The sequence below is a fragment of the Sylvia atricapilla genome, chromosome 16 (genome assembly GCF_009819655.1).
Source record: "Sylvia atricapilla isolate bSylAtr1 chromosome 16, bSylAtr1.pri, whole genome shotgun sequence".
NCBI lineage: Eukaryota > Metazoa > Chordata > Aves > Passeriformes > Sylviidae > Sylvia > Sylvia atricapilla.
The window spans coordinates 2969431-3110192 of NC_089155.1; the positions used below are offsets into that span (position 1 = coordinate 2969431).

The following is a 140762-nucleotide window of genomic DNA, read 5'->3' on the forward strand; positions in this document are numbered from 1 at the left end:
AATGTTTGCCTTGTGATGGCAACAGATCTTGTTTCTTTTTAGACTGTTCTGTTGGAGGTACCAACACAGGGTTGTTCCATTTCATTGCACTTAGTCAGAGGGCAGACAAAGTTAGGACTGACAGCTCCTTTGTACATTGAAATAAGAAAGTAGAAAGGACCTGCTTGGTTTTGATTTATTTATATCTAAATTTTGGTTGTTTCTGATAGAAAATTAACCCACCTCGATTTCCTACAGTGTCATTTCAAGCCCTGTTGCTGGGAAATTAATGTCCTATAATTACATAAAGGGGTTCTGAGATCTGCTCTTTCCCAGGCGTCCCCAGGTGAGGTGGCCCACAAGAGCCCCAGCCTTGGCTCTGTGTGACACGAGGGCCGAGAGCAACCCTGTCCCCTGAGGAACAGCAGCACGGGGAGCACAAATCCACAGTCACAGGACAGAAAAACCTCAGCTTGTGCTGTGCCCCAGGGCACCCCATACACTGCCGAGAACCTGGGAGCACCTCCCCGGCCGGGGACACCCTGGGGACACCCTGGAGCACTGAGCAGCTCCACGGGCACTGCAGGGGACAGCAGGGACGGGTCAGGCCCTCCCCAGGCCTGCCTGCAGCGCGGCAAAGGCGCGGGTGAGGAAGAGGGTAAGAAACGGGAAAATATATATTTCAAATTCCTTTCATTTCCTGAGGCAGGTCTGCATTTCCCCTCTCCTCCCCTGCCTGCCAGGGGTGGATTTCAGCTGGCGGGAGGGCGGCAGGTAAGGGTGAAGGTGTTCCCATGGAATGACAGGATCGCTGAGGTTGGAAAGGGCCTCTACGAGCCCTGCGCCCGCCACTTCCATCGCTCCGGGCTCCCGGCAGCCCCGGCCCGAGCGGCCCCTGCATGCACGGCTCAGTTTCATCAGCTGCAGCCCCACATGCGGGCGAGCACCCCAAGGCCCCTCGTCACCCTCTTGATGTCGCGACATGACGTCACACACCCGCGACACGGAACGGCGCGTGCGCGCTGCGCGCTCCTGACGCGACTCCTCCCCCTCCGGCCCCCTGTGCTCAGCATCGCGCACGAGAGGCTCTTTCCCGGCGTTGATTGGTTCATTGAACTGCCAATCTGCTTGATGGGCGGGGCGAGGGGCGCGGCTCGTCCAATCACGGGGCGGTCCGCAGGGCCCGCAGCGAGCGGCCGGAGCGGGTCCGGGCGGCGGAACCGGGGGCGCCGGGACGGAGCGGGGGTCAGTAAGGGGCCGGGGGTCAGTAAGGGACCGGGGGTCAGTAAGGGGTCGAGGGCCGGGAGGGAACGGGGCCGCCTGGAGGGAACGAGGCCAGTGGCGGTCTGGTGACCGCAAAGGGACAGGTAGCGTCGGAGCGGGCGAGGGATCGAGGACCGGGAATCAGTCAGGGCCGGGGGATCGCGGGTTAGTGAGGGCCAGGGGGCCGGAGAAGGGCAGAGGGCTCGGGGCTCTGGGGACAGCGATGTGCCGAGGGCGGGGGCTCAGGAAGCGGGGAGCGGGAACCGGGAAGGGGCCGGGGGTCGCGGAGCAGGGTCGGGGGTCAGGGCGCACTGGCAGTCTGGGGACCGGGGCCGGTGAGGGGACAGGGAGCGGGGATCGGGGCACGGGGTCTGGGGACAGCCGGGGCTCGGGGTGTGGGCCGGGCGGTGACCCGCGCTGTGCCGTGCCCGCAGCGCTGTGCCGTGCCCGCAGCGCTGTGCCGTGCCCGCAGCGCTGTGCCGTGCCCGCAGCGCTGTGCCATGGCCGCGGCCTGGCAGGACGTGGTGCGGGACGCGGCGGCCGTGCGGGAGGCGGCGGCGGTGGCGGTGGACGCGGCGCTGCTGGCGGGGGTGCTGATGCGGACCGGGGAGCAGCCGCACGCCTCGGATGTGAGTTCGCAGCGCGGGGAGGAGCCGCTGCCGTGCCGGGGGTCCCTGAGCCCTCCGCTAGGAGCGGCTCCCCAAGGGGCAGCCTTCGCTGTCCCTTCGCTGGGGGGCAGCTCACAGCCCATCCTCGTGATGAGCACGGCTCCCCAGGGGACAGCTCCGCCATACAGATTCCCTTTTCCTAGGAGAGGGATCTGGGAAGGCTTAGGAAGTTGTGGTGCTGGGAGTTAATCCCTTTCTCAGCCTCTCACCGCCCATATGAACCTTTGGACCAGAGGAGAGTCTCACGAGGGGCCTCTGCTTTTGGCATGTCCCCAACTCAGTCAGCCTTTGTCCCATACCTGGAGTGAGGTGACGGGTGGAGGTGGCTCATGTGTGGTATTTGCCTTTGGGCAGTCCCTGGTGGGTGGCTGGGGTGGGAGGCTCAGCCTGTTGGAGCAGAATGCCGTGAAGGGTCTCAGATGAAGTGTCCCTGTGCAGGAGGGCTGGGGCACCATTGGGGAAGGGTGTCTGAGGAGCCTGGGGGCGAGCAGGCAGCTGGCAGTGGAACAGGGGGACAGGTCTTCACCACAGCACTGCTCCTTGATGTCAGGTCAGGGCTCTGGGGGATCTCAAAGGGTGAGAGGAAGAGGGAGCCTGGGAGGAGAGGCCAAACGCACTGGCAGTGTCCCTTGTTTCATGTAAAAATCCAGGTGAATTGGTGACTTCTCTGTAGTGTAATACATGGACTTTGAGTAATATATGGACCCCATATCTGAGATGTGGGATGAGCCAGCATTCCGGAGTCACTGAGCAGGGATCAAAGGAAGTAACTGACAGCCAGAACCCAGGACTGGCAAATTAACCTTTTCTCTGCCCCTGAGAAGCTCTGGAGACAGTGCTGTCCAGTTCAGGGGGAGACAAGGGGAGGCAGTCAGCCCAGCCAGTGGAGCAGCAGTGCCCTGTGGGTGCTTCATAAAGCAGAACCCTCAAAAGTTAGGAATCAGCAGGGTCAAGGCCATGTGTCTGCCTAGCAGGGCTGGGGATGGCTTCAGCCTTCAGACAAGCAGAGGAAGCACCTCCTGGGCCCCTCCTCAGCTGCCCAGAGCTGACTGCTGTGCTGCATCCCTGCTTGCAGGTGGTGAATTATGCTCCCTTCACGCTGCTCCCCTCCGCAGTGCCACGGGCCTTGTTTGAACAGGCCTACAGTGTGCAGCAGGATTTCAACCTGCTGGTGGATACCATCAGTCAAAACAAAGAATTCCTGGAGAAAACTCTGGCCAGGTAACGTTTTTGCCTGTTGCATTTTAATGAAATGTTTTAAATATAAAGCCTTTATCACCCTTCTGGCATCTCTACCTTTCTGAGGCCTTCTTGGGCCCCAGAAAATGGGACATCTGGCCAAGTCCTGCTTCACTGCTATGATCTTCAACTTTGCCACTTTTTCCAGCTTCTGAGTTTGTATTTGTGAGCTTTTTGATCCCTAGGCCTTAAATGCAAATCACTGGAGTCTTTGAGTCCTGGATTTAGCATCTCTTTTAGTCTTATTCTGCATCTGCCTGTGTCTGTCCAGTAACCACCAGCAGTGATGGAAAGGAGGTGTCTGTTCTGTTTCCACGCCCTCCATCAGTGACCCCATCCCCTCTTTCCCAGCCACAAGCTCTGGGTGCAGGAGGACTGTCCAGCTTTGCCTCCTGGGTCCTGCTGAGTTTATCTTTGGCTGTTGTCCTGGGCTGGAGTGACCATCCCTGACTTTGTCACTCGTAATTGTGAGGCTGATGCTTCCACAAATCCCTCTTCCCACTGCCTGTGCACGTGTTGCTGCCTCTGGCACTGGAACAGAGCAGAGGAAGCTGTTTTCCAGCATCCTTTTGTTTTGTTAAAGCCTGACCCCTTGGAGCTGTTCCAATGCCTGTGCCTGTTCCAGAGCTGGCTGCAGCCAGAGCTTGTGGGGACATGCTTGTACCTGTGCTTCAAGAATGCAGCACCTGGGGCTTGTGTGTGCTCAGGTGCCTGCCCTGTGCCAGGGCAGCTCCCTGGAGGTGCTGCTCAGGGATTTGGAGCCTTGAGGAAGAGCCAGATCTACTCTAGCAGGGCCCCAGTGTGTGGGGTTTGGAGCCTGACAGGACAGGGGGATTGGATGAAGCTTGTGAAGCTTCTCTGAACTGTGTGTGCAGGCACAGAGAGACCTGTGGTTTCTTCCCTGAACCTGCAGAATTCTGCTGCATTTCTTTGCCTTTACTTGTCCCATCTCTACCCTGCCAGTGAGTCACTTCTGCACAGGAGGGCCTTTTGTGGAGTGGCTGTGCTTGGCAAACTGGGTTTGTGTTGTGGTTTTGCACTGAGCATTCATGGAGAGGTGTTTCACAGTGCTACAGCACCTGGTTGAGCCCCCGCCCTGCTCTTTGTGCTGGAGAATGCCCCTGCTAAGGGCTTTTTCTGCAGGAGAGATAATTTTCTTGTTCCTCTGTGACACTGCAGGGGGCTGACGTGGTCTGTGTTTCTCTCTAGCACCATCAAGGTAGACGACTTCACAGCTCGACTCTTCAGAATCTACATGCAGGTTTTGGAGGAAGGCTTGGCTCAGGTACCTTGGCAGGGGGTCTCACAACTCTTGGATTGTGGTGGGGGTGCCTGGGCTCTGGCAGCAAGCTTTGGCACTGTGGACTCTGAGCTGTCCCAGGCTGGTCCCTCCCTGCTCTGCATTGTCTTGTCACAGCTGGTGAGCTCAGGACCTTGCCCTGCTGAACAGCTGAGCTCTTTGGGTGGTGCTGCTGGAAACAGCCTGGCCTGGAGAGGGAGGAGGATTGCATGTGGTTTGTCTTCTGGGAGCCTCAGAGTGTCCAGGACATGTGTTCTGTTGGGACCTGCAGCAGCCAGGCCATCCCTGCAGAAGCTCCTTTACTCTCAGGAGTGTTGGGAACTCCTCTGGAGCTCTGAGAGGGCTGTGGGCTTTGGGCAGGGGGCAGAGCAGCCAGGTGTGACCTGCAGTGGTTGGTACCAAACTGAGGGTGACAAGACAAGAGGGAATGGCTTCAAACTGACACCGAATAGGTTTAGATGAGATATTAGGAAATTTACCATGCGGGTGGTGAGCTGGTGGCGTTAGGTTGCCCAGAGAAGCTGTGGCTGTCTCATCCCTGAAAATATTCAAGGCCAGGTTGGACAGGGCTTGGAGCAGCTTGGTCTAGTGGCAGGTGTCCCTGTCCATTGCAGGGGCTGGGATGAGGTGATCTTTAAGGTCCCTTCCAACCCAAACCATTCTGGGATGCTCTGACTGGATCTGCCCCGGGAGGATTTGAAAGCAAGCTCATCAGAGGATTTGCAGTTAGAGGCTACAGGAGACCCCAGCTCCCCTCCCTGTGTTGCAGACTGTGTTTTTGGGCATCAACCGCTCGGATTACATGTTTGACTGTGGGCTGGGTGGCCCAGCAGCTCTGAGGCAGATAGAAATAAACACCATTGCTGCCAGCTTCGGGGGGCTCACCTCCCGCACCGCCGACGTCCACAGGTAAGGAGCACCCCAGGCACTGCAGCAGCTGCACTGCATGGCCCCTGTGCTCTCCAGGCTGCTCCCTTGGTCCAGCTGGGCATGGACATGGCATTTACAGCATTTGTCTTCCACAGGTTGGTGTTGAAAGTGCTGGGAAAGACTGAGGAGGCGTCACACCTGCTCCCCAACAACCCAGCAAAGGGGCTGGCCTTGGGAATTGCCAAAGCCTGGGAGCTCTATGGGTCCCAGAGGTAAGGACAGAGGAGGAGAACATGAACAGGAGCAGTGCATGGAGCCTGAATCACAGAGATGGTGATCCAGCTAGGAGCGTGTGGAGTGTTGATTTGTTTAATGATGTCCTTGGTATCTCTTCCAGGGCTGTGGTGATGTTTCTGGTGGAGGATGTCCAGAGGAACATTTTTGATCAGCGTTGTGTAGAAAATGAGCTTTGGAACAGGTAAAGTTTGAATTTTCCTGGGATGGGAAAGGAAGAAGATAATTTAGATTTTTGGTATGGAAAGCTGAGCAAACTGCTGGCAGATCATAGGAAACATAGGATGGGCTCCTAAACAGGGAGTTTTTTGGGCTGTAGGGTTTCTCTTGCTCCATAGCACAAAGCCTGAGGCTATTTGTGAAGGAACCTACAGATCCTCCTTGCTGCAGCCACCGCTTCCACCCATGATTCGGAGTTCAGGTAGCTGTGGGCAGCCTGGTGACTCTTGCTGTGCTCTTGGCAGGAATATCCGTGTGGTGAGGAAGCGGTTCCGGGATGTGTTTGAGCAGGGCTCCCTGGATGCCAGCAGGAGGCTGTATATGTGAGTATGGGCCAAGGTGCGCATCCCTGCCGCCTCTCGGGCACACGGGGCACACTGGGAGCTTGCAGCCAAAGCTCAGTGTAAGTAGTGACTGTCTGAGAAAACAGTTCTCTTCCATGCTCCAGGCTGCTGCTTCCTCTTGGAGCTGAGATGGTTTTGTGTTCACAGCGGTGAGGTTTTGCAGACACACATCAGTCCCTTACAGCTGCAGTCATAATCTCCCTCCTTCAGCCTTCATTGCTCTGTGGGATCTTTAGCTCTTCCACAAAGGTCTGCTCTGAACAGCCCTGGCTGTTTGAGAGGCTTCCACAGAGCCATTTCCTGTTTACTGTTCACGTGATGCTCTTCCAGTGGGAACTGGGCTGGGTTGTTAGTGCTGGAGGAGGAAGCATTCCATGTCCTTTGGGAATCTCTTGGGTTTGAACTCACTCAGTGTCTTGCCTGCTCCCTGTGGAGACCAGGACGGGAGGATCACAGCCTCCTAGTTGGTCCCAAGTATGACGTTTGCCCTATTTCCAGGTAATTGTGCTGGGAGCTGTATGAACCTAAGGGAAGACGTGGTTTCAGGACAGTGATTTTTCTGTAGCGACACTGATTTTTTCCGTAGTTTGACCTTCGGGGTCAGAGCTGTGCTTAATTAATGAATGTATTTGTCATGGTTGGCTAGCTGAGGGGAAAGTGTATTCCTTGTGCTTCCTCCTGAGCATCCTCCCCTGTCACTGCTGGATGCCTCCTGGCTGCCTGCCAGCACTCCCAGACCAAGTGCACAGTTTTGAGGCCAAAGCTTGGGCATGTGGTGCTTGCTGCAGCTGTGCTGCCAACCCAGCCCTGGCAGAGAGGTTTGGTGCCTGTCAGGTTGTTGAGTTGATGTTCTACCTTAAATTGCCATAGGAGAAGAACCCTGTTCCCTCCAGCTTCAAGAATCACAGAGTTGTTAGGGTTGGAAAAGGCCTCTGAGATCAAGTCCAGCCTGTAACCCAGCAACACTGAACATGTCCTCAAGTGCCACAGCCTCACATCTTCAAGTCCCTCCAATGCCCTCTGCCACCTGTCCTAGTGCCTGACCACCATTTCAGTGAAGATATTTTCCCTAATCTCGAATCTAAACCTCCTCTGGTGCAGTTTGTGGCTGTTCCCTCTCCTCCTGTCCCTGTTCCCTGGGAGCAGAGCCCGACTCCCCTGGCTGTCCCCTCCTGTCAGGGACTTGTGCAGAGCCACAAGGGCCCCCCTGAGCTCCTTTTCTCCAGGCTGAGTCCCCCAGGCCAGCGTGGGGTGAAAGCTGTTAAAAATGAGGTGCTTACCTCTCTGCTGAGCTGGGTGTCAGAATTATTGAGCCTTTGGTTAGAGCAGAGGCTGGGTGTCAGCTCCCAGAGTCTTGGACGGGCCAAGCTGTGGTTCAGTGGAGAGGAGCCAGGGCTTGCAGTGTTCAGCTTGCTCTGGCAGTGCCAGGCAGGAAGAGAAAGGCCAAGGGGAAGGGGCAGGGGGCTGTGATCCCCTTGGTGCTGGGATGGGCCTGGCCTGGCTCTGTGAGCACTTCTGCTTTCCATTCCAGGGACGGCCAGGAGGTCGCAGTGGTGTATTACAGAGAGGGCTACGTGCCCCAGGTCTACGACGAGCAGGTCAGTACCCACCTCCCTGCCCCAGAAACCACCAGCTGGGCACTGCCCAGGGAGCTCGAAATAATCCCAGGGGCAGCTGCCCTGGCTGGGGTGGGGTCAGTCCTGCCTGGTGTGGCTGAGAGCATTGGGAAGCTGTGACTCCAGAGAGCAGGTGGGTGGCCCTGCAGTAAGGAAAATGGGTGGCTTTCTTCTCCGGGGGTGATCCCCTAGTGCAGCGCTGAATTGCTTCTGGGAAATAGGGATTAACAGATGTAAGCACCTGCTAAAAGTTTTCAGACTTGGTCTACAAATCGCTCAGTGCTCTCTTAGCACGATCAGGCTGCAGGTAATAATAGCACAGAGCAGATCTTGCTGGTGTCTCCAGGTGGCAGCACTGGACAGGCTGGGGAAGGAGCACACAGTGGATTAATTTGACTGTGCTGCTCCCAGAGGTGGCAGGAAATTCATGCCTGCTTTTCTCTGGAGTGCTACTCCCACCCCCTGTCCCCGCCAGCAGGCAGGGAGGAGACAAACCATATGTCGATAACCGCTCAGAAAAGAGCAGAGCAAACCTTTTGTGTGTTTCTTTTCCCTCCCGGGGTGGTTGCTCCTTCGCTGCCTCAGAACTGGGAGGCGCGGCTGCTGCTGGAGAGGTCCCGGGCAGTGAAGTGCCCCGACATTGCCACGCAGCTGGCGGGCACCAAGAAGGTGCAGCAGGAGCTCAGCAGGCCGGGGACACTGGAGAAGCTGCTGCCCGGCCACCCCGAGGCCGTCGCTCGGATCAGAGCCACCTTTGCAGGACTCTACTCCCTGGATGAGGTGAGTGGGAGCGGGGCTGCAGCAGGGATGGACATGGACACCTGCGCTCTCTGGTGGAGAAGGAGAGGGCTTTGTTGTGGTCCTTGGGGGAATTTGTTGATGCCTCTGCTCAGAGGGATCTGCTGAGGAGGCCCTGCTGCTCCCTGGTGCTTTGCTGTTGGCAGAATCATTTTGGTTGGAAAAGCCCTCCGAGATCATGGAGTCCAACCTTTGCCTAAACACTGCATTATCAATTAGACCGTGGCATGTCCCATCATTCCTTGAACAGCTCCAGGGATGGTGACTCCATCCAGCTTATTCCAGTGTGAAACCACCCTGTCTGTGAAGACGTTATTCCTGATGTCCACCTGTTTCCATCCTTTCCTGCCAGGGTGAAGAGGGTGACAGAATAGCTGCCACAGCCATTGCTGACCCCGACCGCTTTGTGCTGAAGCCTCAGCGTGAGGGTGGAGGTATGAGCTGGGCTGTGGAGGTGTGAGCTGGGCTGGGCCCCTGGGGGTTCCCATGGTAGTTTGTGCTGTGTTTGGGGCAGGCAGTAGCTCTGTGCCACCTCCTGGTCCTGTGCTGAGGGATAAAGGGTGGCTTGTGGCTACTCACAGCCATGGGGACTAGTCCTGGCACTGAGGCAGTGCTGCTCCTGGAGAAGCTCCCAAGGGCCTGGTGTTGGGTTTGGAGAGCCCAGGCAGCACTTGAGGAGACAAAGGCTGGGTTATTTTATCTCTCAGAGCCACATAGCTGGGGCCAGGGACTTCTGCTGTCCTGGGAGTGCTTGATGTACTGGTTTTGTTTGCCAGGGAACAATCTCTATGGTGAGGAGCTCAGGGAGGTTCTGGAGAAGATCAAAGACAGCCCTGAGAGAACCTCTTACATCTTGATGGATAAGATCAAGCCCCAGCCAGCACTGAATTACTTGCTGAGGGCTCACAGTCCCCTCCAAGTGTCTGAGTGCATCTCCGAGCTCGGGATCTTTGGTGTCTATGTCAGGTGAGGAACATGCTTTTGTTCCAGGGCAGTTCCCTGCTCCTGACACGGAGCGAGAGCATTTTGTCCTCTGTGCTGCCCAAGCACAGCCACAGGACAGATGTCTGGGGACGTGCAGGTGCAGGGGACAGATGTGACCATTCAGTCTGTGCCCCTGGCAGCAGTTCTGAGCACGTGTGCCCACGCTGAGCTGCTGCTCTGAACCTGCTGCCAAACGAGCTGTTGGAAAACCACAGGGCTCGTGCTGGCAGTTACTGGTGTAATGGGATCTTGGGATTGATGTGTCTCATCCCCGGGATTTCTGGGAGCACTTCCTGGGTGCTGGATGCAGCCACATGTGTGGCTTTTCTGAAGCCCTGGTGATCTCTGAAATACCCGAAGGCCTAATGCCTGTTCAGCCCTCATAGGAGCTGCTTTTGTTTAAAACCCTCACAGGCCACATTTCCACAGGGTATAAATGACAGTCCTTTTCACAGAGTTTTGGGAACAAAGGTGCTCTGGCAGCATTCAGTCTCTGGCACTGCCCATTTGCAGAATGGCCAGTGCAGCCACCAGCGTTAGCCCTGGGGCTCTGCCCTGCCCTGGGTGCTGACAGGGAAGGTGCATCCTGCTGCCGCAGAGAAATGCCAGGGGCTGTGTGCTGTGCAGGGCTCAGTTTCCCTCTCCTCTGCAGGCAGGGCCAGGAGCTGGTGCTGAACCAGGCCGCCGGTCACCTCCTGCGCACCAAGGCCATCGAGCACGCGGACGGCGGCGTGGCCGCCGGGGTGGCCGTGCTGGACACGCCCTACCTGGTGTGAGGAGACAGCCCCACCCTCCTCCTCTGCTGCCTCAAGAGCTGATCTGCCCCAGGGATTTCTCCTCCGGGTGCACGTGCCAAGGTCTGACGTGCTGGAGGCTGTGAGGGGGGACTGTGTGATGCAACTGGCCAAAGGGTCCTGGGTGCCAGCCCCAGCTTCTTCTGATGATTCCCCCTCCAGGAAGGAGGATTCCCTTGCTCTGCCTGCTCCGGGGGCCCTGGCCTGGGGGAAGGGGAATGTAGAGCAAAGGGTCAATGTGCCACAACAGGCCTTTGTGCTGCTCCCACTTCTGAGCTCCTTGATGCTGCGTGATTTCTGGAGACATACACAGCCTAAGGAATGAGAGCAGAAAGGTGGATGGGCAAGTATCAGCCTTTATCTTCATCCAGTGCCTCAGTGCTCTCCGGCTTATGAGGAGCGCCCAGCTCCACTCACCGTGGCCCCTCCAGCCCTCCTTCCCCTGCTGCTGCTGTTGCAGATTTCTATTTTCCCCTCTGCCTGAGGATCCTCAGGGTTCCTGCACCAGGCACAGCTGTCCTGAGTAATTTGCCCAAGGGTCTCTTGCTTGCTTTTGCTTTGCCCAATTCCTGTTTTATAGGACTGGGTGCTGATCCCAGTGTCTCTGTGCTACACAGGGCAGAGAGCAGTGCAGGGTGCAGGGCAGGCTCCTGCTGCAGCCCAGTCCAAGAGATCTCCACAGGCTGGTCTAAGAGTCCCTCAGAGATGGAGGCAGCTCCCCAGGCAGCAGTGAATTGGAGCCTTGTGCGTGTTGATGAATCCCAAATCACCCTGGGTTTGTGCCAGTGCATCCCACTGCAAATCAAACACTGAGCATCTTCCTGTCAGGGAGCCCCAGCCTTGGGAATGGTCCTGCTGAGGCTGGGAGCTCTGTGGTGAGGAAGCAGAGGAATTGCAGGGGAGGCTGGGCAGCACAGCCCCAGCTCCAAGCACCTTACTCTGGGACCAGCACCAGTGGCTGGGGAGATGTGGCTCTCTCCAGGTTTTATGGATCAGTGGGAACAGCACAGCAGTGGAGGAGTGTGGGCTCTCCTGCTCAAGGTCTTCTGCCTCTTCCTCCAGCCCCCTTTCCTCCTCAGCCCTAAAAGCTGCACCTTTCTGGCAGTGAAGAGCCCAGGCAGCCTCAGCCCAGCCCTGATAGTTACACAGAACCAGCACAGAGGCAGAATTCCTGCAGAATGGATGTGCTGAGTGGCAGAAGCAGCACAAAGGCAGAATTCCTGCAGAGTGGATGTGCTGAGTGACAGCCCTGCTGGCTCTGCTGCTGCAGCATCAATCACCAATCAGTCACTTGGGAAACTGCTCCATCCTTCAAGTGTGACTGAAACTGGGATTCCTGGGTGTTTTGTTGGGGGATTGATTACCCCAAGCCAGAGATTAAAAGGAATGTGCAATCTGATTGGTGTTTATGGCAATTTTGTCTGAGAGATCCATGGCAGGCCTGGGGTGGAGGTGAGGGAGCCCTGAGCTGTGCTGACAGCCCTGAGCCTCCTCACCCAGCTCCCTGGCACTGGGGCTGCATGAGGGCATGGGTGACATGTGGGTGTCACACCGTCCTGTGCTTTCCACGAGCCTTGGAGCAGCACTGGCTGGAGACCAGGGAGAGTCTGAGGCACAGGCTGAAGCCCTGGAGCCAGCATAGCCAGCCACAGACAATCTCAGTCCATGGAAAAAACATCATACTGGCAGGAACCTGCCCCACCCCAAAAGCCAGTCCTGGTTTCTGGCACAGTCACTCCAACTGCACTGAGCACCCTGGACTCAACAGCACACAAGCACCTACCACCCACACACACTCCAAGCCTGTTTCCATTTTGTTTTCTTGAATTTTATTCCATTTTGCATTAAATTCTCACTGTTTTCCAGCCAAAATTACATAGCTGACAAAGAGTAACAGGAGGAACGATGATGCAGGAATCCTTGTCACCAAGGTGGCACAATCCAGTGGTACAGAGCTGTGGGGGCACATGGGACACAGGCAGGCACCGAGGTTATAGGTGACACAGGTGCTGTGCCAGTGAGAGCAGCAGGTAACAAGTGAGATTTGGGACTTGGCCAACAGCCTGGCAGAGCACCCCAACACCTGCCCTGAGCACCCCTACCCAGAGGCAGCTGCTCTTCCTTTTCAGCCCCAGCTCAGGTGCAGGTAATCCTGTCCACTGGCACTCCCCAAAACAGCTGTTGCAGCAAGATTTAAAGCCCATTTCTCCTTTGGTTTAAGTGCAAAATCAAACAGTTCACATGCAGGTTTCACAGAGACATTGCAAAGGAGGTATCAGCCCCAGCTCAGCCCTGGCTGGAGGTATATGTCCTTCACTGGAGGAAGGATGGCTTTGGCAGGACCCTGGTGGTGGTCAGGCTCTTGGGGAAGAAGTTCGGGGACCTTTAGCTCTCATCATCCTTAAGCCATGTCAGATTTAAGCAAACACTGACTTTAAACATCTCCCACCTTATTTTCCTGATGAAGAAATGTGTAGGACTCCCACAGCCCTGCCTGCCTTGCTTTCTCTGCTGTAGCAGTGGTCGTGGTGCCTTGGGAGAGGTGCCTCTGCCTGGCTCCATTTCCCCTCCATCCTTTGGTGTAACAGCTCCCAGTCCTCCCCCAGGACACAAAAGGAGCATCCAGCTGCTCCAGCTCTGCTTCAGCTGGGAGCTGGTGGCAGCAGGGCTGGAGGAACTGGGGCTCCATGGAACATGTCACACCAAGGCTTTTCCCTTCCTGGCTCCCTGTAGTGTCCATGGCTAGTGAAGGACCCTGGACTGAGGACAACACAGCAGCTGGCACAATACAGGTGAGGAAGCAGCAGATCTTGGTATCAAATTGCCCCAAAAAACCTGTTTAAAGCCCAGAGCTCCCTGGAGCCTTGCTCCACTCCCCTGGAGGCTCCAGGAAGCTGTGCTAGCAGCAGGACAGTGGATGTGCAGTGATGATGTGGCTGCTGCAGTGCTCCTGCAGTTTGCAGCACTCGAGGAACAAAAGGAAGCTCAGCTGCTCTGTGGGCAGTGGCAGATGCACCTCCCAGGCCTGCCTGCATTGAGTAACTCCAGCATCACTTCCCCCCAACCCCCAAAGCCCCTTCCCACTGTGCACAAGGTGCCAGGGCCCCTCCAGGACAAAGTAAATTAACACTGTCTCCCCCACCCCCCCAATTAAATTAAAATCAAGAACGAGGTGCTGAAAAGGGAGGAGGATGAGTCCCTCTGTGCACCAGGCTGACCCTCAGATGTGTGATATCCATCTGGAACACGACAGACACCTCATCCAGGGCATGGACACGGCCTCTCCAGAGCCAGACTCTCCTCATTCCTACGATTGGTACATTCAATTCAACAGGTGAAGGTTTCCTTCCCGGGCAGGCAGCGGCTGTTGGAGGGACCTGCTCATCAGGTGCCATGGCCACTGTTCTGCTCAGCAGGCACAGCTCCTGCTGCTACTGCTTAGTTTCACATCTGCTGTTGAAAAGGTGTTGGATGATGCCCGGGTCTGCCAAGGTGGAGATGTCCCCCAGATCTTGGTCATTTTTGGCAATTTTCCTTAATATCCGTCTGGTGATCTTTCCTGTAATAACAGCCGAGAAAGGGAAGTAGGAGTCAGAATTCCAGAATGGTCTGGGTTGGAAGGGACCTTACAGATCATCTTTTTCCACCCCTCTGCCATGGGCAGGGGCACCTTCCACTGTCCCAGGTTGCTCCAAGCCCTGTCCAGCCTGGCCTTGGACACTGCCAGGGATCCAGGGGCAGCCACAGCTTCTCTGGGCACCCTGTGCCAGGGCCTCCCCACCCTCACAGGGAACAATTCCTTCCTTATGTCTATTTAATCTACACCTGCCCTCCACCAGTTTAAAACCATCACCCCCTGGCCTTCGTTATCTGTCCATATAAAGGAGTCAGGATCTCTTCAGCATCCTTAGCAGAAGTGGGAAGTACCAGACCTGCACATCCTGCCCACCCTGAGCTTGCACCTCCCCTGATCTGAGCAGCCCTGGACAAGCAGTGCAGGGCTGATCAACTTCCACTGGCAGGAAGTGTCGAGTCCTCCCCAGCACCATCCCTGGAGCTCACCTGAGCGGGTTTTGGGCAGGCTGGGGGCGTACTGGATGTAATCAGGTGTTGCTATGGGCCCGATTTTTTCTCGGACTGCAAAAAAAGAGAGATTTTCATTGTAGAGATGAGGAGAAGCCTCACATCCTTTCCAGTCAGGACAGAAAGTTAAGACCCAGAGCCCAGCTCCTGGGACACCTGGCACGGCAGTGTCTGGGGCTGCTGCACCTGAGGCTCCACATGGTGGGAGGGGACAGCGAGACCTGCAATGCCAACAGGGCCATAAGCACATCTCCCCAACAGTGAGAGCACTCAGTTTTTCATTCCCTCCATCTTCCAGAGACTTCCCTAACGGCTACAACCAACACTGTGACCATTTTGATAGAGCAAGGATTGATTCACTCTTTAGTTCCTCCAGAGAAGGGAGGAAACAGCCATGGGACTGTTTCATGTATTCAATGCTGTAGTTTGCAATGAAACAGGTCCTTGGCAGTGGAGCACCAGAGCACCACCCTAAAGAAACCCCGTGATCTCCCAGGATGTCCCAGTCTGTCAGGGAGAGCCCTGCTGCAAACAAAACCCCAGTCCCCTCAGGGCTGTCAGCTCCCACGGGGCAGACGTGGCATCACATGAGCAGCCAAAGGCCAGGAGAACTAATTTTAGTCTTTGTCAGCCGTGCTCTGTAATCAAGAGGCACCTTGTGGCAGTTGTCCACACTGCATTCCCCGGACTACAGGCAAGCACTCAAGCCCTTAACCCCTCCATCACCTCTCCTCCCCTGCCTGCTCCCCAGTATTTGGCTGTTGCTACCTTGTTTTTTGAGCTCATCTGTGAGGTTCTTGGTGAACTCGTGGCCCTCTCTCAGGGTCACAAAGCAATAGAGGCACTCGCCCTTCAGGGGGTGGGGGTGGCTGACCACGGCAGCCTCGGCCACCGCCGCGTGCTCCACCAGGGCCGACTCCACCTCCGCCGTGCTCAGCAAGTGGCCTGGAAACAAGGGGGAGGCAAAGCTTTACAGACGGGCAGGAAGAGACCTGAGGCTGTAAAAGGCCCTAAACTACAGATTTGGGAGCATAATTTTGATGTGCTTGGGAAGTGACAACAGCTGGAGAGTGAAACTCATTTCCGCAGTGCTCCGGAAGCTGCCAGGTGTCACCCACCTGCAGCAGCCACCTCCCCCGGCTGTTCCCCCTTCCCCTTTAGGCTTCTTTCTGGAACAGATCATGAGCAGGTCACAGTGATGCCCTTCCAAAGCACAGGCTGAGGAGGAGCTGGATTTGGCAAGAGGAGAGCTGCCCACATGGTCAGCTGGAAGGTGCAGAGGAAGAGGTTGGATCTGCAGAGTCCAGGCTCCAGCCCAGTGCTGTGGGGAGGGGCAGGGACACTCCACCTCATGGGGCAGGGGCACAACTCAGTCCTGCTCCTCTACCTGTGCTCTGACATTCCACCCTGGCACTGCTGTCACAGAAAGCCACAGGAAGGTGGTCATCTCCCAGAATGATCAGCTGGTGGAGGATCAGGTGCTGCTGGTCAGGCAAAAGGATCTAGTTTGATTCAGGGACAAGTAAAGCAGCACCTTAGAGCCAGCAGGACATACCTGGAGGATACAGGCTCCAGGAAGAGAGGGAGGGAACTATTAAATAGAGTATATGGAGAATGATAGGCTGAGAAGCAGTTGAATCTCAAAGATTCAGTCAAGAGAGGTGGGAGAACCTTCAGAGCTCTGAGCAGCCTGATCCAGCTTTGAGGTGAGGCCCCCATGGAGCAGCAGGTTGGATTACCAACCTCATGGTCCTGCCTGAACTCTGTGATTCTCTGTGGCCCTAAATCCTTCAGCAGAGGTGCCCTGGCTGGTTACAGAAGGTTCCTTCCCTCCAAGGCTTTGTCTCCAGGGAAAATGGTGCAGGAAGTCACCAAGTCACAGGCTTGTGTGTCCCTGAAATAACCCTGACCCAGCAACTGGATCCAGTTTGAGGACAGGTTTCTGGGCAGAATCAGAGATGTAGAACCATCCCCATAAAACAGGTGGCTTTTGAAACGGATGCTGAAGTCACAAAGCAAGGTGTCAGCACATTGGTCCCCACTGAAGACAAAACTCCTTCTTACCAGAAACATTCAACATGTCATCAATTCGCCCTGTGATCCAGTAATAACCATCTTTATCTCTTCTGCAACCTAAAATAGCCAGAAATTAGTGTGAGGCAGCAGTGCCAGCCTTTACAGCAACCGATAAGGGATTCTGAGGGCAGGACAGGGCAAGATTCCCACTGCTGTCCCCAGCCCCTGTGACCACAGCAGCCTGGACCCCCCCTTACCATCGCCGGTCACATAGTACCCAGGGAACTTCTTGAAGTAAATGGTTTCAAACTGCTGGTGCTTTCCGTAGAGCGTGCGCATGATCCCTGGCCAGGGCTGCTTAAACACCTGGGGGTGACAAACACACAGCTGGGGCACTGCCAGCCAAACCCATAACCAAGGTTTGCACCACGGTGAGAGAGATGTCAGAGACAGGAGTAGCACTCAGACACTTGCTGCTAGCACTGATCCAGTGGGAAAGTCTCACCAGCTCTGGCCAGGGGGAAGGAGCTTGGCTGAGCAGTTGTTCCCGTCCTCCTGCCTTGTCCACATGTGCAAGTGCATTTAGTGATCAGCTGTAAAAGCTCCCACAAAGTTATGGCTTTGGAGGGAGTTCCCACCACCCAAGGGGGTTCCTCGTGTGGACCAAAGATAGTGGAGGTAGAATCACAAATTTTTTTTAAGGTTGGAAAAGACCTTTAAGATCATCTAGTCCAACAGTTAACCACTAAGCCATGTCCTCAAGTGCCACCTCCACACATTTTTTGAATACTTCCAGGGATGGTGACTCTACCCTTTTCCCTGGGCCAAAAGATATGAGTATTCTACCAGGGATGTCCCAGAGCTCACAGGGAATGGACAAAGGGAGGATGGGGAAGATCAGCCCCTCCTTACCAGGTAACCTTCTGCTTCTCCTTCCAGCTCTTCTCCCGACTCGCTCAGGATGGCAGGGACCACACCAAAAAAGGGGAATGTCTGCCATGAGGACCAGGGAGAAAGGAGAGATGGAGGTGAATCCCTGCATGAGACCCCCATTAATGAGAGGGAGTGGGAGGCAGGGCAAGGGCAGCTTTGGAGAGCTGTGGTACACGGTGCCCATCAGAGTGGCTGCACAGGGATTTTGGGTGGTTGTCACCTCCCCATGTGCACCACTGTCCCCCCACCCTCTGGCAGGCTGCAAACACCCAGCCATGGCACAGGCAGGGCCCTGCTGAGGCTCCTGGGGAGGAGAACACAATACTCACGGCAGAGCCTGGCTTCATGGGAGTGGCAGCAGGAAGGGGTGTCAGCATGTGGCCTCCCTGCAAAGAGAGGCAAAACCCAGTGAATTTGGGCCATGCCAGCCCATGCCACAGCTGTGCCATCAGCTCTGGGAACAGCACATCCCAGTCAGCGCTGCCCAGGGCAGGTGTGGAGATGGGCCCTGGGAAGGATATGGCAGTGGATGGGGAATCTGGGCACAAAGCTTTGGAGCTGCTGGGGATGATGAAGAGGGGCATGAGAGCATCGTCCAGAGCAGAGTTTGGGAGAGACCCTTTGGAGAGGAAGGTTTCCCCTTGAAGCCTGCTTTGAGTTCCAGGATAGGAAGAGAAGGGGCTCATCAGAGTTTCCTGGGCAGGCCAAACAAGCAGCCCCCACAGACCCCAAACACAGAGGCCCTGCAGGGAGCACAAGGGACAGAGAGGTGCCAGGGCCACCCAGCAAGGACTCACCGTCTCAGTCTGCCAGAAAGTGTCCACAATGGGACACCTCTCCTCTCCCACCACACGGTAGAACCACAGCCAGGCCTCGGGGTTGATGGGCTCACCCACAGTCCCCAGCACCTTCAGGGTCTTCCTGCTGTGCCTGCAAAGAGGAGGGGGCTGACAGGGGCTCAGCAGGCTATGGAGCTGTGAGCCTGCTGCACAGCAGAGCCTGCAGGAACCCCTGGGCTACCCAGAATGGGCTTTCCCGATACAGATCACAGCTTTCTCAACACTCTTCCACTCCAGGAAGAGAGGAGTCCTGGGTCATTTTGGCACTCAACCCTGATATGCAAAACCAACGTCCTTAAGGTACTGGCACTCACTTTTTGACAGGCTCCTCGCCGTACTTCATCAGCAGCCGGATGGCCGTGGGTGCTGTGTAGAACTTGGTCACCTTGTACTTGTCAATGATGCTCCACATTCTGCCAACATCTGGGTAGGTGGGGACACCTTCAAACTGAGCAGGAGACAGAGCAGTGACACAGCTGTTCCTCACTGCTCCCCACCTGCAGCACCTGCCCAAGCAGGAGGAGCCAAACAGCAGCTAGACCCCAGCATGTCCTTAGAGGGGTACCACACAGTGACCAGCCCAGGTCAAGGACCCTCTCACTCACTGGGCAGATGTCATACCCCCTCATCCCAGCAGATGTCCCCTGACACCCCCTGGCAGCACAAGCACTTGGGGGGTCACCACAGTGATACAGTCCCACCAGCTCAAATGACCCTGCCCACGTGGCAAAGGGCAAGAGATCCAAACACTGTGCAGAATCACAACCCAAAGTACCAAGAGCTCCCTACAGGCCTCCCCCAACATAACAGTGATTTCCCTGGGGATTCCTGGGCACAGGTCTCTGGCTCCCTCATCTGTTACACTGCCAAGAGAGATACAGGCACAGGAGTTAAACAAGAACGTGTCAAATCAGCATCAGCAGGGAAAACATCACTCCCTGATTGAGTTTTTCCATTAAGTCAGAGCAGCCCTGGCTCCACTGGTACATAAAGCTTGTACTTTTATGGGAAAGAAAGAGGGGAGCATTTTAAAAAATTAACCAGCCAAAAGCCACACATAAACTTCTCCCTTGGGCTGTCACCATGCCCTCCCTGGAGAGCACCACCCTTCCTCACAGAGCCCTGCACATCATCACAGAGCAATGCAGGGATGCAGCTCAGCACCACCACCTCCCTTTTCGTGGAGTGAAAGGGCCCAGAGGCACACAGCACTCACCAGCACACTGGTGGCCCCGTTTGCCAGGGGGCCGTAGGTGAGGTAGGAATGGCCCGTTATCCATCCGATGTCGGCCGTGCACCAGTACACATCCTCAGGTTGGTAATCAAACACGTATTTAAAGGAGGTGGCAGCAAAAATCATGTACCCACCCACAGTGTGCAGCACACCCTGCAAGGAGAAGGCACAGGAATGTCAGGATGAGCTCCCACCATCATACTCACTCTGCCAGACCCAGCTGAGCATCACTGAGCTCCACCAGCAGCTGAGCAGGAACAACCAGCACAGCCCCTTTCTAAGAGCTCTGGGGCTCCCCCTCCTTCTGGGGCCTCCCAACTCCCCCCCCACCAGTTCCCCCAGCTGAGGGGTTCCTGTGGCTCAGTCTGTCCTGTGCAGGCAGCTGGGAGCACACCTTGGGTTTTCCAGTGGAGCCGCTGGTGTAGAGGATGAAGAGCTCGTCCTCAGCGTCGCACCACTCGGGCTCGCACTCTGTGCTGGCACCATGCACCAGCTCATGCCACCACACGTCCATGGCTGGGTCCCAGGGGGTCTGAGGAAAGCACAAGTTTTGAAACAGGCTTGTCCAAAAACAAGAGAGGGACGATGAGGAGCACAGCCCAAACCTTGCCCCCATCACGGGCCATCAAGGGGGATGTTCACAGCACAGCCTGCTGCAAACCATGCACCAGAGCTGCAGCTCCCACTCCCAAAGCTCCTTTTCACAGCCCACAGCCACCAGGAAAACCTTTAAACACGGTCTGGCTGCAAGACCTGAAGCAGAGTGTCCAGACCACAGGTAAAGGCGATGAATACCCACCATCAGGCTGGCAGCAGCTGCTCTGGGCTGTTCCCACAGTCAGGCTCCTCCTGCCCTGTGGGGCTGCCCTGAGCTGCAGTCCCACAGCAAAGCAGCAAGCACAGCCACACGTCCCACAGCCACCTTGTGGGGACCCTGATGGCAGCAGGGCCTGAGACAAACAGCAGTATTGTGGGCTCACACTGCTTGGCCCCACAGGCCCCCCAAAAAATCTGTTCTCTGGGTTTTTAGGTAGTAACTACCCTGGTAGGAAGTGACTGCATCAATGCAGAGCTGTCCAGCACTGGCTGACTGAAGATGCCAGAGCTATGACAGAGCCACCAAGCCTGTGGCTGATGGGCAGAGGTCACCCTGAGGGTTGTTCTGGCTGCCCACCTCTCCAGGGAGGTGGCACAGTGCAGAAAAAGACTTAACTTCCCCTGACCTTCTCACCTTTCCTCAGAGAAGCTTGGGGGAAGCTGTGCAGGGAACAGGCCCCAGCCTCAGCTCAGACCTCCACTTCCCACATCTCTGTGAGGGCAGGCATCTGACCCAGAGCCCTGCACATTTCCTCCTCACAAACGCACAGAGTCACAAACCCTCAGAGCTGCCACAGCTCCCTCAGCTGGGGTGCACAGAGAGTATCCACATGGTGACTCTCTGCTGCCCTAAAGATGTTCATGAGACATCTGGAGGCATCAGGATCCCACAGCCCAGCACACAGCTCCCTCACGTATGGTGCAGGGGACAGCAACTGCTTGACAGTTTGGCACAACTGAGCCCACCTGGAAAGCTTTCATGGACCTCCAGGGCTCCTGGTTTTACCTGGCAAAGCAATTTCCACAATTCTGTCCCACCAGCAAGCTCCCAGCAAGGCACCATGTAAACAAGTCCAAAGCTATCCAGCTGTTTTCTCTTACATCCCTCTTTGAAGGATCCCTGATTTAGCACCCAGCCTCCAGTGCCCCAGGGAGGAGGTCACACCCATGGCACTGTGTGTCTCTGGGGGTCCAGAGGACACAGCTCCTGGGATGGGGCAGGCCGAGTCCACACTCTGGGTCTGGAGATGCAGGATTGCTGCAGGTGACCCCTGCCAGCCTCCCCACAAAGGGAGGTGTGTTGTGAGAGCTGCTTTTGAAAGGCACAGAGCCAAAGGCTGACCTGGATGCTGACACTGCATGCCAGTGGCTCTGCAGTGCCCCACAGCACGCTGGCCTGTGCCAGGGCTCACGGGTGTGGGTCTGTTTCTGGAAGCACTGGTGGCACTGCATTCTCCCCACGCCGTGGGCAGCTCTGCCAAGCTGGGTGGGGTCTGTCACCGACATGCAGCTGCTGGCACCACGGTTAGGAGGGCACGTGTGGCTGGGCAGCCAGAGCAGTTAAGGGAGGTGGAGAGCTGCATGGGAAGCAGAGGGGAGGTGCCAAAAAGAGGAAGGCATTGCTGTGTGTAAATACCTTGGGATGGAGTCTCTGTGAGCTTTCAGTCTTTTTTTCCTGTTAAAAATCCACAAAGAGGGTGTGAAATCTGGGAAGCAGAGGATGCACACCAGGCTTTGCAGGCAGGGAGCTGGAAGCCCACATGTCCTGATGTTGGGAAATCACCCTGGCAGGCTGGAAAATGCTCAGATCCAGGGCCAGGCCAGGAGATGCCCTCGGAGCAGAAGCCTGCTCATGTCCATCACCTTCCCTGGGTACCAGCTGCCTCCAGGGCAGGTCCCCAAGCCCTGTGCACACAACTGTCTGGGAACAGAGGCAAGGAGCCAGCCCACAGACCATCCAACAGCTTCACACAAACCAATGGGACAGTAAAAACGCATCCATGAGGGAAAGAATCCTCAATGCAGTGTCCAAACAAGTAGAGCAGAGAGAACCAAAGGGTAAGAGATACCCTCCAGCCTCCCCCCAGGACATTCTGCACAAAAACCTCACCTCATCTACAGGAACCAGCACAGGGAAAGGCTGCCCTGCAATCACCCTGCCAGGGAAACCTCACACAGGAAGGCTGGTCTGCTCCAGTTTTCCCAATCCTTTGCATCTACCTTGCCCTCACAAGAGGAGGGGCAGAGCAGGCTGAGGAACATGGCCAGGCTGTCAAACAAAGAGCAACACCCCAATAAAATTAACACAGCTGAGCAAGGGAAAATATCTCAAAGGTATGCTGGACTTCTTGTTCCAAGGATGGGCACAGACCATTCCTCCTGAAAGCAGAGCCTAAAGCTCAAATACTGCCCAAACACAACCCATTCCTGAGCCAGCAGCAGCCTAGGGATAGCTCAGAGCAAATAATCACCCAGCACAGAGGGACGGAAGACAACGTGGCAAGATTTAGAGCTGTGGGGCAGCTGACAGTGGAGCAGGCAAGGGTTGGGCACAGCAAGGCTGCTCAGCAGCCTGAGGAGCTCAGCAGGCAGCCACAGCCCCACGGTACTTTCTCCTCCTTCCACCCCCATCTCACCACATGCCTCTGGCCCACACCATTTCATCTGCTTTCAGTTGCAAAGGAAAGCCCCAGCCTGAGAGCTGAGAGTCCCTGTGCCAGCTGCACAGACCCTGCACTGCTCTCAGCAGAGGATTGCTGCCCTGTCATGGGGCTGCACTGAGCTCATGCCATGAGTGCAAATCTCCTGGGTTTCCTCTCCTGCTGCCACTCTCACAGCTACAGAGCAGTTCAGCATTGGTCTTTGCACAAAACGGGAGAGAGACAAAGGTTTAGGAAGGAAAAGCCTTGTACTGGGTAGAGGAAAATGGGCATCTTGTCTCTAGTGGCTTTGGAAGATGTACCCAGGGGTCCTGTGGGCTGGAAAGAAGCAGCAGGGCAAGGATCTTTAGGGAAAAGGAACCATTTTTCAGACCACTCACATGGCAACGTCAGGAAGGAGGGGTGAAAAAAGGAACAGGAGTCAGAACAGGAGCATTCAGGGAATCACTGAACAGGGTTTTGCACTGACCAATTTGCTGGTCTCAGGCCCATGGTAATAAAACCCCCTCCCCCTCAACGCAAGAGGAACAGACCTGCACTTCCTGGCACAGCCTTTTCAGAGGAGGAGACTTGCTGCAGGTCCCGTCCACTGCTATCTCTTCCCTGCCCAGGTGCTTCACCACGATGCACTTGTTCAAAGAGGATCCCCTGTAAAAGGCAGGAGCTGTCACACTGGACTGTTCAGGGGCTAAACCAGCCCTTCCTGGGATTCACAGGCAGCACTGGAGGCAGGGCAGGGGCCTGGAGCTCCTTTTGTTGAGCTGGAGCATTTGCTGCCATGCAAACTGCAGGTGCACCATGACCTTCCAAAGACACCAGCCACAGGAACAGCTCAGAGAGCAACAGTCTGTGCACAGCTTACTGGGCATTTATCAGGTGTGATTCCTGGGGAGAAAGTGGGGGTCCCACAAGTCTTTCTCCCAGGATACTGCTATGGAGATTCCTTACAAATCCCAAATTTGCCTACCTGTGACCCGGAAGAAGCCCTCCTACCAAGAGATGTTAGTGGCTGCTCCTACCCCTAGGCATGTCTGACTGTCTCAGAGAGAGGAAAGGCTTCCAAAGGCTGATTATACATCAAGGAAAGGTGTAGGTGTTTGCCCCCTCATGAGGGCAAAGACAGCCTACAAAACACTGACAGAATGATCTTATTTCCATTCAACATTGTTCAGGGTATCAACACAGCCTCCACCAGTTAATTCCCAGCTTCAGGATCACTTCTGTCCTCCCAGGTGCCTATTTTTACAGACATAAAGACTTAGGCTTACTAAAAGGGTATGAATTTCTAATGTGCAGACTATCTGCCCTGAATTTCCATGTTTGATCTAACAGACAAACCCACACTCAGTCTCTCACAAGCTACACAGATGCTGTGTCTGTAAGCTTGGCAAAGCTGTTTCACCAGGATTATTTCCCCTTCCGTAACATCTGATGACAGTTTGTGTCAGATCTGCTGCAGAGTCTGCCCACCTATGACAACTCCCATTTGTGCAGGAGCAGATTCTGGCAGCGATGCCCTTTTCTACACGGGAATCCAAACTTACTTGTCTTTACATTTCCGGACGGCTTCGTCTGCAATCTGCTTCAAGTTGACCAGTTTGTCCCCTCGATAAAAGGCATCTGCAGAACAGTGAGGGAAACATCAGAGGGGCTTCCCAGCCAAGGCAACCTGGGACAGCTGGAGCAGCAAGCAGTTTCAGGAGGGCAGAGCAGAGCTCATGCACTGGAACGAGGGGAAGCAGACAAGTAGCTGATGGGAAAGCTTTCCTAATGTACCCTTTTACCCTAGAGAAACAGATGCCAAAAGACACGGTAGACTTCCTTCTCTGGGAGAGGTCCCAGTTTGACCTGACAAATCTCTTGGGAATACTCTGTGGGAAATAATCCAATGCATTCAGGACACAGATTGCAGTTAAATCAGTCCTTTTCATGCTATGGGAATTAATAAAAACCCTATTTCCTGCACTTTTGGAAAAAACAGCTGGGGAAATGCAACTAAGTTGCATGTAAGTGGGCTTTCATGCAACTACTGCCACATTCCTGATCTTTTGCTTTACAAGGCTGGGAGCTGCAGCAGAAATGTCCTTAAAACTGGGAAGGGTGGGAATTCTGACATTAGGCCTGCCTCATGATACATCTTGCAAACATCTGGCTGATTTTGAGGAGGAACATGGATAAGAAGTGTTTGGAAACATGCTATTACCAGCTGGTGACATCAAGCTTTACAGGACAAACTGGAGGGCTGCACGGAGGTTTCACCACGTTTGGAGTGGGAAGAACATTTGGGCACAGCTACAGCACTGTACCCACTCTGGGAGGCTCAGCTGAGGCACTGCCCCTCCCAGTGCCCCTTCCAGGCTTTTAAAATAAAGCCCTCTCAGGCAGGCAGCAGGAAGAGAGCTGCTCAGACGTGTGTTTTACCTGCCGTGATGAGGAGAGAGCAACCACAGTCCAGGATCCGGTCGCAAAGGGAGTCTGCAGAGAAACCGGCAAACTGCCAGAGAGCACACAGCACAGTCAGCAAGGACACAGAGAAACCCAGCCCCAAACCCCCACAGCTGCTGTGCTGTTCCCCCAAGGCAAAGGATTCACCACCAGGTACAGATGGAGAGAGCTAAAGGAGCTCACTGCACAGTTAATGCAAGGAAACAGCAGCATCTTAATTGAGCTTCCATCCCGCTCATGGTTCAGCACTCATCTTTCCAGCTCCTCTCCCAAACCCAAGAGCTGCTCCCCTCAGAGCTCAGCACCAAGAGCAGCACAAAGAGCTTTTCCCTACCACAACAGAGTGCAGAGCTCCAATCCTGGCACAGGCCAGCATGGCTACAACCAGCTCCAGGATCATGGGCAAGTAGATGGAAACCCGGTCTCCTTTTTTCACCCCTGTGGAGGGAAAGTGAACATGGCATTTGTCAGAATTAACACATTACATGGCAAAAGAACAAGATCGAGACATAAATAAATAATATAAAGAGATATAGAAATAAATAAATTATTTTGATTCCACATTTATATGCACACAATAATGCCTCAGCTGGAGTTAGAGCTGAAGCAGCCTTGGGTTTTTTCTTTCAAGCACTGTGGTTCTTAAGAGATGATGACAATGAACAATTCATGTTCTCATCTGCTTCCCTGAATGAAGCAGGAAAGTAACCAGAGCCCACTGCTTGCTGGAAAACCCCAGAGCATGAAGTTTTGAGCACTGATTTCCTCCTTGTACAGCTGATATGACCAGCACTGATCAGTTTTCACAGACAGAGCCAGGAATGAATCTGTACATTGCAGAGCAAATTGATGAGGATTACTCAACAGACTGGCAGCCACACAGTGACCCCAATCTCCAAACCCTTGGCCAAATGCCTCCCAGTATCCAGTGGCCCTGTTGCCCCAGCTGTGTACCTTGGCTGCGGAGGACATTGGCAAACTGGCAGACTTTATGCAGCAGCTCACGGTAGGTGATTTTCATGGAATCCCCAGGTTCATTCCCTTCCCTGGAAAAGCAAGATAATCTTTGTTACTGTGCATCAGTTCAAGGTAAGAGTGACACTGAAAACTGCTCTGACCAACAAATATGTCCTCACGTGCCCTTCTGAGCACAGAGTAACCAAACTCTAAAAATCCAATTCTGGACTAAAGCTCTCCAATAGTAGGAAAATTTAGTCCAAAGTGCCCACCCCTTGTGTAGATCACTACTGAAATCAACTGAATGTGTGAAATGGAAATACTGGCACTTTCAGAGAGGCAAGAAGAGTCCACCAGAACCAAAGCTAAGAGTGCAGAGGCTCAGGAGCACTCTGGGATTTATGGCATGGCTCCCTCACTCTTGGGAGGTATCTCCACATGAAACATGGGCCAACGTGCAGCAACACCCAGTCCCCAAATACCTGACATCTGATGGGCTGCAATGGGATGCCAAGGCCTGTCTTGTTTTTCAAGGTCATATATAAATATAACCATGTATGTTTGTTCAGTGTCATGCCTGCTCTGCCTTATTTTCCCTGTGCTCCTCTGAACCGACTCCAGGCTCCTGCAGCCCAGGCTCTGATGGGAAGAAGAGCCAAGGGCTGCACCCAGAGAACGGACAGGAATGCCATGTCCCCAGGGAAATGGCTTGCTACTGAAGTAATAAACAGCTAATTTTAATGAGGTGGCACTCCCAAAGTATTAGGAGACATGACTTCACAGCAGAGAAACAGCAGCCTCCTACACTCCGGAAGGACAGAGACACTTTTCCAGGTCTCTCCAAGGCAGTCAGCTCAGAAACTCCAGTGATCCATAGATGAATAGGGGCATCACATCACTGTCAGTTGGGAAAAGTGACCCCTTGGTACGTGCAGTCAAATGAAAAGCACCACTGGTGCTGGGGAGCGGCCAGGAAGCACCTCCATGCCATGTGCTCCCTCAGGATTGCAGCCAGGCTCTGCCTAGCTCTGAAACAGAAACTTCATCTCTTCAACATGTCAAACAGAGCACTCCAAAACTAAGTACAGAATTCTAGCAAAAATCAACCACTTCTCCCAGCAACCCAAAGAGGAGGAAGGCTTCTGGGATGCAGAAATTCATAAAGCAACACCCTAATTTCCCAAGTAATTCTGTAAATCATGCCATTCTGTGCCAGCACAACAGTGACCACATGCTCCAATGGCAGATATGGTCCTGGTGGAGAAACCACAAAGCTGGGAGAGCCCCACTGATACAAGCTCTGCTCCTGCCCCATGTAGAACCAGGGTTCCAGAACCGGTGGATACACCTAGATCATCATTCATGGACCTGCTGCTTCCACACTTGCCTTATCCCTCTTATAACCTGCTACACTCCTGGCTTCCACAGTGCTCTGCAGCAATTGGGACCATGGATACCTGCACTGACACAGGACAGGGAATCTTCCCACCTTGCTGCTGGAAGGATGATTCCCTGCCTGATGTTTTATGCAAGTCTGACCCCTTCTAAGTGCAAAGGGGAGAGACACAAGAATACAAAGCCAAAGCAAAGCATAGGAACATGAGCCAGTGCCCAAGGCAGGCGGCTCAGCCTTGACATCCCAGCATTTTCCTCTCATTTTCCCATCACAGCCAGAAGCATCACTTTGAGCTAAATGACATGTGAAACTATTAGTCAAGGTCCCTTACAGCAGAACTCTCAGCTAGGAAAGGGAAATCAGGAAATCAGTTTGCTTTTTCATTCTGTTACTTGAGGTCAAAGATGCAAGAGCTGATTCCAGTGCTGGACTGAGCAGCTGTAACTGATGTGGCTCACAGGAACAGCATCTGCTTCTGCTGTGTCTGGCTGCACACTGAGTGCCTTCCCTCACCATCCACGTTTTCCTTTGTGCATCTACATCAAGGCTGGTGCTGTGCAAACCTGCTTGTGTCCTGAACATGCAGGAACACTGTGTGTGCAGCTCTCTCCTTGGCCACAAGCCTTGCTATGGAATAGCTCTTAAAAGACAATTACAATGCTTCCAAATGCAACTGGAAGTATCCCAGCCCACTAATCCCTCACCTGAAGGTCACTGGGGTCTGCTGGGCACCACAAGCAGGCCCCAGCTCAACACATAGGGCAGGGAGGAAGGATGTCCCTTTGTCCATGCTCTGGCCCAGCAAAGGATCTAATTACAGCCTTTACTAAGAGAGGAACACATTAGGACTAAAGACTAGCACGGGCTGCCCAGGGCCCTGTGTGCTATCTGGGGGCTGAGCAGCCAAGGGGAGAGGCAGCCAGGTCACCCAGCTGTGGGCTCTCAGGGGAGCAGCCATGCACACAGTGCCCATGAGGGACACAGAGCTGCCCTGAGCCACCCGGCACGAGGCACTGCTTGGACATTCCTGCTCTCCCTGCACGACAGGCACATCTCAAATACGCCAGGTCCTCCTCCTTGGCAGGGTTTTGGAAGGACATTCAGGTTAAGGAATGTACCCTGGCTCGTCCTGAAGGCCAGAACTAAGGCATCTTGCATAAGGCACTGCAGGAAAAGCACAGAACAGAGTCAAAGAGAAGTTAAAAGTTTTGAGAGGATTTTCAGGAGGCTTTCAAAGTCCTTTCCATCCATTTGCGTGACTGCAGAACAGCTCCTCTACCACCAGCAGGGCAAACCTCAGGCTTCAGATTTTAAAATGATCTTTTGTTCAATAGGAAGCAAATCAGGTCCTTGTTTCTACAGGACAAGATGCCTCCTTTCAATGCATCTCCAGCCAAGGCCTCGAGCAGTCACCCATGAGCAGGCAATTGCTTTATGTCTCCCTGCCTCTGAAAATAGTCTGGAGTGCCCACAGCTGTACTCAGTGGGCTACAGCAGCACTCAGACTGTTCAGGCCCTTGCTCTGGCACAAAAGCCCAATTAATGATGGATTTTTAGACAGGGCACTTAAAGGAATGCCCACTTGCATGCTATTGAGTACTCCCTGCATCAAAATCGAGCCTGAAAACTCTTGGCATCCAAGTTCTGCCAGCAGCATCCTCCCAATGGTGCCCATCTGACATAAGCAAGAGTCGTCAGCCCTGAGCACCTCACATGGGCTCCCTTGTCCAGATTCAACTGAAAAAAAATAAAACTGCAAAAATAAACCTCACTCTTCTGAAAACAGCACCACAGAATTCACCTCCACAGTTCTAACCCCACCAAATCTAACATTCCCCAAATACCTATTTTTTTAAGATCTACTGGTGAAAATAGTCGGCAGCAGCGCTGCTGCAATTGTTCATGTGCAATCTGTGCTCTAACAGCAAGGCTTCTTCTGAAAAGAAAATCCAATTCTCAGCTCCCCAAACATCTCAGATACATCATTAGATGAAATACATGGTGAAGCATAGCGAGTCTGACTTTTTTTTCATCTTCAAACCAAGTCTTACATTTAGCAACTGTAATCCAAAATTTTACAGTATCATCTGGCTCATGGTAGGAATGCATTTGAGATTTTTAACGCTTGAGAAGCCCGTGTTTTACATGTTGCATGTTGTGTGAATCCTCAGCTGGAGTAAGGCAAGTCTGGCCATATGGAATATATACAGAAGAAATTGTTCCCAGTGAGGTTGGGGAGGCCCTGGCACAGGGTGCCCAGAGAAGCTCTGGCTGCCCCATCCCTGGAAATGTCCAAGGCCAGGCTGGACAGGGCTTGGAGCAAGCTGGGACAGTGGAAGGTGTCCCTGCCCATGGTAGGGAGTAGAATTAGATGACCTCTAAGGTCCCTTCCAACCCAAGCAATTCTGATTCTAAGATCTCCACTCCACAGTGAACCATCCACTGTCTCAGTAAATGCAAGTTCTTCAACTAAACACACAGATGCCCAACTGGAAGCCCTCTGAGTCAGGTCTTCTCCTAGAAATCGTGATATGTTGAAGAAGTCAGGTTTCCTGCAAAGAGGAGAGTTTTGAATTTGCCTACAGTCGATCATTGCCAGGGCCAGACACCCCGAGGGCATGGAGAACCATCACCACTGCAGCATGGCAGTGCCCAGCCCGGCTCAAAACAGATCCCTGTCAACATATGAAAGGCAGCCCAGGCTCTGCAGAGCTCTTACCCTCCTGCTCCCTTCTTCCAGCAGTTAAAATAAGGGGCTCCCCACTCAGAGCAGATGCTGTGACACACACAAAGCCCCGTGGCACAGACCCTGCCGGCGTCCGAGCAAGGAACAACTGCATGGAGAAGTCACACAGGCAGGAGAGGAAGAAAACATCAGGTGAGAAAGCCAACCACTTGTCACCTCTGTGGCACTATCACACTTACAGGGGGCTCACAGACTGCCTGCTCAGCTGGGAGTTTGACCTTGGAGGTGCAGAGGCACAGAGCTGTTTCACCTGATGCCCACATAGTAAATCAAGGTTAAGCTTCCCTGTTAGAGCCACCACGCAGGTAAGCAAGTGATTTAGTGCTGTCCACACACAGTGTAGTGGGGAAGGTGGTTTGTAGGAGCAGGCAAGCATTTCTGCAGAGCCCCATTAGCTCAAGCACTGACCCTGTGCAGCAGTCAGGGATGAGGAGCAGCAGGGTGGGAGAGGGATGCTGTGCCCAGATGCTCTCCCGGATATTTGCACCAAAGCAGATGAAGTTACTGTGCTCTACCAAGCATCAGGGCTGACTACAGGACTTTCCAAAGCATGGTCTGCTTCACCTAACCAAGTGAGCTGAGCCCATCTCAGCTGTAGGGTGACAAAAAAAGGAGGGACAGGAAACCAACAGCCACGGCTACACATTCTTCCCAGAGCACCCAGACCAATCAAAGCTGACCTGAAAACGAATCACCAACACCGTGATTCTTATCTTTCTTGTCTTTCTTCTTATCTTTCTTGTCTTTCACATTTCTGAAGAAAAGTTATTTGCATCACTTGTTTGAGTAACAGATGAGTATGACTTCCTAGACAAAGCTGCCCCGGCATTGGCCAAGAGCAGCAGCAAGTGCAGGTTGCATCAGTGGCAATTACAGTTTTCAAAGGAAATGAGGATGATAATTGTGGTTTACAAGGGCTACAATGCCACTGAGAAGGTGATGTACAGGAGGAGGAAATGAAGCCAAGCAAGTGAAGTGTTAGAAGTCTTCAAGATCTGCCAGACCATCTGCAGATCCATAGTCAGAAACAGAAAATCACAGACCAAACCAAGTTAGGGACAAAGCCAAAGTCTTTCTGATCCCTGGAAATGCTCCCACTGAGGACCAAAGGGGCTGCAGATCATTTAAGTTTCTCCTCTAAGCTTCTGCAAACACATCACTCACTCCCTTTTTGCAAACAACAATGGCCTTAAACTGAAAGAGAGTAGGTTTAGATTGGCTATTAGGAAGAAATTCTTCCCTGTAGGTGCTGAGGCCTTGGCACAGGGTGCCCAGAGCAGCTGTGACTGCCTTATCCCTGGGAATGTCCAAAGCCAGGCTGGACAGGGCTTGGAGCAACCTGGGACAGTGGAAGGTGTCCCTGCCTGTGGCAGGGGGTGGAATGAGATGAGCTTTAATGCCCCTTCCAACCCAGACCATTCTGTGACTGAGTAAAAGTAGTAACCCAAAGTTACCAAGCACAGGTGGGGGGCACTTGAAAGGTAAATTTTCAGAGCACAGCAAATCATCTCAAAGCTACCAGGTCTCATTTTCTGACTGGCAGAGATGTGATGGCAGCCCACAGAGCAATTTTTCTTAATGCAGCACAAAAGGCTCTGCATTTTACCTACTGGAACGCACCCTTAGGAAAACATGGATTCCCAGTTTGGAAAAGGTGTTGTAAAAGAGAAAGAGGCTTTTACCAGATGAAGCCATGTCACAGGAACATTTTGTACAGTGGAGAACTACAGAGACACTCAATGATTTCCAAGATCTTTTCCAACCTAGTTGATTCTGTGATTCTGTGACTCCAGTAGATCAGAGATGAGGACTGTGGGAATGTCCACCTTAGAACATCTCTGTTGCTATCTAAACTAAAACATGCTCAGAGCCCAAAATCCCTCCTAAACATGGAACCAAATGCAGCATGAGAGCTGTCGAGCTCCTGCTTCACCAGGAGCCTGTCCCCAGAGAAGGGTAGAAGGTAAAAGAAGGAATTTGCCTGCTGTGGTGACAGCTCTTCACGTGCAAGGTCACAGGGGGCAGCCAGGAGGGCTCCTGGCGTCCTGATCCGTTCCACATCCAGAATTAGAGCAGCCAAAATGCCAGGCAGAGCTGGGCCAGGCAGGCTCCTGCCATGTGGGGAATGTGCTCACGTGTGAGCCGCATGGGCAGCGACAGCCCTGGGCGTGCTTGGGCACAGTGGTGTCAGCTGCTCACACACCTCCTGCCACAACCCAGCCTCGGCTGTTCTTAGGGCAGCCCCAAAAACTGCTGCCTCAAAAGGGTCTGCCTGCACATACCTTGGTTTCTCAGGAACAACAGCAGACAAAACTGAAAAAAAAATAGGATTTTTCCCCTATGTCACAGCCTTGCTTTTGCCATTTGAGAGAGGAATGGCACTCGAGTAAAGATAGCCTTTTAAAACTATTTTTGAGAAAATAGATTACACTGAAACATGAAGTTTGGAGAGAGCAGCTGTGCAAGATAATCAGAAAAATACACTGTTTCATCAGAAAAAAATTCTAGTATTTGCATGGATTGTTCAATATGAAAATGCTCTTAAATGTGTAAACAGATGGGTCTGCAGCAAGTCTGCAAAAAACTCCATGAGAACATTTCATAATAATGGGGCAGACTGCCCAGCCCTGCCCATGCTTAATGTCATCACCTCCCACCACAGTAATGCAAAATTCCCAAAGGAGTTCTGGGAAGGCTGAGGTTTCCTGAGCAGCAAGTTTACCAGAAAGCTCAGCCCCACCATCACCACGCTTACATCCCCTTGCATCACAACATGGATCAAGAAAGAAGTTGTGTAATGACAGAGCTAAGCCTGGGAGGGGCTGGTGAAAAGGTTTTCCCAGTGTGTTCAGAAGTATTTGGCAGCACTGAGAGAACATCACTGAGAAAACCCAGGAACAGAACGCCCAGGGAAAAGAAGAATCTTATCAGTTTAATACCATCACTTCCTAAATCCACACAGCTGACTCTGACAACTGCATTAAAACCATCCATCAGTTTTCCCCTCAGGTGTCCTCCATACACTTAGGTAGGGCCTAACAAAGCTCTGCTCTCAAATCCATCTCTGAGCCAAACCATCCCAACCTAAAGTTGATCATGTATCTAGCATGAACGGGCTCCTGTTGGTGTTGAGAAACCCAAAGCAGCTGTGTCAAAGCAGGAGCCTGTGCTCTGCAGGGCACAATGTTCTGTGTTCAGGCCATCCCCTCCAGCCCAACTGACTCCAACACAGGCACCGTGTGTTTTACAGGACAGTCAAAATGGAGCTTATTTTTACAGGGACACTAGGTCATCATTTGCTCTTTGATCAAGGAATCAATCCTCTACTCACCTTTAAAAACAGCTATATGGACACACAGCCTACAGAGCAAACACCCAACACCCTGCATGGTTGTTACTGTCCCATAGGAAAACCACATCCATCTTTCTGTCCTTCCTTCTCATTAAATACATTCCCAGCTACTCTTTGTATCTGCAGCCTTTCAGAAGCTGAACAAATACCAGAGGCATATAAAGAAATAATATTTATCTTATGCAGCCCAAAAACTCTGCCATACCCTGAGCGATCTTACACCACAGAGCCCAGCTAGAGGTGGACACTGATCCAAAACCACTCTGTATTTATCAACCTGCTGAAATTCCCTCCAGTTACTCCACTCAGGCCAGGCTATGCCCTAAAATCTACTTCAAGCCCCTTCCTTTAGGCAGTGGGACGCTCAGACATCTCTAAAGGAATCAACACCTCCCATTGCAGCTGCTTCAAAGGCCAACACGGGCAAGTGAACTCAGTGCCATGGGATTTGCACACCCTGTGCTCACACCTGAGAGCCAGAATACTCCAGGGGAACAGTTTTAGGGAATATAGGATTGACAGCAGCCAGCAAACCCCTCTTCAAGGGAAATGTACTCTCACCCTGGCACATTTGACAAGATAAGTAATTTTACGAGTCACACAGACCACATGTAAATACCCTGGTGATGGTGTCAGCAGCCACTCTGTGCTGACGGGCTCAGCAAGGAGAATTTGCTCTCTGTGGCTTCAAGATTTTCCTACTTGCTTGATATTGAGTAACCAAGAAGTCAAGAGGAAAAGCATCAACTTTAACTCTTACTTCCTGAAGTACTTTAAAATCTGAGAGAACAACCAGTGTAGAAAAACACCAGCTTTTTGCATATTTTATTTAGGGGAGAGGTTTTTTAAAGCAAATTTCAATTACTTTTCTAAAAACAAAATAATCATACACTGTTGCAACAGAGGTCATGTGCAAGACTCACCCAGCACGTCAAGGAGTTTGGCTGCCCTCAGCCAGCACTTGTAACCCCATCAGCCAAACCCACTGAATGCTGCAGAAGAATGTGCCAGCTTGACATGAGAGGAAACATTTTAGATGTTTACCATCAGTGAGGTTTTCAAAGGAGCATGGACTATTTTTACCAGTCCAGTGGGAGTAAGGGCTTATATTCAGTACAAAACAGCTGATTGTTTGTTTAAACAATTTACAGTTGGGCTGTTGAACAGACCCTGGATGAAACTTCTGTAAGTAAAATAATCGACGAGCTGCCTGCAGCTGGGAAATGCCCCATTTTGGGAAATAGCTGCGTCTCTGGCGGCAACGTTCTGCCAAATTTTGAAGAGCTTCTAGAAACACAGAAAGCCAGGCAAGGCAATTTCAGTGGAGGTTCAAACAATGTCCATAAAGGGCATGGTAGGAAATCAGGCTTTTAATCAGATTTTCGATGAACATTTCAATTTCATGCATCACAAATCTCCAGAAGTGAAGGCCAGGTGACACCTGCTGGAATGTCATTTAGGGAACAACTCTTAGAAGATGGTCAGTGGCAACAGGAATGGAAAACCTGCTCCACTATCACTGAATGAATCATAAAACAAATGGTGTGGGTTGGAAGAGACCTTACAACAATCTGGTTCCATAGGCTGGGACAGTTTCCACTAGACCAGGTTGCTACAAGCTCCATCCAACCTCGCCTTGACCACTCCCAGGGATGGGACAGCCACAACTTCTCTGGGCACTATCAGGTAGCCAGGTGTGACAAAGCAACCAGGAAGGCCTCCAACTCCCTTGAGGAATTCCCCTGAAGACGGGAGGTGACATCTATGAAAATGAATTAATGGCAAACTGCCAGGGCTCACCATTTCCTACCGCACCTCATTTCGACATTTCCAAGTGATGTGCAGAAAAGCAAACGAGAACTGAAACCCTGCTCCAAAATGGGGGAGGTGAGAGCTCTTGTGAAACCACTGGCCATTGACACTTCAGCCCAGGAGCTCTGGGCACTGAGAGGCCACCAGGCACTGCAAGTGCACCAACCCACCAGAAAAATGCCACGCTTCCAACAAGAACCCACTCACACCTCTTTGGGCAAAGCCTGAGCACTTTGTCCCCTACTCACAGCAAGTCTCACCCACGTGTAGTTGGAGTCCTTGTCCACTGCTCCTCCATTCACACCAGGGTGCCAAGGGAGAACACACAAGCCATTCACACAGCTAAAATAATCAGGTTTTCTAGTCCAATGAGCAAACTGAAGGCTCTGATCTTCCGTGTCCTGAATCCATACAGAAGTTCACCATCCTCTCTGTCCACGAATTCCATTTATCCACCGCAAGTCTCAAATCTCCAGCCAATATTTGCAATATGCCATCACTGCACAACCACTGTGCCCCTCCCTAAAGCAATCAAGTATTCTTCAAGCATATCCAGGTGCCTGTAATAGCTGCCAGCAGAACAAGACAAAAGTTTCACACACATGAGAAAATCCAGGTGCCACTGTCTGTGCACACCCACCCCCCATACTGCCACAGGTAGTTATTGTAACAACCACATCCCCAGAACCATGCAGAAAGGCAGCATTGCACAGGGTATAGACCAACATTTTCAGGTAAGGGTGTAAGCAGAAATTCATAAAAAGTTGTTAAATCCCTCATGCTGAACCTAGAGAGCTGTCAGAGCAATGAGGAGGATGAGGAAAAAGTACAAAATAAGAACATAAAAGCTGTCACTGGTGTCATTCACACAGCAGCATTGCACTTGTGCTCACAGCAGCTCAGCCAAGGGCCTCTTAGACTAAACCAAAGTACCATGTTGGGTCAGAACCAGCTGATGTTTGGCCTCCAGGGGCAACAGCAGCAGGAGATGCTGTTTCTGGAGCAGGTGAGCCTGGTCACCATCAGCAATTCTGTTTCAACACTGCCCTTGGCAGTCCTGCTGTTGACCCTGAAAAGTGCCCACTGAAAGTGAGGAAGCAAAGGGCAAGGCTAAAGCAGCCCCATAAAAACACTGTTCTTCCAGGCACACTTGAATTACTTCCTTGAGCAACGTTTTGTGGGAAACTCCTGAAGGTGGTCTGAAAAGAGCCATCTCTGCAGGCTCAGTGCCACCGGCCTCGTGCTCCAGCAGCTCTGCCAGCAGCTCCACCACCCCTCCCAGTTCCACTGCAGCCCTAGGGATACAAATCAAGATTTACTGGTTCCCAGGACCCTCTCCATTGCCCTCTCTGGGCAAAGGGGGACTGGCAACTTCCCAGCCCTTGGCACTGCAGCCTTCTGCAAATGCTACCAGTGTACCCTGGCTAGAAGCTCTGCAATTCCACATTCAATTTCCTGCCCCTATCTGGGGCACATGCCATCTAATCCTGGGCACTTACAGACATCCCCCTTGTTTATCTGGTCCAATACTTCCTGGACATTCCCTTGTATTTATATGGATGGATGCTGTATCCCTGCCAGTGGCAGCTACCAAAGGTTTCTGAGCAAAAGACTAGAAACAAACAGTTCCAACAAAACTCAAATGAAAGCTCTCCCCTGATTCAAGGCAGCTGAGCTGCTCTCCCAGGCAGGAGAGGTTAAACAACCCCCGTCCTCACTGCTCTACCACAGAGCAACAACCCAAGTGCTACCAGAGTGCCTTACCTCTTAACAGATTTGACTTAACAGAGAAGAAAAATCCCACTCCGTCTCCAGGAGCAGGATTATGTGTTATTTGAACTCAGTAAATACTACTTCCAGAGAAAACCTTCAATAATGTGGAGGCACAAGTCCAGGGGTGCCTCTGAACGGGCAAAACCACAGGAGAGCACAGGCACCAGGTAACCAAGTGGTCGCCAACCTTCAATACCTGTCCCTTTCCTTCCTCACACTGCAGAGCAGAACACACGAGGCTGAGAGCACTTGCCAGCTCCCTGCTCCTGCCCTGCCTGGCATCCTGGGATGAAAGAGGCTCTGCAGAGCAGGAATGGGGCTTGAAATCTCCAAAACATCAAACTAATCACCCTTCCCAGCAAACCAGCAAGTGTACCTGACAGGGATGAGTCAAGTTCTGCTTTCATGTCAGTCCTTGGAATGGAATAACAACTTCCAGTGACTCTGAGCACACCAAGTGCGTGAGTACCACCGTGCTCAATCTGCTGACTCACAGCATGCAGGAAAGCACACCCTACACATGCCTGAGAGAGCTGGTTTGCTGTTCTCAGACATTTATTTAATCCCTTTGGCACAACCGCTCACCTGGGAACTACCTTGGAGATTTCACTAGTAAGGAACAGGATGGAGGATACAGCACAGGGGTACAACAGAAACACTTGGGACAGAAGAACCTCAAGATATGACAGGAGAAAATTTGTCTCAGCACACACACATAGAGCCCTTGGTAACAAGTTTTAGACCATGTTTTTCTGTGTTTTCCAGCCCCTCAGGCCAAACTGACAACCTCAAACCCTTAAGCAGGCATCACCACGCTCCCCTGGAGCAGCAGCATCTTTGTATCTCATCTGCAATCTACAGCAGGGAATTCAGAGCAGTTACATGAAATCAGTTAATTTTAAACCCACCAGGACCTTGCTCCAAACAGCCCACAGCCAAAGTTAGAGACTCCATCCATCTATGGAGAAAAGTCAGGGAGGACTCAGCTACACCTGAGGAGAAGCTGTGAGTCCCTCCTGTCCCAGCTTATACTTAATATATGAGTGCCCAAAGAGAGTGGCTGCTTGCACTACCACACAGCACAAACCACATGGCTTGGTGATTGCCCAGAACTGGGAGAGGAAAAATTTCAAAGAAGCCAGGAAAGCACATGACTTGGACATGCCTGAGCTACTACACTACTCCCTGCAGTCCCTGTTTTAATACCATGTTTCTGTTGATGCTCCCCCCACTCCTGCACTACCCACTCAGTCATCCCCACGACGCAGGGATATTCCTCTTTGGAGGAATGAGAAATGCTGTCTGAAGCTTCCAGTTTTGTCACCTTCTCCCACACTGGCAGATTTCACAAAGCCCGTCAGAAAAGAGCTACACTTTCTATGATGGAATCTACAACTATCATTGCCCTTGAAGAAGGTACAAGATTTACAGCTTCATAAACCACTAATACATTCAATGTAATTTATTACCAATTTTAGGTGCACATAATGAGCCTGATTTCCAGAAGCGGAGCCCTGTACTGTTCAGCAGTGCTTCCAAAATAATCAGTATCTGCCAAAATCAGCAATCTGCACATACAACAGGGAGATGACATGGCTTGCTGGAGAGGCAGCTCAGAAAGGACTGAGGGGGACCACCCCTTTTTCCCATGGAGAATCCCCATCAGGAAAGGAGCTGTGCTGAGCCTGGGTAGTGCTGTGGGCATGAACCAAACCATGCACACACCTATAAATGCGGATCAGTAAAAGGAACCTTCCCAGCAGTGAATTTTGTTCTTCAAACAAACTGTGATTAAGGGATGTCCTCTCATCACCAGAGAAGCATTGAAAGAGGCTGCATCACTGAAAGGATAAAGTCATCCAGGAAGTTACCAAAGAATTGAATGGTCAGTTTGACACAGGATGCTCCAAAATCCTGAAGTCAGTGGGAGCAGCAGAGCCAACTGCATCATGTAGAAGCTGGTTCCAATTAAGCACTTGGAAAGGCTGGATGTTAACAGCATCCTCTGCCACAGCATCTGTGCATATGACAGATAAGTGAGGCTGGTTTGTACTTCTTATTTTTTTAAACATGGTCTTATAGCTGTTCAGTTTTTCTTATATAAAGTTTTATTGGAAGAAACTTCAAGGCTACAAGGTCCTAAATCCATGATTACATTCTAAAGTCAAATCATATTAAGAAACCCAAACCAAACAAACCATACCTTCTAATTTTATATTTGCATGTCTCGTTTGTTCTAGGGCTGGAAGAGGAACCATAGACCCTCATTATTTTGTTAAACAAAGTCTCAGTAAGCTCTGGCAGCCTTCGCTATCTTTATTGCTCCTATGTGTAATATCATATGCCCATACAAAAAAGCAGAAAATTAATACACTCTCCCAGAGATAGCAAAAGCCAGGAGCACCTGGCCAGAGGGACTGTAAAAACAAAGCTCTACCTCCTGACCCAGGTCTCACCAGGCAGCATCAGCACTGCAGCTGGGGTAACTGGTTTGAGAAAGAGGCACAGCTTACACAAAGAACTGGCCTCATCCAAATACTTTCATACCCCAGAGTCTAATTAGAGAGTTTTGCAATAGGTGGTGGCTTTTTTTAATTCCCACATGGTTATATTTTTACCTCCACAGCCTGCCTAAGCTGAAGTTTATATGAGATTATTAGCAAACACTTCAGCACAGAACTAAGGGCTGTCCAAGTGACTTAGGCATGTCTACAGAAGGGTGAAGGAATACTGTGCTCCTGCCCTAATTAACCACCCCTCACAAAGTCCTCAGGACTGCTGCAAGGCCTCTTAATGTCCCAGTAGCTGGTCCAGTCCATTTCCCCTTCAAGGCGCACAAGAGTCACCACAGGTACCCACCTGCACAGCAACCACTGTTACTGAGCTCAGCCTTTGCACATCATTATGAAAGAGATTCAACTGTTGAGAGTAACACTTTATCAGAAGCATTTCCTGGAGCTTCTGTTCCTTTTTTTAGGCCACATCAGCAATACCAAGCAGAGAAAGAGGAATCAGAAGCAGTGAAACCAGAAATATTTGTAACGGTCACAAGCAGCCCGAGCTATCCTAGTGAAGCAGGCAACAGGGACAAAGTCATGTTTCCTACACACTCAGGATGGTCATTTTGAACAACACAGCCCTAACAGTGCCATGAGGATGACAACACAACAGCAAACGTCACCTATGTACAAGTTCTGCAGCATTAGGCAACCCCATGTACTGCCCTTTGTGCTGAAAACACAATTCCATGTGGCTTGCGATTAGACCCTCTGAGTGGAGCCAATCTGGGCAGTCCTGGACTGCTGGTGGTGCAGGAACCTTTAGTGCAGCTTGGCCCTAACAAACCCAGATGAGCTGCTCGCTCCTTCCCTCTGTGCAAGACTGGAGACAGCAGCAGCCAGCAGTCCTGAGTTTTGTAAGGACATGTCGCTTCTCAGAGACACTCAGCAACGCCTCCAAACAATATTCAACTTTTCTCTAATTTCCTCCTCTCTGAAAGCAAAGACCATGCTCCTGTATCTTTTCAGAGCTCCCAAAGCAGGGCAGACAACCAATCTTGGTGTGAGTTCAGCACCTTTCCCATTCAGCAGGCTACGGACTTTCTTGGATGCAATCTAGTGGCTCAGGTATTTAAAAATAAAACACCTTTCAGAGGCTTTAATTTCTTTTTTGACCTTTCATATGGTGTGACAAGTCTCAAGTGTTTTAGGAAGCCAGGCTCATTCCAGAGTGTTAAACACAAGATGTGCAAGGACAAGATGAGAGCAATTAATTATTGGTTTGTTTTCACTCCTCTGGTGCCCAGAGAGGAGTAATTTTATGAGTTGCAACCCTCAGCCCCACTTTCCCAAGTCCTCAGTGCCACAGGTTTGTCACAGTGTGCCTCTTCCATTGCACACACTGGCATTCCTAGCTGACAGCTGCACACCACAGTGCCTGGTCGCCTGTGACAGAGCCACACTAGGAGAGTTTGTCCCAAAACAGTCAGGGGAAACTCTCTGCTAAGGAGGAAGAGAGACTTTATTTTTTAGCATTGTGAACACCACAACTGACAGCCACCCACCATTTTCATATCCACCCCAAGCTTTTCTCAGCATCACAAATACCCCCACAACGGCTGCCAGAATAACCAACAAGAAAAGCGTTCACCGAGCCCAAACTGAAACTGTGGGTGGCTGCCTCACTGTCACACAAAGATTTTCATGCAGGAAGAACCCAGCCCCTCAACAAACCCCAGCACTGGCTGCCAAATGGCTCTGACTGCTGGCACACCTTCACCTGCAGGAGTTTACAAAGGGTATTTTCATCCAGAAGCTGCAGTCATTTTACATCAGAATGAGATAGAGAACCTATTTAACTAGCAGGGAAGTAAACACTTTCCAGTATTTCACCTGTGCCTTATCAATACGATTATCTACAAGGGAGTGTGTGTAATTCTTTCACTGAAGCAGAAGGGCTACGGATAGAAACTCTAGAAACTCTGTGAAGCCAATTTACAGGCACAGCCAGAGCCACACTGGTATAACCATGTTCCTTTCAGCAGCAGGGTGGCTCCCCAGTCACCTTTACACCAGGTGACTCAGGGGGACCTTCAGCTGCACAGTAAATCACTTGGAGCATCGGATATTTTTATTGCAATGACAGTAAGATTTCTCCATCTGCTCTGCTCAAGGGACTCACCATATCCCAATGAGTTACTGCATGCCTACCATGGGGTACATTTAATTGTGCTTCTGCCCTGCCACACACAGTCACAGCCAGCTTACATGAATACAAGCTCAAGGGAAACAGCAAAATGCACAGGAAAGGCAGGCTGAGCTCTGTCTGAGGACACAGCTGTGCTGCCAGCTGAGCTAGTTCAGCAGGAGCACATTACTTCTGGAGCTTGGACACGATGAATGAAACCTTCTTTGCATCAACATGAAAATTAAGTTTTACATGGATTTTAACACTAGTAACTACTCTGCTAATAAAACAGAAACATACTTCAGATAGAGTTGGAAGTAACTTTTCTTCCCAAAGGTAGAGAAGCCAGTCTTTCTGAAAGCATCTCACTCTCAAGTGCAAGGAATCCACATATAAACTCAGGTATTAAGAGAACCTTCCTACCACAGGAGTGGAAACTTGCCAGACCCACAAAACATAAACAGGAGATAATGGGGTTTATTAGCTTTTAGCTGTGGGATGTTGGCTGCTCCTCATCCCGTGCCTCTGTCCACATCCACCTCCTTCAGCAGAGTTGTGGCACCTGCCTGAGCGCTCGGAGCTCCCAGCAGGTACAACTGCAGGGGCAGAGCTGAAGTCAGGTGCTCCCCACTGCTATGCTGGGCACTTCAGGGCATCCCAGGAAGGGCAGGGAAGCTTCCCGGTACAGCTCATCCCAAGGACACCGCAAGCAAACACACGCTGAACCCATCTAAGGATTAGCCCCCTCTCAGGTTTTATGTTTTCATTCTCCTCAGAAGAAACTAACACTGTTTGTACACTTTAGGGTGCTATTTACACAGCCTCTCCACCACAATAAAAACAGAAACTTACCAGTAAAAAGCAACTTTGTCCCCAAGCTTCTTCTCATTGACATTTCTGTCCAGGAGGTTGTAGCAGATGTTGGTGGTCGCTCCTTTCATCCACTCGATGAAGATCTTCCCCTTGGTCACATCGAAGTTGTACTTCAGGAAGGGTCCCGTGTGCTGACGCTTCCAGTAGAACTCTTTAGCGACGTCGCCCCAAAATTCTGCAAAGGCAACGGGCGCCGTGAGCGGGAAACAGGGATGACGGTAACGGGGATGAGGGCAAGGGGGACGAGGCAGGCGACATTCGCGGGGACACGAGGGGCACTCCCCGAGCCCCCCACAGGCGGGGCTTGGCCGAGGGCTCCCCACAGCTCCGCGGGCAGCCCCCGGAGGGCCCGCCGCGCCCCGCTCACCGTGCGGCTCCTCCACGGAGCGCTGGTACAGGCGCTGGTAGTGGGGCAGCGAAGGGACGTGGGCCGCGGGCAGCAGCTCGGGCCGCGGCCGGTAGAGCCGGGCCTGCTCCCCCGGCAGCACCATGGCGAGGCGCCGGCACTGTGCGCGGGCGGGGGCCGCCCAGCCCCGCTCCGCTCCGCCGCGCCGAGCCGGGGGCGGGCACGGCGGCCACGGCCCGCCCTCACGGCGGAGAGAGCGGCCGCCATCTTCCGGGGCGCCCCGCGGCCGGGCGGCCTGCTGCCGGCGGCACTGCGGCTCTGTGTCCCCGTGTGGGTGCTGTCCCGCTCCTAGCAGTGTGACTGTGTCAGCGGTGTCCCCTTGTTTGCCTTGTCCTTTCTGTCAGCCGTGTTCCCCTGTCAGTGGGGACAGTGCTGTCCCGTGTCAGCGGTGACGCCCTGTCAGCCGTGTCCCCTGTGTTAGTGGTGTCCCCCGTGTCAGTGGGGACCCGCTCCCAGCCAAGTCACCCTGCAGCCGTGTACCCTTCCCGCCATGTCCCCCCTGTCAGCAGTGTGTCCCTCACCAGTGGTGTTACATTGTCAACAGGCATGGCCCTTCTGTCGGTGGTGTGCCCCTGACAGCCATGTCCCCTGTCCGTGGTGTCCCCCGTCAGCAGTGTCCCCCATCAGTGGTGTCCCCTGACAGCCGTGTCCGCTGTCAGCCCATGGCCCCCTGTCCCCTGCCATCAGCCCTGTCCCCCCATGCCAGCAGTGTCCCCATTGAACAGTGCTGCCCTGTCCGCCACCTCTCCCCTCCAGCTGTGTCCGCTCCGTGCCGGTCCCTGTCACTTTGCCGGGCAGAGGGAGCAGCATTATCAGGGCATTATCCGTGAGATGGTCCTTCACCAGCCCCAGCACACGCCAGCCACACCCTGTGCCTTGTCCCCCTGCGGAAAACAACTTTCATTTGAAACCTTCATGACCCTCCACTTCCCCTCCACTGAGCTGTGCGTGCACAGCGAGCTGTGGCAGTTCACTGTGCACCTTCCTCCTGCAAAAAATTTTGTACACATCTTTCGAGGTAGTGAGAAATTAAGCTCATTCTTCTTCTTCTTTTTTTTTTTTTTTTTTCCCACTTTTATTCTCCAAGAAGGCAGTCAAATGAGCAGGGTCACAGTCCTTAGACACGGAATTCAACAAGATAAGCCCTGATATTATCAACAAGCTATGCCCATTGGAGCAGGAGGCTGGAGCTGGGGTCTCCCCAGGACCAGGATGATTCCAAGAGTCTGGTCTCAGAGTAGGAGCTCCCTGTGGCTGTACCTCCTGCAGCAGGCCCCTTGTCATCCCAATTCTTAACGTTCCCTGCATTGAGCCCAACTGCCCCACAGCATTGCCTGCCCCTATGATGTTGCCTGCCAAGGAGATATTTCTTAGACAGGCTGCCAAGACCTTAAATTCCTTTTCTCCATTGGGCAATAGCACCCCTTGGAGCGAAGCACTGCTGTGCCCAGGAAGCCACCTGCCCTGGGAATTTTGTGCTGGTTTGGGCCAGGGCCAAGGAGCACTCAAAAGGTTAAAGTCCATAAACTTGAAGTTGGCACAGTGTCAGCAAGCAGGTACAGCCTACTCTGGTATCCTTGGGTTTTCTGTGCTTTTGTGCACTCCCTGGGCATGTTGCCCTGCTGTAGACTGGAGGAGACACAAACCTGTGGACTGGTGAGCATTGTCTGCCACTCCAAGCAATGCTCTCATCAGCAAAGAGGCCAGAAACAGTTCTACAGACAAAAGCAGCAGCGCTGGTGTGCATTTTTCATTAAGGATGTTCCCTAGTTTAGAAGCGCACGGCTGTGCTGCAGCTCCCTGCCCTGGTGTCAGTTTGCTGCCTGCCCACACTGCCTCAGGGCAAAATTTAGGAGGACACAGCTGGTTTACTCCGAGGTGAAACCCGGGAGTAGTTCAGGTGATACCTCCCTCCATGGGCTATGTCCTATAGACAGTATCACTCCAGTGATACTCTCTACACATCTCCAACATGAGCTCAGCAGGATTTACATCCCAAATCTGTCAGCCACCCTCACACCATGCTGTAGCCTGTGTAATGAAGCTTCCTCAGCCATGTGCTATAAAATCCCTGTCCTGAAAAGCTAGTCTGTGGCCTCATATTATTTATTTCATTGTTTTAAAAAAGTCACAGAAAAATAGATCAGTGTGCAGGGTCTCAATCTCTCACATGGATGAAGGTGAAGTCTCCAGCACAAATCCAATCCATCCAGATTCCCAGTTTCAGCGCATTCCTTTTTGGACTTTGAACTGGGATCATCAGTTTCTGAGCCCAGGCTTTTTCTGTGGGTAGACCAGCACAGCCAAATCCTGCAAGAAATTTCCCTTGACCAGGCAGCAGTGTAGTTACATCCAAGTTCCTACTACAATAGGTGGGAGGTTTTTGTAAGAAAAAGTCCATTTGGCTCTGCAGCCTAGGCTCTCAGTATTCTGAAGCTCCTCAGGAGCTATGGGAATTGCACTCCAGCACTCCCCTTGGATCGATTGTCTGGGAACAGCTCCACGAGTTTCTGGGTACACTTGGCACATCATTTAACCCCAGCTGGAAACCTCCTAACCCACACAGATTCTCTGCTGAGAAGTGGGACAAACCTAGCACTTCCAATGTCCTTCACGAACCACTTCAAGCTGTTCATTTTCTATTACAAGTCGCCAACCTTCAGTTCCAGCAGCCCCTGTCCCAGGGATTTTGCGTTGTTGACCAGCAACTCTCTAACAAACCCTCTGTCCCCCTAAGTATCAGGAAGAGGGCTGTCATTCACCCCACTGCTGGGAAAGGGCTTTGTCACTCTCCTTGTCACAGGACAGTGTCCCAGAGCCCGTGAAGAGGTGGTTTGCAGATCTGGGAGGCACCCTTTGCTTCCGTTCTCATTGGCTTTTTGCTTTCAGTGATATGGCCAGCTGAAATTCCCCACCAGCCTCAGTGACAGCATGATTTCTGTCCAGCAACTGTTGCCTCTGTGTGTAGGACATTCCGAGCCACGAGGCTGGGGCAGCACCATGTCTCACGAGCCCCACAGCTGTCCTTCATCCAGCATTGTCCAGCTTGGGCTGCTGCAGCCAGGGAATTTTGTTCTTGTGCTGCAGCTGTCCACAGCTGTGGCCCAGGAAGCTGCCTGAAGAGGAGAGGGTGCATCTCCTCTCAGAAAGCACCTGCAAAGCAGAAATAGCCTCCTACTGTTTTCTCCTACTCTTTCCTCTTCCAGTTACTCTCAAGCTGTTGCATACAGGGTTGTGGACCACAGAGGTGGTACCATCAGTCAGACCCCCAGGGCACAAACACAGCCCTCCTCACATTTTCATTTCAGGGTCTCTCAGCTGAAAAACTACAGATTCATGGAGTGTTTTGGGTTGGAAGAGAACGTAAAGCTCGTCTCATTCCAACCCCCTGTCATGTGCAGAGAGACACTTTCCACAAGACCAGGTTGTTCCAAGCCTTGTCCAACCTGGCCTTGAACACTTGGTTGATATGTCCAGCCTTCTCTTGGTGATTTTACAGGATCTAGGAAAGGGGCTCCTGCTGTGTGACCGTGCTTTGCTGCTCCAGCTCCTCCACTCCAGGGCAGTTTGCATCCAGCTGAGCTCCTGCCCTGGGGAGCTGGTGGGGCTGGATGCTGCAGGGCTTGCTCCAAGCTTGGCTCCCAGCTCTCCTAACTCACCAGGCAGTCCTGAAAAATCAGCTCATTATAAGGCCCTTTATTTCCCTCTTCCTGTAAAGGAATAAAAGTACTTGAAGTGGATACATTAGTGTATATTAAGGTCTCTTGAAGTGACTCAGAGGGTTAAAAAAAAGATACTGGCCAGGATATGTGGTGTCTTGCTCACATTCTGCTTGGGACATGCTGGAAACTCGGGATACTCAGGAAACAGCCTCTTAGTGCAACACTCACAGCAGCTCAGCAGCTGTGGTGGGACCCTTCCCTGCATCTTCCCTGACATGAAAGATCTCAGTCCTGGAGGTGCTGGGGGTGGGGGAAAGAAACTGGAAAGTGCAAACTGGTTTGTACACCTCAGACCTTCTGATCGTGGTGGGGCGAGCAGGAGGCAGCCTCACACGGGAAACTTGTGCTAATTTGGGCAAAGCACTGCTCCAGGTGAGCAGGTGACTTACCTGGGTCCAAATGGGGTCACGAGGCATTGCCTTCTGACTGGTCTTATTGCCAGTAAATGCGGGGGAATCACATCCCCCTTCATGCGAATCACTGAGAGTATCAGGCAGGAAGGATGCAACCCACAGCAGTGGAGGAAGGAACCCAGGAAGGCACAGAGGTGTCTGAGCTACTCCAAGGCACCAGTGTGATGGCTGAGGCTCATGGGCTTGTCTGGAGGAGGACAGCAAGCCACCTCCTCTCCCACTGCCTGTCTACTCCTCCCAGAGCATCTCCTGGGCAGGGCAGCCTGGATCAGGCCCTGGTGAGGCAGATTCAGCAGCTTGGTGATGCAGCTGTCGGTGATACTAATCAGAGAAGGTATCTTTTTATCATGGACCTTACTCTTGGTGAACTTATCACAGCACAAATAAGTTTGTGCCTTGCCTGGCTGTGCCAGAGGCAGCGGGAGCCTTTATCAGAATATCCCAAAGTGCAGAGGGAAAGATTTCTTTAACCACGGGCAAGGGCACAGAATTGAGGGGCAGAACAAAAGAGCAAAGGATCTGGAATGAATCACAAGTGACACCAGCAAAAACTCCTGAGACCCCTGCAGAGCAGGGGTGAGATGGAGTGGGAGGCACAGGAGATGGAGTGAGAGGATGTGACCAGGCTGTGGATCTTCCTGCTGGGTCTTTCTGAGCTAATTTTCAGCACATGGCCAGACTGGACAGCCCTTCACTTGTGCTGAATGAATCAGCACTCAGCAGCAACAGGGTTAAACACTGGGTTGTACTGTCTCCCCACTGAGGACACTCCCCCTCGCCGCGGGCTGCAAAGGAAATTTTAATCAGCACCGTGATAAGAGTCCTTCAGTCTTGCTGGGAGTTATCAGCTCCTTTGTTTGTAAATGTAACTGCTCAATACCAATACACTTGGCTCTGGGCTCTGGCACTTCCCTGCACCACAGCCCTTTGGCTCAGGCTGCTCCCTCCCTCCAGCCGCCTGCTTAGTCAGAGTGTTAAAACAGGCCAGGTTGTGCTGAAAACAAGGATCAACCCTGAGCTGTTTCCTTTCTACCCCTGCTGTCACTGGGAGAGAGAGCTCTGAATTTGAGGGGGTTTAAAGCTTCAAGGGGTAGCTGATGAATATCAGAGCCTGGTAATTTAGCCCTCTGCAGAGTACAGACAATATATTCATAATCATTCTATATGGAGATGAGCTAGTAATGCAATCAGCCTTATAAATCAAACCCAGGAGACGTGTTAGTGCTGTTTGCCTGAGCTTCCTGAGCGATCTATCCACAGGAAAATGTCTGTCTGACTCTTAGATGGGGCCAATTAACTTACAAAGATGCTCTCTCCTCTCACAGCGGCGCATTTGTTTACTTGGGCTCTGCCAGCTGGTGCTATTTCCATTCTGGAAGAGGGGGCCAGGTCGGTAAGAGATTTGTTGGAAGCCTGGGCTGCAGAGGAAAGGAAACTGAGCTCAGGAGAGGCAGCGCCTTCATCAGCAGCACAGCAAGGAGATTGGGTTTTAATAAACATCTTCCCTGTGTGAACTGTCCCCAGGCTCCAGAGCGTGTCCTTTCACACCATAAACGTGGCTGCCTTCTTTTGTCCCTGTTTTATTGAGCAGGGAGGGATAGCTGGAGCTCTGGGTCAGGCTCGGTCACGCCCAGGGTGAAGCCGTGTGAACGCAGCACATCCCACACTCCGGCAGCTTGGGAAGCAGCACCAGTGCCTGGTGGGGCCCTGAGGGTGATGCCAGCACCCAACAAAGCACCTCTGCTCTTGCTTTACTTCCTTCTGGCGTGGCCACATCCTGCCCCACGCCATGCGGGGATGTCCATGTGCTGGGTGCAGGATGGGATCCGCTTTGACTAAGCAGGACTTAAGGAGATGAAGGATGCACTGGCAGCCAGGCAGAGCTGGGGACAAAGGGACACGGCTGGAGCAGGGCCAGCGCCGAGCTGAGGTCGGTACTGACACCAGAGGGTGGTGTGGTCTCACGCTGGAAAGTCACCGCTGGAGACACATCCCTGCTCTGGCACGTTTGTAAGGAGAGGACTTGGAGACAAGCTCACATTTTTTCATAGAGATTTTTATTTTTTTTTAACAGACTTGGTTTAAATTTTTGTTTTCTACAATAATTCAATGTAAAAATCCCAGTACAATGTACAACAGTTTGAACATTTGGAATAAGAAATCCAGCTTGGGGAGACACGTAAGTTCAGCTAGTTCCTAACACAGGTAGCAAATTCCCTCCACCCTCCCCCAGATTTACCAGCCAGGAAGGCATATGGGCAGGAATGCTTTACAAATGTCACCCTCACCCTATAGACACTGTCCCTGTCCCTGCAGTGGCACAGCCCCTCAGGCACAGCCCTATCCCCTCCTTGGGATGGCTGGAGCCTCCAACATGGCACGGCAGAGTTGTCAGTGAAGCAAGGCTGGCTGGCCCTTGTGCGTGAGTGATGGGGGATGCTCTGCAAGACCCTGCATGCAGGTCCTGCAGGGTTTGGAGCCCCTCGGGATGGAGAGGAGACCTGGCCTCCCCTTGGCAGCAGTGCCAGCAGCCTTGAGCCCTACTGCAGCCATAAGGCTGTTGGAAGGAGATGGCTGTGGTCCTGCAGGGCCCAGCCTAAGGTGAGGAAAACAGGGATGATGAAAGATCCTGGCTCTTGGGTCTGAGAGGACATCTCAGGGATCACTTACTGGCCTGGAAGCTCTTTGGGATGGCCCATGGTACTCAAGCAGCCTGGGAATAGTTCTGCTGGAACAACCTGGAGTGGTCCTGCTCAAGCGACATGGGGTGGTCCTCCTTGGGCAACATAGGAAGGTTCTGCTCCAGCTACATTGGATGATCCTGCCCAAGCAGCCTGGAGAGGTCCTGCTTGAGCAGTTTGGAGTCCTGCTGATCAAGCAGAGTGGGATGGTCCTGCTCAATCAGTATGGAATGGTCCTGCTGGTGTGGTCCTGCTCAGGCAACATGGGATGGCCCTGCTTGAGCACAGTGGGATGGTCCTTGTGGAGCATGGGATGGTCCTGCTGGAGCAGTGTGTGGTGGGTCTGCTTGAGCACCATGGAGCAGCTGCAAGTGGCAGGGATAGTTCTTCCTGTCCTGCAGCATCCCAAGCAATGCATTTAAAGCCATTCCTGGCCTTTCCCTCTCCTCTTGGAAATCCTTCACTGCTTGAAGTGATCCAGGGGAATGTAGTCAAGCTCCATGTTCCACATTAGTTATTGCTAATGTTAGATCAGGACACTGGTGACTTTATCTGGCTGAATTACTGAAACCTTTCAAGGGCAGAGGTCACTCCCTTCCCCCCCATAACCAGTTCCAGCTGCATTAGCCCTAGGGAGAAGTGTTTTCTGATGTCAGAAGGTCCCTTCCTGTGTGCATCAGGGTGGCTGAGCTAAAGTGGCTTTCCTGGGTCGGTAAGGGAAGGGATATAAGGCAGGAGAAGCAGGAAGAGAAGCAGAAAATTGCAGCTGGAGTCAGATGTGCTGGGAGTAAAAGAGTGCAGGGAGGAATGGGAGAGGTCAGGCTGGGAGAAGACAGGATGTCAGGACAGAGGTAGGAGATGAAGGAGAATGTAAGGACAGTTAGAGAGGGAGCTGTGAGGTAAGAAAGGATGGCTGGAGGTTAGGGAGGAGTGGAGAGAGAAATCTGTGAGGTTGGTGGGACACTTAGAGGAGGGAAAATAAGGTGGGGAGAAGTGGAGGAGCATCAAGAGAAACAGGGAAACTGTGGGAGGCAAATGGCAGGATGGTGAGATAGCCAGAGGTCAAGTGTGACAGGGACGTGCAAGAAGTGAAACTGCAGGAAAAAGCATGGAGAACAAGGGGAAGTGAAGGGTCACAGGAAGGATTGAGGTGAAGGAAGAAGTATGAGACGGAGTGTGAAGGAGATAGAAGATGGTGGAAAGGACAATGAAGATGACTGGGCAGATGGTAGGAAGTGGAGGGTGGGGAAGAACAGGCAAATAATGGGTGGTGTGGGGCATGGGGAAGGATGGAGGACAGTGGGAAATGGAGGATGCAGAAGGTGTATAAAATGGAAGAGGAAAACAAGGAGAAGTTAGATGGCAGGTGGAGATGGATGACAGGAGGAACAGAGACACTAAGGGGACAGAAGGAAACAGACTGGAAGGCAGTGGAGGAGGATGAATGAGGAGTTGGGAAATGGATAAGCACAAAGAGGGGATTGGAAATGTGGAGGCGGAGAAGGTAAATTTGGGTGACAACAGCAGTTGAAAGGATGGTGAAATGGTGGGAAGTGAGGGTGGATTTTGGGATGGGGAAGTGAAGGGGGTTGAGAGAGGAGATAGGAAGAGAGAAGAGGATGAAGAAAGATGTGGAGAAGATGAGGAATGGAGGCGGTTGGGATGAAATTGGGAGCTAATGGAGGAAAAGCAGGGATAAACTGACGGTAAGATGTAGAGGACAGTGGTGGCGGGAGCTGAAGACAGTGAGACGTTGACATGAATATGAAGGGAAAAGCTGCAGGCAAAGCAAGGCAAGGATTGGGGGCACAGTGAGGATGAAGAAGGAAAAAATGAGAAGAAGGTGGTGAATGAAGATAAGGAACGGGATGTGGTAAATGAAGGAGCAGGTTAGAGGGATGGGATAAAAGTGGCTGGAAGACTGGAGAGTGGGAAGTGGAGGGCAGTGGAGGGCAGCGGAGGAGCACAGGAAGCAGGGATGGGAGGCGGTGGGTGACGGAGGAGAACAAGGAGGGATAGGATGCAGCGTAGGTGGGAGCAGACACGGTGGGTAATGCAGGAGCACAGCATGGCAGGGAGGGAGGGGACACAGCTGGTGACAGCACACTGGAAGGAGTGTGGAAGGAGGGATGGGATGTGAAGGGAGTGGATTGGAGGTGGTGAGTGACAATGGAGCACAAGAAAGGATAGGACATGATGGAGGATTCAGGAGGACAGGAAGGAGGGACAGGACATGGTGGCTGATGGAGGAGCACGGAAAGAAGGATGGGACCTGGTGGGTGTTGGAGGAGGGTAGCAGGGAAGAATGGGACACAGCAGACAACTGCAAGGGATGGATCAACAACAGAGGAGCAGTGGAAGAAGGGTTGGGACATAAAAGAAAATACAATGGGGTATGGTGGGTGATGGAACATGGGAAGGAGGAATGAGATGGAGCAGCACAGGAAAGAGGAAAAAGGGCTACTAGGTTGGGTTAGGGTTGATGGAAGAGCACAGTTAAGAGGGATGGAACAAAGAGCAGGGATGAGAGGGATGGGACATGAAGGATGAAGGAAGAGCAAAAGAAGGAAGGTGGGTTTTGGTGGGTGATGAAGGACCTCAGAGTGGGAGAGTTTACTGGAGTGAACCTTAGGGGAGGCTGGGACCAGCAGGTGATCAGGGAATTACAGAATCATTTAAAATTGGAAATGATCTCTCAGATCATCAAGTCCACCCCAGGGCAGGAAGCCATGGACAGTGGAGGAATGGGGATGTGGGTGCGTGTGCAGGCTGGGATGGGACAGGGCAGCCGTGAGAAACACCAGCATCACAAGGACAATGCAGAGCTGAGGGAGCCTGGTGTGGGTGACAGTGATGGCAGTGAGGACCCGTGGGAGTTGACAAGGAGCCCTGGTGGTGTGGCACACTTGGGGTGAGCACATGGGGACGGTGTCAGGGACAGACAGGTGGGTGAGGAGAGGATGGGACACCATGTGTGGGCTGGGCAGCAGACAGGACTCAGGAACAGAGGGACAGGACTGTGTCACCCCACATCTCCCTCTGCAGCAGCACTGCCCCAGACAGGACAGGCAGCACAGACCCCCCCACCACAGCATGGGAAGGCAGCACCAAGGGTGGGGGTGAGGGGTTGCAGGGCCTTTATTCATCACACAACAAGCAGGCATGACACAGGGGTGCAGGATGGGGCGGGCAGAGAGCCTGTCATCAGGGCAGGAGGTGCCCTTCATGCGACCTTGGCATGGGCTGGTGAGAGGAAGCAGGAGGACAGGGCAGGGGCAAATGTGGCTTTGCCCAGAACACCTCGGGTTTCACCCCAGGCTGGGCACTGGCATGTGGACAGGGGCAGAATCCATGGAGGGGCTGGAGTAGAATCAGCCACCTCCACCTCTCAAGCAAATTTTCCCCACAGATTTCTTGCCAGCCTCATCTCAGCCCCCCTGGGAAATGCCCAGCACCGTTATTTACAGAGTAAGACAGAACTGACCAGTATTACAAATAATTAAAAGGCAGTTGTAAAAATGAGAAACCACATTCCAAAAGGTAGAGAGTCTTTTAAAAAAACACAAACCAAACCAAAACCCCGATTATCCACGAAAATGCTAAAAACCACCCCGAAAGGATCTATGTACAGCAGGAGATTGCCCGTGGCAGTGCTGGACCCGACTCCTCCGTGGCGGGCAGGGACACAGCCCGGCCCCAGCTGCTGGTGAGGGTGGGCAGCACCTGCCCTGAGTGTCCCCCACCCAAGGGTGACAAGGGTCCCCCAGGGGCCGGCCAGGCGCCGCAGGAGCAAAAGGCCATCGGTGCTGGGCCTGCTGGGCCCTGGCTGATGCTAGTGTGTCCGGGGACACAGGCAGTGAGTGGCTGTCGTGGAGATGCTGACAGAGGCTGCGACGTGGCAGTGATGCTGTGGGCAGCGAGCTGGACAGGAGAGGGCAGCAGCCTCAGCAGCACCAGCAGCTCTTAAGAGAAACTGCGAGATGACAATGTGCAGAGGCCCTGGAAGCGGTGTACAGAGCTCCAGAGCAATGCAGAGAGCCCTTAGAGTGTTGTACAGAGCTCCAGAGCAGTGCACAGAGCCCTTGGACACAGTGTACGGAGCCCCTGGTGCACTGTACAGAGCCTCAGAGCAATGCAGAGCGCTTGGAGCAGTGTACAGAGCTCCCAGGACAGGGCACACAGCCCCAGAGCAACGTGTTGAGCCCAAGGCACCTGCAGGCAGCTCCATCTGGGTGAATCCCTGCCTGGCCCCTGGCAGGCAGCTCGAAAATAGGTCAGGCAGCTGCCTCAGAAATCTCTGTTCTCTCCTGGAGCTGCACAGAGGCACCAAGGCTGCTCTGTGTGGGGCTGGGTCACAGTCCCCCAGCCCCAGGAGCTCTGCAGTGCCCTGGGGGCTGTGGCTCCCTCCCTGGGTAAGGCTTTTCCTGGTGGTGAAGGAGGGACGGGCGGCGCAGACCACGGGCCACGCTGCAGCCTCCCAACCCACAATCTCTTAATCCAATTGATGCCTGTCCAGTGTAGCTCATTTCAGTTTTTTTAAAATGCACTTGGTTTTACATTGCAGGCTGTCCGGAGTTGGGCAGAGCCAGAAGAGGAGGAGAAAATAAAAAAAAAAAAAAAAAAAAAAAAAAGAGAAAAAAGAAAAAAAAAAAAAAGAGAGAGAAATATGTATATTCAGCACTTGGAGAAGAAATAACTACAAGTGACCCCAAGCAGGGAGGTGGGTGCGAGGCAGGGGCATCACGGCCCCTTGGGAGCAGGCGATGTGCACACACACGGAGGCACAGGCCACCTCTCCCCACGCTGTGCCCCCAGCGATCCCAGCTGTGCAGCTGGAGGAGTCCGGTGACCACCCGGCCCCTGCCCAGCAGCGAAGGGCCTCAGCAGCAGCCCCAGAGCCGCAGGGTGGCCGGGGAGCGCCCCGCAGGCAGCCCAGCCTGGGTGACCACGGGGATCCTCCGCCTCCTTCCTGCCGGGGGAAGCACAGGCGGCCCGCGGCTGATGCAACCGCGCCGCAATCGGCCGCGGGATGATGCTGGCAGCAGCGGCCGGAGCCAGCGCCCTCCATCCGCGGGGCCGGCGGCATCAGCCCACGGCCAGCGCTCCCCTACAGCCGCCCTGCTGCGCCTCAGCCCAGCCCTCCCTGTCACACCAGCAGCCTCCCCTGGCTGCTCTCCCCTTCCCAGCGCCCGGGAGCCCTCGGCACAGCAGGGGCTCCGCTGACATTCCCGGCGCCGTGCCACCGGCCACCACCCCCCGGTGCCGGCGGCGCGGCTCTGCGCGGGCACGAGGTGATGCAGCCACCGTGGCGGGGGGTTCCCAATATCCCGGGGCTACCGGCAGCCTCCGGCTCCACATCTGCTTCGTAAGCGTCCCCGGGGCCGAGGGGACGTTTAGGAGACAGATGAGCCCGCGGCACGTCCGAGAGCGGTCCCCGCGGGCTCAGCGCGGGCGCTCTTCCGGCAGGACAGTGGATGGCAGGCACGCTGCGTCCCCCGGGCCCCCGTCCTCACTCACTCGAGGCCCCCGGCTTCTCCTCCGCCCTGGGGGTGTCCGCGGGGTGCAGTTTGCACTTGGAGGGGGAGTGGCGGACCGCGGAGCGGGAAGGCCGGGCAAAGCACGAGGTGAGGGACTGGGAGCTGCAGTCACACGCCGTGTCCTGCAAAGATAGACAGGGCACAGCGGGGTTAGAGGGCTCAGGCACCGTGTCCGCCGCCACGGCGGGACACCCCGGGGGGCTCCGTGCCTCGTTACCTCGCTGGCTATGGCCGAGATGAGGTCGGGGTCCCGCAGGGCTGCGTCCTTACTGCCCTGGCCAGGGGACGAGGGCTTGGGGTCCTCGCAGCTGCCCTGCTTGAGGACCTTCTTGTTCAAGACGCGGGAGATGTTTTCGGCTGGGTGGTGGGTGGCGGGGCTGGGGTGCTCAGCTCTCTTGTTCTCCTCCCCAGCGGCCTCCTTCTTCTCCTGGGGGGCAGTGGGGCTCTGCGCCCGCCCGCAGACGTTCCTGAAGAACTCCTGCACGAGGCCATACTTGGGTGCTTCGGGCTTGGCCCGGCTGCTCTCAGGGCAGCCCGGCTTCCAGATGGACTCGGTGCTGCCCGCGTGCTCCACCACGCTGAACAGGCTGGACAGCCCATCGTTGATGTTGCTGAGGACGGGGCTGTCGCGGGTGGTGGTGGAGCGGGCCCAGGCAGAGCCGTTCTGCTTGCTCTGGTGCAAGTTCCACAGGCTCCTGTCCTTGGAGGCGTCCAGCTTGGAGGAAGACCTCCTCTGGAGCTTTGGAGAGCCGTATTTCGGGGAGCAGCAGGGCCGCTCGATCCTGGAGTGGACCTTATCCAGGGAGGAGGAGATCTGCTTGCTGCGCACGGACACGAGGGAGGAGCTGCGCGGGGACCAGCTCTTGCCGTGCACGCTGGCACTGCGGGGCAGGTCGGTCTGGAGGCCCACGCTCACCGTCTGGATGGTCTGTGTGCCCACATGGGCCAGCCCCACCGTCTGGCTGGAGGTGCTTTTCACCTTCCTCTCGAGCGAGCTGGAGCGGATGGCCTGGCGCACGCAGTTGGTGATCTCCTTCATGTCGTCGCTCATGTTGCCGGAGATCTCCAGGTCGTGCAGCGAGGGGGGGAAGCGCGGCACCGCTGGCACCGTGCTCTCCCCGGCCCCGCCGTCCAGCAGCTCCTGCTGCTGCTTGGAGAAGTTGCACAGCCACTGGCTGTAGGTGCCCTCGGCGCTGGCCGACTCCTCCGGCTCCTTCGGCTTGGCCATGGTGAACAAGAATCCGGGCTCGATCATGATCTTGCCCTCCTTGTTGTGCACCAGAGGCGCCTCCAGCCGCCGCACCACGGGCGGGCTGTAGTAGATGCGGATCCCTGTCTTGTCGGGCGCCGTGTAGCTCCTCTGGATTTGTTTCTGAGCTGGGTCGTGCCCGGAGAGGCTGCTTGCCCGTGAGTAGTCCCAGGAAGAGATGCCCAGCTTCTCCTTGGCCAGGCTGTCAGGGGCGGGTTGTTCAATATTCACATATGTACAGTTAGAGGGAGGAAGGCTGGCGCTGTCCCGGATCCCATTGGGCAACATCTGGGTGGTTGAGGATGCCTTTTTGCCCCGGGCATGGTCACCCAGCCCTGGCACGGTCTTTCCAGGGAGGTAGGGAGAACAGTCGAGCAAGCTTTCAAACTCTGACATGGAGGAAACAGACTTGGTCCTGCAGCAGGAAAGAGGATGAGGATCAAAATGGGGCAGGGGGTTGGGGGGCAGTTGAGGCACTCTGCTCCCATCCCAGTGGGACCTTCCTGGGCACCCAGTCCTGCTTCTTGCAGGGAACTCTTTGCTTCCAGGACTACCCTGGAACATGGTTGCATCTCCCCATGACTCTCAGGAGTGTCAAGCCCAGGGGCCCCCTCTGTGTTCCAGGGACTACGGAGGCACCAGCACACTCACCTTTTGAGGTTGGTTCCCTTGGCTTCTGCTTCAGAGATTGTCTCCTTGTCTGTGATTTTCTCATTGAGAGCCTAGGAGGCACAGGAGAAAGCTCCGGGGTCAGCAAGCACAGGACCAGAGCACAGAGATGGGCTGGAGCTCAGGGGCTACATCCTGCTCCCCTCTGGCACCACCACCTTCCCCACACACTGAGGCACAGCAGTCCCAGGACAGGGCTGGCTGCAGCCACATCTATTTTAAATCAGCTTTTTATAACCCCACAGAAGCTCTTGGGGTTCAGCCATGCCCTTCACACACTCATTCTCCTGGTGCTCTCCCTTGCAGCCTCATTTGCTGTAAGGGGGTGTTAATTTGGGTTCACATATCCTCTCATCTAACCCTTAACACAGACCTGAGCCCTAAGAGCATCCTGAGAGCGCTCCACCCTCTCTTACCCACCTCCTTCCAGTTGCTGCCGTGCTTCTCCATTTCAGAGTGCTTCAATGCCCATGGATTGGATCCTTTCTGCAACTGGAGAATGTACTGGTCACTCAACAGGTGCAACATGAGCCTCTCTGGGCAAGCAAAAGCATGAAACATTCTCGGGGCAAGCAGCAGAGGCTGGAGGACATGTGCAGGATGGGGGACACCATACCTGGTTAAGTTTGTTCTGCAGGTCCTTCGCTTGCTGCTCTGCCTGCTGCTGCTCCTCCTTGAAGCGAGCCAGCAGCTCCACCTTCTCCTGGTTCCAGTTCTTCTCGCTGATCTGCAGCTGCTTGGTGAGGTCCATGACAGCGCTGTAGGACTCGGCCAGGAGGTGCTGGTGCTCCTCACGCTCCCTCTTCAGTGCCACCTTCCAGTCTGGCAGCGCACGCTCCGCGATCCCTTTGCCTGCCTTTGACTCCAGCTGTGGGGACACGGTGGTGGCTGTGAGGGACCCACAGCTCCAGCATGGTGCTGGACACCTCCAGCAAATGGGCAAGGCTGTGGACATCCCGCTGACCAGTGCAGTCCCATGCTGCCAGGCTGGGGAATAAACATGTCCCCAAGGATGTGACACACACAGCATGGCTTGCCCATGGCACAGCCAAGCTACGGGTAGCCCTGGCTTGCAGCCACTTCATACCAGCCGGCCCAGCAGATGGTCACCCCGCAGGACACCCTGCCTGCCTGCCTGTGCTCCTTGTTCTCCATGTCTCCTTGCAGGACATGGCTCCTGGAGAGGGGCAGCATCACCTGCAGTGCTGCCAGAGCGGCCCCCAAGGATGCAGCACCACTGGGGTGCTGCCCCACGGCTGCTCTGCTCACTTCTGAGGAGGTGATATGGGAACTGGGGACTCATGCTGTGCCAGGAGAAATCCTGCCTGGAAAGTGCTGGAGAGCAGAGCTGATGTACAGCCATGGGCTGCTGCCAACACAGCATGAATGGAAACCTCTCAGCACTGGGAGGGCAGGGCTGAGGGACTGATGGGACTCATCTTACAGGCAGGAGCTTCCCCGACTGCCCGGGCTGCTCTCCTTCTACCTCCTGCCTTCCCTGCAGCCCTGCATCCCTTCTGCAGCATCCACAGGGATCCTGTGCTGTGACCTGAGGTGGGGGAGAGGTGGGCTCTGATGCTGCTCTCAGCTGCCTGGCCTCAGGAGGGATGCTGAGCCCCTGTCCCATCTCACCCTCCCCACAGAGGAATAAAGAGCATCCTCTGCTGCTCCACAGTCAGCTTTCCGTGCCAGCCCCGTTGCCATGGAAACTCTCCTGCCTGAGTGGCTGCTAATTAAGATTCCCACAGTGCCACCCTGCTCCCAGCCCAGCGCTTGGCACAGGGCACAGGCAGGCCCCCAGCCCCCCAGCAGGCATGGGGAAGCTCTGCCAGCCCACGGGGTGCCCGGGGCTCCCACCTGGGCGATGTGGCACTTGAGCTCAGCACGCTCCATCTCCCAGGCAGCCTTGGCCTTGGTGAACTGCTGCTGCAGCTCGCTGGCACCGCGCCGCTCCTCCCGCAGCTCTGTGCACAGCTCCTTCAGGGTCACCTTCATGTCTGCCAGAGTCTTGATGCACTCGTTGGGCTGCAGGAGAACAGGGGTGAGCACAGGCAGCAGGAGGGGACCCAGCAGGGTGGGACTCGGTGGGAACTGCCCTCTCTGCATCCCAGCCCTGCAGGCTGCTGCCAAGGTGAGGGATAGGGGAAGCCACCGGGGCAGGGGATCATTCTTAGGGATTGGGGTGGAGCATCCCCACCAGCCATGCACCCTGAGCGGAGCCACCACCCTGTGCCACACAGCTGCAGCAGGGGCTGATCCTACCCTGATCCCCCCCCGGGCTGGTGGGGATGCTGCTCACCGTGTTGGGGGTCCAGGTGTCTCCAGCACACATCTTGTTGTCTGCCTGTTGCTGTGGGGCTAGCTCCTCCTCTTCCAGCAGCAGGTACAGCTCCTTCATGCTGTTCACCTGTGGGTGACACCATGGCTGGGGTGATACGGGGACCCACAGCCCCTGGCCAGGGATGGGGGACACCCAAACAGCCCTGGGCAGGGCAAACAGGCATGAGGGACACACCCAACAGTGTGGTCTCCCCTCCATGGCAGCCCACTGTACCTCCAAAAAGTCCTCGCCCTCACTGTGCACCACCTTGCCCTGGCGCCAGCGCTTGAGGAACCACTTGAGCTTCATGAAGAGCAGGAGGAAGCTCTGCCTGAACTGCTGTGACTCCTGCACCAGCAGGTTCTTTTCCTGGCTCCAGAACTTCTGCTCCAGCCGCCTCTGTAGGTTCAGGCTCTGCAGCTCAAACTCCCGTCGCAGCAGAGCTTTCTGGTGGTCCTCCTTCAGCTGTGGAGAGATGAGTGGCTCCAGGACAGGCACTGGTGGCAGCCTGTCATGCCTCCCCACCAGGGTCTGGGCTGAGCCTGGTGCCAACCCCACATCCTCCTCTGGGGGACCTGCACCACCCTGGGAGCATGCTGGGGACAGCAGGGCCATTGAGGCAGTCCCGTGGGGGAAGCCCTGCATGGCTCTATGCCCATGAGCAAGGAGGAGTGTGCTCAGCTCCTGAAAATGGGACATGCTGTGTGTGCTCCCAGGTGACACCCAGGTCCCCACGTGGGTCACAGGGCTGGGGCTGGAGGTGGCACCGCCATGGGCTGAGGACAGCTGTCTCCCAGGGGCACAGGCTGTTACTTACTCACCTGGCAGATCTTCTGTGAGAAGTTGTCCACCTCGTCCTTCCTCAGCTGCCTCTCCTGTGAGAGCTGCTCCTGCAGTCCCCGCAGGCTCTCGTTGGCCTCTGACAGCACCAGCTGCAGCTCCTTCATCTGTAACAGCCCGGGGAGGGGATGAAGGTGGGCTGCACTTCCCTGTGTCCCTCCCTGACCAGGCTCTGCTGCTTCCCTTGTCCCCCCAGCTCTGGAAAGAGTCAACCCCATCCCACAGCCCTGTCCCCAAGCCCGCTGGCCAAGCGGACGTGGCTCCCAGCCTGTGTCATACCTCGGTGGCGTAGGAGTCGTTCTCCTCAGCCCGGCAGGTTTTGTAGCTCCGGGGGTGGGCGGGGTCCGTGTCCTTGGTGTGGGGGATGCGGAAAGGGTCGGCGTCCCTAAAATCAGGCTGCTGCATGCGTGGGCAAGTTAATGAGAACAAACCAAAAGAGCGGGAAGAAAAAAAAAAAACAGAAAACAAAACAATGGGTCTCCGAAACAGTAAAGGACTACAAGACAACAAAAAAGATGAGGAGGAGAAGGAGCTTCATCACCATGGCGGGAGACAATGCGGAAACCAAAAGGAAACACAGGATGAGGAGACACGTGGCCTGGATTGTTTGGGGAAAGGGGAAAAAAGAGAGAAAGAGGGAAAAAATGTGCAAACACCAGTTACGGTGCCATGCAGTGACTGGGGGAGATTGGGACCTTGGGCTGGGGGGACCACATGCAGAACAATAGGACTCTGAACAAGGGAGTGTGCTCCAGAAAGGGGCTTGTGCCTGCAGCTCCAACCACCACTGACATCCCTGGACCTGGGCATGAGCTGGGACCCCTGAAAACAGTGGGACAACAGGGCATGAGCTGCCCTGCAGTGCTCCAAAGGATTCTCCCTTGGATGCTGATTTGCCCTGAAGCCTTTGCTCTCCAAATTACCCAGCCTGGGTACCTCTGGAGATGGACGATTCCTGCAAGTGGGGTCCATGCAATTTGGGCTGCTTTCGGGGGCTGCAGGCTGCTCTCCTCCCACCCAGCTCATCCCCAACAAGCAGAGAGCTTCTGAAACACAATGCTGGGCTGAGCCAGGGAGAGTAGCCAAAATATCAGCCCCTGCTAAGGTGGGATTGCACCTGAGAGCCTCTGGCCATGGGCAGGGCAGCCTGTGCCAGGATGCCCACTGCCTCCTGCCCTGGGCACACTCTGTTGGAGCAGAGTCCTACCTTGTCCCCGGTGTCACTGGCATGCAGTGAGGTGTTAGTTTGGATTTTGCTCTGGAGAGGCAGGAGGGAGGTTACATAGGGGATCAGGGTTTGCTCCATTAAAGCAGGAGGAAACGTGGTGGCAAATAAAGCGGCAGCTGCTGAGAGGGATGTGGGAAGAAGGCGTACCTGGAAATCGGAGGCATGCTCCTTCTGCAGCCCCTCTTTGGTGACATCGTGGCTGCTGGGGCTGGAGAAGGGGAACGAGTCCATGTGCTCCTTGAAGCTGCTGGTGAGGTGGTCCACCTTCCTCACGAAGCAGCCCAGGTCCTGCTGGAGCACGCCCAGCCGCATCAGCAGCACGTTCATCAGCTTGGCATCACTGGGGCCGTCACCACCGCTGCCCACCGCCTCGCCCAGCAGCACCCCCGCACACTCGTTGTCCAAGCAGGCCTTCAGCCCCGAGGTGAATCCATTGGCGTCCGAAATCAAGACATCGATCGCTTTACTGACCAGCGTTGCCTGGTCCCGGATGCCCAGCAAGGTCTCCAGGTCCTTGGGCTTGAGCAGTTTGGCGGGGCCATCGGGCACCTTCCCGCTGCCCAGGCCCCTGTCCTGCCCGTCGGCCTCGCTGCCGCCCACGCCGTCCCTCCAGCCGGCGGTGGGGACGCACTGTGCCGAGTCGCCGGCCTCGGCGTCGGTCTCCAGCATGGGCCGGGTGGTCTGGCAGGAGGCCAGGTCGCAGCGCTGGAGGTTGGAGAGCAGCACCCTGTTCTCGTACTGCAGCTTCTTCACCTTGCCGCTGAGCTCGCTGATCTGCACCTTGGCCGTGGCCAGCTCCTCCTGCGAGGGCTCGCTGACCACCGAGCAGCTGTCCTCCGACAGCGTCACGTCCAGCTCGTGGTCCGACTTGTACTTGGTCAGCTCGTTGAGGAGCAGCTTGTTCTGGTCCTCCAGCTCCAGCAGCGAGCGCCTCAGCAGCTCGGCCTCCTCCTCCACGAACTGCAGGTGCCGGCGCAGCTCGGCCACCGTGTCCCCCGCGTCCCCGCAGCTCGAGACGCCCGCCAGGAACCGCGTGTCCTGCCCCGGCAGCTCCCTGTCCCCCTGGCCCTTCATGTCGTCCATCTCCGCCCGCAGCCCGCGGTTCTCCACCTCCAGCTCCACTATCCTCCGGCTGAGGATGTTGGCTTCCTCCTCCACCAGCTTGAGGTGGACCTTCAGCTCGGCCTCCCGGGAATGGGGAGAGTCAGCCAGCTCCTCCACGGAGAGGGAGCTGTCGAGGTCCCCGTACAGGGACCTGTACTTCAGCAGCTCCTCCTTCATGCCGTCGTTCTCCTTGGCCAGCTTGGTCAGCTTCTTGCACATCAGGGCTGACTCCTCCTTGGCAAAATGCAGCTGGCACTTTAGGTCTGCGCTGTCCTCCTGGGGACCAAGAGGGGATGGGTATCAGAAGGATGCTCCCAGGGGCCATGGTGATTCCCAGAGAGCCCTGGGGACATGCCACCCTGCCACCCCAGTCATCCCAGGGAAGCTGCTGGCTCTGCTCCTGGAGGGGGAAGGGCTTTGAGATCCATCCTGGAGGCTTTCAGGGTGAGCCTGGAGACAGGCCAGGATGCCCTGGATGAGGAGACCTGTGAGTCCTGCCCAAGGACACTGAACCACCACCGGGGATGTGTGGACCAAGTCCAACCTGATCCACAACAGGGCGGAGGAGAAGGGAAAGCTCTCAAGACTCCACAGGGTTACTAAGGTTTCCTCCCCAGAACTGGCACTGCTGCCACTGCAATGCCCTCGTCAGGGCTCTGCTCCCCTCGCTCTCATCACAGAGCAGAGAAGAAGCTGAAAGCCTCTCGAACTCCCAACCCCCAGTTGGCTGCCACCATCATGCCAGGACACTGAAAACCCAGGCAAAGCCTCAGCATCAGCTCTGTAGTCCCTTCCCAAGCTCCTCTGCTTCTCAGGACCGTTTCTCCATGTGTTCCTTTTTTATTTAGCAGTTAGGATCTTGGCTGTTTGCCCAGACAGACCGTTTCTCTGCTCTGGGAGCTTTTTGGATGGAGGACCAGGATTTCCTGACGTCCAGCTCGCAGCTTCCCGTGCCCTGGGGTCACTCGAGTGCTCCAAGCTCCAGCGTGGTCAGCGCCAGGAAGGGACCTGCTGGGCTGTGACCCTCACCTCACTGCACCCACTGGGGCTGGGCACTGCTGGAGGTGGCCAAGCCCTTTGGCTGGGTGGCTGCTGGCCCTGGCAGCCTCTGCCTGGCTGAACTCACTCCCTTTCCCCTTTCCTTGGCTGGAAAAAACAAACTGTTCCCTTGTCTGGGTCCTCTGGATCCCCAGACCCCCCAGCCATGCCCATGCTCACCCCAAACCCTGCAGCAGTATTTACCCTGCAGATTTCCTGGACTGCTCATAGCAAGGCCAGGGGTGATGGAAAGGGGGTTCCCATGAATTTGGGGTGCCATTTTACTCCCTAAATGTCCTGCCATGACCACAGGAACCACCCTGCTGCACTTCCATGCTTGTGCACTGGGACACGACCTCACTAAGGCGCATTAAAGCTGTGCCCCCTAATTAGGTGAGGAGATTAGGGGAGGGCCAGTGCTGGCAGGGTAGACATGACCTCAGTTCCTGTTTCTCCAGGGGAGAGAAAAAAAAAAGTAGTAGCAACCCAATGTGTCCCTCTAGGCTTTGCCATCAGCTGAGAGACACTCACACGATCCCCAAGCCCAGTGCTCCTGGGGCCCGGGCAGACCTCAAGTGTTGAGTCTGTCCCCCCTAGCTCCATTTTTGGGGAGTGCTGATGCTCACCCAGTACAACCAGGCAGGAAAGGGGCCCAGGAAGCCAATGATGAGTCACAGCATCTGTGCCTGCAGGGCCACCAGCCACGGCTGCGTGGGGACAGGGAGCCGGGGGGGGGGGGGGCACACCCAGGGGCATCTGCACCCGGGGAACACCAGAGTTCCTGCAGCATTGCTCCCACCATACAACTGGGGCCACCCTGCAAGCCCAACCTGAAGGGTGTTGGCTCCATGGGGGTGTGGGAAGCAGAGGGGGTTTGGGTTGTTTCCTGCTATAGGAGGAGGCAGATGAGGAGCTTCAGCCTCAGGAAGGGGGTGATGGAGGAGCCCCCTCAACTCAGGGCAGAGCTGGCTGTATGTGCTCTCTGGGGAAATGAGGGGAAGGATGCTGGAACCATCAGCTGGCCAGAAAGAGCTCTCAAGAATGGAGTTAAAGGGAGGTGATAAATAAACACTGAAGGGGAAAGTTTGAGGGCCTGGGAGGGTCTCTATCCTGTATCTGCACAGAAGGGTCTGTGCCAGGAAGGACACAGGTCACCCAAACCCCTTGGGCTGCTCAGGGCTCCTGCCATGAGACACTCAGCAGCGTGTCAGGAGTGTCTTTACATGGTCTGCCTCCGTGTCCCAGCTTTAGGGGAGCAGATCCATTCCCAAAAATAAACCCTTCGGGTCTTTTGCCTTTGAAAGAGGATTTTTCCTCTTGCTTTTCTATCCCTGCAACAGCAGCTCTGCCTCTCCGAGCCCTGGTAACAGCATTAGCGAGTCACAGCAGCTCAGCTCAACAGCAAGTGACAGCTGAAATCCTGCTGCCACCGGCAAATCCCCCGTCCCTGTGCTGCCCCAGCAGCCTGGGAGGGGCAGGAGTGGTGTGGCCTCCAGCCACCCCCACAGGGACCCTCTGCTCCCCCAGACCCCGTGAAGCTCCCACACCACCCTGAAGCACAGCTGCAGGACGGGCACGGGCTGTAAGAGCCACAAGAGCAGAAGCAGCTTTGCAGTTTAAAAGCCAAACTCCTTCAGCTCCTTACACAGGGAAAGGGTTAAAGCCACTGCGGGCCACTGCTGCTCCATTGATAAATGAGACAAGGGAGCGGCTGAGGACAAAGAGGATGGCCCAGCACATCAATCCCTCCCTTATGCAGGGGCTCTGAGAGGCAGGAAAGCTCTGCAAAGCCCCGCAAGGAGGGGATGGCGCTGCCATGCCCGGATTTACTGCTGGCCTGGGCTCAGTCTCCAGCTGGCACCATGACCCGGGGTGTTGGTGGGTCACTGTGCCGTGCCCTCAGGTGCTGATACCTGCACTGACGGCTTCTTCTCAGTCTTGCCCAGGGAGCGAGACCCCCGCTTCTTCAGGGAGTTCTGCAGGAGGAAGAGAGAGTTAGGACCCACAGCGATGCCCTGCACCCCAGCAGTGACACACAGACAGATTATTCAGTGTGGATGGACATCAGTGCTGACATTCACAGATGCTCATGGACTCCAGGAAAACACAGGAACCCCGAGCCCCTGTGGGCTGGAGGAGGCTCTTTGCTCTGAGGGAGCTGGAATGGCAAGTATCACATCATGAGGTTTGGCCAGAAATTCCCCCTGCAGGCAAACGAGCAGTGAAAAAGCAGGAGTGAGCAGGAAATGAGCCATGGAGAGTGGAGAGGCTGAGTCACTGTCCCTGTCAGGGCTGGATGGAGCAGGGAATCCAACCCCCAGGCCAAGGGACAGCTCTCAGGACATTCCAGTGTGGGAGCAGCAGATGATGACATTCCCCATTGCCTTTTCCCCAAGCATGGGACATGTCCTGGTCCCTCAGCAGCACAGTGCTGACTCTGCTGTCAAGGTCACAAGGGGACACAAGGGACAATGTCCAGGCTAGTGAGGACAGCTGGGAGGTGGGGAAGGCAGGCAGAGCAATAAGGCAGACCAAAAGCACAGTAAAAATGCAGGTGCCAGAGCAGAGCCAGTTATCTGGGGAACTGGGGCAAGACCCTCAAGAACATCCACACAGCCTCCCATGAGCACTGGCTGATCCATGCAGCTGCCCTGGACCTATTTCCAAGCTGGTGCTGAGGCCCAGCAGCCAAAGAAAGCAGCTGTGAAATGTAAGCTGCTGCCTGTGCCAAGGTGTCAGGCTCCAGGCTTTCCTATTAAGGCCACGACCATCCCTGGAGCTGCTGGAGCTGCTGAGCCTCTCCCAAGGGCTGGTTGTGCCACATCACATCCCTCACCCCCACCGTGCTGGGGATTGAGGCTGGCAAAGGGCAGCCCCAGCCCCAAAGAGCCCCAGGCACAGCACCTGGGGCACGTGTGGCTGTCACTGCCCCACCCTGGGAGCAGCCTTGGGGTGGTGGGTGCCTGAGGGTCCCATCACAGCCAAGCTTGGTGTGGCGGGCTTGGAATGGAGTACCCAGGCTGATCCCACTTTTTCCTACCCCTTTAGGAGACAGAAGAGGGGAAAATGCCTGTGCCTTCGGGAATGATCCCCAGACAATTATCCAATTATGGGAGAAACCTCTTGGAAGGGAGGAATAATCAGCCCCGAGGGGTGAGTGCAGCCCTGCACAGTCACTGGCTCTGGCTGCTAACAAGCTCTGCCAGGCTCTGTGCCCTGCAGCAGCAGGGAGGGAGGAGGGCTTTTAGCTCACTTTGTCTAATGTTTGCCTAATTAGCACTCTGCAATCAGTGAGTAACCCCAACGCCCTTGCTAGCCTGGGGATGTGCCATCCTGCGCCAGGGGACCATCTCTGAGGCTGTGCAGGCAGCAGTGTCCCCAGGGGCTGTAACCCACCCCACGCTCCTCAGCCGGGCCAAGGCAGCTCTGAGCTCCCCACGCTGACCACACAACCATTTTCCCTGCCTGTTTTCCCAGCTCCTGCTGCAGGAATTGTTATTCAGCCCGCGCTGCCGGCTGCAGGGAAACCCATTTCACGGCTGTTAGCGGGGGCTACGCTGCCCAGCCCGGGGACAGGACACCCGTGTGGGGGACACTGCTCCCTGTCACCTGAGAGGGGCTGGGAACAGCTGGATCCTGCAGCTTCCCGGCAGCTGGGCTCAGCTTTAAGCAGGGATAGCCGCAGAGACCCCAAGCCTGTGCAGGAAGCAGGGTGGGGGAAGTGAGAGCCTTCTCCTGGTCCTGTCTCCTCCCCCACACTGCCCTGATGGCTCAGCCAGAGGCATCCCCGGGCTCCCCCGGGACCAAAGGCATCCCGGGCAGTAGGGAAGTGGGTTACAAGGGCTGCAACGGATCTCAGAGTCCGTGCTGTCACCAGGATGCCTTTCCTGTCACCGAGGTTGACACAGATCCCAGCCAGAAGCTGGTCCCAAACACAGCACGACATGGAGTGCCCTGACTTGTGCAGATGGGTACATTTGTGGCTGCCCACGACACAGAGGGGATTGTGCACCCACCCAGCTCCAGAGCACCACTGGGACACCATTGGGACACTGCTGGGACATCTCAGTCCAGTTTGAACCTGCAGGATATGGTCAGGATACAGCCAGCACTAGCCCCTCTGCCAGGGACAGGGACCTTACACACCATGCGGGGCTTTGCCCAGATGGAATTGGGCATGGCCCAGGGGGCTGGGCTGAGCAAGTGGCCAGGGACATATAAAGTGTCCCCAGTGCAGTGGGGAAGCCCTGTAGCCCCTCCTGGATGGGGCAGAGCCAGCCCATGCTCGCAGACTGGGATGAAGCATGCCGAGGGCAGGAGCTGCTCGGGTTTCACAAGCATCTGTAGCACGGTTTGTGTTTCAGTGACTCAGGCAGGGCTGGGGGATCCCATGATGCAGGGCCAGGACATCTGCTATGAGCAGAGCCTTGGGGACACCTCCCAGTCCCCCTCCCATGTCCCACTCACCTCTCGGAGCTTGTCCATCTCGTTCTGCACCACCTGCTTGGCCAGCTCGGTCTCGATGAGCCGCTGGCGCAGGTCCTCGTTCTCCTCCTCCAGCCTGATCCTCTTCTTCTCCACCACCTCCAGCTCGTTGTGGAGCCGCACAGAGACGTCCTTGGCCACCTGGGGACACGACAGGGCTCTCATCAGGCTGGGCACAATGTGCAAGGGGCTGAGACTGCTCCTGGGCACCCACAGTCCTCATGCAGAGACCACCACGTGGTTACCGAGACCCTCTGGAGGAGACTCTATGAGGGGTGACCCCCTGGCCCTTGTGTCTGTCCCCTCAATCGTGTGCTGTCACTGCTCTTGTTCCTTCACCAGTTGCAAGGCTGCCCAGCATCCCCATCCCCTGGCACAATCCTGCCTTCCCCAGCCCTAGCATGATGCTGGGAGATGTTCATCACCTTTTTCCCATACCACAAAGCTGGCAAAGCCCCCAGAAGGTTGCAAGAGCTGGTAGGCAGCAGCAGAGCAGGCAGCCTGTCACTGCAAGCAGCAGCTGTGCCAGTCAGGAGAAAGGCGAGCTGCTGCATCACATTACAGAAAAAACAGCAGCTGCCCCGGGGTGGAGTGCCTACATCCACCCCAGAGCTCCCCCTCTTCAGATCCCTGCAGGGGAGCAGTCCCCAGCATAAAGGGAGCTTAATAACACAAAACATTCTCTGCTGCATTTGCAGGACAGCAAAAATTGTCCCAAATGCCACTGGTCTTTTGCACAGCCTGGGATATCAGCACTGTGGAGGCAGCAGCAAGCCCTGCTGCAGGGCTGGGGGTTCTCAGGCCATGGGGTCGGGCTCTTGATCCCCCGAGGATGTGCTGTGCTTTCTTTCCCAGAAAGGGAGAAGCTGGAGGGGGTGCTTTTGGCAGCAGCCACCCAAACTGGGGGGGAACTGATGGGCGGTTTGGGGAGGGGATTGGGGTCCCAGCAGGGATGGGAAGTGAGGAGGGTTCACAGCCCCACACTTGTGGCATGTCTTGGCTCCAGGGCTGGCTGTTTTCTGCTCAAAAAACAAAGTTAGTCCTCGAGCTGTTGCACATCCATCCTGAGCTGTCTCCAACTGCCACCGCACCCCCCCTTGGCAGCAGCCTCGTTGGTGAGAGCCCTCAGCAAACACCCACCAGGCTCCTCAAGGGCGAAGTAACGTCACCCTGCAGAAATCCTCTTGTCCCTGCCCCAGCCCCACGTGCCACCATGCCTGGGGCTCTGCAAGGTTTTCCCGATGGCCGAGAGATACAGCTCCCAAGCCTGCAGGGTCCTGGTCCCCACAGTCCCTCCCTGCACACTCCATCCTGCAGTGGTGGCCCCATCACATCCCCATAGGAGCAGGATAAGGGAGCTCAGCCCCGGAGCACAGGGCTGGGCTGGGTTCCAGCCTGCACAGGATGAGCCTCACATATGGCACAGTCAGGCAGTGCTGGCCCTCTCCACCACCAGGACCCCCTCAGACCACCTGTGAGCTGAAAGCACTGCTCCCCACTTCCCACATCAACACTGCTAGCAGGGAACGATGATGTCTCCAACAAAACTGCACGTCACCACAAACTGCACATCCTCACAGAGCTCCCTGCACCCCGACACTCCCTGCCACCTCCGTGCCCACAACTCATCAAAAGCCCCCTGTGGGGGCTGCCTGGGCAGGGAGGTCCACCCCAGGCTGACCTTGACGTCCTGCTCCAGGCTGTGGATGAGCTCTCCGTCCACCTGTCCGGTCTGTGCCACGCGCAGGCTGCGGCGCTCAGCCTTGCGCAGCCGGTACTGCAGGATGCGGCAGGTCTTGCTGGCCTGGTCCAGCTGCTGCCGCAGCTCCTGCAGCTGGTACACGTCCTCCTCCATGTAGACATCCCGCATCTCCAGCATCTCGGCACGCAGCTCCTCGATCTCATCCTGCGGGGAGGTGTTGTGTTAGAGCCCGCAGCTTGCTCTGCCCGCTCTTCCCCTGTGACACCTCCCCACCATGGCTCTCCATCCATCCCTCCATCCCTCCATCCATCCATCCCTCCATCCATCCATCCATCCATCATCATCCATCCATCATCATCCATCCATCCATCCATCCATCCATCCATCCATCATCATCCATCCATCCCTCCCTCCATCCATCCATCCATCATCATCCATCCATCCCTCCATCCATCCCTCCCTCCATCCATCCATCCATCATCATCCATCCATCCATCCATGCTTCCATCTATCCAGCCATCCCTCCATCCATCATTCATCCCTCTATCCATCCATCATCCGTCCATCATCCATCCATCCATCCATCCCATGAGCCATTTTCACAGGTCTTCAACCCCTTGGGCCAAGCCTAGTCCTTGCAGGAAAAGGCTCAGAGCCAGCTGGGTGCCGTCAGCCAGGGGTGAGCCAGTCACCCGGTGTGGGGGAACAGCAACAAAAGCGCCTGAGAGTATTTCTGGTAAAAGAAAGAGGAAGGTGGGGGAGGGAGCGGAGCTGCAGGAGCAGCTCAGGCGGCAGCCACGGGGAGAAAAATTAGGTTATCTTTGGAAAAGATGTGTCAGGGAGGCAGGCGAGGGAAGGAGGAGATGGCAGACGAGGACAGCTGTTAGGGGAGGCAACGTGGGGACATGAACCAGATGCCACCAGTGCTGGGGACCAGAAGTTGCTCCTTGTTTTATCACCAAGCAGCAGTCCTCTGTTCCAACTCTTCCAGTCTCACCAGCTCTCCCAGTGACCTCCTCCAGCACAGCAGAGCCTCTGGCACAGTGCAATTGCATCACTGTCACAGCAGGGCCAAGGGTGACATCCTGCTGGCACCAGCACTGACCCAAAGCCTCCTCCAGGGCTGTGGCACACGACTACTGTGGGGTCCCCAGTGCCACCTCCTCATGCAGAACAGGACTATGGTCACTGGGGACGCTCAAGGACTGTCCCCTCTGGTCCCTGAGGACTGACCAAGCTCTGTCCACGTCACCCTGAACATGATGTCAACTCAAACCCCCCAGGCAAACACTGCAGCCATCACACCAGCTGTTCTTGACAAGAGCTGGTGGGACCAGGGATCCCTCCTGGGAAGGGACCAAGCATCTGCTTTCCTGCCAAACCCCCTGCCATTAAAGACCTCCTGACACTGCCAAATGCGACTGCCACTTGAGAAGTGAGTGGCTCACCCTGCCACCCTGCACCATGGCATGGTCAGGGAAGGAACAAAAGGATCTGCCACAGGCATTGGGGATGCTCAGCCCTGATTCCCCCTGGGCAGAGGGGACAGGGGACTGCTCCCCACATTGCTGTGACAGTGACCTAGAGGCTGAGATGGCAGCTCTGTGCTGGCTCTGCCAGACGCTGGCACAGTGGCTGCCACACTCACCCAGCCTGACAAAGCCCCAGCTGCAGGAACTCCCCGAAAGGAGAAGCCAAGCCTGGGGAAAGGGCTGGCAGCTGCAGGGACAAGTCACAGTCGTTCACTGTTGGCTTTAAACACTTTGTGACAAAGAAGGAACGTCAGTTAGACAATCCCAGATTATCTCCTGGCCTGGGCTGCCGGCACCATGGCCACCAGGGTCCTGTCACCCTCCAGTGCTCTGCTTCTCCACAGGGGGTCCTGAGAACAGATCTGCTTCTGTTCTGTGTCACAACAGAAACAGCCCCGAGGCTTTGAGATGAGCACAGGGGGTCCTGGGAACACCGGGCCAGCCTGTTCCAGGGACAGCCAGAGACTGTCCAGGAAAGAGGCATCACTGCAGACATGTTTGATGAAACCGCCTGGACACGTCAGGTGTGAAACCCCAGGGACAAACCACATGTGCTGGCAGACAGCCCTGCAAGGGCTATGATACACCCTGCGGTGACAAACTCGATGGGAACTCCCCACTAGCACTGCCACCTCCCCCCCGGGCAGGGCCACAGCTCTGGGGGCACCAGCAAAACCCCCAGAGCAAACCAGAGCAGCCTGGAGAGCTGGTTTATGGCATCCATTCCTTGGGAAAAAGAGGCATTATGGACTGCAGGTGAGCAGGCGCACTGCAGTGGGTGGGGGAAAACAGCCTTTCACCACCAAAGTCAGGCCAGTCGTGCCTTGAATACAACTGCAATCCTCCTTCAGTGCTGACCATTCCAGCTCTCACTTGCCATGCGGCTTTCCCAGGCAGCAGCTGAGCAGGGCAGGGAGCAGGCACCTTGGAAAAAACCCAACCACATCTTGCATTTGCTGGAAGGAAGCCTGGCCTTGCCCTGCTAAGAGCTCCTGCTTGTTTATGCTTTGGGTTGTAGCAACCGTTATTTTAGGGGGAGGCCGTGTCCAGCGTGGGCAAAGCCTGGATGTACGGCCACGGCGTGGGGCTGGGGGGATTGGCAGGACTGGGGGCTGGGAAAGCACTGCCTGTCTTCACTCCAGCTGCAGGAATTCACCCACATCCCGTAACGCAGATAAATCCTCAGAGTGGATGCAGCCTGGCAGACGCACAGCCTGCCCCAGTTTGCCCCACAAAGGCAAGCCGTGCTGCTAAACCACAGTAAAGGGATTAGGATTGGAGAGTGGAAACATGCCAGCAAACTGGAAGAGAGCTTGGAGGACAGAACTGATCTGCTAAGGCAGCACATGGGGTGCACTGGGGTCCCCTCACAGCTTCAGAGGTCCACACTGGCCATAGAGCTTCACCCTTTGCACCTGCACATTTTCTGGAGTTGATGCCCAACTCAGCAAAAAGTCTGTTTGGATTTAGGTGAGAGCAGAACCAGGAGAGGGGAGGAACCCCACAGAAACACCCCAAATTCAGGGGTGGCACTGAGCACGGAGCACTGTAACTGGTGTTAAATGAACTGTGGAATACCAGTGACACAAGTGACCACCAGTCACCAGTTACCACTAATCACACCCATGAGACCAGAAACACTGGTGACCACTGGTGGCACCTGTGACCACCAGTGACACCAATGACAGGTAGGCAACACTGAGGAGGAGATAAATGACTTCTCTCCAATACAAATGCCCCTGGGAACTGCTGTGCTGGGCCACTTGCCCTGTAAACAACAAGGTGCCCATCCCTACATGGAGTCACAGCCTCCCAGCACCCATGGGCTGCTCCCCTGCTTGTCCTCCAGGATCACTCACCACTGCATCCTGCTCATCCCATCTCTGCAGCAGCAAAGATTTCGCAGTGTTTTTACACCAGAAATCCCCTGTCTCGGAAAGAACGCTGGGAATCCGCAGTCCAGAGAGACTCATTTGAATGCCCCAGGGATCGTGTGCAGAAGCAAACACCCCATTTCGTGGCTGCAGGAGCCAGGTTATGCTCAGTGGAGCAGCTCAAGAGACAACCTACACCTTCAACCTCCTCCGCACAAACCTCGGAGACACCGTCTCTCCCCGGGGAGATTATTAAGGAAACTAAGAAGCGGAAAGGTGGGATGCAAACTGCCCGTTTCCAGCTCAGGAAAAAGAAACCATGCGTTTTTACAGCAGGAGGAGGCAACAGCTGTGTCCACACATGCACTTGAAGGACATCAGCTCTTTGAGGAAGGGCTGAGCTTTAGGGTGATGACCCTGAGCGGTGACAGGGCAGCAGAGGGACCAGCGGAGACATCAGAGCACACCTCAGAGTGCAGACCAGCCCCGTCACAGGTTGCCAGAAGCAGAATTAAACCCTCACATCTCCTGCCCAAGGGGAGTCACACGCTGACTTCGGCGCCTGCAAGAATGCAGCAAGCTCTGAGCAGAGCACACGCGCTGTGCAACCCCAGCAGGACCTGCTATCTCCAAATGCAGAAAACAGCGAGGGACACAAACCAGGCTCATGCAGTGCAGCCCTGGCTGGCTGTAGGCAGCATTTTGGGGGGCACAGCCCCTGCCTGCACCCTGCAGCTTCACCCCCAAGGCTCAGCAGAGGAGGAGGAAGGGTGGGGGCTGCCTGGATGTTTGGCAGAGGCGCCTTTGTGTGGCGCTGGCAGCGGGTGTGCCTGCGGCTCGCCGCGATCCCCGTGCAAAGAGGGGGATTACCGTGCAGGAGAGCAACAAGCACGGCTTCCTCCGAGATTACAGCACAAAAGCAGCAGCTTTCAATTAACTCTGAGCGCCCGTCAGGCAGCACAGGGAATTATGCCTGAATTTGCTAGGAGGTAAAAAAAAAATGAAACCAGAGGGGATTTTTAAAGGAAACTGCTCAGGGTGCTCAGGCATGTCCCCTGCCAGCAAGGGGAACCAGGAAAACGCAGCCCACCACAAGCCCATGCCAGGGTGCAGTGGGTGGAAGGATGGGCAAGGCACACCCATGTCACACACAGGGGTTTCTCTGGGTGCACTGACAGCAGCCCTGGCCCAGCTCTGACAGCAAACACTGGCCATCCATCACACTGGAGCTCAGTGCAGCAGCCTGTGCACTGATCCCTGCCCCTGGCTGGCATGGCAGCTCCCCCTTGGCAATGGGAGTGAGGGAAAAAATCAACGTTTCTCAGCTTTACACCTGCCCCCATAAATCACCAGGCAAACAGCTGGGGGCTCTCTGCAGCCCAACCCACGTTGTGCACCATCTGAAAAGGCAGGAAGCTGCAAAACCCCTTCCAGGGTGGCTGCCTGACAGAGCTCTGTTCTCCACCTCTGCAGGTGGTTACTGAGACTCCCAGGCATCATCCCTGCCCCTGTGGCCAGGCACGATCTGGGCAGCAGCAGAGCAGGGACTCAGTGCCAACCAGGCTGCCCAGACACAGCCCCCAACCCCCCTGTGGGATGCTCTCAGAGAGCCCTTGCTGGTGGCATGACTACCTTGGGGGAAATGAGGCACCCAGCCACTCTAAATGTTTCTCCACAGAGCTGGGAAATGCATGCGAGCCCCAAGGGATGTGGGACACCTCAGGACAAGGGAGCAGGAGGGGGACAGGCAGCAGGAAAGGGCAGGCAGCATTGTGGTTATATTGCTCTTGCCTCAAGCCTTTCCCTGGGAGAGGAGAGAAAAGGGTTTGCAGGCATCCCCTCCCCTTGCTCCAAACCCTCCCGTGCCCACTCTTTGTCTGCCTGTCCCTCCGCAGCTGCTGCCGTATCACATCTCACATTTTCCAGCCTGCTGAGCAGGGCTGGGAGCTGCTCTCCATCGCACGGCTCAGCAACAGCGAGCCGGGGCAAGGACACCAAGCCACCTCCTCCTTCCCCAGGCTGCCAGCCTGCCTGAGAAAACAGCCCTTTTTGGGGAACCGCTTGGAATAACCCCCTCAGGGGGGTCACAGCAGGTGCACAGCCCTGAGAGCAGGGGCAAGAGGAGATCTCAGCCCGCCCAGTGCACCCAGAGTGGGAGGAGGAGAGCGGAGCCTTGCACAAATCTGGGCTGCAAAAAGAAATGGGTGAAGTGTGCCTAAACAAGTCGGTTTTATGATGGCAGCCGAGGGAAGATGGGACGTGAGCTGGCACTGCTGGAGCTCTGCTGGGAAGCTCCCAAGCCCAGCGTGCATCACACGGGCGTAGTAGCACCACACACGTCTGGCTCGTGCCAGAACGTCACCAAAGCCCTCCCACCCCCAAAAATCCTCATCTCGCTCAAAATACGCACTAGGTTTTAGCTGGTGCTGATGAATACGTGAAAAAAATATTCATTTGCAGCTTTTCGGGTGAGTCCTAGGAAATAAGTCACTTGGGATCAGTCTGATTCATCCACACCCCAGTGGAGGAGAGCTGCATGGCAAAATGGGCAGTGCCAATCGCTCAGTTTGGGGCTTTATTTTTGTTTTAGGTCCTGAAATGCCTGAATTTTTAGCACAGATGGCACAAGCCAGCACTCTGCTGCAGCCCAGCCCAGTTTCCTGCTCCTTGCTGGAGAATCAGGAAAATCTTCCAACATTTTTTTGGAGCACAAGAGGTGTGTGCTCTGGGCTTCTGCCCAGCTGGAGCCAGGGTAGCACCCCAGCCACCTCCTGCTCCAGAGTGAGGAGAAGTGAGCTACAACACGGAAACACGGACATAAGCAGGATGCACATGTCAGGGAGGAGACACAAGTGCTGGCAAAGAAGGGATGATGCCACCAGCATTGCCATGGCTGTTCTTGGTGCGTGCCTCCAGCTGCTCTCCCCTGTCCCCCTGCTCCTGGGCAGGGGATTTCAGCTGCCACCCCTCAGGGCAGGTAAATCACTGGAACCCCGCTGGCCTGCAGCCTGCCAGGAAGGAGATCACGTGGAAATGGAGGAAGCCTGGCTCTGTCCGCAGGAATGGCAGCGCTCGCACGCGTGTTCTTGGAAACCCAGGGGCCTCATCTGTGTTTTTCCAGCTCCCAGTAAATCAAAGCCCTTAAGCTGTTGCTGCTAATTCTGGCAGGAGTTGGGACACCAGCTGTGAGCTGGAGCTTTGCTAATGGACAAAGGGCCTGATTGAGCATCTTCCAGCACATCACCCAGCGCCCACCTCGGGGCTGGAATCCTGAACATTGTCACAAACTTGGGCAGCAGCAGAGGAGAGCTGGCCTGACTTCCAACCCGCAGGACCCAAAGAGCAGCTGGGGAGCCCTGGTACCCAGCCCTGAGCTTGCCAGCAGGTGACTTCCCAAGCAGCTCAGCCACAGCTCCACCCTGAAGGAGAGCAGAGGGCACAGAATGCCTGCAGCCCCCAGGACGTGGCACCTGGTGGGGGCTGGTGCCCATCAGGCTGATGTGTGACCAGAGGTGGGACTGCTCTGTGTCCATGTCCCCTCCCAGCACACTCTGCCTGGCTCAACCACGCTCCTATGAACCAGACAGACCCAGAAAAAGGCCCCAGGGAGCACAGGAACCAGTGGGAAGAAGAGAGCTGGAAAATGTCCCCAGGGTCAGGCAGCAGCAGCAGCAGGCAGGGAGAGCAGCAGGGAGCCATGCCCAACTGCCAGACCGTGCCCAACTGCACAGGGTCAGGTTATGCCATTGTGTGTCCCAGGGTGCCCAGCGGGGCTGAGCTGTGCCCTGCTAGGCTGTGCCAAGCCTTGCCATGCCAAGCTGGGTCCATGCAAGGCTTGGTCATGCTGCACCCAGTGTGCTGTGCCAGGGCAAGCCATGCCCAGCTGGGTCACGCCTGGCCAACCTGGCCCGTGTTGTGCCAAGCCATGCCATGAACACTGAGCTGAGCAGTGCCCAGCCACGCCACACCACGCTGGACCATGCCCAGCTGGGCCATGCTGTGCCGAGCTGAGCTCTGCCCTAAGTTCAGTGTGGCCATGCCAGACTTAGACAAGACAGGCTTTACATCTACACTGTGCAAGTCAAGCCCAGCCACAGCATGCCAGGCCAGCCCTGGCTGTGCCACGCTCAGGGATGCCATGCTGGGCTGAGCCGTGCCAAGCCCTGCACCCAGCAATGCTGTGCTGTGCTGTGCTGCTCATCTGAGCCAGGCCATCCTGAGCTGAGCCGTGCCCCCTGCCATGCCCTGGGATGCTGAACTGCATCAGGCTGGACCTGAGGATGCTGTGCCACACTGAGCTACACCTTGGGAGGCAGTGCCATGCCACGTCATGCCATTCCCAGGGATGCTGTGTCATGCTGAGCCATGCTTTGGCATGCCATGCCATGCTGTGCCATGCTTTGGCATGCCATGCCATGCTGTGCCATGCCATTGTGATGCCGGAGCTGCTGTGCCATGCTGCACTGTGCACAGGGATGCCATGCTGCGATGACAAGCGATGCTCTGTTGTGCCCAGGGATGCTAAGCCACGCTGACCCCTGCCCTGGGATTCCACACCATGCCACGCTAAGGCCAGGGATGCTGCACCATGCTGAGCCATGCCCTCAGATGCCCTGCAAAGCTCCGGGACGTTAAACCGCGCTACAGCCAGGGATGCCGACCCTGAGTGACCCATGCCCTGGGATGCCACGCTGTACCACTACTGCCCAGGGATACCGGACCACACCGAGCCGTGCCAGGGATGCCACGCCACGCCGTGCCCACCTTCAGATAGTCGTTCTCGGAGCGCAGGTCCTCCAGCTCGCGGAGCAGCCCGTCCGTGCCGGCGTCCAGCAGCTCCTCGGTGAGGTCGGAGAAGGCGAGCGAGGTGCTGAGCTGCAGGCGGCTGCTGGCCACGGAGGCGGCCGAGGGCTCCTCGGGCAGCGGCGACGCCTCTCCGGCCGAGGGCGGCGGCGGCGGGGGCGCTGCCCCGGGGACTCGCCATCGCTGCCGCTCAGCCCCAGCTCCAGCGACAGCAGCTTCGCCTCCTCCGAGGCGCTGCAGTCCGACACCTCCGAGCTGCTGTCGGTCAGCCCGGCCCCCGGCACCGAGCGGGCTCCCGACGCCGTCCTTCTCGCCCCGGGGGCCGCCGTCTCGGCTCCGTGCCGCCGGCCCTTCGGCCGCACCGCGCCGCGCCCCGCCGGCCCCTTGCCGCCGGCCCGGTTCCCCGCCGGGCCCCGCTTGTCGGCCGCCCGTCCTTGCCCCCGCCCGGCCGCCGCGGGTGCGGGTGCGCGCCGCTCGCCGCCAGCCGCGGGGCCGCGCCCGGGTGTCCCCCGCCGCCTCCGCGCCGGCCCTTGGCCAGCGACCAGCCGGGCACCTCCTTGGGGCGGGCGGGCGACGGCGCCCGCTGCGGCTTCTTCTTCCTCTCCGGGAGCGGCGGCGGCGGCGCGGGGGGACCCGGCTCTGCCGGCGCGGCCTCCATCTCCCGCTGCGCTGCGCTGGGCTCGGCCCCGGCTGCGGCTGCGGCCCCGGCCCGGCCCCGGCCCCGGCTCCGCCCGCCGCCGCCGGGCGGGGACGAGCGCGGGCGGCGAACAAAAGGCGGCGGAGGGAGAGTGGGGGGAGGCGGGGGGCGGCCGTGCTGGCGGCAACAGCGACCCCTCCGCCCGCCCGGAGCCGCGCCGTCCCACCCTGCCGCCGGAGCCCCGGGATCCTCGATGGATGGGGGCATTCCCGGTGGATAGGGCATCCCCGGGGTGAAGGGTCCCCTCCGGGTGTCTTCAGCAACGCGTGTACTTTGCGAGCCGTGACATGGCAGCTCCCCCCCAGCGGGTCCGTGGAGCATCCCTGGGGCCAGGATCCCCTCGGGTGCCCCCCGCAGAGCAGGTCGCTGGGGTACCTCTGCGGAGGAGGGTTACTCCGGGATATTTCAGTTCCTGGGACACTCCTGAGGGTAAGAGTCCCTCAGGACAGGTCTGGGGAAGGAGGTCCCCTGGGTGCCCCTGTAAGCGCAGGTCCTCCGGGGCAGCCTCAGAGGTGACGGTCCCCGAGGGACGCTCATGGTGACTGTCCCCCGGGCCACCACTGTCACTGCAGCGCATCCTCGGAGCTGGAAGTCCCCCATGTGCCCTGTGGGTGGCAGGTCCCCGCGGCCCCTCTTGGTGACTGACGATCCCCCGAGACACGCCGCCCAGGGCCAGCTCCAGCCGCCCTCCCAGCCGCGGGAGCGCGCACAGTGTCTCTCCAGGGGGAAGCCTGGAGCAGCGAGTGCCTGTTCAAGTCTGCTCCCACCCACCCGCCGCGTCTGTCGTACGTTACCAGCCGGCCCCGAACCCACTGCGGAGCATCCAAAGGCTCAGTTTGAAAAATGCTCCTCGGCTGTATTTGTAAAATGCTCCTCTGTGCTTTCCCGCGCGGCAGCACGGCCGCCGTGGCCTCAGCACGGGAAGCGATGCTCTGCTGCATCACACACACCCCTGGACCCCCTCGCTGCTCAAATAACATTTTTAATGGTGGGCAGCGCAGCCCCAAGGCAGTGCCGGGGCAAACCCGAGCCTGGCAGAGGGGCAGAGCCCGCGGCACGTCCTAGTCTGCCCCAAATAAACACACGGGGGCTTTATTAGAACATTGCTCAATACCCCTCTCTGTTCAGCTCGCAGCCCCCTGCCCTGCTCTCCAGGCACCCTCTGGACACAGGCTGGGATTGCACTCCTGCTCTGCCCTCAGCCGGCTGTGCACCCAGCTCAGGAAAATCAGGATCGTACAACAAACCCAGGCTTTTGTTGCAGGTATCGCTCCCGGCGGCTCGGGGCCTGAGCAAGCGCTATAAATCCGTGTTGTGCCTCTGGCCGCGGTCTGCTGAGCCCCCCGTGGCTCCATGAATGCCAAGGTGATGTCTCCAGCCTGTCAGCAGCTTATGGACATGACAAGGGCGCTGTGGGTGGAATAAGGGAGCCGAGAAAGACAGGGGCTCTGTGTCCCAGCCCCACCCTGCAGCACAGCCACCGCACCGGGAAAAGAAGGTTCCTGGGCATCCTGCCCTTTCCAGGACGAATCGCAGCCACAGGTGCCATTTCCCAGGCTCTGGCACGCTGCCTGGCACCACACCTTGCAGGAAATCAGGCTGAGCTGGGCCAGGTCCCGTCCCAGAGCGCGGGGCACGAGGGACGGGCGGAGGGTGGCCCGGAGCTGCCCTTCTGTACGTGCGGCCGGGCAGCCGGTGCCCGGGGCTGGCGGGGCGGCTGCTCCCCGCACGGCCCGGAGCATCATTAGCAGCGCCGTGACTCAGTCCTGCTGCATGACTGCACATGGCCCGAGCGGGACGGCAGCCGCTGACCCACCAGTGCTGCGCTCGTTAACGATGATCATTAGTTTTGCTCCGAGCGGTGGCTAATTGCGTAACGCCGGGCACACGGTGGGCTGCCCTCCGGGAGCCACGCAGCTGCAGGGCAGCGAGGGATGAGGGCAGCGTGTCCGCAGCCCGGTCCTTGGGAACTGCCCCCAGGATGCCATAAGGAGGGACACGACCTGCCCCAAACGCAGCACGGAGTAAAAAGGCTTTCCCAGAGAGCAGCCCCCCTCGGGAAGCCCACCTCCCAGGCTCTGTCAGATCTCCTCACTCACAGCCCGCTCGCTCGGACTCATCCCTGCCCTCCCAGCCTGGCTCTGGCTGTCCCCACCCCTGTCCAGCTGGTCTAAAATTGTTGTACCTCTCTTGGGTTTGTGTGGCCACGTTTAGTGGGGGGAGGGCTACAGGGGTGGCTTCTGTGAGAAGGTGCCAGAAGCTTCCCCCATGCCCAGCAGAGCCAATTCCTGGTGACGCCAGGGATCCATCCAAGATGGATACAAACCCTGGCTGTAAACCCTGGCTGTAAACCCGGCCATACAAACCCCATGCAGCCCCCTAAAGAGGATGTGAATCCTTTAACAGCTGGATGTGCTTTCAGTGGTACCTGTGCATCTCCACAGGCAGGTTCTGTCTCACCACCTTTGCAGAGCTGGCAACAGGCTTTGGAGGGCTGAGCCCCATTCTGGGACTGCTGCCTGAGGGAACAGGGCTCAAAGGCAGCAGCAGGTTTGGGGTGGAAGTGGGAGGGATATTAACAAACCTCAGAACATCCCCTGGGGCTGGAGGCAATGCAGGCAGCCAGGTTTAGAGCTGAGCCAAGGCTGCCCTGGGCCAGGTGCCTGGCCCTGTACTCACCACCATCACCCTGGCACTGCCACGGAGCTGTGCTGGAGGGGACAGAGCCCTCCACGGCTGGGGCTGTGCCAACTGATCTCACTGATGGTCTGCTCTAGTGGTTGGTCCTGAACCAGTTGTTCCCAGGAGAATTATTCAATAAATTTGAATTAAATGTGGGCAGGCGGCTTTCTGAAGCCTCTGAAAGGAAAGCAATGAGCTTAAGCAGCCCCCTGGGCCCTCGGGAGGTCTGGCTGGCAGCCAGGCAGAGCCAGGATCCGGCACATCCCTGAGCAGTGCAGAGGGAAAGGTCTCAGCAGCATCATGCAGAGGAGATGGGCTGGGGCTGAGCAGGGCTCTCCTGGCCACCCAGCCCATGCTCAGGCTCACCAGGGCCTGAAAAGGGGACACAGGAGAGGTGGCCACAGGCAATAGCACCCTGTGCTCCTGGCACAGGGACACCAACCCTGCAGATCCCAGCTGTCACCTCCAGAGCCACCAGCTCGGGGGTTGCACTGGAGTCAATCACAGCACAGGTGTGGATCAGGGCAGGAGCACCCCAGGGGCTCGGGGGGACATCCGAAAATCTGTGTCCCCAGTGCAAAGGGCAGGGCCCAGGGGAGAACCAGGAACCAGCAGCAGGTGTCCACAGCTGAACACCTTTCTGGATCAGCCCCTGGGCTCTGCACACACCCTGCTGTTCTCTGGCTCCCAGTGGCAGTGCTGGCTCCTCTCCAGCCCTGTGATGAGGCTGTCAGGTGCATTACAGGTTAGAGTAAAGCTAAGAGCTTTGTGGCAAAGTGCAGCAAGCCCCGAGGAGTGGCAGGAGGCAGGGCCTGAGCCCTCAGTCTCCAAGGGTGCAGAAGGACCCAGTGAACCTGGCCCAGGCTGTGTGGAGCAAAGCCAAACCCTCTCCTTTAAACCAATGATTCTACAGTTTCCTAGGGAAAAAGATGTAGAAATGGTTGTTGTGCTCAGCCAACATTCAGCATCCCCTTTGTTCAAACAGCATTTGCACCTGCTCCCCAGCACTTTATACAGACACTCACACTGAATGACAAAGATCCCAAGTGCATTATTTTTAACCACCTACGTGCATTGTTTACTGTCAGAGCTGTGCTCCCCCCTCCCCTGTGCCGCTTCCACTGAGGGGATTTTTGCTGCCAGGAGAGGTCCTGAGTAGGGACATGAGGCCAAGCACCCCAGGGGAAGCTGTGGGAGCACAGGGGACTCTGTGTGCCCTGCCATGCCATGCTCACACCTGGGGAATCACTTTGCTTTCCAGCTGTGGCACATCTGCTTGCAGAGCTGCTGAACATGATGCTGCATCAGGATGGTGTGTGGCAACCATAGCAACGGGGCTGCCTTGGATTCCCACCTTCCCCAGCAGAAATGATACTGATTTCTCCCAAATTTGCTGTTGCCTGAGAGACACCAGCAAAAACCTCTGGCCAGGCAGGAAAGAGAGGTTCTGGGAAGGTGCCCAGGTTGAGGCTGTGCTGTGCCCTGTCAGGTGAGGACTCTGGTGCTGGGCCCAGCCAGCAGCTCCACAGGCTCCAGCCAATCCCACCTCCACCAGTCAGACCCTCCACAGAACCAGAGCTGCATCCCAACCCCTGGCTCTCTCCTCCAGCATCAGCAGGGTGGGAAGCACTGCTTCTCTGCCCCTACAGCCTGGATTTCACAGGGGGAAGAGGCAGACATCCCAACACCTCTGGGCTCAGCGGCAGCCTGTGGACAGACACAGTGCCAGCACACTGCTGTACAGCAGAGCACCAGGGAAATGGCTGCAGGTCTTTGGAGATGGAGGCCCTGGGCCCAGGAATGGTCACATGGATTTAGAGAGCCAGAGCAGCCCTCCCAGATGCTGAGGGCACCCTGGGATAAGGGCAGCACCCAGTTTCCACAGCACAAGCTTCTCATTGACCAGCAGTAAAGGATTAAAAATGTGCAAGTGCAGGGAAAAAAATCAAACACGAGACACTCTGGGCTCCCCTGCCCTGGCCCTGAGCTGCACCCACTCCTGAACAAGCCAGGGTCAGGGCACTGCAGCACCCACTGCTCTGTCAGCAGCCTCTCCCTGAGCCAATCCCACCTCCCAGCACTTTGCACTTTGCAGCTCCGACTCTCCTGTGATCACAGCTTCCTCCACCTGCCCTCAGAGCAAGCCCAAGAGCTTCACAGAGCCCCCAGCCCTGCTCTGCCCTCCCCTCCAGATGTAGTCCAGGGGGGCTCTGGGCTGTTTTGCTGCTGCTCAGTGCTCCTGGGACCTGCGTTGTGGAGGAAGTGGGGGTCTCTTGCTTTTGGGGTAGAAGATCACCACGCTGAGGTCCATCTCGCCCTCCTCTGCTCTCCCCCACCCTGGGCAATGTGGCTGTGCAGGGACAGAAGTGCAGGAGCCCGGGCTGGCTGTCCCCAGCACCAGTGACACTGCAGAGTGGCAGGATCGGGATGTTCATGGGCAGAATCCTGCCCCAGAAATTCAGCACAGCACTAAACACATCCCACTCGTGCGGGACCAGGGAGGTGCCACCCTTCCAGGGCCTTGGCAGGCAGCCTGGCTCTCCCGGGCTGGAGACGGCTGCCCTGCTCCGGGGATGGCTGGGGGAATTTAGGATATCAGAGTGGCCCTAGAAATGCGGGGAGCTCGCCCAGCTCAGCATTCAGGGGCTGCTTCTTGGGACAAGGACTTTGGCCATGGGCCAGGTGAGTCCTTTCACCCAGGAGTCCTCTCCTGACCCAAAATCTCGAGGCAAATCCAGGCCCATAACAACAAAGTTCTGCAGAAAACCCTCCAAATTTGCGTTTTCTGCCCCGTTTCTGCGGGGCGGGAGCCGCGGGGCTGCAGCGCCCCCTGGTGGCCACGGGGAGTAGCGCAGCCGCTTTCGGGAAAGGGAAAAAGACGGGAAAAAAGGGAAAAAAAAAGGTGAAAAGAGTTTTCAACACTCTGCAGCGCTGTAGAAACACGCTTAGAAATCATTATCCATCTAAATGTTATTAGGTTGGCCTTTATACTTTAAAGTGATACAAAGTTCCTTCCGATTTTATCCAGTGTTTCATTCGAATTTTGTATCGCTGTGTTGGATACCTTCAGTTCTTTTGTGTCTTTCCCTTGGAGCAGGGAGGGGCAGAGAGCTCAGCTGTGTTCCAGCTCTGCCCAGGACACTCCAGCCTGTTTTAGGCACTATCAGCAACATGTTAGCAGGGCAAAAAGCCTTTCCTTGCTCCCATCACACTGGTGGGGTTGTGCAACGAAAATTAACACTGCAAGGGTTGGGCTCATCGTTAAAGGATATAAATTATTATTATTATTATTATTATTATTATTATTATTATTATTATTATTATTATTATTCTTTTCTGGATACCCAATAGAACATTTTAACAAAACTAGAAATGTAAATCCCAGTCAGAGCTGAGAGCACAGGTGTCCATCTCCCCTACAGCCACCAGAGACACCCAAGGAAGTTCAGCTGGGTGTCCCAGCCAGGGAGGGAGGAAGGAACGACAGCAACTCAACTAAAAGATGGAGAATACAAAAAGAAAAACCTAAATAAACTCTTTCCATTTGTTAACCTGACCACTGAGAAATTACAACCTCCTGCTATGTGAAAATTTTCAAGGCTGGACACTTTTGTTGATGTACTGACCACTAACCACTTCTTAAAAAAACTTTTAAGAAGTCCGCAGTGTGTATAAGAAGCTTTAAAAAAAACCTGTCTGTCAGAAAAGAAAGAAATAAACAATCAAGGCCTGAAGTTTTAGCAATATTCTGAAGCCACTGCAGTATTCTGCAGCTATAGCAGTGCCCAGGAGCTCTGCCCCAGTGCCAGCCCAGCTCACCCTTCAGAGAGGATTTTGTGATCACAAACCCAGGGCAGGACTTGACCAGCGATAAGGAAGAGAGCTCCTGAAACCATCAGTGCTGTTCCAAGGAGAGGCCTCCTAAGAAAAGCAAGAACTGCACTTGGTAGCTTTAAAAACAATCTGTCAACACTGAGTAATTGGAGAGAGATAGTGAGTGATCACAGAGGAGAAAATAACCCACTCCTATTTAATCTTTGTGGTGATTCTGTGTGTGTAATTTGGCTTTTTCTGTCAGCTGCACTGACCATTGTGGGGGCTCAACTCATCCAAGCAGGGTCTGGGCTTATCCAGTGACCCCCAGGCTGCCCTGAGAGCTCTGAGGAGCCTGAACCCCCAAAAAGCCTCAGCTGGGACCCCACTCCTACCCTCCCCATGGAGTGCTGGAGCTGTATTTAACTGCAAACCCTGACTCCTCCTCTCAGTTCTTGCCTGTGGCATACTCTGGGCTGGTTTCTCTTTTGTACCTGTTCGAGGATGATGCTGTGAGGGAATCCTTCTGCAGTCGTTATCTGCCTGTGCTGTTTTCCTAGCAGATAGTCAGTGCTGCAGTGGCTTTGCTGTTTGCTGACTGGTTTGTGAGCAGCCACCTTTACACACAAAGGAATTGTTTGTAGCTGCCAAGTGCAGCTTCCAGCCCTGACACAGCTGTTGGCCAGTACTATTCCTGAGGTCCTCAAAGCCCTGGGGAATACAGGATATTCCTAAATTCCTGTAAAGCCCTAGGGAATACAGGGTGTTCCTGTATTAGGGAGTACAGGGTGTTCCTCTTTTAGGGAATACAGGATATTCCTGTCTTCCTATAAAGCCCTAGGGAATACAGGGTATTCCTGTGGTCCTATAAAGCCCTAGGGAATACAGGGTATTCCTGTGGTCCTATAAAGCCCTAGGGAATACAGGGTGTTCCTGTGGTCCTGTAAAGGCCTAGGGAAGAGCTGTGTTGCAAGGAGCATTTTCCCTACTAAAAGACACAGCCTTTGAGGTGAAAATTCCTGTTGTTGCTGTGCTGCTGCTGCCCTGTTTGGTGAGTCCAGGGCCAGGCTGGCTCTGTCCCCTGTGGCTGTGATGCCCATCCTTGGGCAGCTCATCCTGGTGTTGATTTTGGTGACCAAAGATCTTGCTCAGCCTGGCCTTCCTCTAGGGAAATTCCGGGTACAAATTCGAAGGGCTCAGAAGAAGCAGTGAACGGTTCTCATCCCATTTTCTCTCACCTACAGCTGTGGGTGAAGCTCTTTGTGCTGATCAGGCTCAGACAAGAAGATTTCTGTCACCTTGAGGGAAGGGAAAAGGTCTGGGCCTGAAGGCTGGGCCAGCAACTTCCTGCAAGGAAGAAGAGGAGTGAGGATGTTCACATGTGAGGGGAAAGATTGGCTGGATGTGGAAAGCAAGCCAAAAAAGTTTAAATGAGTTGTAAATTTAAATATGGCAATGAGGTCTCTTTGATCAAGTGAGGGGACCTTGCACTGCTCCATTCCCTGTTCCCTGGATGTATCATGTCCTCCTCATCTTGCAAATCTGTTTCATGTGTTGTTTGAAGACTATTTCTAATTAGCAGAGCTCAGACAGCGAAATCCAGAGGAGAGCCAGTGCAGAGGCCAAACCCTCAGAGTTCAAGGGGATTTAGTCCAGCCAAAAATGAAAGGCACACTCAGAAAATTCTTCTGAATTCAAGTTCTGATCAGTCCATGTCTCAAAGTGCCTGCATTTGGAGCATGAGGAAGGCTCAGTCTTTGGCAGTGTGAGCTGTGACTTCACCTCTGTAGCAGCTGGGTCAGGATCCCTGGAGGAGCAGTAATGGAAAGTGGCTGCAGCCCTTTGGCCTGTGCTCTCAGCTCCTCTCACACAAGCTCAGCAGCTTTGTGTCAGCTCACTAGTAACGAGGACAGCTCGGATTTTTTGGGATGAGTGCCTCTTCAGAAATAAAACTTACACAGGCTTCGCTTCTTCTTGAGAGCTTGAGCAAAATGGGATTTTTACAAGTTTCACTCATTGTAGAGCCTTCAGAGCATGTAATATCAGTAAAGGCAACGTTTAAGCAGTGGAACAGATCCATGTTGAATAAGAAACAGGTAGTTAATATGAGATAGAGTCTCATGTTTTTACAGCTTAACCCCTGTGTCAGCTCTGTTATTCCATCCTGTCCCCTGTTCTGTGCAGGGTGGGGAAGGCCACGTTGGTGCTGGTGACAAGGGACAGTCCAAGGTGAGGTGTCTGCAGTGGTGTCTGCCCTGGAGGTGGCAAATGAAGCCCCTGTAATGAGCTGGCCGGGGCACAAGGGCACAGCCACCAGCCACGGACGGGCTCGGAATTGCTTGGCTCTGAGCAGCAGCCCTAATTACTGCTCATTAATGGAAAACCCATTTCAGTTTAATTGCTGAGAGTTTGTGTGTCTGATATAGAGGGTCTGGTCTCTGATCCCCTGCTCCAGGCAGGTGCTGTCTAGGGAAGAACTTCAGTCTCCATCTGATCACAGCAGACTTGGAAATGTGACTGAAGCTTTTCCATGTTGAGCTTCAATTCCCAAAGATCCGAGTTGCCAACAGAAATCCTTTCCATCTTTTCCTCTTAGCCACTTTCCCAGAAAACAAATCATCAGCCAGGCTTGATTACAGCGAGTCTGAGGGCTGGAAGCACTGGGGAGCTGATGGGCTGGTGGTGTGATAAATGGGTTAATAAGTGTTGGAGAAAGCCCACGGGAGGGACCCTTGGAATGTTTGGGGAGGGTTCAGCTTGCAGCTGTCTCCTGTGCAGGCAAAATCTGTGCAAAACAGGCTGCAGGGCATGGACTAAACCAACTTCCCTGCATGGGCTGGCTCCTGGAGGGGATGAGGAAAGCTGTGGGTGAACCCTGGGCTCTGCCCTGCTGAGCCCCACTGCGGAGGGCTCATCCTGCTCCTGAGTCTTGCAGAGCACAGAGCAGCTGGTGCAGAAGGGGAGGAAGCCCTGCTCTGTGTGCTGGCTCCCTCAGCCAGGCCTGAAGGGGCACACAGAGGTGGTGGCTCTGCTCCCTGTGCTCCCTGTTCCTGGGCTCGGGGTGCACAGTGCTTTCCCCAGCACCAGCTCACTCTCTCTGTTTGCAAAAATAAATATCCCTGGGGCTGGCTCAGTGGGACACCTGGCTGCCTGACACACCACATTTTAGAGTGCTGGTGGGGATGGAGAACATTCATAACCCTCCAGGGTGAGGGTCTGGAGGAACTGGAGGCTCCTACAGCTCCAAGCTGGAGGCTGAACTCTGCTTTGGGGTATGGAGGTGGGAGGTGCAGCCAAACGTCTGGGGCTCCTGCCTTTGTGTGCAGGCTGCTGCTCTCAAAGGGGGCTCCCAGAGCTGTGGGATGTGCAGGGAAGAGGCATTAGCTGCTAATTTGATGTGCTTGATGTCAAATGTTTGCAGCAGAGAACAGCTGTTTGCTACTCCCACTCTTCTCTCACTGCTGCGTTGGCTAAGAAGGGTGAGAGTTTCTAAAAAGGGTGATAATTTTATTAAAGATGCAGCAGAAGATATCCCACAAAAAACATCTTCTGTGAAATTTAATAGTTCAGTATTTCAGTTTGGAAAAGCTTTTTAAGATTAAGTTCCAACCATTAACACAACACTGCCAAAGCTATCACTGAACCATGTCCCTAAGCACCACATCTACATCTTTTTTAAAAAACATTTCCAGGGCTGATGTTCTATCACTAACCTGGGCAGCTGTTCCAATGCCTGGCCACCCTTTCAGTGAAGATTTTATTCTGCAATATCCAATCTAAGCCCCACTGGTTCAATTTGAGGTCATTTCCTCTTGTCCTGACACTTGTTACCCGGGAGAAAAGACCCAGGTGCATTTCTGCATTTCTGCTCCTGAAAGAGAAACTTGGAGTGAGGCTGTGCCATGGAGGTGCTGCCCTGTCACTTCTGCATGTTTTAGGGGAAACACTGCAAACCCTCCAAGATGCAGCATTTACCCTGCTGTGCAGAGGTTTGGAGCTGAGGGAAGAGCAGTGGCATTCTTGGAAGTGGGTTTATTCCAAGCTGGTGGTTTTCCTGGTGGGTTTTTCCAAGCTGCAGTCTCCCACGAGATGGTGCTGTGGGATAAAGGGACACTGTCACCGAGCCACACCACGGGGGCTTCGCTGCAGCTCCTGGGTAGAACAGAAAATTAATTTGTGGCTTTGTCAGAAACTGAGGATTCTCTTTGCAAAGTCTTTTCGGGGAGAAAAATGGGGTGTGAGTAACATCAGCTGCAGCTGGGGAGAATCCCTTCCACAGGAAAACCCAATCAGAGGGAAAGGAGTCACCAAATCCCACTGGACAATTCACAAGTGGTGCCTTGCACTGGGCCTCTTTTCAGACAGAAATTAATGCTGCTGATGTTCTGCTGAATCACAGCATCACTGGGGGGTTTGGGCTGGGAAGGGACCTTTCAGTTCATCCTGTTCCACCACTCTCCTGGGCAGGGACACCTCCCACTGTCCCAGGCTGCTCCAAGCCCTGTCCAGTCTGGCCTGGGACACTGCCAGGGATCCAGGGGCAGCCCACCCTCACAGGGAACAATTCCTGACCAATAACCCTGACAGTTTAAAGCCATTCCTCCTGTCACTGCAGGTGAAAAGGAAGCACACCCAATGTGTGAGGGAAGCCCAGGACACATTACTGCTTTATGCAATATCTTAGCAGTTTAATTAGATAAGGGTTTATGGAGAAATAATGAAATTAAAGTATTTATACTTTATTTATATTATTATGCTTTTACCCCTCTCTTGTGGGGAGGGGTTTGTGCTCATCCCTGCCTTGTTCCCCTGGCTCTTGGTTGGTGGTTTCATCCTGTGAGTGAGGGATGTTGCAGCAATTTGCCAGTGCCTGAATCCTTTGCTGAGGATATGATGCTCTCAGTGGTGATTTTGGTTTCCTTGCCCCAGGTCAGTTCTTTGTTTGCTGACACACCTTTACACCTTTGCTCTTTCTTTGCTGACTGAAGAAGCCTTTAGAGCATTGCTGCTTCCTTTGTGGTCTGCAGCTGAGTTATGATGTCTAAATTTATCCCATGCACTTTTCATGTATTAGCTGCTGATTCTGCCTCCTCTGCTGCTCCTAAACCCAACCCTGCCCAGCTCTGGCTCTGCATTTCTTTATCTGACCATTACTGAGGGGTTTGCAGCCCCCAGTGCCAGCCTGTGTCCCAGCTCCTGTCACCCCACTGCCCTCTGTGCTGCAGCCCATGGCTCTATTGCAGTCCTGGGCTTTTCTGAGCTTTGCACAAAGCTTTTGACCTGCTGGTGGTGATGGCAGTGCTGGGTTCCAGAGTGTGTGCTTACCCTGTGGCATTTCTGTCCCACAGCCCTCTCAGTGCCTTTTTCCTCCGCTCACTTTGTGCATCCAGCAGATTTTTGGGGCTTTTTCAATGCTGAGTTCCTGATCTGAGAGTCTTGTTAAGGAAAATGATTCTTTTTGAACATGCCCTGTCCAGTGATGCTCCTCATTAATAATGCTACCTATGATCAGTGCCATGGAAAATGTGGACAGTGACCAGAAGATTTGGTATTTTGCAGAGAAACTGCAAGAAAGTGAATGAATGGACAAATATTTGCCACAGGGATCCAGCTTTCTTTTCAAGCAAACATCTGGGTTATTCCAACTAAAAAAAAAAAAAAAGTACTGTGGCAATTACAAAAAAATCCAGGAATATCATATCAACCTGTCTTTTTATTTTTTAATTTCAGAGCCTCTCCATCTAGAAATAAAAGTATTACTGGGGTTTGATCTGGAGTCCTCTGAAGTTGAAGGAAGATTTCCCCTCCGAGTGCTTCAGTAACAGTAAATACTGGATTGAGAGAGGCTGAATAATTCAGGCAGCAATTCCCAGTGCTGTGTGTTTGCAGTCCAAACGCACTGTGAGCCAAAGGTGCCCTGAGATGTCCATGAATACACAAATCCCCTCCATTCCAGTGGAGCCCTGGCTGCTTCCAGCAGCAGCTCAGCTCCTGCCAGCCTGCCTGGCTCCTTAAACCCTCCCTTCAGGGCGGCTCCTGGGTTTTACTCACATTCCCACCATGGGGATGGGGTGGGATTTGTCCCTCCTGGGTGTCCACTGATGATGGGCAGAGCTCTGTGCTCTCACCAAGTGATGTTTGTGTCTCTGTACCCCCGGGGAGCTGCGGGTGACTGCCAGAGGCAAGGGGGTCACACTGGTGCAATTAATTCAGTTAGTTGAATTTGCCTTTTTCTGTTTGCTTTTATGCTGAGGAATAGGCTGGCCAGCTAACAACTTAAACACAAGTTGCACCCTACTCCTGTAACGTGCCAAAAGCAAAATAATCTTGGTTTGGGGTTTTTCTCTTGCTCTGGTTGATTGGCAGGGCCCTTCATTACTGTCCACACAGTTATTTTAAGCTGTGCTTCTACAGCAGTAAAAATGATGATCAGTTGTATTTTTCACCCACAAATGGGATTAATTTATCTCACCCAGTCACTCAGGGGTGACCTTTCCCCAGTTTTTCCTTAATGAACAGTTTTGTGATATAATGCACCTCTGCTCTAAGGCTACAGTGAATTGTTACCTGCTGCAAAGGTGGTCACAGAGAATGGGAGCAGCCTGGGACAGTGGAGGTGTCCCTGTCCATGGCAGGGGGTGAAGTGAGGTGAACTTTACCTCCTTTCCAACCCAGACCATTCGGTGGTTCTAAGAAATGCTCAGCTCCTGATTTTGTGAGGATGAATTCTATCTCTGCCTGGTCACTCCACTTGTGTTTCCTCTGTTCATACAACAATCTCAGCCTGTCTCTGCAACGTCCTCTGGAGTTACAGCCCAATCTCCACATGGCAGAGTCCTCAGCCTCTTCCCCATGCCTCCCTCCTTGATCTGCTGCCAGTATCATGATTATCATTCAGGTCAGCTCCCTGTTGCTTCCTTAGACTCAAATTTCCCTCTGGGTCCTGATGTTGAAGCTACTTCTGAATTTTGCAGAGTTTCTGCCCAACATTCCTATAATCCAAGCCTTCTGGTCCAGCTGTGCAGGTGTGCTGTGTGTCAGCTGATCCAGGAATCCAGTGTTTCTCCTGGGGCTGCCAGGGCTGCACAGTGCAGGGGGAAGTATTAAAAACTTCCACAGCCACAGTGGGTCTGGGCCTTCTCCAGCTTACAGCAGGTTTGGAGGCACCTCAAGCCATCTCTAACTATTTCTCCTAATGGATTTCCAGAAAAATGCAAACCGAGACAATGTCATGAATCCTCATTTCTTCTCCTCACCAAGACTTCTTTCATTGAGATGGAAAAAACCACCATGACCAGGTGCTCAGGTAAACACAGACATGTCAGAAAATTTGGAATATGATTTCACCTCTGCTGCTTCCCTGTTCTTCCCTCAGCAAATGCAGTCCTGCCTCACTCTGCTTGGTAAAAACTTCCCTGAGAATCTTGTTTTTGCAAATTTTCTAGAACCACCCCCCCTCTGCCTGCACTCCTGCTGCTCCCCTTCCCTGTCACAGCAAAAGCTGTTGTCTTCAGCACCAAAGCTGCTGTCTTCACTCCTCAAGTGTCTCCAAGTGCAGTCCTGCACTGATGCTGATCTGCCCTCTGGACAAACACCTCAGCAGTCTCCCACAGCTGGACAAACTCTGCCTGTAAAGAATTCCTAGATTCCTCACCATGGGCCTTTTCAAATCCTGACACCAAGCAGAGCACCCACATGGGATCTTTGTCCCTGGGGCTGCTCAGTGTGGTCTCCCTGGTTCCTTATTGCTCCTTTCCTCTCACTGAGGGTAGCAGGAAGTCACAGGGGGAATGACTGATCACAGAATCATGGAATGGTTTGGGTTGGAAGGGGCCTTAAAGATTATCTTGTTCCAACACTTTCCACTAGGTCAAGCCCTGCCCAGCCTGGCCTTGAACTCTTCTAGGGATGGGGCAGCCCCAACTTCTCTGGAAACCTGTGCCAGTGCATCCCAGTTAGCAATTTCTTCTTAATATCCCACCTAAACCTCCCCTCCGAGGGTTTGATCCCATTCCCTCTTGCCCTGTCACCCCAGGCCCTTGTGAATATTCTCTCCCCATTGTATAGAGTATTTACAATGTAGAGAATACTGTCTCTTTTTGTAGGCTCCCATCAGATGCTGGAGGGCTGGAATTAGGTCACCCCAGAGCCTTCTCCAGGCTGAACAACCCCAGCTCCCTCAGCCTTTTTTCCCAGCAGAGCTGCTCCATCCCTCTGACCATCCTGGAGCTGCTCTGGATGCTCTGGGTGCTCCCTGCGATGGAAGCGGCTCACGCCAGCTCCCTGCCCTGTGCTTCTTGCTGCTCCCAGACCACGGCCAGAGGACCTGCTGCTCCCAGCTGCCTCTGCCCATTCCACCAGGCTGGCATGTGATACTTCCCATCCCAGGCAGAGCCTCCTTTGTGCTGGGAACAGCTGAGCCACGGCCGGTCCTTCCCGGCATTTGCGCAAACTAACGAGCGCTAATTGCATCCCCCAGACGTGGGTCCTGTTCTCCCGCAGGCACAAGGCCCCCGGATCAGTGTGCAGAGGGAAATTGGTGCGCTGGACAGGGCTGGTGGTGGCCCAGATCTCTCTGATGTGCCTTGTCCCTGCGGCAGGCTTTGTTTGTTAGTGCTAGGTCATGATGCAGAGCAGAACACGCCAGACCTGGGGGAACTGGGTCAGACTGCCAAGGAGGAGCACAAAGGCCCAGTGTGTGAGCCTGGGAGGGCAGAACAAACGACCAGGGCACCAAATGGAGAGGGAACTGGGAAGGTATCCTGGTTTAGGGCAAATTTGGGAGGAAATCTCCGAATGGGGTTCCTTTAGAGAGCAAACCCAAACGGTTCCCCCAGCCGGTCCAGGAAAAAGAGCTTCCTCAGAGAAAAGTGGAAAAAAACTATTTCTTTAACAAACAAAGTGCTCACAAGCACAAAGAATGAACAATATGAAGCCACAAAACCTCTCACTGCTCCAAAGAGAGATGGCAAAATGGAGGAAGTTTTTGCCATGGGTGTAGTCTCAGCTCAGCAACTCTCCCATCAATCCCAATCCCTTCGGAGGTCCCAGCCTTCGGAGGTGAGAGCCCTCGGTGCTCCTCTGGGTTTTCAGTCCAGAGCAGGTTAAAACAGTCCCAAGAAAAAAAAAAAAGCAAAAAACAAAAAACCAAAAACCAACAGTCCAGGAAGCTTCTTTACCTCAGTTAGCTAAACTAACTAAAAGCCAAAAAGACCCTCTGTCTGGCTGCTGTCCGTGCATCTCAGAACAACACTGTCCTCAGGAAGAATAAAATGCAGAGGGGTTAAGGCTGGTTTTCCAAACAAACTCTGCACTTCTTTCCCTGCTTCACTCCCAGAACCAGCCTTAAAGGTACAGAACAGAACATGCAGCACACACAGAACAGATGACTGGGGATATAAGCATCAGTCACCCCAGGACAGAAGGATAGAGAGGAAGATGCTCTGCACGAGCGTGTTACACACAAGAGGCAGCTGGGGAAGTCTTGGGCTGGTCCTCGGGGCTGAGGGAAGGTTGTGGAGGGGCAAAGCCCAGCTCGTTCATGTTGGTGTTGAATTGCTTCAGTTTCAACTCAAATGTGCAGCTTTGTGCAATTATGCAACTTCGGATTCAACTGAAATTGTGCAGATTCTGCAGCTGCCACCAGGCAGCCAACACAGGAAAAAAAGAAATTAAAAAGTGTGGGCTGTTGATCTCAAATCATGTAGGTGCTGGGGAAAATCACCACAGGGTGATTTGCTCCACCATGGAGCTGTCCACCACTGGTTTTGAGACACTGCAAAGTGTGGGTAATGTCTGCTGGCAAAGATTAAAAAACAAAAAATCCCATTCAAATGGGGTAAAGGAAGCTCCATGTACAGACCAGCAGTTTAACTTTATGTGCCAGGAATATATTGGAGCAAATAAAGAAACGGTTAGCACATAGTGAGGAGGTCAGCAGCATCCCCTGGGCTTTGTCTAGAACAAGTGGCTTCCAAAATATTTTGACTTTCTCCTGTGACAGTATAATCAATTTTATGAGCAAAAGAAAAGCAGTGTTTTTTGTATAAATTGACATTAATAAAGCTTTTGATTTTCTCCAATTATGTTATGATATTCAAGATAGAGAAACCTCACTAGAAGAAAATTTTCATTTGGTGGTTGCAAAAGTGGTTGGAAAGCCATGCTGGGAAGTTGTTTCTTATCAAAAGAGAAAACTTCACAAGGTGGGGTTCTGCAAAGGCTTTGCTGTCAATCAGTGTCTTCATTAATCATCTCAAGGATGAGATCGAGATTGTTCTCATTAAATTTGCAAATTAGGTCAAGCAGAAAGCCTCAGCTGCAAATACGTCAGAGAAGAGTTAGGATAGAAAACTGAAATGCTCTCTTTGGCCACTGTTCATGGGAGGGGAAGTCATGGGTTTAGGTTCAGCTATTTAGAGCATTGAGTGTGACTTCCCAACAGGAAGGATAATCCAGGGCTGGCAGCGGTGGCCTCAGGGCACTTCAGCACAAGCATGGTGCCAGAAAAGGGAACTGAGCTGTGGTTTGTGTGAGGATGATCCTCCCCCAGTGCAGAGGGCTGCCCTTGGACGTCTGTCCCCACCTCGTTTCTGGCCTGCAGGGTGGGACAGGGATGCTGCCCCACCATCAGGAGCCAGCCCTGTGTGTGCGTGCTGAGGGCAAGGACGTGCATCTTCCCCTGCCATCACCTTCAGATCTTTTCTTCTCTTTGCAGAGAATCTTCTGCTGCCTTGAGGACCACCAGGGTATTTAAAACTGCTTTTGCTGTTCCTCCAAATTTCTTTGGTTGTGGGGGTGAATGTGGGAATTCATAATGTGTTTTATCAACTACACAAGTTAATAATGTGGATCTTGTGTAATTTGGAACACTACCAAAGGATGAATCAATGATGCACAGTTCTAAGTTCACTAAATCCCCAGAAGTAAAACTTGTTCAAAATATGTCTGTATCTGGAATAGTGTTGTCTTATCCTTTACACTTGTGTTTCTATTTCTGCACTGATACAGCTCACATAACATTTCATTTCCCGTTCTGAACTTGAAATGCAGCAAGATGAAAAACCGATTTTTGGTAAACAGGGATTTTTATTTTGGATTCTACAGAGAGAACAAAATTGGCTGTGTGTGGAAGCGCTTGCTGCTTTGAAGTGGTTAATTTGCCTTTATCTTCAAGACACATGACATCAGATTGGATCCAAGTGTGTTCTTAGGCAGAGATGGATGGAGCCCTGACACCCCCTAACTTTGGGTTCATTTGCAGCTGGGTTATGCTCCTGCAGGAGAAAGCAATCCTCCCTAGTGCCAGGCAAAACCCACAAGGCTTCCCCCAAACCTTGGCTTAAGTGGCTTTTTGAACCTGGACCTGACCTGGATACAAATTTAGTACTTTTTTTTTTTTTTTTTTTTTTTTTTTTTTTTTTTTTTTTTTTTTTTTTTTTTTTTTGTGCTTAAAGGGAATGTATAGGCAAGGAACATATTGTGCTCTGTTGTAATAAGATCTGAGTTTCATCAATATTCAGTACTAGCACATGCTGGGTGGTGTTAGGGACTGAGCAGATATTGCGAGCACCAGCTGCTGCTTTTATGCCAGTTTTTCATGCTGAACAGTAGGAGACTAAACTCTAGCATCATGCAGAATGGAGAGCTATCACGAGCTGGGACCAGCACAGGGAAACTCATGCAAATCCCCCTGTGCTGGTTAATGGTGTCTGTGATTGGGCTGGAGGAGGGTGGTGGGGACTGCGAGGGGCAGAGCTGTTCCCCTGTGCAGCTACAGCGCCTGGGCCACCTCAGGCATGTCTCCAAGGCATAATTATTTTGAGATATTGAGGTCCACAGAAGCCTTTACTTGAAGGTTGACTAATGCATGATAATGTCTTTTAAAACTCTGGCCCCCAGGCTTCTTGGCGATGAGTCATCTGACTGAAAGCATCTGGCCATGTCCTGTTCCCTCACCATGTGGGAGGCTCTGCAGCTCTCTGGGCCCTTGGCTGGTGACACAGCGCTCCCCAGGGCCTTGTCCCAGTCTGTACCAGCCCTTGTGCAAGCAACCTGCCCAATCTGCCTTCCCTGCCTCTGCATGCAGCCATTTGTTTGTCTTATTTCTGCAAAATGACCTCGTAGGTGGTTTTGTCCTTTTTCCAGGTACTTTGAGAAAAGATCTTGCAGGTCTCCTTGCCTTAGATGACTCCAAATAACCCAACAAAGTCTTCAAGGGTGACAATTGCTGGAGGTGGAGGCTGTGCTTTATTCTAGAGTGACACCCAGCCCTGTGGTTGTCACACTGGCTGCCCTGGGGCCACCACCAGGACAGGTGGGTCCAGTGTCACCAGGAGATTCCACAATGGTGTTGATGATTTCTTGGCTGACACTGGACAATCCATCCAGCCCCCGCCAGATCTCAGCAGATTTTTGTGGAAAGCAACAGTTCTCATTTCCCACTCTCTGTCTGCCTTGAGCTGTCAAATTGAGACATCCCATGGTGGGATGTTCTTCTTTCAGTGATTGATCTTTGGGAAAACTCAACTCTTGGTGGCAGTCAGTGCAATTTTAGACCTCCTGGAGTTAAAGTGTTGGGACTAATGTCTGGAGAACAGTTTTTTGATCCTCTAAAATCCAAGCAAGAGCTGTTCATCCTCTTTCAAATTTGTGTTTACAAAGGATATATCATAACCTTAGGAAATGCTCTTTTGGCTAGGAGTGCAAATTGCCCTGAGATTGGAATCTACTGTGATTATAGGCCTGTACTGTGTGGTCAGAAATCTCAGTCTTAATGATTAAGACATTTTCCCCCCAATCCTGTTATTGTTAGTGGCAGCTTCTTACCACAATATAGAATTTCAATTTATGCACATATTTTTTTCTGAGAGCAGGTCTCCACGTTGAATGCCTTTAGGCTAACTGAATCCAGTCATCAAATTACAATTAAATCACAGCTCAGAAATGTCTGTAATTAGGACTCTTTAAGGGTCATTATTACTGTTTTTCTAATTCACAATAAAAGAGTGACTTTTAGTGTAATGTTAAGTTTTACTGTTGATTTTCCTATACTGAAAGACAAGAAACGCTGTTTGGATTTTATCTCTGATTTGCAGGAGCGAGGGAGGTGGCATCAAACAGCAATTTCCATCCTGTCTGGTGCAATGACAAGATGGTGAATCTGCAGGAATGGGAACACACTGGGTTGTGTGCCATTTGCCAGGGGAGGAAGCAATTTCCCGTGGAGACTGAAGGCCTCTGTTCCCCCAGCAAGGTCAGCAGAAGCATTTGCTGCCTTTGGCTACATCATAATTGCATTAACAAAGACAGCAGCTCCCGTGGGGCAAAGGCTGCAATTAGCAGCAGCATCAGAGGTTTCATCCCTGCCTCTGCAGTGTTCCCCTGCAAGCAGAGAGGTTCTGCTGGAATTTATTGATGCCATCCCCTGCCTTCGAATGAGCAGCTCCTGCTGTGCTTTCACCACCCAGCAAATCTCTCCACGGCTGGAAGTGGGCTCTGGGGGTGCTAATGTGGAAATCAGGCCTGCTCCCTGCAGTCCTCATCTGGGGAAGTGGAGGGAGCTCCCCCCAGCCCAGCACTGAAAATCCAGTCATTTGGGGAATCAGGTTCTTGTGGGGAAGGGGATGGTCGTGAGCAGTGTGTTGTGGTTGTCTGACCCTGTGGGATGTCTTGGTGTAACTTCTGCCTGCTCTGCCTGCCTTGGATGCTCTTCCAAGTTTAAGGCTGGTCAGGAATGACAATATGTGCCCAGAGCATTCTGCAAGAGAGACAGAATCCCAGAACGGCTCAGGCTGGAAGAGATCTGAAAAATCATCTCATTCCACCCCTGCCATGGGCAGGGACACCTCCCACTGTCCCAGGTTAATCCAAGCCCTGTCCAGCCTGGCCTTGGACACTGCCAGGGATCCAGGGGCAGCCACAGCTGCTCTGGGCAATCCTTCACTCCCAGGGAAGAATTTTTTCCCACTATCTGATGTAACCCTACTCTTTGTCAGTTTAAGAAGTTCCCCTTTCTCCTGTCACTCCATGCCCTTGTCCAAAGCCCTTCCCCAGCTCCCTCAGAACCCTTCTAGGCACTGGAAGATGCTCTAAGGTCTCCTCAGTGTTTTCTCATTCTGTACCTCCACAGAACCCACTTAGGTGACAACTCCTTGGTAAACCTTGGCTGACATCTTCATTTCATTTCAAAAATAAATGATAGGATACAATATCTGAAGACTCACAGACCCACACTGACTGAGATTTTGGAAGTGTGGGCCTGTTGAAGCACACACACACAGAGCTGCACACCCATGGACACAGAAAAAGGCACAAACCCATGTGAGGCTCATGCTGGGACTGTGGGTGACCTGCCAGCCACAGCTCCTGCCACCCGTATCTGGGAGAGCTCTCCAGGGGAGCTGCTGCCTGGCAGAGCGAGGCAGAACTGCCTCTGAGCTTTGCTTTCTGAGAACTCCCTCCTCTGTGCTACTGCCTGCTCAGGAGCTTATTAGTTTTCCCCAAAAATTGAAGATACTGAGGAAATCTGAAATAGCTTCTTGACCTCCTCGTTGCACTTTGTAGAGTTGCTGCTCTTCAACATTTCAACTTGAACGAAACTCCTTTTAAAGAAAAGGAAAGGAGTAAAGTAGTGCGGTAGTTTACTCACTGCTTCCATGTGGGAAGTGTGGGTAGAGCGGAGCAACGTGCAGGAGAGCTGCTGGACTCACATGTTCCTTAGCACTCCTCTCAGAGCTCCAATGAGGAGGGGCACAGCAGGGATGAGTAGGAGACTTGGACTTGACCCATATCTGCAGTAAGTCAGCCAGATCTGTTGTTGGATTCAGTGGAAGAGAACATGGAAAAGCTTCCACCCAATAGCAGGGATGTATTCACATCCAGGGCTAACTTTGGTGAGCCTGCAGTGCTGTTTCATTCCATGTCATACTCCACCAACGGAGGAGAATGCTCCTGGTTCCTCCCCCTGCCACATCACCACCCACCAACCTGCTGCACCACACCACCCCTCTCTCCCTTTTCCCCTTGCCAGTCTGAGGAATTTAAATGGGGGAAAAAAAGAAATCACAAACCACCATCTGGTCCCCATGAACAGGATCAGCTCTCAGGCCATTTCCTCAGCACAGGCTGGCACAGTTCCCTCCTCTGCAGCAGATCCACTCATCCTGCTCTAGCTTTGGGTCTGCTCCCATATGGTCAGTGCCTAAATTATTGATATTATTTATACTCCTGTTGTGCCTCAGGTCCAGGGCATTTTTGTGCTGGCTATTGTGAAGAATCAAACAGAGGCAGTTATCTGCCCTGGGAACTAATACATGTTAGTACCAATTATGCTCAATACCTGGCTGTATTTTTGCAAAGTAATGTTCCAGGAGCATAATTATCTTCCTTTAGACAATGCCTGTGGCTCATAGCTTTTCTTCTGCAGCATCTGACCATTTTCTTCAAGTTCTAGGTGGAGTCATGGGATTATATGAAAATCATTGCTTTTAAAACAGGAAATTAAAGTTTATATCACTATAATTTTTGTTATGAAAACTTCACATCCTGAAGACTCAAACCTCAGGGGCTCCAGCAAACCAAATGAATTTCTTATAAGATGAAGTTTAAGAAGACACTGACTTTGTCAGTCTAAGCCTGAGGTGAGAATTGAGATTGATAATGACAATTCTGTCCCAAGAAGGCCTGTTTATCATGGAGTTGTACACAGTATTTAAACTGTGTGTTCTTTTATTTACTTAATAATTGAGGAGGGGAGGGAAAGGTTTGAATGATGTTCATCAAATGAAATATCTGGAACTTTTTCCCTGCAACAGTGAATGAATAAGCAGTTGGAAATGAATTCTCACTAAGCCACTTGGGTGTTCAGGCTGTGGTATATCTGTTCTGTCAAGATGTCAATAATAAAGTCATCTGGACTAGTGGAAATTAAATGTGAAAGAGTTCTACCTTTTGATGGAAGCCTGGGACCTCCTGGTGACAACATTCCCAGCCCATGAACACAGAAAGCACCCAGGAGCTGTTTCACCTCGAGGAGCCATGTTAGGAAAAGATGGAAGTTTTCACATCCAGAGCCTTCTGAAGGATCTTGCTGACCATATCTAGAACTTGTAGCCAGGGTTGTCCTCCCCATTTGGAAGCTGGAGGATGGTGGTGGGTGGTTCTCATGACAGTGGAGAAGCCAAAGCCCTATGGATGCTGCTCTGGAGCTCAAGTGAAGTCTCCACAGGCATCTGGGAATGGAGAAATAGTCTGGGGTGAGGGGAAGAAGAGAGGATTATCACAAGAAAAACACAAAAGTTTTTTTTTTTTGTTTTGGTGGATTGATCAAATTTAGTGCAGTTAAATGGCATTTATAGCCCCTGAAAGCAGCAAAATCACTTCAAATTGAATAACCTTTGATTTTAAACAAACACTAATAATGCTGGATCAATGAGTGAAAGTCAATTACAGTTCAGTTAAGCCATGCCCTTTAAAACATCCCAGAACTGCTGTGCTGTTTCCCCCAGTGATGTATCACAGCTCCCAGGGCTGCTCAGACAGCAGGAACCCATCTTTATTTCCAAAAAATCAGAAAAAGACAGTCCTGAGCATCTTTTTCTTCTGTCTTGTGAAAGAGGAAAGAGTTCCTTAGCAGTGGAAGAATTGTCAAGGAAAGAAGTGATGGAAAAAACCATGTGCCCATCTGAAATGGAATCTTTTGACATGCTCCTCTGCCATTTCCCACGGGTACTTCTATAAATGACAGCCACTTATGCCTTTAGAAATGGAACTCAGTCACTGATACAGGGCACAGCAGCACAGAAAGAGACGCTTAAAAAAAAGGAAATAAAAAAAAAAATTAGTGACTTTTTCACCCCAGCCCTGCTGTATAATCTCAGATTCTAGTTTTTGCCCCTGTTATATTTATTTACTTCATGTTTCAAACCGTGTTTTGTAGGTGGTTATTGAAGATTTTCAGTGGTGGCCACACCTCACCTTTGCAATGGAAGACAGAAATGCCTCCTGAGGATGCAACTGGATATCTGCATGTGGAAAGGCATGAAAAGGTTGATGTAAGGATATCTCCAACATTCTTGTTTTTCAGCAATATGAAGCAATCTTTGTAGACATCAGGCATTTTTTTCCCCCCACGTTTAATTATATTAAAAAACCGTCTTACACACTGAGAAGACAAGTTGGAAGGGAAGCACCTTGTGAAGCCTCCAGACTAAAATCTGCTGATGGCCTTGTGGGAACCTTGAATTTACCCAGCACAAGATGAGGTGTTGTAATGATGCAACAAAAAGCACAAAACTTAGATTTTCTTTGTGCTGTTGAGCTCTCAGACAGTTCTGTTGGATGAACTGCTTGTAGGAAAGCTCAGAGGCTGGTGGGAGGAACAGGACACCTTCAGCCTGGAGTGTGGTGTTCCCATCAATTTCATCCTTGTGAACCATGAAAATCCTTGTTCTTTAAGTTTTGCCTCTTAAAGAAGCCACAAAACTCTGTTTCAGAGGACATCAGGAGTGAGGGAGTGTGTATGGCACTGCATTTGCAGTTACCACGAGCCAGCAAGTGCAAGGAGGTTTCTGCTAATCCCAAGGCTGAATTTTATCTGTAAATTAGGGGATAATACAGATATATAAAAGGAGTAGCATGTTACAGTGGAATGATTTTGTGGTTAAGCTCATTAAGCAACTATTTCTCAGCCCAGTCCATGTCCCAGGCTGGATTTGCTGGGAGCCTATTTCCATTTCCTTATGTGCACTGGTCAAGATGGAGATGTGGTTTTATGTGTGGGACAGGCTGGGTCTTGATGCTTTTCCTGATAAAGGGGAGAGAAGACAGATCTCCAAGGCAGAAAGAGTTAATCCATTAACATCCTCTAATTATGCTGCTGCCAACCAGCCTGGCTGTGCACCTGACCAAGTGAACCCGGGATGCTTTTTATGCAGCAGAAAAAGAAGCTTCTGGAAATTGTATATACTGCAGCTTTCCAATTACTGCTGCCCTTTTTGTGCTTTGTTCATTTTGCATTAATTTAGATGAGTTCAGAGATATCCAGGTTAGCCAAGGATGATAAATAAATTAACCTTTATTAATTAGACTCTTTAGGACTGATTCATTTATTTTGTTTCAGCATTTGTGATTCACCACAAATGAATGTGCTCTGTCTCTCTGCCTCACAATCTGTTTGTCTTGAATTTCAGTTTATTGTTGCATCTGTTTGGGACCTTTCAATATGGGAGAGAGCTATGATTTAAAGATTATAAACATGTATAAACAGTGTAGGAATAAACGGAGGGGCTTGGCATGTTGCTTTGGGCTCTGTGCCATGCTGACATGACTATTAGGCTTATCTGCTCTCGAGCTGTCTCATGTCAGTCTGCTTTGGAGAGGAGATGGTGAGAACAGGCAGCTGTCCCTGTCTGTCTACACTGAATCATTCCTCCCTGCCAAAATTAAGGAGCATTCCCTGCTGAAGCACCAAGACACAGGAAAGAGCCCAGGCTGCCTTGCAGAGAGCAGAATGGGACTTTGGTTTTGGTTTGGTGGACACGCATTGTCCTGGGTTGTAGTTTAGGATGTATTCTATCACCATCTTCAGTTAATGGCCCATCAATGCCTTGTGCATGACTCATAGATCACTCCCTCCAGGAGTTATCTCTCTTTAATGGGCCATCAAGGCTCTCTTCCATGACTCATCATCCCACTGGGAGAGGCTCTGCCCACGGGGAGGAGCCAAGAATTCTCACCTGGATATAAGCTGGGATTTGGGACAGTAGAAGCAGCCTTCATCCATTGGATTCCTAGAGGACAGGAGCTACCAGATCTTTCTATGAGATCACTGCTTCAGGAAGACCACCTCGTCTGGACTGTTTCCATCCCCCTGATCAGGTTGTATTCTGACTCTGTCAGTGGTTTTTCTTTTTGTATTGTTGCATTTATTTTATTTTATTTTATTTTATTTTATTTTATTTTATTCATTTTCTTCTCATTAAATTGTATTTCTGACTTAGAGGCTCTCACTTGGTTTGTTTTCAAACCACTACACACATTGAGCAGCATGTCTGCTGGACACACCTGACACTGAGCACAACATTCCTGCCCCTCAGCTTTGCACAATGAGACTGAGGATGGGCTGAGCTCGATTTCTCCTCTGAGAAGAGGACCACAGCTCTGATGTCCTCTGGCTGGACACCAGCCAAGCCCCTCAGAAGCAGAAAGAAGCAGACAGGCTGTGCTACCCATTTCTCCTGCTGCTGGGGCTGAACCTGTGCCTGCACTAGCTCTGTCACGGACACTGTATCTTCAGCGTGGCACCAGGTTTGTGCCTTGACAGCCCCTAATAAAGCCATTTTTCTTTCTCAGCCTCCACCAGGCAGGCCTGCTCTGGATGCTGATCAACAATTTAGCTTTACTTGGGTGACTTGGAGCAATCCTGGCTCTTTCAAGGCTGAGTGGAAAAATGTTCCCAGCATGTCTAAGGGAAGACTTGGAAGATTTGTCTATAGTTCTTATTGCTGGTGCATCCCACTGGGCATTTGATTCTCACGTTTAAATTCTGAGCAGCTAGCACTTAGTCTTCACCAGAACAGGGTTGTTTTTTTTTTTTTTTTTTTTTTTTTTTTTCTTTTGCAACTCCATCAGCATATCAGAGAGCAATATTAATGCTTTAAAGTGCCAGTCCCTGACACCCCAGCTCTGCCTGGAGCAAGCAGCAGACTAAAGCATCCAGTGGTAAATAAGCTCAGCAGATTCCTGATGGAAAGTTAGAGAAGGGGCACATTGGGAAAGAACAACAAAATGTTTGTGTATCTGTTTGACTTTGTAAATTTGCTGGAAAAGGACATGATTTCCACGTAGCACTTTCAGTTTGTAATTTGTGTGTCTTCAGCTTTCTCATATCAATGTTGGTTTTGTCTAACAGAAGGTGTATTAGACCTTGCCAAAAATTGCCTCACTCTGTAGGCAGTGGTGCCATGGTGTCACTGCAGCCCAAGTAGACATTCCAGGCTTTGTGTGTGATTTCTCTTTTTCAGTGTCTGTCTTTAGACATTCCTCTAAATAAACAGGTCTAAAATATCTCGAGCTGCCTTTATGTAGGAATCAACTGGGCATATAATGCAAATTGCATAAAATACTACTGGGATGAGCACCCCTATTCCTTCTGGAAGTGGATGGGATTAATTACTTTTGGGTAGCAATAGCTGCTGGGATTTAACTCAATCAACGACTCTGTCTCAAGTTTGAAGTTGTTCAAACTTGAATAACTTATTTCTTTTTAATAAGAAATATTCATTTCTTAAGAAATACCATAGGGACATAGCTAGAGTGAAGTTCTCAGAAACCTAACCTTGGAAAAGGATTGCTTTCTTTCCTGGAGATCACAATGAGCTCACAGTTGTTTTCTTTTAAATGGATAGCATAAAAGTACATGTAAAAAAAACCCACAAAAACCCTAATCTTAGCTCTCAACAATTTTGAAAATTACTTGTAGAATGCCAAGGTTGTTTATTGTCAAGACAGGCTGGTGAGATACGAGCTTGTATCAGCCATGTTTGTAGTTTTGTGTGTTGAGTCGGTGAGAGGGTAAAACAACATCAATAGAGGTAGTTTGGGCAGATTTGTTAATGGGACTGGTAACTTTCCCCCACCCACTCATCCCCTTCCTACAGGCTCTCATATGTAAAAGTTACAAAACAAGATCTTTTTCTCTTCTCGTCTGTCCTTTACAACTTACCTTGAGCTGTGAAACCATCTGGAGCCATAAAACAAAGAGCAAATCCTCACTGGAGCTCCTTTGCTTCTGTACAAGCCACTTTTATGGGCAAATAATTAATGCCACGTGGGATTTGAAAACAAAGGCGATAGTTGCAAAAACATTTGCAGGCTGTGGTTCATTTCCAGCAGCCTTCGCTTTATGCCCCAGGACTCAGCAGCAAAGATTGCTCCTCTCCTGCTGTAGCCACAGCCAGACGTGCCTGAGGTGTTTTAACAGCAATACTGAGGAGGAATTGCTAATGTATTTTTGCATCTCAAGAGCCGGTGGCTTCTGTTGCATGTGCCTCGCAATTAATGGGGGGAGACACCTTGTAGGGAGCTGGCACCCTCAGACTTACAGCACCACCCCTGTTAACCATCCTCCTGCTGCATTTTGAGTTGAGTGCCACTCCAAAGCCCCTGAGCACACACCCAAACATGTGCTGCAGTGCAAAGGAGCCCTCTGCCTCACAGCCTCCACAAACACACTCTGCGGAAACAGGGAGTGGGATTTTGATGTGCAAATTTCTCCTGTCATTAAAATATAATGCTGGCTGGTCCTTTATCAACAGGCTTGTTCATCTCTGAGGCTCAGCTCATCGTGTCTAATTGTGTGCTGTATCAGCTGTCCTCTGGGGACAGGGAATATTAAGAGCAGACAGTTGGTGTTGGTCACATTAATTTTGACCTCAAATTCTTCTGCCTGTGCCAGCAGCAGTGGCTTTGTGGAATGTCCCTTTCTGGCCTTGCAGTCTCGCTTCTCTGATGTCAGTGAGTTGCTCTTCACTTGGCTGGAGCTGCTCTGATCTGTATCTGTTAAAGCCGGGTCAAACTCCAGCAGTGCTTTTGCCTCCCTAATTTGATTGACCTACCCTAAAGTTTCAGAAGAAGCAGCTCTGTTCTTGCAGAAAGGCATGGGTGGGTAATTGCAGAGAATGTGACATCTTGCAGTGACATCTTTGTCGTCTCAGAAATGCCTCTAAAAAGTTATTTTGGCATTGATCTCGCTCAGACACAACAGTTCCCAGTGTCCAACGCCACAAACCTTAGGGCAGACTGGATTATATAGGGCAGATTATTTTCCTACCATAACCATTCCTTACACTTTCCTCTGGCCTCTGCTGCGATTCCATCACATGATACAGACACTGTATAGAAATAATTTATTTTATTAAACTCATCCATTTGTGAATACAGAAAACAGACCAAAAGCTCAAACTTCTCATAGCACAGGCAGGTGTGATTTGGGGAGCAGCACATTCACCTGCCATCAGCTCTCCAGGGGTAAAACCTGGAGAGCACCACACAGACATTTCTTGGCTGATTTTACCGACTGGGATGGATTATTGAAACAGCAAGATAAAGGGCGAGAAAAGGCTCAGAGCACATTCCTTGTCATATACATTGTGAATTTGCAATGAGTATGCAGAGAGGGATTATTTTAGTTTATATGCAATCAGATTTCCAGCTCCACGTTTTCCATGCTGACATTTGTGACCACACTCATCCTCTCTCCCTCTCCTATTTATTTCCATCCAGGTAAAGGCCACACGTGCTCAGTCTTTAGACATTCCTCTAAATAAACAGGTCTAAAATATCTCAAGCTGCCTTTATGTAGGGATCAACTGGGCATATAATGCAAATTGCTTAAAATACTACTGGGATGAGCACTCCTATTCCCTCTGGAAGTGGATGGGATTAATTAGGTTGGTGGCATCACTGAACAAAGCCTGGCTGGGCACCAGGAGCTACACCCAGGGAAGCAAAATCCATCCTGCAGTGCCCTGTCCTTCAGGCCTTGGCTGAGGTGGGTGAGGCAAGCAGAGCCCTGGCCAGCAAAACAAATCCTCCCCGAGGAGCAGCACGTTGTTCAGGTCTGGCTGGTGCAAAGTGCTATTGATCCCACATTAAGGCATTTAGGAATGGCTGTAATACGAAGGAATAAATGTCACACTCATAAATAAAGAGTTCAACTAATTTAAATTATCCCTGCAAGACAATTAGAAGGTGGTCCAGCTCTGGATCCGTGTGCCCCCTGCTTGAGATAGGTAATTTGGAAGCAGACAGCATCTTTCTTCTGTATTTGTATTTTTTTACAAACTTTCAAAGGGCATAGCAGTAATATTGCGTGGAAATGAGAAAGATGCTTATAACACGGATTGTGCTTTCCTATCAGGCACCTCAGAAAAGCTCTCTCCTCATTCCATGTCAATAAAAAAAGCTAAAGCTAGAGGGCAGAGAAACAGAGCCTTAAGCTTTCAGAAGCAATCTTTCTAAACTTGCTATCCCATTCTGGCTTTTTAATTAAAAATTTATCCTCCAAATTACTTCTGGTTTCCATCTGAATTCGGTTTTTATTTACCTTTTTTGACTGGCTCCTATTTTGGCACGTGCAGCAGCACAGGGAGGGTGGGGGTCAGTCTCTCCATCAGCGTGTGTGTCTTCCCTGTTTACCTCCAGCCTTTCATCTCACTCCTCTGCTGCATATGCTGAGCATCTGGCTGCTACCCAAACACATTTGATGACTGTCTGCAAATAACAGGATCGCAAATATAAAATATTCTGTGACTCCTGTTAATTACAAACAGAAAAAGAACAAAAGGGGGGGGGGGAGAAGGAGAGAAAAAAAATTAAAGGAGGGTTCTAAAGAGCTGGAAGTTTTCCTGGGAAGATGAAGCCATCTATCTGTCTGCCACAAGCCAAGTAAAGAACAAGATAAATCCACAGAGGAAAAGAGAAGTCTCAATTACAGTCTCAAAGACAGCGAGCTATGTATTTTAGATAATAGATTTAAAATGATACTGTTTTACAGTAGTCTCTGATCACATCCCACCCTGCCTTGCACTGTGCCCTTTTCCAAAGCTGAGAGAAAGCCCAATTCATTTGTTGGCATTTGGCAAAGTAGATACTAAACCATTTCAAATTTATTTTATGCACCCACATTCCTTAAAGATTGGGGGGGTATCACGTCAGATTGCTGCAGCTGCCCTTCCTCCTGCCCTCCCACTTTAGGAACTGTGACTTTTTCCATCCCTCGCCCAGACTACCTGGGCTACCTGTTTGCAGGGAAGTCTAAAAACTCCAGAGAAAAGCACACGGAGAAGGTCACTCTCGGTGCAATAAATGTTATTTTCAAGCTTATACTCAAGTATTGCAAATAATTACGAAGCAGTGCTCTGTGTTTATGTAGCTTGGTGTCATTTTAACGCGCATCCTTCGGGGCTTGCTCCAGCCCTTTGCCTGGGCAGTTCTGCAGAGGATGATGCTCATTCACGGCGGCCCCGTGGGCAGGGATGGATGCTCAGGTGATGCAGCCGTGAGGAGCCGCTCTGGAGAGGGCAGTGTGTGCCTCTCGAAGGCTCTCAGGAGGAGGAGGAGGAGGAGGAGGAGGAGGCTCTGAGACAGCAGCGAGCTGACTCAGGAGCGGCACGGGAGGCAGGCTGGAGGCGCAGCATCCACAGCCCTCATCAAATGCAAACGAAGATGATGGGGCGAGAAAAGCCTTGCAGAGACAGAGGAGAGGCGGGCAAAGGCCAGCTAAAGTGAGATGGATGCAGATCTCTGCCGGGATTTGGAAGGGAACCGGGGCCGAGGTGTCCCGTCAGTGCGGCTGCTTGTGGAGTTTGCTGTCGGATTGGCAGCTGGGACAAGTAGCTGCAGGGTTGATCTCTTGGAAAAAATGCATGGGTTTGCGTGTTTCTGGGGCTGCCTTAGCAGACTTCAAGGCTGAATGGAGCAGAGACTTGTTCTCCAAATCAGATACCGGGTCAGGCTTTCTGTACAAACACCGGTGAGCCTCAGTTAACTGTTTTTATCCAGGGAGGCAACAGCCAAAAAACTGTATTTAAAAGGTCACACTAGTTTGTCTTGTCTGTACTTGAACCTCTCCCTGAGCTGGGAGCTGCTTTGCACAGGATCACAAAATGGGTTGGGTTGGGAGGAACATAAAAGGAACATAAAAGCCCATCCAGTGCCACCCCTTGCCATGGGCAGGGACACCTCCCACTGTCCCAGGCTGCTCCAAGCCCTGTCCAGCCTGGCCCTGGGCACTGCCAGGGATCCAGGGGCAGCCACAGCTTCTCTGGGCACACTGTGCCAGGGCCACCCCACCCTCACAGGGAACAATTCCTTCCGAATATCCCATCTAACCCTGCTCTCTGTCAGTTTAAAGCCATCATCCCTTGCCCTATCACACAATGCCCTTATAAAAAGTATAATTTTGGATTATAATGGAAGCAATAAAAAGTATATCCAAATGTGGCACTACCCCAAATAGCCCCAGGAAATGGCAGCACTATGCAGAGAGGTGCAACCCCAATGTGCAAAATCCATGGAGGTGTTTTGGGGGCTCAGGATAAACGAGGCATGAAATTCTCCCTTGAGTCAATTGTCACTGAATGAAACCTTCTTTTTTTTTTTTTCCTAAATGCCCTTTACTTATTGAAGTAGTTCATGACTTGGAGGGGGTGAGACAGCGAGGATGTAATTAAATGTGCATTCGTCACTCCTGCTGCTAATTGTTTTCTAAGAATGCATGAGAAGAGCATCGATTGCTTTCTGAAGTGCCTCATCCTGCTGCAGGTACCACTCAACAGGCACGTGAAGCTGGTGAGCCCAGCTCAGCCCCTCCTGGGGCTCATCTCCACCATGGACCCCACTGCTCTGTGTCCACAGGAAACCTGGGAGCAGTGAAACACCACTGGCAGGGTTTGATGGCAGCCTTCCAGTCCCTAAAGGTGGCCCATGGAAGGATAGACAGGGGCTTTAGCAAGGGCAGGCAGAGATAGGACAAGGGGGAATGGCTTTAAGCTGAAGGAGGGTAAATTTAGAATGGATATTGGGAAGGAATTTCTCCCTGTGAGGGTGGGCAGGCCCTGGCACAGGGTGCCCAGAGAAGCTCTGGCTGCCCCTGGATCCCTGGCAGTGCCCAAGGCCAGGTTGGACAGGGCTTGGAGCAGCCTGGGATAGCGGAAGGTGTCCCTGCCCATGGCACTGGGGTGGCATGGATGATCTTTAAGGTAATTTCTAACTCAAGCCTTTCTGTGATTTCAAGCACTCTGTGATTCTATGGGGCTGGGAGGAGAACACCTGGATCACACCTGGCCCCAGAACTCACCCAACTGCTGAAACGTCAGACAGAGTGGGAAAGGAAAAGAGCAGAAAATAAACCAAGTTACTTTCTTCAGATTTGAAATTCAGCCTCTGCCTTCATTGTGAGAGCATGCATCAACCCAAATTTATTTTAGAGAACTCTGACTGCAAATGATGCGTTTTGTGATCTGGCAGGGAAGGGTTTAAAAGTCTCCCTGTAAAAATGAGGCCAGTTGATCTGTGCCTTGGCTGTTTATTCCACAAAATCAAAGTGTCTACAAAATCCTCCTGAATCAAAACAGCAACACTTGCTACCAGCTGGAGAGAGCCTCTGATCTGTGCCCCAGTGCTCATGTCTGCCCTGAAGTTTATCTCCTGCTGAGTGACCCAAAATGGGTTTGCAGATGTGGTCTAATGATGACCAAGGTAGGAAAAAGTTCTTCCTTTGAGTTGCTTCTGTGGCCACAGCAGGGACAGCCAGCCAGGGCTGTTACAGGGTTTTTTCAGGTCGATAATATATTAAATAGTGAAGGATTTTGCCCCATCCATCCCCTGTCCATCCTTCCCTGTGTGATGGAGCTGCCCTGACACTCCCCTGTCCCCTGCCTGCAAAAACCCTCGAGCCACCAGAAATAATTAAAAGTATCAGTGTGGGTTCAACAACAAACCTGTAAACAAATACACAAAACCCCACCTCATAAATAAATAAATAGCATACTGCCCCCTCAAGCAAATCAGAGCAAAACATCAAACTAACAACAGAACATCAAATAACATAATAAACAAATAAAAAATCACCATTCAACCAAGTGCTTCTTCCAGCAGGCTGAGGGCAGGTCCCTCAGCACAGCCTGGAAAAGGTGGATCCATCCCTCCAGATGTGTGATTCCTGCTCCATTTTTATAAAACCTCTTCTGTCTGGAGCTGATGGAATACAGGGTAACAGGTTCCTTCTGCTGGTGTTCAGACAGGTTATGTCTACCAAAAAGTGCAAGCCAGTGTTTTGTTTTATGATCCTTTTAATTGGCTGCAGAGTCCATAATGTGCATTACTGCACCCTAGAAATCAGGTTTATTATGGTATTGCACCATGTGCCATTCCAAGGGGCTCACTGTGTCCCTGTAAATGCTGAGTTTTGCTCGTGATGTAGGTGCTGAATACAAAACTCCATTCCTCTGTGACTTTCCTTATTAGTAAAGTCTAATAAGCTGCTGAGCAGCGTTCAGTGCACGAGTCAAGAAACCTGCCTACAAGAAGAGTCCCCTCACTGAGCCCCAGCCATGGCAGTAAGAGATAATCCTGCCAGGCACGACAGTAGATGGTGCTCTTGGTTTGCTTTAGCTGCCTGCAGACAGCTCCAAGAGACTCTCTGCTTAGGCCTGTTCCCACGGAAATGTCCTGCAGAAAGCAACACCTGGGATGCCCGAGCATCTCTTTAGCCTTGATGTGTGTTCCAGTGGCCACAGCCCACAAATCACCCCGTGTGCTGTCCAGGAATGCTGAGGCTAAGCGTGTGTGTTTCCCAGAGAAGCTGTGGCTGCCCTGGATCCCTGGCAGTGTCCAAGGCTAGGCTGGATGCGGCTTGGAGCAGCCTGGGACAGTGGAAGTTGTCCCTGCCCAAGGCAGGGAATGAGATGAGCTTTGGGTCCCTTCCAACCCAAACCATTCTGTGACTCCGTGATTAGGCAACAAGACAGATTTTCCAAGGCTCCTTTTCCAAGCACCACATCCTGGAGAGGTCCCTCTGCAGGAGGAAACACCCCAAGAAGGCACATCAGTGCCTGCCTGTATCACGGGGTGGTGTGGCAGCTCCCATGGGGGAAGGAGCTCTCCCAGCTCAGCTGATAAGTGGTTACAGCTCTGCAAAACCCTCCTCGGCTCCAACCAGCTCCTGTTGACAGTGAGAAAAACACAAGAGTGCTGGTTTATGGTTTTTAACCTCTGTAGGAAGTGGAAAGCCAGTGAAGATGGGTGTGGGCAAAGCTTGGCATGGTGAACACTCCCCCAGCAGTGAGGCAGCGTGGCCCCAGCACAGAGAGGCTGCTTGGGGCTGATGGTGCTCTGTACTGAGAGCATCTATCCTCAGGCAGGCAAGGAAAAGCCTTAAAAATACTTTCCTAAAGGATAAACACCTGTGTGAAGTCTTCTCTGGGGACTTACAGCTCAGGGTGAGAGTTTGATAAGGCCTTAAAATGCAAGGCGAGCTGTAAAAGGCTTGGGCACCCAGAGCTCGTATAAACGGCTCCTTCTCAGTCCAAACATGTGCTCCAAACCAAAATGTGCTCTCTGAGACTTATTGATTTATATAAACTCCATTCACCCACTGTAGGCCATGGCTGAGCACCACCAGTTTAAGATTACACATAATCTATAAAAATATTTCTACTTCAACAAGTAGTGCTCCGTCATCCAACAGAACAGCTGTGCCTGGGGGCAAAGGAGAAGAACAGAGATGATTTTACACACACAGATGTATATTGCCTGGATGTGCCTTCATGCCTGTGCACAGGCACAAACTTATCTTTTAAATAAGCCCCGTTGCCTGGACTTTAAAAGGCTTGGGAAAAAAAGTAAGGAAAAATGAACGCTTCCGCAGCTTCCTCGGCACTAATTGAATTTCTGTCCATAACATTTACAGACTTTAAGAAGAGCCCACTTATTTACCTTTTCTCTTGGATTTCTTTTTTTCTCTCCATTTAAAACTCATTGTGTTGTGTCATTTTATAGGCGCCAGGAATAAATCTTTTGTCAACTCTATTGCATTATTATGCAAAGTACACAAAAAGTATAGGAATAAAACAGCCTGAGAGAGAAGGCGAGCGCTGTTCCTTTCAGCCCTCCCAGTCTGCCCCAGCAGCAAACTCTCCAAGTTTGCTAACACAATCATTTTCTCAGGAAAACTTCCTCACCCTCGGCCATTGATTAGAAAAGAGTTCACTTGACCATGCTAATGCCGGCTGCAGGGAAGTGAATTTACTGAGGGATGAAAGACTCAGTGAAGGAGCCATCAATTAAATCTGCAGAATTGATCCTGTGGGATGCAGGGGCTGCTGGGCACCGGGAGGATTTCTCAGCAGCAGGAGAGAGGTCAGCTGCAATAATCTCTCTTCTTCCCCAGCCATGGGGACGTGTCCTGAGAAGAGTAGCTTTAGGGAAAACCAAAATCACTGCTGTTAAAAATCTTTCAAAGGGCAAACTCCAGGCACGTTTCAGCTCCTACAGGTGCTGTCCTCAGGCTGTGGTGTGTGTGAGGGGCTCAGAGCCAGAGCTTAGGTGGGAGAAGAAGGATCTGAACCTGGGGCTGACCCTGCCCTACCCCTCCAGCAAACCTCACACTTCTGGGGGCTTTAACTCCTCACCCAGGCTCGTTAACATTGCTGGAACAGAGCTTTGCTCCCACAACACAGCCACCAAATGGAATTAAGTCACTTAATTAGGCTGGGAGGAACACAAAGAGGGATTGAGGAGTGAGGGGACTTGGCGGCTCTCGGCGCACTGACGTCAGGGGCCTCTGGAAAAGCTCATCCACACGGCTTTGACCCTGGAAATCTCCTCTGCTGGAAAAGTGGTGGAGTAGGATGTTTGCCCCGATTTGTTCGGTTTGGTTTGTATCTTTTCTTTTTCCTGTCCTACCATAAAACACTGCAGAGAGCTGGAGGGATGGTATGAGAAAGCCCTGGCACTGCTGCCACCCATTTCTCTTCCCCGCCTTGTTTGTATAAATAAAGGCCCTTTGCTTAGGAGAAGACAAGTACAGCAACTGTCTGTGCTGGTGGAAAAAAGAAAAATGAAGGGAAAAAAGAGTCAGGAGGGAGCCAATAGTAAATGTGTACCTTCTGGGAGGTAAATAATGAATCTAGGGTCGCTTGGGGAGCTCTCTCCAGGGGGTTACTCAGACTTAGCCACTCTCATCCACCTATTATTGCCCATTTTTTTCAGTTGACAGCATGGAGCTTGCAATGATGGGAGAAACAGACCCCTGCCAAATGGAAAAGTGTGAGACACTTTACTCTTTGTTATTTATTTACTCAAGTACGTGTTCAAATGAAAGGCTGAGGACTGCACACACACCTCCTGGAGCCATCCTTGGAGCACCTTTCTGGTGGAGCACAGGGCTCACCTTTGGAAGACCCTGGAGCTGGATCTGTGCAGGGTGGGATGAGGTCTGGGAGCCTGGAGCAGCTGCTGGCTGTTGGCTGTGCAATCACTTGTCTCTGCTTCAGAGGTGCCAGAGCACCGTGGGAAAGGTGGAGGGGCTGCCAAGGGGAAGGTCTCACTCTCTCTCTTGGACAAATTTAATGCTTCTGGAAGTTGAGATGGAGACACGCATCCCTGGGAAGTGTTCACCACCACTGCAGGCATTAATCTCCCAGGGACAGGTTGGACAGTGGGGTGGTTGGGTTGCTTCACCTTTTCTTGGCACAGGCTGACCACTTCTCCTGGTCCCACAGGGCTCCTTGCCATGAGCACAGCTTGCTCCTCCTCTGCCCCACACACCCATGGCCCCAGCTCCACTCCTCCTGCCCTGAGGAGCTGTCCTAGTCACTTAAATTCTTTCAATATTTATTCACTTTATTCCTTAAATACCAGAATGCTTCAATGGATATTTTAGCTGAAGATTTTTCATTATTTTCTTTCATCATCTCTGGGTATTTCTTGCCTTCAGTCAAGCCCCTTATACATAATGTCACCTCTCTGCACCTTTGCCTCAGGTATCCTGGCACCCCAGACTGCGCTAATAAAACATCCCATCTCCAGACCTGAAAAAATGAGAAAAAAACACCATATTTTAAAGCAAGATGATGAATTTAAATCCATCAAGCCTCATGACATCACCTCAAGTCGTGTGTGACTCGGCAGATCACCCCATTGCCAGTCCTGAGCCCTGCCACTGAACCCTTTATCAAATCAAATCAGCACTAATGAGAGCAGACTAATCCCATTTCTTTGGCATGGGAAGACACTGATTGCTGTGCCTTATCTTGCCCCTTACAGTCCAGCTGGTTGCAACTGTTTGTTCTGCTTTTATGCTGCTGTTTGCAAACAGAGATGGGAAAGGGGCTGGGAGCATCATTGCACCAACAGGTTTCTGTTTGTGGAGCTGTGCTGTGCACAGCCCCCAGGATGAGCAGAAACAAGTATTTATGAATTATTTACATTTCTTTGGTTGCTGTTCATCGTTTTGCTGTTTAAACAGTTTGTCCTCTGTTCTAGGAGCAGAAAGAAAGCCAAAATGACTTCAGTGACAGCTCAAATATCCCACAGAATGACTAGGAGGTAATCAAAGTAAACAACTTGTGAGGAAAATACAGCCTGAAAAATTATTCATCCGATCCACACAACAAATCGGTCATAGAAGAGGATTTTTTGTTCTACAAAACCCCCTCAAATTAAAAAGCAAAGAGAAGAAAAATGGTTTCCCTTTTTCACCATAGAATGGGCATGCTACCAAAAAAGTAGAATAAATATTCAATATTATTGTGGTTCTTCGTCTCTAAATTGTGAGAACATCTGAACCCTGCAGAAAAGTAAAGAACTGAATTGAGTCAGCTAAGGAGAGGATGGTTTTTTCCTTATCAAAACGAGACAGAAGCACTTTATTTTGACTTTTTCCCATCAAAAATGTTACGGAAATCAGCGATTTCCTTTGCAAGATTTCGATGAAAATCCCCTTTGCTAATGAAATTCCAGCCTGTGGGTGCCTACCAGTCATGGGACTGTTTCTGGTACCAGCTTTGGGTCAGCACAGGTCTGTGGAGTTCACTGGGGCTGCTCTTGGCTCCAGCAGCTCAGAGATCCCTCACAAAACTCTCCTGAGCTGGGAAAGGGCTCTGCTCATCGCTGATTTATTCCCCATGAATAATTCAACCACTTCTTGTCATTGCTCTGCCACATGTCTCTGTCACGCACTCGATTTTGTCATTGACACCTCCAAATGGAGGTGGGAAGGGCAGAACAAGGGTTCCAATCCCTGGCCTGGAACATTCCCTGTGTTGGTGTTGGGGTGGAGATGAGTCTGGCCTGGCCAGCAGAACTTCAGCAGCTCAGGGCTTACACCTGTAATATATCCCCCAAACCCAACCAAATGTGAGTTGTGGATAACTACAGCATGACCGGGTTTGAATATTTGTATTTCAGTCAAGTTTACAGTAAAAAAAAGAAAAAACAACAACAAAATCCCCCCAAACAAAGAAAAACCCCAAACCAACAACAACAACAAACCAACCAATCAAAAAAAAAACCCCCAAAAAATCCCCCAAACCAACTTGTTTCTGCACATAGGCAAGATACAAGTATGGAGAAAATGGCATTTTTATGTAAATCAAAATTGCAGAGAAAAATCTATTCTTCCTCTGCCCAGCTTATATTTGAGGCTGCACTCCAGGGTTTATTTTGCAGGTGAGCTGCTGGAGCTTTAACTCTATAAATAAGCCTGGCTCCATTGATGTCAGTGGCACGATGCTGATTGACACCTGCTGAGGATACGTGCATAAGTATTTTCTCATAACGAGCTCCTTGTGAGCCCACGAGTGCCAATTGATGTGGCAATTACACATTAATACCTGTGACTGTGCACAATCAAACTGGGCAAGAAGGGATGCAACCTTTTGTTTTTTAAAATTAATAAAATATTTATTGCAATCAGCTCATACCTCCCAATTTGTTGCCAATTAACTAAAGTGTTTGGTGTGAAGCTGATTGAGGCTGCAGCCACAGGGCTGCACTTGGGGAACAAATTTGAGGCATCTTGCCCTGAATTTCTCTCTGTTTCCTTCTCTTCGGGTAGGAAGCAGCAGCAGGAGCCAGGAGAAGGTGAGGACTTTCCTCTCCAGGGGAAGACATCTCCAGTCATCAAGAGGAGACAAAGCCAGCAGACAGCTAAAACACCCCACAGATTAAAACTCTGAAGTGCATCAGGCTAAATTCCTGATGATGAGGTTTCAGCCAATAAGATGAAGTTGACTTTTAAATACATTGGGGTTTTTTGGGGGGAATATTGATTGAACGCGGAGCTGCAAAACAGGGTGACACCAAGTTTTGAAATACGTTTGCCATGGAAATTCAAACCTTGATTTTTAGCTGGGCTGGTGTATGGGGTCTGTTAATCTAATCTGAGGAGATCCTTGTAGTATGGGACCTCAAGGCATGGCAGAAGATTTATATAATTACACAGAGGCCAAGAAAGGAGAGGAAAAGTACTGGAGATGATGTCGTGGATCAGCAGAGAGCCTCCCCAGCTGCCATGGGCTGCAGTAATGCTGCTGGGAAGATGACTTGGCTGCTTGGATGGCACATGGTGTAAATCTCTTCTGGAAGTCAGCGACAACAGAACGGAGACTGATGAACTTCTACTCCTGTCCAATGCAGTGCTCCTGCTCCTTTTGAGCATCCTTCTCCTGGCACAGCACAGCTGATGTCCCTGGGTAAGCCAAGGAAAAACAACCCCAAACCCCCAAAGGCCAAGTTATTCCAATACTTGAATTCTCACTTGTGTCCCATAGAAATTTGTTATCTGAATTACATTCACAGCCTCAGTGCCTTGATGACTCCTTCTCAGAGCATTTTTCCCCAGTTGTTTATTTTTAATTCAAACCAGTGAACTATTCCTGCATTTCTTCCCTCGTGTCAGAGAGCAGGACAGATTTGTTAGAACTCCAGTGAACTCTGGAGATGAGTTTATAAAATCTTTACTTGGGATGTCTCAGATGAGCACAGGCTGTGCCAGAGGGAGAGCCAGGTTCTGTGCCAAGAGAAAGAGCAGGCCCTGGGTTTTATTTATGGGTTTTGTTCAGCTTGTTCAAACTCTATAATAATGAGGGACTGTCTCTTCATCAAATCTGTCTAATGGGATCTTTGATCTCCATTAGGAACTGGAGCTCAGCGAGGACAGAATCAGTATCAATAACACCTTTTATCTGAACCTCCTTACTGATAGAGAAAAAGTGATTCATCCCCAAACTGGGCCATTTTTTTCAATGAGCTTGCCATTCATGGGAATTAGGTCTAGTCCTTGCTGCTGCAACTCATATAATTATTAATAAACTGAATGTCTGCATCTAAAACGAGATCAAATCACATCTTTTCAAAGAATGGCTGGGCAGAGCAGAGCTGGCTTTGTTCCAGCTGAGGGGTAGCAGAGAGCCAAGCCCCATCAGAGTGAACATTTCATGATGGCTCACACCAGCAGAGAAGGAGGTGCCAGGGACACAGGAGGTGGCAGCAGTGTCACAGGTTCTCCACTTGCACCCTCGTTGGAGCTGAGCTGGGTTGGACTGAACTGGATCCATGTTCTGTAGCATCCCCCAGGGTCAATGTGATCTCTTGGAGCTGCTCAAACGTTTACTATGAACATGGAAAGAGACGTGATGGGAGGGGAACTGCAAGAGGACAGGGAATGATCCTTGAAGGTCTTTCTTTTTCTTCTTACAGTGATCTGAATTCATCATCCCCTGATGGAGCCTCTCATTTTTAGGGGAGATCAGCACCTCACCCTCTCTGCACAGGAAATTATCACCCACAGGATAATTATCACCCACAGGCACAGGACCAAGACATTTCTGGGTGATTCAGGTGAAGCTCAGCAGCTCCAGCCCTATTCCCTGATGGAGGTTTCAGCCTTCCCAAGGGTGCTGCAGAGCCTGGACCTCCTCCCTCAGCGTGGCTGGAGAGTTCATCCAGCACAGACTGTGGCAGGCTCTAAATCCACATGTGCAGCTCCACTCCCCCTGGAAATGGGCACAGATTGGGTCCATGACAGCAAGATTTATTGCAGTGTGAACAGCGGGGTAGAGCAGAGAAAGAACATTGGGAAAGAAACCTCTGGCCGAATATCTTGATCTGCCTCTTTTATTATTTCATTGCAGAGTGTATAAGGGTGAGGCAAAAAATTCCTGCAGAAAAATAAGGGGGAAAAGAGTATTTCCATCATTTTACAACTGTTGGTGCAAATTCAGAAAATAAAAATATTCCTGTCCTAGTGCAGGGGTGATTTAAGTGAAGTCAGTGCTGAATCCTGTTGTGTGGAGAAGAACTGTCCTCCACTGCAGGGGCCAGGTGCCAAAAGTGGGATAAGTGGGATTCTGCTTCCTAAAACTGTGATTGTTGGAGGATTTCTCCCAGACAAAAGCTGCTAGTGACAAAGGCTCTGTCTGGCCCTGGTCTCCCTGGGGATGTCTCTCAGCTGCTGCCAAGACACTGGAGCACCAGGCTTTCCTTCCTCTGGAGGAGAGCTGTCTCCAAGGCAGGGCGCCTGGGGCCAGAAGCAGGATCTCACCCAGAACTGCCAATGTCCAAGGCTGGCTCCCAGACAAACACTTCACATGGGTCTGGCTGGCCTTGGCTCCCAGGGACCACCCCAGGTCATCAGCCCCTGAGACCCTGAGGGGCCTGGCTGACCTTCAGGCCATCCTTCTCAGCCACACATCTGTGACCCAAAGTGGGGCTCTGCCTCCTAAAACTGGGGATGTCACTGACCTGTTTTAATTTATTTCTGAGAAACTACAGGTAGAATCATTGAATCCTAGAAGAGTCTGAGTTGGAAGGAACTTTAAAGACCATCCACTGCCAGGGGTAGGGACATGGGCAGGGACACTTCCACTGTCCCAGGCTGCTCCAAGCCCTGTCCAATCTGGCCCTGGACACTGCCAGGGATCCAGGGGCAGCCACAGCTTCTCTGGGCACCCTGTGCCAGGGCCTCACCCATTCCTCAGTAAAGAATTTCTTCCTAACATCAAATCTAAACCTACTCTCTATCACTTTGAAGCCATTCCCCTTTGTCCTGTCCCTACAGCTGCATATGAAGGATCCCTTTCCATGTTCCCTGTAGGACCCCTTTGGGCAGGCTGATATCGGAGGTGCATCAGAAGAAGGGAGAAATGCAAATATTGTACTAGTCACCAGCAGATCAGAGAGAGAATGACACAGTTACCATGCATTGAATTTCTCAGTTCGAAGCAAATATTAGGAGATAAATATTTCTTTGAGGGTGGGTTTGTGTAGAAAAAAATAATAAACTTGCAGACAAATTCAATATCATATTAAAATAGAATTACAGTTACTAGCTGAAGGGGATGTGGTGGGTGTAGTCTATTTGAATTTTAGAAAAGCATCTGATGCAATCTCTCATAAAATTTTAATCTCAAAATAAATTAAAACTAGCTTTGATATAAGCACAGCTACACGGATCCATAACTGGCTAAAGAATCATAAAAGTAAGAATGAAAAGTGGCATTTACATCGCACTGGAGGAAGTCGTCTTTCTTACTGCAACTCTGATAAGAATAATTGCCCTTATTTATTATCTCCCCAGCAATAGGGAAGGGGAAGTTTTAACTGCACATTGCCAGACTAAACAGAAAAGAATATAATGCACTTCAACTTTGGGAAGAAGCAATATAATGGTTTTCTGCCCGTGGTGGGCAGCTGGAGCAGGAAAGGAGCTTTAAATTCATGGCTTTGCTTGCTCAGAGGTACCCTGGGAGGTAAGGTACCACAGCTAAGGACAGCAGTGAGGCAGCTCTCCTGCTCTGAACCCACAGGCAGCAAAGTGAAATGCTTGTCTTTCACGAGCTTTAAGGTGCATGACGTTCATGATATGAACACAGTTATCAGTGTTTTCCCTTAGTTAGATACAACCTGCAAGGAGGAACCTGAATAATTCAAGCATGGGTGTGTCTCATTGGGAGGCTCTGGGGCACTGGTGCCCTGCTGGGGCTTGTCCCTCAGCCACCCGTGTGTGGGGAAAACTGAGCTCTTCTCCCCTTTGATGGGTCCAGACTGGATGGACTGGAGCTGTCAGGAATTTGTCCATACGGGAGAGAGGAGTGAAAAGCCATTGGTGCTTTATCCTACACTGCAGCACTTGGAATTTGGGAGTTGGTTTAGACCTCCATGCTCTAATTAATCCATATGCACAACTGAGATAGTTTGCCTGGGAAAAAAAAAATTAAAAAACCTTCTAAAGTTCTGGGAGAGCAAAAAATTGAGCTGGAAAGTCCAGATGAGGCAGAAGTAGATATCGTCTCTGCACAGTGGTAATTGACTTTGAAGACACTATTCATCTGAATTACTCAGTTTGCAAGGGTTCCCATCCTTTCCATCTTCACAGAGGAATTCAATATATTCAAGAGTAAAGATGTACAAAGAACTGATTCTTCTGTCATTTGCACAACCCAAATGAGGAAATGTAAAAAGAAATCATTTCACATCAAGCTGAAGCAATTTATGAAATTCATTCAGGGAAATTAAAGTAAAAAAAAAATCTTTCTCATGAAACCAAAGACTTTCATTATCCATTTTTAATTAATTTAAAATAAAATAGATGTCTTGTTGTTATATAATGTAGAAATACTTCATTCAAAGGCTTTGAGAAAAAAATACCCTAGTTTAGATTTTTCTCTTAAGGATTTCTTTTGCCAAAAGAATTTCTCAACCCAAAATTTATTCAAAACTTTACTTCAATCAATAGCTTCATTTTTCTGATGGGAAACATCCAGAGGAAAGCCTTTCCCAAGTCTGGGTGATTCTGGATGTTCCTGAGTGCTTGCTTTCCTTCGTGCAGTGATGATGTGCATGGATGGATGCTGCCTCCTCACAGCTCCTTCTGAGGTACAGGATCCTCACCCTCAGCACCCAGGAGGGCCACGGGGGCAGAGGCAGGTGTGGTGACCCCTCAGTGCTCTCCACAGCAGCATCTTCTACAGGAACAAGCTCCCACTGTGTGGTGAGAGCTAACCCTGCACTGTGCTGGCTGAAACTGTCACTGACTCTGATGCCTTAAGCTTTAGCTTTCACTTTCAGATTCTGTGCTGCCCAGGGATGTAGTTCTGAGCCTCACATTAAGTGCTAGTGAGCTCTCTGCACAGAGCAGGGACACAAAACAAATCCTTTTCCTGCTGCACACCAAGGACAACTTTCACCCCAACAGCACAAACAAGGGTGGGCTGAAGGGAGGAACAAGGAGGATGGGACCTCACAGCCTGGAGCTGGAATTGGACAATTAAACCCCAATATCCAAATGCACCAAAACTTATAAAAGTGTGAGATCTTGTGACCAGTCAGCTATTTTGTGACCATTTGGGGTCTACCTTGGGTGTAGCCCTGGTCAGGTTGTGTCCTGCCCAAAGTGTATCCTAAAGGCCTTTAAATAAATATCTACTTTATTCTCTAGCTCTGTCCAGTGTCTCAGGTCAGTTTTCCTAAGGCATCAACTCTCCTTCCACGTGGGTTTTGCGGACTATTCCTTGCTTTGGATAAACTAAAGGGTGCAGACAGAGTTTGGAAATTCAATCACAGAGAAGATCTTTGCATTGGAGGTGTTCCAGAACCTCACTGTAACCATGGAACTCTACAAACTCATGGGGATTTCCACAGAGGTCTTAACTCTCGGCATTCCAGCCTTCCTCTGTCCCAGCCTTCCATGCCAAGGGTCTCACTGCACCTTGGACTAAAGCTGGACTCACTGCTATTGATGCCACATCCCTGGAAGTGTCCAAAGCCAGGCTGGATGGTGTTTGCAGCAACCTTGTCTAATGGAATGTTGTCCGTGCCCGTGGCAGGGAGCAGGAATGGTCTTTCCTTCCAACACCCAAATCATTCTGGGATTCCATGCCTCCACAGGGAGCACATTCATTAGCTCTGCTCACCTGGATGACAGCAAAGTCTGTGGGCTCCTGGAGCAAGCCTGTCCCTGTTGTGACACCGCAGCCTGGTGCTCCATCTTCCTGCCCCATAAAGCACCGCTTGTCACAACTGGAGCTCCCTGCTCCAGCAGCCTTTAGTGCATCCTTCATTTTGATGCCTTGTTCCAGGTTTTAAATAGCTGCGAGTCCCCCATTGCTCATTAGCAGGCTCAGAGAAACGGCTTTTATAGACCCATGTATTAAACAAATAAAAGACGTCAAGGAAACTTAAAAACACATCCAGCTGCTCGCAGATTTACTGCGCCAACATTAAACTCTCATTAAATGTACTTTTACAAGGGGCGGCTTTATTTTTTGACTCTGAATACCTGTGACAGCGGGAAGTGGGGGGTTATCCAGATATACTGGCTAAATGAGAACATTTATCGGCGTGGGGTTTATTGGGCACGTCGCGGTGACAGGGCAGAGCACGCCAGGTGTTTTGTGGGCTGTCACACAGGAAGGCACTGCTAGCCTCGCTAACAGGGAGTTTATGGAGCAAATAAACATTTCCTTGCTGTCTGGCTTCCTTGCTTCCCCCCCCACAGTCTCTTTGTCTCCTAGGAAGTTCTGCTAAATGTTTCAAGGCGCTAAAAAATTCATTATTTTATCAAGAGAGTGTCTTCATGCATCTGGAAGTAACCTCATCTCAAATCCCATGTTTTGAACTCTGAGGTAGGTGAGTGAGATGGAGATTTCACAGGAGCACAGGACAGTTTGAGTTGGAAGGGAACCTTAAAGATCACCTCATTCCACCCCTGCCATGGGCAGGGACACCTCCCACTGTCCCAGGCTGCTCCAAGCCCTGTCCAGCCTGGCCTTGGGCACTGCCAGGGATCCAGGGACAGCCACAGCTGCTCTGGGCACCCTGTGCCAGGGCCTGCCCACCCTCACAGGAAGAATTCTTCTTCTAATATCTGATCTAAACCTGCCCTCTGCCAGTTTGAAGCCGTTCCTCCTGTGCTGTGACTACCCCAGCAGGGGACCACCATTTCCCATCAGTCCTGCACAGAAATACCTTGGAACCACCAGATGCTTCTGCCTCTGGTCCTTATTGCAGCCAAGGCCAAAGATGCCCCATGAGGTCTGCAGAAGGACTGGCTCTTAGCTGGCTCCCACAGCCTGTGCTGGCAGAGATTTTGATGGACACAGCCCACAGGACAAAGCAGTGACACCTGTGTTGGCATCTCTTTCTCCCTCACTGCTGAGGTGCCGAGGCAGAGCAGGGAATCTGCTCACTGCAGCACATGTACTCATCAGATGCTAGATTGATATGGACAAATGTGAACAAACCAAATTGGTTTAGGCCCTATTTGAATTTTTATCTGCAACAATAATCCATTTATTAGTGAATAATTCAGGGTATTAAATACTAAAGCCCCATCTTTGATGCTGAAAGTCACCGAGCCCCAGAGTGCTGGAGGCTGAGGGAGTGTGCTGAGCCAGGCCTGGGACATGCTGCTCCTCTTCTTCATCCTTCAGCTGGTACAGATGTGATAAGAGTGTGGACTGACCTGCACTCTGACCACCCTAGTTCTCTGAAAATAGTATTTTTTCTAATATAACACATATATATTCCATTCCTTGTTTCAAGTAAAAAGTGATTTGATGGCAGAAGAAAGGGTTATGTCTTTGGGGCCCAATTTTCTGAATACTGCACAAAAATATACATGCAATTCTTGGCAATAATTGAGATTTTGTATGCAAATTGGGTCATTCTGTGTGTGTAATTGCCCTTTCAATGCATAATTGCCCGTGGGCAGGTTTTGCAGAAGATCATATCAACTGCATGTGCAGATAAGTCACACATTTTTATTCACTTCAGGAAATGTGCACAAGCAGGAATTTAAAACCAGACACCCAAGAGGGCTGGGGACTTCTTAGCAGTCTGGAAACAATGACTGCTCGGGCTGTAATCAGCAGGCAGGATTTGGTGAAGATTATGAACCTGAGAAAGGGAATAAATATTTGTGATCGATGTTGAGGACATCCCGTGGCACGGAGGGGACAGCACAAGCCTTGTGCCACCTCACGTGGGGAAGGCTCGGCTCACATTAACCCTTCCTTCTTCTGTGCAGGAGACAGGGGAAAGGCAAATACTCCTTTATTAATTAGCACCCCTTAATCACTTTGCAGGGAGGGTGACATTTGGACAACAGCCCATCTCTCATTCCCCATGGAAACCTTCTCCATGCACAGCAGAGAGCAGAGCCTGCTGAGAGTTAAGCCCGTGCTTAACTTTAGGCATGTTTGTTTTCTGTTCCAATTAATACAAATGCTGATTACTTAAGAGCTTTGCTGAAATGGGTCCAAAGCACCGGAATGGCCTGAATGAGAGAGGCATTTTGATATCCTGATTAGAGAAAACCTGTTCCAGGGTCTTCAAGGAATATCTACAGAATTTTTGTGAGCCATTTTCCCTTCCACAATCTTTCTACCTAAGTTTTAAAGACACTTTTACTGAAGATTTACTGATAGAAACCTTCTACTGAGTGCATTTGATTGCTCCATATTTCAGAAACAATGTGGGAATGGAAAAATCTCTCTCTTTAGGCTCCATTATCTTAGACTCCTGTTGTCAGCATGGAGTTATAAAGAACCAATACTACCTTTAAACACCGAATAGCTTAACTGCTCAAAACATAAAATGAAAGCACTAAACATATCAGTTTTGTGTAAAAAACCCTGCACTTTTTCCCTTGTAATAAACAAATAGATATATAACAGCAGCCAAAATAAACCAGGTAAATGCTTCGGCTCCTCTTCTCGGAGAGTTGGGCTGTAACTGCCGGACGAAAATCCATCACTGTGTGACTTTAGCCCCCATACTGGGAATGAGGGTCGCTGTCTATTCAAGCCTCCAGTGACAGAGTGGGTCATTTCAAGGGGTAGCAGTGAGGAAATATTGTCCCTGGAGTTAGGGTCCCCTTGGCAAGGGTGTGTGTCCAGCAGAGCTGCAGGGAGCACAGCCTGCTCTCCCATTTTCTCTCGCAGTCACGATCGTCCCGGTTGACGATTAAATTCTTCTGGGCAAACCCTGTCTGTTTGTGATAAATTTGATAAGATAAATGATTTTTCTAGACAAAGGAAATGCAAGATATCTCATCTATCTGGACCGAAGATGCCATTTGATATAGTGCCACATGGGAAATTATCAGCTCAGGTGAAAGCGCTGAGAATTTATACAGGAGCTGTGAAGTGGGAACAGCACTGGCTAAAGGGGAGCCTGTGACAGGGAGCAGCAAAAGGGGAATTATCACTCTGAAGTGAGGTTACCAGCAAATATCCCCAAGGATCAGGACTGGATCTGAACATGTTTCATTTCTGCATTGACCTTGGAAGGGAATGATGAGAGTGACAATGACACTCGGTGCTCACACGATGGAAGGTGCATCCTCAATGCAAACCAGGATGGGGCCATTACCTGAGGACTGACCTTGACAACTGAAGCCATAGAAAAGGGATAAAATACAGTAATATATAACATATGCACAAGTACTTATGGAGCAATAGTGAGAATTTCAGCTATTTGTTAGAAATTACTGAGGAGGAGAAAGACCTGAATGTACTCAGGCATTACAGGTTAACCATGAAGTGGCAATTATATGGTTTCAAGGAAAAAACGATCAGATATACCCAATTCACATTTCAGTTAAGGCTACAGGTCTAGAGAAGCACTAATTCAATTTTACAAAGGTAGACCTGACCTCATCAGAATAGTGTGTACAGTTCTCTTCCCCCAAGAGTGAGAGGGAAGGATTCAAACAGTAAATGGTGCCATAAGGGGGTTGAGGACAATCAGAGGAGTGCAGGGACTGTCCAGCTGAGAGAGGAAAAAAGCACTTAGTGTAGTTAGGTAAAGACTGGGAGAGGAACATACAGAGGAGCAAACACTCAAGGATAAAATCACTGCTGAAAAGAAATAACAGTGATGGGCACGAGGACAAATGACTTAAATAAGTCAGGAGTTAATTTAGGCTTGAAATTAGAGGAAAATTGATGCAGTACCAAGTGGGGGCAAACCCCTTTAACAGTAATGTGAAATAAAGCATGAATAGTGTATTATAAAGTTTTTAATGGAGCTGGAGGAGGACCTGGGTGTCAGGACCAGGGTTCCTATGTGGTGTTTTTTGGGAAGGACCGGGTGTTGTGGCAACAGTGTGCTGTGTAGTGGCAGCCCAGGGATTTGTAAAGATTTCTGTCTATAGGGAAGTTGGAGGCACAGCAGCTCACAAAACAGACACCTTTGAAGGTAAGCCAGGGGATTCATGTCTGAGGAAAACTATTTGGGATTACCATTGTACACTTGGTTTTAAGCCTCTAAGCCATGCACTGAAAGAGGCAGAGACTGGATTGTGGGAGTTACCTGCCCTGATTGAGGGTTCTGTGCAGCCAACAGCCCTGATGGGCAGCCTGTGCTCAGCGTCAGAGGAGAGGATACTTACAGAAAATACACATTTTTGCCAAAGCTAGACTCTGGTCATGAATGATTCATGAACAGAAAACAAGGCTACATTCATCAGATAATTTATATGTAAACCACTAATTCCAGCAGCTACAGAAATGGGCCCAGATGCCCGAAGGTCAGAGCTGGAGGGAGCCCCTGGCAGTGGGAGGGATGCTCTGCTGCTGCTGCTGGGGCTGTGTCCCCATTAGCCTGGCACAGCCCCTCGGTGGCAGGGCACGAGGTGCTCATGCTGCTGACCAGTTTGGGCTTTCCTGACTGCCAGCAGCTGCTGCACAGCCCTGGCTGGGCTCTGCTCACCCTGTGGGTGCTGAGCTCACTGCAGGAGCTTTGATTTGAGCAGTGGTGGCAGAGCTCAATGAAATCCAAACGCCAAAATCGTTGTTCCCACCATGACTGGGCTGTGTCTGGACAGAAGGGGAGTGTGGGTGTGCTGATCTCACATCTCCTGCGGTTTTCTGGGGCAGGAGGAGGCTTTCAAGGTCTGCCTGCAGATCTGCTCATGGCAGAGGTCAAGGGCAGTGGCAGCCAAGCACACTGACTGTAAAGGCAGAGTGTTTTCACAGAGGTTTAAGGCTGGGAGGTTAAACCACAGCCAACACTAATTGCTGTGCTCGTGTTAGTCTCACTGATGTCTGTTCCTTGCTAAAATGCAGACCAGGGTCACCAGAAACTTCCCACACGGCTGCAATGAGTAAACAACTGCACCTAGAGAAAGAGGGGATGAGACCTCACCTGTCTCTTGGTGTTTGCCCTGCCTTTGGCAGCCCCAATCTTATGGAGCTGTATAATTCCTCCAAAAATTCAGTTCTCCCTCATCCTTCCTGAGGTCTGTTTGTTAAGTCCTGACTCCTCCTCTTCACTTTCCATGTACTGTAAGCATTTGCCCAGGGCCTCGTCAACCAGAAACAAAAAATAACCTTCACTAGCGAAAAAAGTAACCTTTACTAGTATTGATCTGCCAGCTGCAGAAGAGTCCTGAACCCGCAGCAGAACCTAACAGACAGCAGAAATACATTTCACCTGCAAGTAAAGGGCTGGAACCTATGAAATGTAACTGCATGTGCTCACCCACCCTACTCACCTTGCACCAAGCAACTCTACCAATTAGCTTTTTAAAACCTCTTTCTGTACAGGGAATTAGATGAGATGGACAGTTGGTCTGACCCACTAGTGCCGCTGTTATTTTTTTTTATTAGAAATAGGCTGAGTTAATAGCAAATTTATACCAGCTTCCAGCTGGAGCTGCTCCAAGGCTGTGCAGCTGCAGAGTGATAAGACCAGGGGGGAATGTGTGTTCCAGGCAAGAGTCTGCCTTCCCTTCTGCAGTGCTGCACCCCCAGGAGGATTTTGCAGAACAGGCAAAATGTCTTGTAACATCACTGGGCGAGCCAGACAAATCAGTTGCCCCTATCTACCTGTAGATCATCCGTGTTGGGTCTGGGAAATGAGCCAAGAGGCTTTCTAGGCATTAAAAATGGGAAAGTGATCTAACAGGAGTGTGATCTAACGCTCTGCTTCCTCCTGGCCTTGGAGAGAAGCATGTGAGGTGACCCCACTGTGCAAGCTGAGCCCTGTTGGGAAGGCAGAACTCCTGTCCTCAGCCTTGTGCCCAGGTTGTCCTGCTGGAATCAGCAAAATCCAGACCACAGGTTCCCTGCTGGACTCCAGCTTGTGCTTTGTGCCCTGTCCTGCCCAGGGCTGCTCCTCTGCCACAGCCTCCTCATTTTCTGCAGAGCATTGTTACTTTTCCATTCCCTTTGTGCTGGTCTCTTGCCAGTGGACACTTTCAAAATGACTCACCTCACTGGTTTCCTACTCACCTGCTTTTCCTACTCTTGCTTTCTAAATTGCTTCCCTTTGCATCTGCTCTTCCTCAGGCCTCTTATTAACATCAGCTTTCCCTTCATGGACTGCTTCCTTCCTCCTCTGGTACTTCCAGCTCCCTGCTCTGTCTGTCCCTCCTGCCCACCCATTTATTTTTAGCTCTTTTCTCACACCACTGCATTGATTCCAGCCCTCCCCAACAATTTTTAAAAGACATCCTGTCTCTAGCCTACCTTTGCATGTAGCTGATACAGTTAAACATAACAAGTTTTCTCCTCTGAATAGAGGCTAAATAGAGTTAGAAAGGGACCTTTTAGATGCATGTCTCACATCTTCTTTTGGCTGTCCAGATGTGGGCAGATGTGTCGACATTCTTCTTGGCAGACACATCAGGCTGTCTGCTATGGATAACTTCAGTGATCTGATAATTCCCTGAATTTTTAGACATAAATTATATCTGCTATCAAGAGTTTCTATGGCATTTGCTCTTTAAGCTATTTCATATCTGCCTATATCCACTATGCATTTTCAGTTTCCACATTCATGTGTTAAGAGAGAAATGAAGAAAGCAAAAATGCCCTTTTTGATGCTAATCCACAGAGTTTCAATAACCAAATATTTCTTTTTAACATGGTAGAGGCAGTGACTCTCTTCTGGTTCACTATGTTATTTCCTCTCTGAAATTTTCACAGCACAGGAGATTGTTGCTGCCAACACATGCCAAGAAGTTTGTTAATTGTCATCCCTACCTTCCAAAGCTGTTATTGAGCCTGAAACCACTGCAGTGAATATTACAAGCATTTTCCCCACAGTTCTGCATTGCCTTCTGGTCCTCACTTCAGTGTTGGCTAAGCTGTCACTTACAGGAGTGATGTTGTCATTGCAATATTTGATATTTTTCTGAGCATAGCTGTCGTTGCAAGCACATTATGTACTTCCTAAGGAAACTTGCTATTTATTTCTTGCCATGAGGCTGGTGGCACTGCCAAGTAGCAGGTGTGGGTAAACTCACCTGTGAGTGCAGCATGGCTGGAGCATCAGGCAGACAAGGTGCCACTGGCCTGGGACAGCACCTGACAGAAGCACATTTTTGTTTGTGTTGTACTGCACCTCCAGACATCCCAGATGTTCTGCAATGGGCACTGTCAGGTGGTTTTTACAATCCAGACATTATTTGATAGTAATCCCCTGAGCCTAGAGACTGGGCTGTTGATTACTGGGTGGTTTTTTTTTTTTTTAATTACAATTTATGCTTTGTTTTTTTCCCATGGTTTATAGAATCATAGAATCATTTCAGTAGGGAAAACCCTCTAAGACCCCAGAGTCCAACCACTAACGCAGCACTGCCAAGCCTTGGTGCCACATCTACACATCTTTTATCCATCACAGAATCACAGAAATGTGTGTTCTTACAGGTCAAACCACAACACTCACCCCACTTGTCCCACAGCCAAGTCTCCTCATTTGCTGAGAGAGACACTGCAGACCTTCCCAGTTTACCAGACTATTTCTCTTTCCCACTGAGAGATCTTGTTTGTTCCCTGCAGGGCTCTGCTGATTTTCCAGATTTTGCAGACCAGATTTCGTCTGGTCTTCCATTGCAGCACATATCCTCATTCCAGTAACGCTGATGCACTTCAGCTTTGGGAAAACTGCTGTTAGAGTCTTCTGTGGAGTGTTTAACTCTTGTTTTTCTATATGCTGGAAGTTTATTTGCCAAAACAACTGTTTCATGTAGTTTCTGTCTGTTTGCTGCTGTCTAAAAGTAGTTTGTCCACTTAACTTTTGCTTTTGCTATTAAAAACCTTCCTTTGTTGGTCCTTGAGAGAGGCTCCAGCTGCTGTAGCCTGACCATATAAACCTTGGTGAGTGAATGAAGTGTTTTCCGCTCATTTCTTTGAGAAGCCACTTTGCCTTCACAATCCATCTCCTTCCCCTTGTCTTGATTGGTGAGGCGTTTTCCAGCATTGTTCTTTGCTTTATGAAGAATTTCTTCTGCTGCTTCTGTGAGGATATTTTTGAGAAGCTGATGAGGTTGCTGTATCAACCCTCTCACACACTCTCTAGATGACCTCACCTACCCTGACTATAGGTTCATTTACCTGTAAACTGGCAGTGGCTGGTGCTGCTCGATAGCATCCTGCAGGAAGATGTGAGACCTGTAAATCAAAGCCTTGTAGCAGCTGATTTATTCTTTAGTTCAAATTGAAATTGATCCTGTGCTTGTCTTACAGCTTTCACTGTCAGTTTGGTTAATGAATTAGGATTTTATTTGGGTCTGTCGTTTAGTCCCATACCTTTCCATGCAAATTATGATTGTCTTTCCCCTCTCTCTGTCCATACCAGTGGTGGTTCTGCAGCTGCAGCTGATAGTAGGGTAAATGGCACCAACCTCTCACCGTTTGCATTTTCATAATCAAGTCAGCCATTTGATTGCTTTTCCTCGCAGTGGTTGGTTTTTCTCAGCAGAAATCTCCCATTGTTTAGAGGAAGTCATGCCTGGGTTTTCATTAGAGCCTGGAGACAGCTACAGACCTGACCCTGCCTCCCTCCCCGGAGCTCTTTGTAGGTGTGTGATGGTAGATAAATTACAATCAGCTCACTGGAAACCTGGCTGTAAGCAATTCCTCTGACATGCAAATTGCTGAAAATTATTGGTTGTGTAGACACTGTACTAACACCAAATCATCCATACAACCTAAACATTTAAAACTCAGTGCAAACTGGTGCAGGGGCATTGCTGCTCCCAGCAGGAGCTGGCTGCTGGAAGGGAGTGCAGCTCTGGAGAAGCAACAGGTGATATTACATTTATTGTTTTATGGATCTCAGGGCTCATCATAGGTCCTATGGGTTTATCCAGTGCCATGTCCTCGACACCTGCCTGCAGGCTGGGATCACAGCAACTCTGCCTCTCCCTGGATGCCTCTCACCTCCTGTTCTCCTTGGTGGTGTCTCTGGTGCTCCACACCCCACAGCTGGAAGGTCTGCTTTGTCTCTTCAGCTCTTGCAAGAGTCTCAAGAACTGAACCCATGACATAAACCTATGAAACTCTTTAAAATCAAAGACATTCTCTCTGTGACTGCAGGAATTCTCAGGAGGAATTGCTGCCCAATATGTGGCACCCAGCCAGCAGCACATAGTACAAATCAAGTCTCATCACCTCAAGTTAGAGGAGTAGAATGGATTCCAGAATGGTTTGGGTTGGAAAGGATCTTAAAGACCAACTCATTCCATCCCCTGCCATGAGCAGAGACAGCTTCCACTGTCCCAGGCTGCTCCAAGCCCTGTCCAGCCTGGCCTTGGACACTGCCAGGGATCCAGGGACAGCCACAGCTGCTCTGGGCACCCTGTGCCAGGGCCTGCCCACCCTCACAGGGAACAATTTCTTCCTAATTTCTAACCTGAATCTCTCCTCTTTTGGTTTAAAGCCATTCACCCTTGTCCTTTCACTATCTGACTGTAGAGAAAGTCATTGTCCCTCTTTATGGCGTTCAGGGAAACTCTCAGTCATCTAAAGAAACTGTAAAGGAGGGGCAATGTGCTAGGAGAGTTATAAAAACAGGGTGAAAGCTGCAAGTTGTGTTGGGATTGGTACTGAGACTTACTAACCTGTGTTCTGCTCTAGGGCCAAAGTCCCACACTGAACTGATGATCTGGGATTTCCTGCATCTGGTCAACATCCACAGGGGAGAGCAGCATCCCAGTCAGCTCCTCCTCCAGACCACTGACTGACAGACTGGGAGTGGATCAACTGGTGAGCCTCAGTGTCAGAGGCTTTAAATGACAGCCTGGGGAGCAGCAGAAAGGCTTTCCCTGCCTGCCTCTGCTGTGCCTCCTCTCTCAGTAATTTTCTTTCCCAATGTTTTGGAAGCGCCCCCTTCCCCCAGCCCTCAGTGAGTGTCAAATCCTGACATTCCAGTTGAAACTGTGTGTGCAGCATCTGCTCTCCTCCCTCTTGGATCACATGCACGGCCTCTATTTATAGCAGGAGCGAATTTTTGTTCGTATGCATCATTCCAGCCAGCAGAAAGCAAAACAGAAGGAGGAGCTGATGTAGGAAAATGTTCCCTCAAACCAGATTTTCACCAGAGAAAGGAGTAACAACCTCCTGCCCTTTGCAGTGCCCTCACACCCCACAGTCTCCATCCAGAATCCTCCACTGGCCACTGTGCCATGGCCAGGTTCCTCCTGGAGGCCACCACACCACAGTAATGAGCTCATTCAAATTGAGCCAAGTGTATTTAGATTTCAGAAGACTGGCATAAGTCATCTTTATTGAATATAATTTAGTTTTAACATATTGCTCTGTGCTTGAGTTATTATCTTCACTGTGCTTGGAGAAATAAATTACATTGAAGCCTTTATTTTTGACCTGTGACATCAATACACGCCATGGACAGATTCCAAAATCTTATCAGCTTTGGCATGGCTATTAAATTACAGTGGTGAACAAACCTCTTTAGAAATGAAAAATGCTTTTGGAGCTTTGACCTTTTACATTTCAATTCGTAAAGAGCCCAGTGCAAATGGGAAATGCTGATCAAAATCCAGTTACTTTAATCTTCCAGGGTGTCCTTTCTGCAGAAGAAAAGAACAAAATGTATCTTCTTGCTTCGTAGCCCTTGGGATCTTGACACCAAACTTTGCTTGCAACTCTAAGATTTGGTGGTGGGAGCAGAGCTTGAAAGCACAGAACATGGCAAATCAGAATTTCCACAAAGAAACCTACTGCAGCATAAAGCTTTTGGAGATCAAAACTGGCCAAAGGCACTTGGCAGTTCTGCTGCACGTGGGCTCTGTTCATCGGTGTTCCCAGAGGATGTGTGAGGAGCTGCAATATTTTCACCTCTGCTCCTCTTCCCTGAGAATACACTGAGGCTTTGTCTGTCTGAAAAATGAGGAATTGCACCCAAACTGGTATTTTATGCACTCTTAACCCAAGTATTTAAGTATTCTGAAGCCATTACACCAGGATTTGGGTTGTTTTCTCACTTCTCCCACTGTCCTCACAGAACCATTTTCCCTTTTACACAACGTTCTCCCTGATTCCTTGTGCAGCACATGGGGATGCACAGGCAGATGGGGAGTGACCCTGGGGTCAAAGGACACACTTTAGGGACAACATTGCAGAGCTCTGTGTGTCACTTGGCTGAGGGAGCTGTAGGGACACGTCTATAGCACAATGAACCAGGTTACAGAAATATTATACCCATTACCCGTGGGTTTTACCTTCCCTTACTCTTTCCAGCCGCCTGAAGCACAAGGTTCAGCTGCCTCTGCTCGTGGGGGAAGGATGAGTTCCCAAATCTCCACAGGCAGCTGGGGACATCACAGTGCACAGCTCTGAGGCACCTTTAGAGTGGTGAAAATTCATTCCCTCCTCATCAGTCCTCTGGCTGCTCTTGCTTTCAATATTATTTAATAGTTCATTCTGTATTTTTTAACAGCTTCTGGAAAGGGACACTTTTTCTACTGCTGATGGGAACAAAAACACAAATTACACTGAAATTAATGAATGTAGCTGGACAAAGACCCAGTTGCTCCTTATAAAGCTTTAATTAAACTATAGTACTACAGAGAGGCAGAGAGTTTCTGGGTTGTTTGTGATGTTTCAAGTGAGTAATTCCACCCTAGGACATCCATCAGCAATGCTCATTTAAATTCCACTTTAATCCCATATTACCTTTTCAGAGCCAGGGAAAACATGCCAAAGGAGGGACAAGCCAGTTTCCCTTGTTGAATCAGAAAACAGGGATGGCCCCAACAGCCTGGGCCACAGAAAGGTCCCTAGAGATGGGAATGCAGAGAAGATAATTGAGTTTACTGATGCACCAAACAGGATTTACATTTCTAAATGAGTCATTCGGGTCAACAAATTCACCAGGGGCAAGTTGGATGCTAATTTTTTGGTTTTGGTATATTCCAGGTACCACGCTGGACCAAAATTATGGAGAGGAAGTGGTTAACAAGTCTGCAAGGCTGGTCTGTTGGACAGAGAGCTAAAATAAAGCACCGTGCTGCAGGAAAAACCTAATGTATGTAAATTGAATGCCAATTGATTAAACATATTCATTGAGGTTTCACTTCTAGGTCATAAGTAATGTATCTATTACATACTTGTTAAACCTCATTAAATAATTGCCTAGTGGTATTTAACATGCAATAAGTATCCCCTGAAATTCAGCTCAAATGTATTCCTGCATTTGCTCAGGATCTCGCCCGAGTGAATTGATTGAAGATTTGAATAAAAGGGATCTGCTGTACGGTGGTGTGAGATATCCCAGTAAATCTGCTAAAAGACACCGAGTATCTGCACAATTATCCATGTAATTCCATGCAGAGGGAAGGATTAGTCACTACAAAGCTGAGCTCAGGGATGGGGAGCTGGAGCCTGCAGGACAGAAACAGAACAAGAGAGCGAGAGACCTTGGGAGAGTTTTCCAAGGTATATGGACTTGGAGCTGCAAATTTTACTTTTTATTTTCATCGGTGAAAAATGTTTGCTACAAATCTAAATGTTTATCCCCAGGTACAGGGCTCACTTGTTGCTGGTGAATTATTAGCAACGTCTTGCAGTCACAGGCTCTGGAGCGAAACAGCTCCAGTCACCTCACAAACATAAATTAAAGACTCGTGGGGTCTGTGGGAGGCAGCCACTTTATATCATCCATTGCTCATCGAAGGCATAAGCAAACTCAGGCACTGAGTTTAAATTATTTGCCCAGGCTGTCTCAGGAAAATCGATGGGGAACATCAGCCAGAAAATTCAGACATATCTGCCTCTCACCTAGGGCTGCTCCAGGTGACTCCTCAGCCTGGCTGTGCCAATGACCCTGCTCCTGCAGAACAGACACTGCAGCACAGCCTGGAAACTTCCCATTGCCCTCAGCCTGAGGCACGTGGGCTCCTCTGCAGCCGGAATTAATCATAAGCAGCAAACTGAAAACAAAAACAAAGGGAAAAAAAAAAACAAAAACACTAACAAAACCCACCAAAAACCAAAAAACTCCCTCAAAACCCCCCCAAAAAACCAAACCAAAACAACAAAACAAAACAAACCAAAACAAAACAAAAAACAACAACAACAACAAAAAACCCCAACAAAAGTAAAAATGTGTTTCTCAGCTACACCCTAATTTTGGATGGATCACAGATGTCTGCTTGTGGCACAAATGACCAGCCTGTGCAGTTGATGCTCAGGATGTTGGACCAGGCCCTTGGCAGGATTATTCTTCACAAGATCTTCCTGGAGAGTCCCTCGGAGCCCCAAGGCAAGGGCAAAATGCACCTTTTCCTCCTGACTCCTCTGAGCTCTTTCCACTCACCAGAGAGTCCTGGGGGCATCCAGCTGGAGATGACATCCCACTAGCACCTCTCCCATCCCACACAGAGCTGATCTTGTGATTAAACCACTTTGATCATCCCATGGAGCAACTCAGACTGATTCCTGAGAGACCAGAGAGACAGAAGTGTGACAATGACTAAGATACCCCAAATGTCTAAGTCTTTTTTTTTTTTTCTGTGATATTTTATAGACATGAGTTAGAAATGTTGCTGAAACCTGCTGATTTCCCCTCTCTTTTTTAAGCTTGTAGGGAATTTCTAGGCAGAACTCTAGGAGGAGGATGAGAGCAAACACACGGGGGAGCACTCAGACTGTAACAGCCAGAGCCCTCCACACACCCAACTCGTGTGCCTGAAATGACCATTCCAGTGCAAAACCTGGCTTTTCAAAAACCCCATTTGCTCTGAAACCAAAAGTACCACGTGGAATTTTCTAAATGCCAGGACCACGGGGTGACCCACTCTATGCAAGAAAAGAGGAGCATTTTAGGAAGTCTCAACAACAAAGAAGTGCTGAATTTTGAAGCCTGTTTCTACTAAATGCCTTTAAAATTTTTTTTTTTTTTTTTTTTTTTTTTTTTTTTTTTTTTTTTTTTTTTTTTTTTTTTTTTTTTTTTTTTTTTTTTACTCCTAGCTCTATAGTTGGAAATGTCTTTCAGCAAGCCTTTGCATTTATATTGGGTTGCCTGTTTTGCCTAATCTTCGATGTCCAGCTCAGCAAACTCTCCTGTTTGGAGAGGTATCTCCTAAAATACAGATTGGAGACTTAAAAGAGGGTATTTAGTGTGTCCACCATATGAGCAAAGCACTTGGTCCCCATAATAAATTCCCCGCATTTGCAGAGTTTTTGTCATGTTTGCACAGTAAACATTTGGGAAATCGATTTAATGGTTTAATTTTTCCAGTGCTTGTGAAGATAGGTAAATCAGGAACATTGCTTAATACACAGCCAAAGCATAAACCCAGCCACTGAACAGTATTATGTAATTAAATTTCTATTCAATGGTGTTTATGCTTCTGTTTTGAAGCTGGAAATGTGATATATGCACACACTTCCTAACAGGTGTGTTGTAATGTTATTAGCAGGCAATGATGCTAATGCTTCGAGTTCCTTTAATTTGTGCATTATTAAAGAATCCTTGCCTCATTCTCACATAACAAATTCCAGAATTACCTTCACAGAGGTAAATACCACAATGCTGGAATAACTATTGCCTCTTTGCAGCCATCAGCTGTGCCACAAGGCTCTCTGCAAGACACAGGTGCAGCTCTTCTCCATCCTCCCCAGCCTTGCCCACAACTCACTTCGTGTTTAATAGGACCCAAGAGAGAGCAGAGATGAGGAAAAGAGATTTTAATGCACATACTCACAAATACAGTAAGGAAATAGCAGAGGAAATAGAATTCCTCTGGCTCTTTGCTGGAAAAACAAAGGGCTCTGAGGCTGAGGAAGAGTGTAGCTGAAGGGAGAGGAAGAGTGTAGCTGAAGGGAGAGGAAGGCATTTTTATTACCTGGTAAAGTGAGGAGTTAATTGAAAGGAGTAACGCATTTCACTTATTTATATAATCAGTTGTATTTTAATCATGTTTGGTAGCACTCTAGAAATGGGATAAAGAAATGGGATAAAGGTCTCCAGAAATGGGATAAATGTCTTATGGTGAGCAACCTCAGGCACCAGGGACATTGAACTTCTAGCATATGTCGGATTTTGCAGATGATGAGTTCTGGGGTCCTTGGAATCATGGAATATTTTGGTGGAAAAAGCCCTCTGAGATCATCAGGTCCATCCACTAACCCAGCACTGCCACATTCACCACTGACCCCTGTCCCCAAGTGCCACATCCACACACCATTTGAACACTTCCTTGGAAGTCCACAGGCAGGCTATTGTGTCTACACACCTCTGGGTGCTCCTGAGGCTGTGTTTATGAATGTTTCCAAATGGAAAATAAAAATATCTGTCTTTCTTGCACTGATGCTTATTTGCAGTCAGCAGGGTTAATGGAAAATTGTTATCATGATGATTTAAGAATGGATTTTACAGAAAAACAGAAAGATCTGGTGGCTCTTTCATCACGTGGTTAGAGAAAAAAAATCTTTATTTTTGCTGCAGATGAGTTCAATATCCTTAACAAAACAAGGTCGATATCATGATCTGCATTGTTGAAATATGAAAACAGAGCCAAAATGTGCTACTTCTCTGGGGTCATGTGCAATGCAGTGTCACAGTGTGCTGATGGAGTGGCAGGTACATCACAAGTGTGAATTTCACATTAGGAAATACCTGGAAAGCAAAGAGAAATAGAACTCACTTTAATCAAATAAACGAGCTAAAAATATGGTGGTGATAAAATGCTGCTTAATCTGATGTAATGGACAAAACTGCTCAGTGCTGTAAAAAATAATAATCATTTCTCTCCAGCCTATTACACTTCTTTGTGTCCCTGCAGCAGAGTGGAGAGAGCAGGAGCTCTCAAAAATTTCCATCTGCAATGAGGTTTTAAACGGGCTCATACAAACATTTCCTGGGAGAGTGAGCACCAGTTCCCTTGTGCAGGGAAGGGGAATAACAGGGACAGGGCAAGGCTGGCTGGGATGCTCCAGGACCAGTGAGCCAAAATAAGGATTTCGACAGCCAAAGGCATCAGTGAATTATAAATCGTTTCAGGAGTCTCTTAAGGAGCTGGGTGGAGTGCATCCCAGGGATCAGCTCAGCTCAAGTAAGCAGAAGGTGAAGCCTCGTGAAAGGGAAAAAGGAACAATTTAAACTGCTCATGTGTGGAGTCAGTCTTAAATTAACTGCGAGGAGTCAGGAGAGCAACAAGGTGTCACTGCCAACAAGACATCTCTTCAGTGAGCAGTGGTGGCCAGAAAAGCAAACAGAATGCTCATTTGCATTAGGAAAAAGCTCGAGGAAAGCACAGAATTATTCCTTATCTTTAATATGAAGTGACACCACACCACGGATCCTCTGCTCAGCTTCACTCTCCAGCCTTATGGGAGGAGAGAGCAGAAATAAAACAGGTCTGGGGAAGGCAATGAA

At 51.7% G+C, this 140762-nt stretch overlaps 3 protein-coding genes across 7 annotated transcripts; 1 reads left to right on the forward strand and 2 right to left on the reverse strand.

The window, feature by feature from the left end:
* Positions 1–1095: 1095 nt before the first annotated feature.
* On the forward strand, positions 1096–10571 carry GSS (glutathione synthetase). Of its 4 annotated transcripts, none has more exons than XM_066330561.1 (13): positions 1096–1224; positions 1677–1871; positions 2986–3131; positions 4359–4434; positions 5219–5358; positions 5475–5591; positions 5717–5797; positions 6078–6155; positions 7708–7774; positions 8378–8572; positions 8943–9024; positions 9367–9556; positions 10227–10571. In XM_066330561.1, the coding sequence occupies exons 1-13, from the start codon at positions 1111–1113 to the stop codon at positions 10348–10350; spliced, it is 1605 nt and encodes a 534-aa protein (XP_066186658.1). In that variant the 5' UTR covers positions 1096–1110; the 3' UTR covers positions 10351–10571. The 4 variants fall into 4 exon arrangements, with proteins under 4 accessions (XP_066186658.1, XP_066186659.1, XP_066186660.1 ...); XM_066330562.1 differs by having other exon boundaries at positions 1734–1871; XM_066330563.1 differs by having other exon boundaries at positions 1158–1224; positions 1696–1871.
* A 1603-nt stretch (positions 10572–12174) lies between these two features.
* On the reverse strand, positions 12175–43293 carry ACSS2 (acyl-CoA synthetase short chain family member 2). Of its 2 annotated transcripts, XM_066330557.1 has the most exons (19): positions 43138–43293; positions 42750–42945; positions 26130–26221; positions 25510–25613; positions 25152–25224; positions 24275–24350; positions 23264–23378; positions 21707–21745; positions 19868–20005; positions 19456–19626; positions 18554–18687; positions 18198–18330; positions 17730–17786; positions 17380–17460; positions 16725–16833; positions 16516–16584; positions 15220–15396; positions 14431–14505; positions 12175–13927 (listed from the first exon to the last, which is right to left on the reverse strand). In XM_066330557.1, the coding sequence occupies exons 1-19, from the start codon at positions 43259–43261 to the stop codon at positions 13800–13802; spliced, it is 2091 nt and encodes a 696-aa protein (XP_066186654.1). In that variant the 5' UTR covers positions 43262–43293; the 3' UTR covers positions 12175–13799. The 2 variants fall into 2 exon arrangements, with proteins under 2 accessions (XP_066186654.1, XP_066186656.1); XM_066330559.1 differs by lacking the exon at positions 21707–21745.
* A 6075-nt stretch (positions 43294–49368) lies between these two features.
* On the reverse strand, positions 49369–79069 carry MTCL2 (microtubule crosslinking factor 2). The gene is given in 18 exon segments (XM_066330566.1): positions 49369–54557; positions 55510–55651; positions 55747–57193; positions 57430–57500; positions 57868–57939; positions 58064–58315; positions 59305–59472; positions 59747–59854; positions 60002–60232; positions 60589–60714; positions 60887–61006; positions 61983–63215; positions 65891–65953; positions 68445–68603; positions 70144–70368; positions 78335–78535; positions 78538–78794; positions 78797–79069. Coding segments are annotated over 18 exon segments (5139 nt in total). The 5' UTR covers positions 79032–79069; the 3' UTR covers positions 49369–54528.
* Between the last annotated feature and the right edge of the window lie 61693 nt (positions 79070–140762).

Coding starts and splice junctions, on each gene's coding strand:
- ACSS2 (XM_066330557.1), bottom strand. CDS start 43,261: ATGGTGCTGCCGGGGGAGCAGGCCCGGCTCTACCGGCCGCGGCCCGAG. Junction 24,351..25,151: donor CTCTCTCCTCATCACGGCAG/GTAAAACACACG, acceptor ACTGTTCTGCAG/ATGCCTTTTATCGAGGGGAC. Junction 21,746..23,263: donor GGCTGTGCCAGGAAGTGCAG/GTCTGTTCCTCT, acceptor GATTTTTAACAG/GAAAAAAAGACTGAAAGCTC.
- GSS (XM_066330561.1), top strand. CDS start 1,111: ATGGGCGGGGCGAGGGGCGCGGCTCGTCCAATCACGGGGCGGTCCGCA. Junction 4,435..5,218: donor TGGAGGAAGGCTTGGCTCAG/GTACCTTGGCAG, acceptor CCTGTGTTGCAG/ACTGTGTTTTTGGGCATCAA. Junction 5,592..5,716: donor GAGCTCTATGGGTCCCAGAG/GTAAGGACAGAG, acceptor TATCTCTTCCAG/GGCTGTGGTGATGTTTCTGG.